Source organism: Delphinapterus leucas, chromosome 10, assembly GCF_059928025.1.
Source record: "Delphinapterus leucas isolate spDelLeu-1000000601 "Yukka" chromosome 10, BTC_Dleu_Yukka2, whole genome shotgun sequence".
Classification (NCBI taxonomy): Eukaryota; Metazoa; Chordata; class Mammalia; order Artiodactyla; family Monodontidae; genus Delphinapterus; species Delphinapterus leucas.
This window is the reverse complement of record NC_143138.1, coordinates 84,708,228-84,852,406: the sequence shown is the minus strand read 5'-3', so window position 1 is coordinate 84,852,406 and position 144,179 is coordinate 84,708,228. Positions and strand designations below refer to the sequence as shown.

The 144,179-nt window shown below is 38.2% G+C and overlaps 1 protein-coding gene across 1 annotated transcript; it reads left to right on the top strand.

Moving 5' to 3' along the window:
- Nucleotides 1-38,917: 38,917 nt before the first annotated feature.
- On the top strand, nt 38,918-137,710 carry MDFIC2 (MyoD family inhibitor domain containing 2). Its single transcript, XM_022572569.3, has 4 exons — nt 38,918-39,005; nt 94,602-94,640; nt 124,323-124,544; nt 137,136-137,710. The coding sequence occupies exons 1-4, from the start codon at nt 38,918-38,920 to the stop codon at nt 137,393-137,395; spliced, it is 609 nt and encodes a 202-aa protein (XP_022428277.1). The 3' UTR covers nt 137,396-137,710.
- The last annotated feature ends 6,469 nt before the right edge of the window (nt 137,711-144,179 follow it).

Here is a 144,179-nt window from a genome sequence, read left to right as displayed (position 1 = left end):
AAAGAGAGACAGAGATGAGAGGCAGAGGAAGAGAGCTTGCTGCGTCCTTCAGAGCCCAAGGCTCCACAGCCATCCTGAAGTCATTCTCCACCCTTCCTCTTACTATGCAGGACACTCCTACAAAATAACCATCCTCTTCTATATAAGTCAGTTCCAAAAAATCACTATGGCTTGAACTCAGAATCTAATTAATACAGTTAAGAAGGTCAAAGCCAAGTTGATTTATTACTATCTTTTGACCGCCCTCCCTTGATCTGTCACAATGCCTTGCATACAGTGCACATATTTATGTTAAACAGATAAATGCAACCTTGCTTATATGAAATCTAACTTGCTAAGGTATTTGCACCACAGTAAGGAATTCTTGTACTGCCACTGCTTACAGTCAGAAGTTCAGACTGATGATGTATTTACTTGCCTGAGTTACCTTAGTCTGGTTCGCTAGTAAATTAATTTCCTTACGTGGCAGGTCAGTGTTCGTGCGTCTTATGTTAACATAGGGCAATCCACCTAATGGCTCAATTCATGTGTCGGGTGGTGATCTCCATTTCTCTTCTGCTAAGGTCCGTAATCAATGTATCATCAGTGTGTAATCAGCACGTGTCTTTGCCTAATGGTTATGCATTAATTTCATTGCAAGATCTATCTGTGTATTCCTGAGAGAAATCAACAGCTCAAAGCTTAAGTGTAACACACCATAGATTATTACTTTGCCCTTGAAAAAGGGATATTCTATGACTGGATTACAAGTACACAACATACCAATGGTACACTTATGATGTCCAATTGTGTTCCTGCAAAGAAAGGCTGGAATACATGTTTTGCAAGAATTTTAGAATTAAATATCATATCATAAAAAAGATAGTTATTAGTCTATCAAAGGGAGGACCTGGAAAATTCAATCAACTCGGGGAGAGTTACAACATCTTCCCTAAGTTTTCATTTCCTCCCTAGAAATTTCTGTTTGAGAAATTTTTTCCCTTAAATAAATATATAAGACATTTTTTTCCTCTTCTTTCAATATACCTAGTACAGAGGAAAGTTTAAATGTACTTGTGCTGATAGTTTTTGAAAAAAAAGACTCCATAGGAAACCTAAGAGAGAATTGAAAAAGAACCTTTTGTTTCCTTCCATTATATTCTAGGACTTCTTGATACTGTTTTGTTAAAAAGTCATGAAGAGAAGAAATAAAACTGATTTTATTCACAGATGACATGACTATTTATCTAGAAAATCCCCAAAGATTCTACCAAAAACTCCTGGAATGAATGATATAAGTAGAGCAAGGTTGTAGAATATAAGATTAATATACAAAACTTAATTGCTTTCTTAGATAAAAGCAATGCCTACCAAACAATGAGAATAAGGAATTGTAACAATATAATTTACATTTATAATAGCACTAAAAAATAAAATAATGAAGTATCAATCTGAAATATGTACAAGTCTTCTGTATGTGGAAAATTACAACGAAATAATCAAAGATGAAAATAAATGGGAAGAAGCTCGATGTTCGTGAATTAGAAGACTCAATGTCAATTCTTCCCAGCTTGATCTACAAGTTCAACATAATTCCATTCAAAACAACAGCAAGGGGCTTCCCTGGTGGCGCAGTGGTTAAGAGTCCGCCTGCCGATGCAGGGGACACAGGTTCGTGCCCCGGTCCGGGAAGATCCCACATGCCGCAGAGCGGCTGGGCCCGTGAGCCATGGCCGCTGAGCCTGCGCTCCGCAACGGGAGAGGCCACAACAGTGAGAGGCCCGCGTACCACAAAAAAAAAAAACAAAAAAAAACAGCAAGATACTTTGTAGATATCTGTACTAATTCTAAAATGTATATGGAAAAGCAAAAGTCTTGGAGTAGTCAATACAGTATTGAAGAAGAACAAACTTGGAAGACTCAAACTATTTGATTTCAAGACTTAGTATAAAACTACAATAATCAAGATATGATGGGTTTGGTGAAAGAACAGACACATAGGTCAACAGAATAGAATCGAGAGCCCAGAGATAGACTCACACAAATATAATCAATTGATATCTCACAAAGCAGCAAAGGCAATCAATGGAGAAATGTAGACTTATCAGCAAATAGTGTTGAAAAATTGTACAAATGAATAAACCTAGACACAGACCTTAATTAAAATTCTCAAATTGTATCATACGCCTCAATGCAAAATAGAAAACTATAAAACTTTTATAAGAGAACATAAGAGAAAATCTAAATAACTTTAGGTTTGATGATGGGTTTTTTTTTAATATACAACACCAAAAGCAAAAAGCCCTATTTAAAAATGAGCAAAAGACCTGAAAAGTTACCTTACCACAGAAGATATACACATGGAAAATAAGCATATGAAAATATGGACATCATTTTTCATTATGGAGATGCAAATTAAAACAATAATAAGAAACTACACAGCTATTAGAATGGCTTAAATTAAAAAAAAACAAAAACTTACAATACAATTGTTGGTAAGGATGCAGAGCAACAGGAACTCCATTGCTGATGAGATGCAAAATGATACAGCCACTCTCAGTGACAGTTTGGCACTTTATAGCAAAGCTAAACGGTCTTACCATAGGATGCAGTAATTGTGGTCCTTGATATTTATCCAACTGATTTGAAAACTTATATCCACATAAAAACTTGCACAAGAAAAAATTGCAATATTTATGGAAGCTTTCTTCAAAACCACCAAAACCAAGATTCAGTAGGTGAATGGATAATCAATGTGCTTACATCCATATAATAGAATACTATTCTATGATAAAAAAGAATGATCGGGCTTCCCTGGTGGCGCAGTGGTTGAGAGTCCGCCTGCCGATGCAGGGGACACGGGTTCGTGCCCCGGTCCGGGAAGATCCCACATGCCGCGGAGCGGCTGGGCCCGTGAGCCATGGCCACTGAGCCTGTGCGTCCGGAGCCTGTGCTCTGCAACGGGAGAGGCCACAACAGTGAGAGGCCCGCGTACCGCAAAAAAAAAAAAAAAAAAAAAAAAGAATGATCTATCAAACCATGCAAATACGCAGATTAATATTAAATGCTATTGCTATTAAAAAAGCCGGTCTGAAAGGGCCACACAGTATGATTCCAATTATATCACATTCTGAAATAGAAAAAAAACAATAGACATAGTAAAAACAGATCAGTGGTTGCCAGAGGTTCTGGAGAAGATGGTGTTAGGGGGTAGATAAAGCAAAGGGAATTTTTTTTTAGTGCCATGAAACTATTCTGTATGATACTGTAATGGTAGATACATGACATGCTGCGTTTGTCAAAATCCATAGAAATTTACAGCAAAAACAAAGAATGAACTTTAATGTGTGAATTTAAAAAAACTACTAATTTAGGAGAGTGGAAAATCAAAGGATGAAATGCATAATGTGACAAAACGATCTGACTGCATTACAATTAAATGAAACAACTTCACCAAAAGGGGGCAGGTAGAGAGGTAATGCTCTAAGTAACATTTGAAATCACTGAATTCTATAAGACCAAAGGCAAAAGGAACTGTACATAAGCACTGACCTATACTTGATAAAGTTGTTTCCTATGGGAATACAGGTTATCACTTCTGAAACCACTCTACATGTATGCTGGAACTGAACAATTAAGAAAATGGATGACAAACTTTGGGAACCAGATTTCTCACTGTTGGAGTGGGAAGTTACAGATAAACAAGGGGAGAAAGTTAGTATGATCCATGTAATAATGGATTAGAGTTGGAGACATCCATGTGAACTCATGTTTAATTTAATATAGATATAGATTATTACATGTAGAGATACTTATAAGTATACACAGGAGTAAGTGTACACACATATTTCCTTGTTCTCTAAGCTGAGATGGCCTAGAAGCAAAGATTTACCAGTAACAACAAGAAGACCTCATACCCAGACCTTGGTTTCTGGCATCATTCTCCAGTAAAAGGAACCAGAAATCCTTGGAGAAATGGCTAATGCTACGGCTGAGGCAGCAAGTATACCAGATGAGCCAGGAGCACCTTATAGTGCCGGGAAGTAAGGAAGTGCTCAAAACACCCACAATCGTGGAGGTATGTCCAAGGCACACAGAAGCCAGCTGAAAAAGTTCCCAAAGGCCAAATATGGGACAATATGAGCATCAAAGTAAACCATTATTGGCTTCTATGTTAAGTATAAAATAAATATCCATGCATCCATATAAATAAATGAATGAATAGATAGATGAGGGAGAAGACACAGATCCCATATGCATAAGAATTTTGAATAATTTATATAGATACTCTACCTTCCAGGAGGTGGAGTATAACTACCCACCCTTTAAGTGTGGATTGGGCATTGTGACTTCCTTCCAAAGAGTACAGTGAAGAAAGGGGAAAGAAAAAGAATAACTTTATAGTGGAAACTTGACAAACATTACCTCACCCAGGTAATCAAACTTAACCTCAACAGTGGTAAGCCATATTGAGAGTGCATATCCTTGATATGATGCAATGAGCACCAGACTTTACCTCTGTGGCCTTCCTCCCAAAACCTATAAGGTCAGTCTATTCATAAGAAAAACATAAGAAAGGGCTTCCCTGGTGGCGCAGTGGTTGAGAGTCCGCCAGCCGATGCAGGGGACATGGGTTCGTGCCCCGGTCCTGGAAGATCCCACATGCCGCGGAGCAGCTGGGCCCGTGAGCCATGGCCGCTGAGCCTGCGCGTCCAGAGCCTGTGCTCCGCAACGGGAGAGGCCACAGCAGTGAGAGGCCCGCGTACCGCAAAAAAAAAAAAAAAAAAAAAAGAAAAAAAGAAAAGCAAAACATAAGAGAAATTCCAGTTGAGGGGCATTCTAACAAAATACCTAACCAGGGCTCCATAAATTTCTCAAGGTCATCCAAACCAAAGAAAGTCTGAGAGACTCTCAGCCAAGAGGAGCCTAAGGAGACATGACAAGTAAATGTTACGTGGTGTCCTGGATAGGATTCTAGACCATAAAAAGGACACCGGGTAAAAACTAAGAAATCTACATAAAGTATGAACTTCAGTTATAATAAGGCACCAATACTGGTCATTAATTGTGGCAAATATACCAGACAATATAAGATGTTAAGAGAAAGGGAAACTAAGTGTGGGATATTCAGGAACTCCCTACTATCATTCCAATTTTTCTGTAAAACTAACATTATCCTAGAATAAAAGGCTTATTTTAAAAAAGCAATGGGGAATTGGCTTCAAATACGAAACTCTGCACTCTAGAGCCCGTGAGCCACATCTACTGAGCCCATGTGCCACGACTACTGAAGCCCGCACACCTAGAGCCTGTGCTCCGCAACCAAAGAAGCCACTGCAGTGAGAAGCCCACGCACCACAACGAAGAGTAGCCCCCACTTGCCGCAACTAGAGAAAGCCTGCGTGCAGCAACGAAGACCCAATGTAGCAAAAATAAATAAAATAATTTATATTTTAAAAAAAGGTAACATCTCCAGTTCCCTCTTGTTTGGCACTTGTAACTTTTCAGAGCATTTTACACCCACTGCTAACTTTCAGTACCTACTACTCCTGTTTGCCACGTGCTGAATGAGTTGAACTACCACGTAATGGAAATCAGCCACCTCTTTACTCCTAACTGCCACAGTACACAAACACTGGGCAAAGATAAAGGGAAAGGGAGAAAAATTGAAAATGAAACAGACAGAGAAGAAAAACACAAGCACGTTTATGTTGGAAGCACCAAGGTCACCAGCAGGGACCTCCTGCAGTGCTGACCTCAGCCACTGGTCGTTTACCTCTGCCTAAAGAGGATGTTTCTGGAAAGAAAGGGTGTGTATCTCATAAACTCCCTCTTACATTCTAAGGCAGAGTTTATAAAACACCCACAGGACATTTGGGCTTTCTTCAGAAAATGTAGCTTACATTCATCCATTAATCAATCAATTTAGTGAAAGAAAAGTGCCATTTGGTTCCTCGGAAGTTAACAGGACACTCACATAAATCCTTTGGCAAGAGGATGGATGGTATAAAGCCAACTACACCAGTGCACACCATCAATGCACCTCACTCAAAATTATCATCAATTATTCACGAATTCTAAGCCAGCTAAGCATTTATGCTAAGATATAGATTCTTTAAAAATTTTCCACTTATTAACAAGCAGTGTCAAATATGACAGCAGGTGTTTACCGAAGCTACTGAAGAGATGAGTTTGAAGTGAGTCACCTAAAGTTTCCTGTTATAGATACCATGTGATCTTCTTCCCAGTTTTTGTAAAGAAAAAAAGTGCTTTCTGTCATTACTCTTTCTGCCTCAAACAACTGATCCCCAAACACTCGATGGTAATAGTAACAGTAATAGTATTTTACAACTCGAAATGGTATATACAGAATAAAGCATTTCTATTAAAGGCTGTATTTCAGAATATGCTTTGCTACTATTGCTTTAAAAATGTTAGTTTCTTTGTAATAATCCAATAAGAAGCCTGTTTTGGGGATTTTGAACAAGGGCAGTTTTACAGCAAGGTTCTAATAACCATTTATGCAAATGTTTGCTTCGAATATGCCACATTCATTGATTTACAGACCTTATATACTACGGATACATTATAAATATTGTATGTATCCAATACTAATAAAGCAATATTTTTAAAGTTTCTCTTATTGGGGTCCTTATCTCATGTTGGACACTGTGTCTCAATAAGGGAACATTGCGATGTTTCATGCCACCATTAAAGGCAAAGGTCTTTCTGTCCATCTGCTCTGACATCCTTACTTGAAGAGCTTGTGTCCTCATGGACTCAAAATGGCCACTGTGCTTCCAGTCATCACATTCATGTTCTTGGCAAGAAAGAGGCAAGAGGGAAAGGGCTGCTGCCTCATGAGGCTTTGTCTTCTTATGGAGGAAGGGAAATACTCCCTAGGAGTCTTATTCTTCCATCTCATAAATCAGAACATAGTCATAAACCAATCAGTGATCAAGGGGAATGAGACTGTTTTATCATGATTTGTTTTGACTAACCAGGATTTATCCTCTGGGCTGGGATAGGAACCTACCTTCTCTGAGATTAAGCAGTCTTACCCTCCTTATAAAAAGTATCAGGATAGTGATAGACGGAAATGAAGATGGTATTAGCTACATGCTCAGCAGGCCAAAAAAAAGAAAAAAAATAGGGGTTGCTACACAGTTCTAAATTCTAGCTGGGTAGAAGCAGTCTCAGTATATGCAAGTCCTTTCAGCTCTTCTTGGTCTCTTATGGGCTAATTATGGAATCATAGCAGGGCCAAGCTGAGAAAAGGAAGTGACTTGGATGCCTTGCCTCCCCCAGCCCCAACTGCATCAAGGAAGCATATCCCAAAGCACCTGAAAGAGGTCTAACTTAAAAGACAATGATTCAAATAAAATAATAATAATAACAGGAATGGCAACAACTCACATATGTATGACACTTTGCAGAGACATACAATCAACACATACAATCACATGTTAACTTGGCAGCCACCCTGCAAGGGAGATGTCAGGATCATCAACATTTCACAGAAGAGGGAACAGACTCAGTGAGGTGTATTAACTCATTCCAGATCACTGTGTCAGGGGTCCACTAACCACCCTAAGTTCAGTGATTTGCTAGGAGGACTTACAGGACTATACATGAGCATACAGTCATATGCACGACTACGTTTTATACAGGGAGGAGAACCAAAGCAAAATCGGCAAAGGAAAAGGCACATAGGTAAAATGTGGAGGAAACTAAGCCAAGCTTCCAAGAGCTCTCTCCTGTGAAATCGCACAATGTATGTTTCATTCCCCCAACTGTGACAACACCTGTGAAATGTGGTCTTCTGGGGAAGTTCATTAGAGATGCAGTACACAGGGTTTTTGTTGGGGGGCTTGTTACCTAGGCATCCTCTGCTGAGCACATACCAAAACTCCAGAGTCCTTGAAGGAAAGCAGCTGCTCAGCATAAACCGCATTGTGTTTATACAAACAATCTAGGCAAAGCCAGCCACTCTTTTATCAGTTAGGGTGGTGGGAACCCTCCCCAAATCCAAGTTCCCACACAACAGCCAAAGGCCAACATCTCAAGCAGAGCTTTTTAAGGGTAGCAGTCTCAGGTTTGCTATTAACTCTTTTCTGCACAAAGATCTAGAATACTAGACAAAAACCCGGACTAGAACATGGGTCTTCTGTTTCTATATCCCATCATTCCCCTTTTTTCTTTTTGAATATAAAAAAGGGAATTTCTAACATTAAAAAGAAAAGGAGTAGATACTGGGATATTTATATCCAGTTATGACTGAAAAAGGAGGGGCTCAGAGAGTTCATATATCTTGGCCAAGATAAAAATGTAATGACTGTGAGGGAGCTACAGAACTGGGATTCTAACATAGGCTTGTCCAAATGTTAAAGTCAAATTTCCCCCCATTAAAACACACTGGTTTAACAGAGAACTCTACTCAACATTCTGTAATAACCTATATGGGCAAAGAATCTGAAAAAGAATGGATATATGTCTATGTATAACTGAACTACTTTGCTGTACACCTGAAACTAACACAACATTGTAAATCAACTATAGTCCAATACAAAGTAAAAATTAAATTTAAAAAAACACACTGCTTTATAAAATTGATCATATAACAAATACATTATAAATGTTGATCACTGAATAATAAAAATACATGACTCTAATCTTGGCATACTGGAACATACACAATCAAAAGGGTTTAATATTTTAACTATAATTTTGTGATATCTACAAATTAATATATTTCAAAGGAACTAGAGAAATGCAATGAAATTGAATTTTAAATAAAAACAAAAAGCAGAGGTTCAATGTACAAATTAACCTATGGAGAAAAAATATAAAAACAAAAGTAATCATTAAATAGAAGATAACATGATAAATGTTACAGTTTTGAATTTTATTTATTCAAGTTTTCATTGAGTGTGTGACCAGCGGAATTCCATTCAGGGAATCACAGTTTTAAGATCAGTTTATGAAATGCACAATCATTATTTAAGTTAGCATTCCAGTCCATATCCTAGCAGGAATAGAGGCACCTTCAAATATCAGTTATAGCATATGGTTATGCCAAGTGAGGAAAAAAATCTCGCTAAATAAAGCTTACAAGATGTCTATCATCATTGCAAGAACTTATAATAAACTTTGGACATGCAAGATGGTGAGCATTTATTTATTCATATTCTTTGCTTGCTGCATTTTCCTTGGGGAAAACCAGCAGCTGAAATGTAGCCACGGTGCAGAATCTACAATAGGGAAAACAAGCACTTAACAGGGTAACTGCATTCCAACACTGCTGGCCCACAGTTAGAGCAGGAAGCCACGACTCAAAGAGGAGCTGGTACTCTCTTTATGGTTCTAAATCCTGGAATACCAGAGCAATTATTTTTAAATTAAATACCTAAGAGCATGAGATATAAAACTCCCTGTTAAATTTAGATATTATTAAGTCATTCTAATTTTCTGTAACATAAGGAAGAATATTTGATTCACTGATGGTGGTCTGGGAATAGCTAGAAAGAGATGAACTTTTATCTTTTGGTAAGGAATCTACTCAATGAAATGAACTTCTCTCTCTCTCCCTCTCACAAATACACACACACACACCCAACAAGAACAACAAAACTGTCCACCATGTTCAACTCCTGCAACAAAACATTCCAAAGGAAAGATGATGATTCTTTCTGAAGAAAGGATTCATTAGGTACGGACAACACAGAAAAAAAAAAAAAAAACGTTGCTAGTAAACTCAACTACTGAATTCTTCTTCCAAGTTCTATCTCAGACATTATACTGCTGTGGGTTTTTTATACTTTACAAGACTGATAAAGAACAAAAGTTGTTCATAAGCAGGAGATGTCCATACCAATCAAGAGAGCCAGAAAATGTTAGTTTCCTGAAGCTTTGACTCCCAAAAGTTTCCCACAAATCTCCCTAATTGACAGATACATCTTTGAGTGGGAAATGGGAACTCTGTATTACATGGAAAACTCCAGAAAGGAACTAAACTATTGCATAACTTTAGAAATACACAGCACATCATTACACTGATAGCTCCTGTCTTGCAACTGCTAGTCGGAAGTGTACTTGAAACACGCAAGTTTCCCAAGAAACTCGGACAATATTCAGAAAGGCATCAAACTGGCCTTGCCTTCAAAAACTCAGGCTCTACTTATTTTTCTTCTTTTACATAACTTACCACGCAGTTCTTAGATATTAAAAAAAAATATTATCACAATTCTCAAGTTAAAATATGTAACTGAATCAAATTGTAAGCCTGGAAGATATCAAAGCTCACATGTTTTCTCAGTGCTGAGTGCTATTTTGCACAGTGCTTCGTTTAAATATTAAAGACAGTGATTGGGGATCTAATTATTTAAAATTTAAGCCTCCCTTCTTAGGAAGAACTTTTGGTCTTGCTGGTGATGCCAATTCCTAACTACAGCCTGAAACTGTAATTATATGAGAAGAGTGCCTAGATTATGATACCCTCTAGCCATATAATTCTCTTTGGTTTTCCAAGGTGGAAATCCCTGTTTTGATATAGGTATAAGAACATAGTGGGAAGATAAATTTGAGACTACCGGCACATTTCAAATTTATTATTTGAGGGGTTTGAAGACTAATACTCTTAATTTTTAAAACATCAGAATAAGCCCCTTTACTCTTTGCTGATGTGATAGTAAAGCTATTTTCTCATTGGTAAAGTGAATTTAACTGCTGTACTTCACAAGCATGGTATAAGCCTAGGGTATTGATGAAAAATTACCCAGACTGGAGTGGGCACAAGTTCAAGATACCTTCAGTATGTCAATGCCACTCAGGATTATGACACTGGACAGTCCCACAGTCTTTATTTCAGACCAGCTACTTTAGTTATTAAATCTCAGAATGGTCAATTCTAACTGAGCTCTTTCTCTCATAGAAATATTTTGTGCGGTATTAAGAAAAAAATACATAGATAAAATTTTGATGAAAACCTTGAGAAATATGATCACGTACTGGTCAAAGGGACAGAAGCTGAGCATACATATTTTGTTCTGCTTACCACAATCATCCTCAAGCACAACAAAACAAAACAAAACAATGTTTGGAGATTTGAGGAATCCAGGAGCTAGCAACAGTAACCAAGAGGTACGTGAAAAGATGGCCAACATCACTAATTATTAGAGAAATGCAAATCAAAACTGCAATGAGGTATCACCTCACACCGGTTAGAATGGCCGTCATCAAAAGACCTACAAATAGGGGGCTTCCCTGGTGGCGCAGTGGTTGAGAGTCCGCCTGCCGATGCAGGGGACACAAGTTCGTGCCCTGGTCTGGGAGGATTCCACATGCCGCGGAGTGGCTGTGCCCGTGAGCCATGGCCGCTGAGCCTGCGCGTCTGGAGCCTGTGCTCCGCAATGGGAGAGGCCACAACAGTGAGAGGCTCGCGTACTGCAAAAAAAAAAAAGACCTACAAATAAATGCTGAAGAGGGTGTGGAGAAAAGGGAACCCTCTCTGCACTGTTGGTGGACATGTAAATTGATACAGTCACTATGGAGAACAGTATGGAGGTTCCTTGAAAAACTAAAAATAGAACTACCATATGACCCAGCAATCCCACTACTGGGCATATACCCTGAGAAAACCAAAATTCAAAAAGAGTCATGTACCACAATGTTCACTGCAACACTATTTACAATAGCCAGGTCATGGAAGCAACCTAAATGTCCATCAAGAGAGGAATGGATAAAGATGTGGTACATATATGCAATGGAATATTACTCAGCCATAAAAAGAAACGAAACTGGGTCATTTGTAGAGATGTGGATAGACCTAGAGTCTGTCATACAGAGTGAAGTAAGCCAGAAAGAGAAAAGCAAATATCGTACATTAATGCATATATGTGGAATCTAGAAAAATGGTACAGATGAACCTACTGCAGGGCAGGAATAGAGACGTAGATGTAGACAACGGACATGTGTACACAGGAGGGAAAGGGGAGGGTGGGACGAATTTGGAAATCAGGATTGACATGTATACACCACCATGTGTAAAATAGATAGCTAGCAGGAACCTGCTGTATAGCACAGGAAGTTCAGCTTGATGGTCTGTGAAGACCTGGATGGGTGGGATGAGGCAGGGGTGGGAGGGAGTTCCAAGAGGGAGGGGAGATGGGTATACATACAGCTGATTCATTTCATTGTACAGCAGAAACTAACACAACACTGTAAAGCAATTATACTCCGATAAGTAAATATCTCAAAAAAAAGAAAAAAACACGTACTGTATTTACCATGTACATAATGTTCTGAAAGAAACAAAACAGTGAAACATCCACACTTCACCCTCAAGGAATTTGCACTCTAGTTGGAAGTGAGATATACCCACCAGGTAAGAAAATAACTGTAATGGAATGTTTATGTGTGTTCACTGGGTTAGGTGTTTACTTATCTGAAGAATGTCTTTTATGCCCATTCTAAACATGAAGGAACTGTGGTTTTTTTTACCTAAAGTGATTCATTTATGGGTAAGGCACCAAGATTAGATTCTAAGTCAGCCTGGAACCAAATCCAATTATCTCCATTATATCACACTGGTTCTGATGAGTAAAATCAGGTACTAAAAATATGTCACAAGGAAGGATACTATTAAGTTCCAAAGAAATGGTACATACTGTTTGTGCAAAAATTTCAGAAGGAAGAAAGATTACAGTGGGATAGAAGGCACTGCAGTCTCTTCATCAGAAATACACAGGGAAGAATGCCAGCTGGCTGACAGGGTTACTGAAAATGTTAAATTAGAAAATGTTAAAAATACCTAGCATGCTCTCTAATACACACTATATACTTAGTTTTATTTACTTTTTTTTTTTTCGGCCACACTGTCCAGCACGTGGGAACTTAGTTCCCCAACCAGGGATCGAACCCACGCCCCTTGCATTGGAAGCCTGGAGTCTCAACCACTGGACCACCAGGGAATTCCCTTATCTATTTACGTTTGTTGGTTGATTTGTTGCCACTCCCAAGGGGACACAAAAGTCGTGATAAGATAAAAGAGATAGTTTAAAGTAGTATTTAAGGCTAAAATGTAACCTCAATCTCAGTTCTTTAATTCATTAGCAGGAGAACTCTGAGACTTTTCAAATCTGTTTCTTCATCTATAAAAATGGGAGAAAAATAAGTTACAAGGTTGTTTACAAGGGATATTGAACAAAATAAACGGTATCATGCATAGAGCTTACCCCACTGCCAGGCGTACAATTAAGCATTCAGTAGATAGGAGCACTTATTTATAATCATTTTTGAAGTAGGAGCAGGATTTAGCTAAGTAGCAAAAGGAATATATTATCCTATAGGTCACAGGTATTCAATTTATTTTCATTGAAATCAGCATTAGTGAAATACAGATTCGAGCTTATACCTCCAATGCACATGAAGTCATTTATATATTGCATACATATGCTTCTGTCATGGGCAAATATCTCAAGGCATTCTCCTCCCAAGAGGTCATGTCATCAGTAATAATACTGAATGTAAATCCACATTTTAAATTGTCTACTTGATAATTCTGAATTTTTTGGACTAATTCATATTGAATATGTGTATTATTGTTTATTATTATTGATGCCTTACAGTGAGGCTGACAAAGAGCTTGTACCCCAAAGAGCAGAAGAATGCTTACATAACGATACTACCGTCAAGTACTGTGGCTTAGAGATCTCTCGATGTCGCTTTTTATAGTTTAGAAAAAACTAAATTATATAATCTATAAATCTACTTAACAAAACTCCAATATCCTTCAGTAGCTCAAAATATTCTGAAAGCAAGTGAACCAGTGAGGGTGCCTCGTCTACAGACCCCACCGTGTACAATTCCCACGTTGAGTGATAGGTGACCATCAGATAAATGATCCAGTGAGAAAGCCATTGACAGTTGATATATAAAATATTAGTTATGTTTAATTTCTCATTGATATACAATTTCTAATAGTTTATTCATGTGCTCCACTGGGTTATCCTACCCACACCCCTCTACTTGGATATCACTACTATGGAAACTGAAAACTGTTAAAGATGTTTAAAAGGACTGAGACATAAAAAAGCAGGGGCGCGGGGGGTGAAGCGCACTATTTAGCAGCGATGTGCAGGGTAGTTTGGAAGGATGAAAGAAGAAACAAGCAGACCAGTGAGAAAACCAATTTAGACTCCAGGCTCTATACAAAAGTTTGACAAATTAAAGAAAGTCAACCTAATTGTCCAACAAGAGATGAATGGATAAAGAAGATGTGGCACATATACAATGGAATATTACTCAGCCATAAAAAGGAACGAAATTGAGTTATTTGCAGTGAGGTGGATGGACCTAGAGACTGTCATACCGAGTGAAGTAAGTCAGAAAGAGAAAAATAAATACTGTATGCTAACACATGTACATGGAATCTAAAAAAAAAAATGGTTCTGAAGAACCTAGGGGCAGGACAGGAACAAAGATGCAGACGTAGAGAATGGACTTGAGGACACAGGGAGGGGGAACGGTAAGCCGGGACAAAGTGAGAAAGTGGCATGACATATATACACTACCATATGTAAAACAGATAGCTAGTGGGAAGCAGCCACATAGCACAGGGAGATCAGCTCGGTGCTTTTTGACCACCTAGAGGGGTGGGATAGCGAGGGTGGGAGGGAGAAGCAAGAGGAAGGGGATATGGGGATATATGTATATGTATAGCTGATTCACTCTGTTATACAGCAGAAACTAACACACCAGTGTAAAGCAATTATACTCCAACAAAGATGTCAAAAAAAAAAAAGTCAAGGGCTTCCCTGGTGGCGCAGTGGTTGAGAGTCCGCCTGCCGACGCAGGGGACACGGGTTCATACCCAGGTCCGGAAAGATCCCACGTGCCGCGGAGTGGCTGGGCCTGTGAGCCATGGCTGTTGAGCCTGCGCGTCCGGAGCCTGTGCTCCGCAACAGGAGAGGCCACAACAGTGAGAGGCCCGCGTATTGCAAAAAAAAAAAAAAAAAAAAAGTCAAGATCCAGATGGCATCCATCTATCCCCCAGTCATCCTGTATAGTATTTCTTGCCTAGTATCAGGATGACTGTGGCAGTTCCGGGTGGACATCAACATAAGTTTTTGTGTGGGCATATACGCTGTTGTCATTTCTCTTGGGTAGACACCCAGGAGTGGAATTGCTGGATTATCGGGTAACTCAATGTTAGCATTTTGAGGAACTTCTAAACTGCTTTCCAAAGTGAAATTTCCAAATTTCACCAAAGTTCTTGGTGAAAATGAAAAATGCGTCTTTTATTTTTACTTAAAAACTGAAGGAACATTTTGGCCAACCCAACAGATATGACAACTTCCAGTGAGAAAAACAATGGAAGTTTCTACTTATAAGTCTTTTTAAAATTAGGTTTCTACTTACAGGTCTTTTTTTATATAGTTTCTCATGATTCAGGTATTTTACATTATTTTATTTTATTTGTTTTTTATTGTACTTATTTTTAAGTTTAATTTTTAAAGAGAAGAATACCTTTCCTAGAAATCTCCCGCACATCTCAGAGGCAGGATTGGGTCCCATGACTCTGTTCTAGGCCCAGTGGGAATGTGAGTACAGGTGGACCTCGTTTTACCATTCTTCGCTTTACCACGCTCTGCAGATACTGCACTGTTTTTTTTCTTTACAGGTTGAAGGTTTGTGGCAACCCTGTATCAAGCAAGTCTGTCAGTGCAATTTTTCCAGCAGCATTTGTTCAGTTTGTGTCTCTGGGTCACATTTTGGTAATTCTCGCCATATTGCAGACTTTTTCTTGATTATTATACTTGTTATGGTGATCTGTAATCAGTGATCTTTGACATTACTCTGATGACTCTCTGAAAGCTCAGATGGTGGTTAGCATTTTTTACCAATAAAATATTTTTGTAGGTATGTACAATACATCGTTTTTTTGACATAAGGTTATTGCACACTTAATAGGCTAGAGTATACTGTAAACATAACTTTTATATGAACTGGGCAACCAAAAAATTCATGTGACTCGCTTTCATGTGATATTGGCTTTACCGGAGTCGTCTAGAACCAAACATGAAATATCTCCAAGGAATGCCTATGTATGGCATTTCAGTCTCCAAAGTGGGAAACACGCTCTGTGTGTACAAGGAAGGAGTGGGGACTGCTGGTTGAGCAGTGTCTGAAGCACAGTGACGTGAGAAAAGAAATTCCCAAAGGATAGAGTGTAGAGAAATTTGTGACCCAGGAGTACAGGCGGAGTGAGGATGACACAGGAAAAAAAATGACTCCCAGTTTTTGAGGCTGAGAAGTCAAGGAAAGATAATAACATGGATACAATAGAGAACACAGAAGGACCCACCATATCCAAGAATATTATTGCTCATCATAGCAACAACTAGGAGCTTACACAGTGCCAAGCACTGTGCTAAAACCCTCGTGGTCTCATTTAATCCTCACTTGAATCCTTGTGATGAAATATTTTATGTAACTTCTTCCCAGAGAAGGTAATGAGCTCAGTTTGGAGGATACTAGATCTGAGATGATACCTGGACACCTAAGAGGAACATGAAGACAGCAGCTGTGTCTCGCTTGCCACCAGGATGGGGACTGCAGGGCAGTGCCTACGAGGCATTCAGAAGAAGCTTAACCTAGGGAAGGCCAGCTAGCCTGTAGTGCTAAGGAGGGAAATAGAGTCATTTCAACACCATGGAGACCTTCTACAAGAGTCAGACTATTCATGAGAGAGTTTTAGTGAAGAGAAAACAAAACACCAGTCTGAAGTGAGCTCCTGGTCAAAGCCCTTCCCTCCCCAAACACATCTTTTCTCTTTTGATCACTGTGTGTTTTGAATTAAAGAAAAGCCATCCTAAAATGTCTGTTTAGTTGGCTTACATCACTGTGTCCTTCATTTGGAATATTTGTACAGAGAAGAGAAAGCGACTCTCTGAAAAGATTCACACTGACCTAAACAAAGGAGCTTTGCATTTCTAGATCATTCCTAAGATCTATCAATACTGAATTCACAAGTGCCACACTTCCCTTTGTCTGCACAGGCAGTAGTGAAATAGTAATTTAATTGTGAAGTTACTGTACCAAATCTCATGAGATTTTCCCCAAATCTCACACTAATACCATTTTGTTCCATTAACTTTTATAATCTCCTGGCACTTGATAAATTCTACATTGTGCCATTATCTGAATATGACAGTCTTCTGTGAGTAGAAGCAAATGGAACTTTATTCCGCTAAGACTTCAATAACAGTAAAGATAAAGGGCAGGGATGCAAATTATCTGACAATTTTTTAGAAACAAAAACAAGGGCGCTTTATTCTACCATTTATATATACAAGCTGCTTGGAAAAGTTTAAGTGAATTTTATATTTTAAAATAGTTAAAGGCACTTCTCTGGCAAGATGTGTGTGTGCAGACTTTGTTGTTTTACTTTCATCAACAGCACCTTGAATTTTCTACCTTATCTATCATAAAGTCCAGTAAGGCGTCAAGGGCTATGTGGAATGCTTAAGTCTAAAATAGATTGAATAAATTGGATTTGTGGTTGAGGTAAAATCTAGGGTCTGATAGCAGGTGGCCCCAAGTCTCATTCTGATAAGAAGGAAACAGAAAACACACATTTCTCTCCCTGGAGTACCACAATGAGATAAGCTGCACATAAGCTCTAGCCGTCCACAATATTAGATCACCCATCCACCAGGACCAATTACTTCATGGGACGAAGTTTTGATTGGGCCAAGTAGGAGGGTTCACAGGAGCAGAAAATCATGCAATGGAGAGAAAAAAATATAGAAGAGCAATGGAAATAAACATAAGGCTATAGAAGCTATTCCCAACATGTAGGATGAGATATCCTACGTACATTTAAACAATCTTCAGAGTTCATGCTTTGAAGTATCTGTGCTTTGTCTAAGAGGAAAAGAGCTTCAGTTTGGGGATCTTAATTTTCCCAAGTTTCATATCCCCATAGGATAGTTATGCATATTGTTATCAATAGAAATAGAACTAAATTAAGATATGTAAAATTTTAACGCAGCCTAATCTAAAAGGAATTGTTTTATTTCCACTTTCAAGTGTATGAAACCATATATAATGAATTGCCTGTAATTCATTTTCTATCACTCCAATCATTCAGATTCTATACAATGTCTTTTTATAGAATTTTCGATACAAATTTAACTGATTTTTTATTGTATTTGGAATGTTTTATTGAGATGTGAGAAAATTATAGCATTAAATCAACCACTCACTATAATCTACTATTATTTTTATATTTAATTAAAAACCCAAAACATCCTTCATTTATAATTGACCTAGTTTTAAACAAGCAGTACTGACTCAAATAGCATAGTATCAGTCATAATTATCAAGTACAGCATATAAACAACTGTTTTTAAATGGTCTGAAAATATTATACATGAAATAATGATTGCATTAATAAATAAACAAATGCTGTAATACAGAAAAACAATGAATACTGGGTTTTTCCCCTCCTTTGATTATCTTCTGGTATTCTCTCTTACCTATAAAAGACCTTAGGAAATCTAAATGCTGTATTCAATGGTATTATATAAAGACAAATATAGATATACCATGAAGATAAAGATAGCTTGTCTGAATATGCTATTTAATGTTAATTGTTCATTTCACTTTTCATGTACATCAGATTACTGATAAGTTCTCAAAGTTCTATAACTAATTATAGAAAAAGGTATGTGGGTTTTGAAAGATTTAGATTAGTTCATCATTAAGATTTTAAAATGATTTGACTTTTTAAAATATAAAAACACATTTAAACATGTTAATATTATTAGTTATTCCTTGGATCACTTTTTAAGTTTCTCGTAAAGTTTATATATTCTTTCTGAATTAGGGTTATGATCAGTTATTATTAAGAAATTTATATAGTTAGTTAGAGGTTATTCATTCTGTTTCAACAGAGTTAGCAGTCCTTTTTCACCTTGGAATCAAGCATTATAGCTGTCTTCTTATGTAAACTTAGACTATGTTTTTCCTGAATTTTTAAAACGTAAATATCTAGTGACTTTATATTGCATATAAAATTATTTCCGGTTCCACCAATACTTCATAGGTGTATGAAGTATATCTAGGTGTTTTTTGATAATTTACAAAATACAAAGATGAAAGTCTCTACTCAAAATATGTCTTGTTATTCGATTAAACCTTTTACTCCAATGAATTTTTGAGAACCTTCAAGTAAGCAAATAATCTTACTTGTTCCTGCAAAATTTTAAATAAAGTAAAATCTTTAGAATTCTTTCAATCATGTGATTTTCCTTGTATGTCAGATAATACATCTACAAATGACTTTTATGAAACATGCTAAATTTCATATTTTTTTCTCATAGGCAGTGTTTTCTACTTTCTCCAGCATATCAGAATCACTCGAAAATTTGTCATTAAAACAGAAAACTCTTCGCATGGAAGTTACATTTTCAGTGGTATAAGCCCATGGCTTTTTTCTATGATGTAATACTTCAACAATAATTTTGCACAAATCTTTACCGAGATTCAGTGTGTAGAATCAAGTTACTACCAGTTGATTAATACAGCCAGACATAAATTGAGTTAGAAATCTCAAGTACTCCCAATTCAATAGTCTTTAGAAAAATTGAGCAAAATAACAATAAAACAGCTTAACCATTAACTTTCTCACAAATAGCATTTTTAGAATTTTTTGGATGAAAAAATAAAGGCAAATGTTAATAGAGCCTTTAAAATTTAATAACTTATCAAAGATATAAGGTTAATCCTTCACTTTTATTAAGCTACTGAAAAGCTTAAAGACTTTTATAAGTCTTTTTCTTCTTTAATTCTAATTACTTCAGAAAGTTTACTGCTATTATTATTAAAGATGAATGACTATGATTGAATATATGAAGTAATTGATTATCTAAAATTTTGTGTGTGTTGCCTAAAATTTGCACTGGACCTTTTCTGTCTAAAATATAACTAAGAACGTAATTTCTTTAAGTTTTTCTTGCAACAAAACATCATTAGTAAGTATGATCCCTCTTTAAAATGATAATAACATTAATAGCTTAATTGTCAAAAATATTTCTTGGACAAATGATTTCAATTGAGACAGACCCACCCCCTTCCAAATGCCAAAAAGCACTATTCCCTAGCTATAGACTGGGACTTAGACTAGTGAAACAAATACAAAGAAATTTTTTAGAGCAGGTTTAGGTCCACATTAAAACTGAGGAGGGGACTTCCCTGGTGATGCAGCGGCTGGGAACCCACCTGCCAATGCAGGGGACACGGCTTCAATCCCTGGTCTGGGAAGATCCCACATGCCGCAGAGCAACTAAGCCCGTGCACAACAACTACTGAGCCTGCACTCTAGAGCCCGTGAGCCACAACTACTGAGCCCACGTGCCACAATTACTGAAGCCCGTGCCCTCTGGGACCTGCGTGTCGCAACTACTGAGCCCGCGTGCCTAGAGACCATGCTCCACGAGAGAGGCCACTGCAATGAGAAGCCTGTGCACCAAAATGAAGAGTAGCCCCTGCTCACTGCAACTAGAGAAAGCCCGCACGCAGCAACGAAGACCCAACGCAGTCAAAAAATAAAATTAAAAAAAAAATATATATATAAAACTGAGGAGAACGTACAGATATTTCCTATATAACCTCTGCCCCCATACATGCATAGCCTTCCTTATTACCAACATCCCCCTCCAGAGTGGTATATTTGTTGCAAATGATGAACCTACACTGACACATAATCATCCAAAATCTATAGTTTACATTAGGGTTCACTCTTAGTGTTGTACATTCTATGACTTTGGACAAATATATAAGAACATGTATTTATCATTATAGTATAATACAGAGTACTTTCACTGACCTAAAAATCCTCTGTGGTCTACCTGTTGATGTTTCCAGTCCCATCCCCTTACAACTGCTGATCTTTTTACTGTCTCTACAGTTTTGCCTTTTCAAGAATGTCATATAGTTGGAATCATACAATATATAGCCTTTTCATATTGGCTTGAAGTACATTATTGCAAGCTCTATGGTCTGGCTACACCATGGCTGTGTTTCTTTGAGATCTCACAAGCTTAATTCCCTACTCCATGAAGTAAGGATGTCAATAGTATATATCTTTAAGTTTTGGAAAAGTATTAGATGAGGAAAAGCACATAAAATGCTTAGCACATTGCTGCTTTGCATATTTGTAATGATGGTCTGTCAGTCTTGAATTCTCTCAGCTTTTTATGTCTGAAAAAACTCTTTATTTCACCTTTATTTTTGAAAGAGATTTTTGCTAGGAATAGAATTTGAGGTTGATTTTCTCCCCTCTCAATATTTAAAATAGTTGCACCGCTGTTTTCCCTCTTGCATTATTTTAGATGTCTGTTGTCTGCTGTCATTTATCTATTGTACCCTATTTGTAATGTGTCTTTTCTCCCAGACACTTTTAAGATTTTTCTCGTAACACTAGTTTTAAGTAACTTGATGTGCTTTGGTGTACTTTTCTTTCTGTTTCTTGTGCTTGAAATTCACTGAACTTCTTTAACACATGGGTTTATACTTTTAATCAAATTTGGAAATTTCCAAAAAATTGGATTTCTAGCCATATTTCTTCAAATATATATTTTCTTCTGTCTCCCTACTTTTTCCACTTTTTCTGAGCCTCAGTTCTACATAAATTATACTGATTAAATTGTTCCACAACTCAAATGATGCTCTGTTGTTTTTTCCCCAGTTATTTTTTTCTCTGTGTTTTATTTTTGATAATATCTATTGCTATGTCCTCAGGGTCATTAATCTTTTCTTCTTCAGTGTTTAATATACTTTTAATCCCATTCAGTATAATTTTTTTCATCTCTAAAAGTTCAAATTGGTTCTTTTTTAGACCCTCCCTGTCTCTTCCATGTCCCTGCATGCTTTCCTCTACCTTTTAGAACAAGAGAGTATAGATTTACTAGCTGTCTTGATGTTCTTGTCTACTATTTGTTATTTGTGGCAAATCTGGGTCTATTTCTAATGATTGATTTTTTTCCTATTTATTATCAATTGTCTTTTCTTGCTCCTTTGCGTGCCTGATAATTTTTTATTGGATGTCAGACATTGTCTTTTACATTGTTGAGTGCTGGACGATTCTTTATTTCTAGAAATATTTTTCATTTTTGTTCTCGGACACAACTAAGTTGTTTGGAAACAACTTGATTCTTTTTTGGCTTGCCTCTACACTTTGTTATGCTGAAGACTTACTCGACGCTCAATGTTTTAGGTCTTTTTACTCTGCCTGGTGGGAACATAAACTCTTTCTGGCCCTGTGTGAGCTCCAGGTATTGTTCTGCCCGTTTCTTTCTGATAATTCTTCCTGGACTCTCATGGTTTTCTCACAGGTAGGCACTGAGCCATATTTAGCTGAATTCTTGACAGGAATCATTCACTCTGTGTGTAGCTCTCTTCTCCCCAGGACTCTGCCATAGGCATTCTATTTGTTTTGGCTTTCTTCATCTCTGAACTCTGTCTCTTAAACTCTGAGAGACTTCCAGGCTCTGTTTAGGTTTCCTCACCCTGCAATGAACTTTTAAAATCCTTCTAAGAAGCAAGCTAGGGCAATCATTAGGCTCATCTTGTTTGTTTTCTTTCTGTCACGGATCACTGTCCTGCACTTCCTGTTGTTCAGTATCTAACTGTTGTTCCTTATGTTTGTCTAAATTTTTTTTCAGCTGTTTAAAGTGGAAGGGTAAATCTGGTTCTTCTTATTCCATTATGGCTAGAATCAGAAGTCCTTTGTAATATACTTGATGGGCTAATACTAGTATTAGTGGCAGTCATCATCACCACATACGTACAGTGATGCCAAAAATTAGTAAAACAGCTTTCATCCGTAACTGTCTTGCCATCATGACATAAACTACATGTACATGAAATACATATTTATGGGGTAACTGAATAATGAGAATAAATGAAAGATAATATATATCAAATGGAAAAACTGTTCAAAATTTGATAAGACATGGAGGAAGAAGGAATGGAAGGATAAAAACTCTGGCACAACTCTTTAGCCCTTCCAAGTGTCTCCTCAGAACATGAGAGACAACAACTGCAATGAACTTCGTGACTAAGTGCCATGGACGTCTGTACTGTCAAATCAAAAGAAAGTTTGTTGCCCCACAAGGAGAAAGAGAACTTTATATAACAATAGCCACCAACATTTATATAGTATTTACTAAGTTCTAGTAATTGTTCTAAGGACTTAACATTTAATAATCATTTAACCCACAAGGACACTGTGAGATACATACTGTTATTAATCCCCAGTTAAAAGATGAGGAGAGTGCAAAACAGAGTGGTTGAATAACTTATCCAAAGTCAGATAACTAATAAGTGGCATATCTGGGATGTGAAACTCATCATTTTGGGGCTATATTAAGAATCCCCACTAATTTGAAAATGTTCCAGTCTGAGGGTAGATGAGAAACACAGAATGACAGAAAAAAACAACAGAAGGTATGGAAGGGAGGGAGGGAGGGAGATGGAAAAGAAGAAAGAGGGAGGGAGGAGAGAGAGCACACATTAGAAATAAGATTACAAATTCACAGAATTCAGAAATGCTCTTCAACTGTACTGATCCCAAGAATATCAGGGTTGTGCTGAAATCAAATCAATTTTGCTAGGATACGGAGAAAGTTACCAGGAAAGTAAGAGTGAAAAGGTGATATACAAAAAAAAAGAAAAAAAATGTGCTACAATCAACTGGACTGTAAACAGGTGAGGGAAAACAATTCAACAGAAAGGAAAATCTCTATATAGATCTAGAAGAAAGTAAACCAAAGTGACTGATCCCATACTTTAGGCCTATGCAGGCTATGACAAGGCAGCAATGGTAGCCTGGTCTTCTTGTGGAGACAGGACCTGAAAGCTAGAGTAGATGGTTACATGCTCTTGGTGGACCTTCAGTTATTTTTGCTAAAGTTATATGCTCACCATTCACTCATCCACCCTGTCCTCTAGAGTCTGACTACTCGAAAGTATGGTTTGTAGAGCAGCAGCATGTCCCTTACCTGGGACCTTGCTGGAAATACAGAATCTCAGGCCTATTCCAGACCTCCTGAATCAAAAATTACATTTCAACAGGATGCCCAGGTCATTCTGTAGGCATAAGAAATGTTGGGGCCTGGAGAGAAAGGGGTCACAAGACAGGCAAGGTCTCTTTCCACCCTTTTCATCACTGTATTCCCAGAGCCTAGTTCAGGTCTACACATAATAAATGCTCATCACACTTTTTTTAATGAATACATTATGGCTATTATTAGTAACACTTCAGGTCTGAAAACCAGCCTTGTTTTCTTCCTTGACTACCTCCACTCAGTGAGATGAACATGTTAACCACGACACTATGGAAACACGATTATCTCAGTTCCCAGTGAGTTCTTCCGGGCTAAAATCCTACAGTTACTGAATGTGCATCTCAGCTGGCACTAATTAATATCATGCCACGTTTTAGTCTCTACCTTTCCATATGTATGTGTCACTGTACATGTGACATCCCTCCAACTAGAGTGAAACCTCCCTGATGGTAGAGATTACATGTACTTCCCTTAGATTGCATATCCTTCCTTTAAATTACATATCCTTCCCTTAAATAACTGGTTATATTCAAAGCTATCTAGAACATGCATACTCATGTAGGACAGCCTATAAGGCAAACTAAAAACACCTGTACACTGTAGGGTATAGTAATAAAGTATAAGTTTAGATACTAAGATGACCTGGGGTCAATTCTGACTTCCACTCGTTCTCAGCATTAAACGCAGTAGATATTTCAGCCTTCTAAGCCTCAGGTTTTATCTTTAGGGTGGAGATAATGGCACATCTCAGAGTGCAGAGCTTCCTTAGATACACAGGGCTAGTGCTATAACTCATCAGCTACTCCTATTCTTCTACCTTTGGAGCTCTTAGTCCAAGATACAAAATAATAATGCATAAAGGGACTATTACACCAATAACCAAGCAAGAACACGAAATATTTTTGTTTTGGTCATGTGTAGGCAAGAAGGAAAAATCAGAAACTGCCACTTTGTCTCATTACCTATTTTTCATAGAGAGTTTAATAGTTCAGACAAGACTTCCTTTACTTGGACAGAGACATGTTTTATAATGTGATATACCTACCAGTTCTCTCCAAGTACTGGCTGTTTGTTTTCATAAACATGTATTTACAAAGGTTATAGGCTGATGTCGTACAGGTGTAATATCAGCCACTCACAAATGATTTCTTGGAAAGGGAGTACTGTGAATAGAAGGATAAAGAGAGAGAGTAGAATTGGAAATGAGCAAATTGCAAAGGAAGGAAGTGTCTCAAAATTGCTCTCCCTATAAGAGGACTACATTACTATTCCAATAAAATATTGTAATATATTTTTCCCTCTGGCAGCATCAATTAGTTAGAGACTCTTTGTAGTTGATTATTTCCTCTTTTGAAATGTAAATGAACACTTGAAAGTTGAGTCTTATTCAATCTTCCTGCAATAACTTTTATCAGCTAATCAGCTAGGTGTGGATCTCCACACCTAGTTGAGATACACACATAGTGAAATCGCTGAAATAGGAAAGGAAATAGACCCAGATGAAGTACTTTCCATGTATCTCAACAGAGAGGCAACTCATTTTGGGGAGGTCATTTCTTTATCGTGCAGGATCCTCCTTACATAACAGGATGTTCAGCACCCAAGGTTCCTGTCCTTGATATGCCAGTGACGTTCCCTAGTCATTCCAGCCACCCGAAGGACTCCTTTTGCGAACCACTTGCTTGCTTCACCGAGAGAAAACAAGTGCATCAAAAACTAACCTCGTCTATTTTACAGTTTTGCCTTGCTGGCCTTGCAGCAACTAGGGTGCCATGGAAATGTCTCATCTACATGTAAACAGCTGAGTTAAGATACAAATGAAGTGTGTGGTCTGCTCTGAGCCTGACCTTCCTCCATTTCACTCAAGGCTAACCTGGTTCCAGCTTTCAATATTCCATGCCTTCTGTTCATTATCTCATTGCCTTTTTTTGCCATTCACATATTCATCTTCTAACTCAACACTAAGAGGGAAAAAGAATGGAGAGAGGAGAAGAAGTATTCCCTCTATGACCTCTTTTTGTTGTCACGGTGCAGTGCACTGTGCCTTTCCTACACCAGCATGCATTTTCTGCCACCAGGCTTTCTCCTGTGGTTCAAGATCTCCTGAAAAGGGCTGGAAGGAGTTACATTGCATATCAGCAGGCATCGTTCTCCATTGCATTCTTATGATCACATCCCCTGGATGCATTGAATTTTGACTGCCTAAGTGGGATTTTAAGTTACATTAATTCTGTTCTTAGATAGCACTTAGAAATGATGAGAGTCAAATGTTAAATGACTGAGCTTATCAGAATGTATTCCAATATTTCTCAAAGTGTGTTTCGTAACCACTGGTTGCAGGGTTATGTTAACAGGAGCTACTTGGAAACTGATTCCACGGTCAAATAAGTTTGGAGAAGGATGGACTGAACAAATTACTTTAGTGCGTGGATTTACAGAGCCTTTACTGTGTGAAGGTGGTAGGACCTCAGTACAGTGGTGAGGAATGAGTTCAGTGTTTTTCAAAAGTATTTGGCTACAAAGTCAATTTTCCCACCTATTACTGGAGCAATAAATGAGAAACAAGTGATTCTAGTCTTTAATAAGCCACTTAAGCTATGGGAATACAGACTTTCAGAGCTGCTGATTCGGCCCCTAGGCGGTACACTACAGGACTATAGCAGTTGGCACCATTTACATGGCGCAATGTGAATGGAGCACTTTATCAGTCAGAGTTCAATCAGAAAAGCAGAACCACTGGCAGGTTTATATAGTAAGGGATCTGTTACAGGGATTTGATCTTACACAATTTGCGAAGTCGATTAGTCTCTATAAAGTTGTAGTTTTGCTTCTGATGCTGGAGTTTCAAGGGGGTGGAGCAGGTTATCAGGAAGACAAGAAGGTATGTAAAGCAGAGGATAAAAAGGATAAACTGACAACCATGAGCTTGAGCTGGAAACCATGAGTTTGGATTGGAAACTGCGTTGGTTGTCACTACCTCCGACTCTGAGGAAGTAGATACCCTGCAGAGAAGCTGGATAAATTCCATCTAATTTGTGGAAGGAGAATTTCCCCTTTTATTATCTGTACCCTACTCCTTTCCCTTTTTCAATCATTCCTTCTTTTTAATCTCTGTCCACTAAAACTTTCTCATCTCTTCTCCAAGAAAACTCATTTTTTCCCCTTAGAACTTGTACAACATTAACAATTGTGTATTCTTAGATCACTGTGGCTTACCTATGTAGGTCTTGTGTGGTTTTAACTTTATTAAGTTCATAATTTAGGGATATACTGATATTCTTTTCCAATTAGTCTCTACAGCTCTTCAAAGAATTATTTTATCTCAGATAACATCAAATAAAACAGCTTACAACTTTTTATTTGCTTTATAGTTCTTTAAAGGATACAAAGACATCATTTGTGAATAGCTGATCAAATGTTAGAATTTCTCTTTGAATCCAAAAGTCCTATTAAACTGGGATTGTATTTGAAGTTCAATTTATTTAAATGTCCTGCTTTAAGACTGACCCATGAGAGGTGCTCTGGAGAAAAGACTGATCAAGATACCATATTTTTTTCTTTCTCTCCAGGGATTACAAAAAAAAACAGTATTCCTCACTGATGTAGGTAGAAAACCAGGTACTGTATGAAAGAAATCACGGTTGTCCATCCTACTTAATAATGACCACCATCTCCAAAGGAGATCTTGGAACTAAAAAAGCCAAGACACAGCCAAGAATATGACAAAGAACTTGACAATGACGAGACTCAAATAGGAGGGAAATAACTACATGTAGTCAAGAAATGTCTCTCCCCAAAAGAGACAGAAATTTCCAGATGTTAACATTTCAAGAGTACATTTGAATGACATAATGTACTGATTAAAGAGGACTTTGTTTTAAGCATTATCATACCTTCACCAATAATATCCAGTAGCTTACATAATTATTTAAAATAATTATTAAGAATTTAGAAAAGGTACTGTAATGTAAGAATCCAATAAATCAATCCCTTCTCATTAATAAATAATTTTTAAGTAATTTGTAATACAAACTCAGTAAGCAATGTTCTATATGGCTGTAATCGCTATCATCCAAATATTTCAAAATATCTAGGTTTCCAGTGAGAAAGCAAAGTTGCTATTTCTGCAATTTACTTCTAAAATAAATTGCACTAAATGTTCTAACTGTTTGAAAAGTTCAATTATCTTTTAAAATAACAATAGTGCACATTTCTGGGAAGACAATATGCCTCTTCATTTCTATGATACAATTTTGAGGGGTTAAGGGGCAGTGTCTGGTCTTATTGTCTTCAATTTTATAAGCCACCTTTTTCCTCTTAGAAGGTTTCCTAGCAGATGGTAGTTCAACAAAGACCTCACAGTAGTCAAATATAAAGATGAGACAGTTGTAAACTCCATTTGGATGTCAACTAGTCTCTTAAAAGTAAAGTTGTATATTGTAGGGTAAAATTAATTTGCAAGCTAATAAACGCTATTTTTAAAACTGTATTTTCTAATCACAATTTTATTTATTGAGGGGTTTTCTCATTTTCCCCTTAAAATTTTTTAATTTGATAAATACTAAAACCAAACAAAAAGTAAAACCACAGACTTGTATTGATACATAAGTGTTTACAACAGTTTTATTTGTAATAGCTGTAAAAGGAAACTACTCAAACACCCATCAACAGGTGAACACATAAACAAATTGTGGTATGCCCATACAATGGAATGCAGTAAAAGTGCACTACTGACACAACAATATAGATGAATCTCAAGATCATTGTGCTGAATTCAAAAATCTAGCAAAACAAACCAAAAAAAAAAACAAAAACACAAACCATAGTATATGATTCCATTTAGATTTAATTCTAGAAAATGCAAACTAATCTATAGAGAATAACAAAAAGAGTATTTGTATTTGTCTGAGAATGTGAGTGGAGAGAAGGTTGGATTACCAAGGGATGAGGACACTTTTGGAGTGATGGGGATGTCTGTTATCTTGATTACAGTGATTGTTTAATGGGTTCACACACATGTCAAATCTGACCAAACCACATGCTTTAAATATGTGTCACTTTTTGTGTTTCAACTATACCTCAATGGAGTTGAAAAATAATTCACTCATAACAAACATAATTTCTCAGTCTTTACTGAGTGTTTAATGTATGTTCAGGCTCTTTTCCAAGCTCTTTACGTTCATTAATATTTAACCACCACCCCCAACAACTTCAAAGTAGATACCATAATTATTATATCTACTTTAAAGATGAAGAAACTGGAACAAATAAGCCGCCCGCTTTGCTCTCCTGATTGCCCAATTTTTCCACTTTCTCACAACCCAAACAGGCCATCCTGTGTTAAACCCTAATGATTGGATCCCAATTCCAAATTCTGGGAGAGAGGATATTGGATTGGTCAGCTTGAACCACCTATTTCTGATACCACCTGTTATGGCCAAGGAATAGGGTGCTGGACCCACCTCTGTGAGTGATGGTGGTCATTATCTAAGAAGGAAGCCTTTCTAAATAGACTCCTAAAAAGCACTTCTAAATGTTGCCTACATTGGTGAACTCATCTTTAGAGATCTCGGGAGAGTAGTGGGAATGGAAGTATAAAGCAAGGCTATGTCTTCAGATCAACAAAACATATGGTGTTTTTATTTCTCTTTAACTGATATTAACTTAGCATTTGTGCCAACATTCCTACTGATAGTTGAAAAAAACTTACAAATTCAAGTTAATTCAATCTCTTCCAGCTTCAAAGAGAGGCTTTCAGCCTATATACAATCCCCCCTTAACTTCCCCTTGGATAGCAAATCTAATACATGATAATCCTCTGTCATTGCTGGTCTTCACTTAGAGAGAACACTTCCTGATAGCCTTTGGGGATCATCTCTTTCCCCACAATTTCTTCTCCCAAAATCCATAACCCTTCCATTGCTGCTAGCGTGGATTGTCTACTATGCAGCACCCACGAATGGCATCTCTTATTGAGACCAAGAGCCTTGTTTCTGTTTACTGGCCCTCAGCACTTCTCTCAAACTTGGACAAAGTTTGGAATTCTCCCCAGGTGTTCTCAGAGTACACTGTATTATGGAAATACTCAAATCTTTTCACCTAGTCTTTCCATCTGCTATTGATATTTAGATGTCATGCTGGATGCAAAGATTTTTCTCTAAGTCTTGAAAACTACTAAGGTACTTCTAGGAAACTGGGCAAAGAACTATTCTGCCCTAGTAATCCCCAGATTATCCAGGGATCCTACTGTCCCAATCTTTCAAGAATTAACTAAAACAATAATGCACCAAATTCCTATTTAACGAACATCCAGCATCTAAACCACAGTCACACATCCCCTTCAAATTCCCTTCCTACTCACTTGTCAAAATTTAATTGGGTGGGGTGATTAGCTCAAACACTAAACTTTAAAGCAATTTTGTAGTCTTACCTAACATATGATTTATGGTTTAAATGTGATCTCAGTTCTTTGGTACTTATCATAAAAAGGACTTGCTTTCAAAACTACTGATTCTTCTATGAACTTAAAATAAAATGAAATTTGAATCTCAAAAAGGAGCCACCCTTTGTTCTAGACTCATCTGCCCCACACCAGGGGATGTTGAAACCTGTCTCTGATGTCTGATTGACTGGAAGTATAGGGATAAAGGAATGTGCAAAATTTCTTTAACTTTTGGTCTCAATGGAATAAATGATACTGGACTTGCATGTCTTCATTTATAGTTATAAAACCTGATAATTCTTGAGAGTAGGTAAAGACAAAAGACGAACTACATATTTGCTCCAGCTCTTGACTTGGCAACCCTTTCCCTACCAAAGTGCAAGTACTGAACAGATGGGGCCAAAGTAGAGTAGCAAAGTTGTTGAAGTGAAGAGGCACAGACCGGAGTTTGGGCTATTGAAGTGGCTAGAATGTTCAGTGCAGGGTTCTGGAGAAGAGGGAGCTGCACGAAGAAGGTAAGGGGCAGAGTTCACCCTAGCATTCCTGGCTAGGGGCTGGGTTGTGCATGCATAGGAAGAGACTTGAAGTATCTTGCAAAAATTAGCTTCTGCGGGACTGAGCAATGAATGCATGTATGAGGGTTAATACAGTGTTAGAGCACACTCTGGTCCAACTAGACTAGAGGTATCTCACTGAGCACCTGGGCATTTAACTGAGCCCTGAAAAAGGACATGCCTCAGCCATAATAACCAGATATTTTAGCCTGAGCTACATCGTAAGACTAAGAAGAAAACTGAAATTGACTCAACCCTAACAAAACATAAAACCAAGCCTGACAGGATCCAAAGTATATACCAGTAGTTTAACTGTTAGCTAGAACAAAATTCATTACCCTTTAAAAGAATGCGGTGTTGCCCAGAATCTCCATAATGTATCATCCAAAGTATTTAATATACAATAAAAGATTATTAGCCATTTGAATAACCAAGACAGCAAGCAGTCAATAGAAGATCCAAATGTTGGGGTTACCAAATGCTGACTTTAAGCTAGCTATAATAATATAATCAAGAAATTAAAGGAAAAAATGGTGATAATAAATGAGTATTATCAGCAAAAAAGTAGGAACTATTAGAAAGAACCAAATATAATGTAAATTCTGGAACTTAAAGTATGTTTAAAATGAAAAATATACAAGATTGCTTTAGTAGTAGTAGATTGGGGAGTATAGAAGAAAAGGCTAGTGACATCAAAAGCAATTCTAGGGCTTCCCTGGTGGCGCAGTGGTTGAGAGTCAGCCTGCCGATGCAGGGGACACGGGTTCGTGCCCCGGTCCGGGAAGATCCCACATGCGGTGGAGCGGCTGGGCCCGTGAGCCATGGCCGCTGAGCCTGCGCGTCCGGAGCCTGTGCTCCGCAACGGGAGAGAGGCCACAATAGTGAGAGGCCCACGTACCGCAAAAAAAAAAAAGCAATTCTACAAAGATTATTCAATCTGAAGAAGAGAGACAAGAGGCTGGGGAAAAAATAAGTCGAGCCTCTGTGACCTTTGTGAAAATATTAAGTGGTCTAACACATGTGTAATTGGAATGCTGTTGGAAGAGAAGACAGAGAAGGGAAGAGAAAACATATTTGAAGAAATGATGGCCCCAAATGTCTTGAACTTGGAGAAAAACGTCAACTTGCAGAATCTAGAATCTCAGCAAAATCTAAGAAGAAAACTTTTTTTTTTTAAACTACATCTAAACACATCATAGACAAGCTGTTGAAAACCAAAGATTAAAAAATAAAATTAAAGTGATCAGACAGGGAAAAAGGCATGTTAGATATAGGGGTACAATAACAGGAAGGATATTAAAATGAAGGAAGGAAGGGAGGGAGAAATGGAGGGAGGGAGGAAGGGAGGGAGGGAGGAAGGGAGGGAGGGAGGAAGGGAGGGAGGGAGGAAGGGAGGGAGGGAGGAAGGGAGGAAAGGACGAGGGAAGGAGAGAAGGAAACTAGCAAACAAGAATTCTACACTCAGGGTCAATATCCTTTACTAAGGAGAATGGACTCAAGATATTTTTAGATAAACAAAAGCTGAAAGAGTTTGTCACCAGCAGACCCGAACTTCAAGAAATGGTAAAGAAAGTTCTTTAGGCTGAAGAGGAATGAAATCAAATGAAAATTCAGGTCTACTAGAAGGAATTGAAGAAAACCAGAAATGGCAACTGTGTGGGTAAACGTTTTTTAAAATATCTATTTTTTCTTTTCCTAATTTATTTAAAAGACAGTTGACTATTTAAATACACACACTCACACACACATGCACACACATACACACAGGAACACTGCCCATCAGATTATAACATTTGTAAATGTACAGCACATAGAAATAATAGTACAAAGGTGAGTGTGTTAATTGCATTATATAGTTATAAAGTTACTACTTTTAACATGAAGTGGAACAATATTTACACTAATGGGACAGTAGTAAATTAAAGGATTTATACTGTAATCCCGAGGAAACAAAAATCTTCATAACCCACTAGCAAGTGTCATTCACACGTTTATTCTTATATCTTTTCTCAGTGCCAACCAAGGTCTATGTCAGTAACAGAAACTCTGTAAGGTATAAAAATAATTTGGTCAAGGTAAACAGCTTTTTTAATGGTTTGGCATGAAACACAGATAAAACTTAATGCATTTTATATCCCTGAGTGTTATTTCTTAAACCTAAACTTCTGATGAGATCTAACATCTAATAAATCCTTGAATTGGTATGCCTTGTGCTGTTAGCTGTAACTTTCCGCTGGGAGAGCCTGTGTTACGAATAAGGAATTTTCTTCTTGTTTTATTTGTCTTTACCACGGATACTTTAGACCAATGTTTATTTACTCCATGTGTATTTTTGTATCAAGGCCACATAATCTCAAAGAGAATTTTAAAATGTAAAAAAACGTGATGGCATACATTGGTCATTAGAATGGCTACTGAAAACTTTTTCATTAACTATACTAAATAATATAGAGATTCCATTCTGTAGGAGAAAACATACTTTTGAAGGGTAAGCACTCATCCTATACCGTTTCCATCTGGACCCAATCCACCAATCCTTCAGAAAGATGTACTCTACAAGAGTCCTCAAATCCAATAATCCAAGTTGGTGACCTCTCTACACACTGATTAATATCATTTTGTGCATTATACATATAATGTCACTGTTATACAAACAATGGCAAGGGACAATGCAATGATTTTGAAGACAATCACAAAAGACTAATGTGATAGCACATAATTATTTGTTAAAGAAGGCTCTAGTTTCACACATTCAATTTTATTTTAAAAGAAACAAGAAGATGAAACATATGACGATCTTGCAGGGATTTTTTTTTTTTTTTTTTTTTGGCAAAGATAGCTTTATGCTGGATAGTGTGCCCTTAAAGATTCTATTTCTGGATAGGATTTTGATTAGGAACTAGGAATACTGCTGCATGAGTCAAAATAAAGGGAATGGAATTATTACTGCCGCATGAGTCAAAATAAAGGGAAATGGGTAATTCAAATTATCTCCTTTTAGAAAAGAAAACAAAAAAAGAATTTAAAAAGAAAACTTGTGCCTGGAGACCACATTCCTGGGTCTGGATTATTTAGCTCATTATTTGAAATGAGCACAACAAACATAATTTGGACAGGGGATCCTTTCAATAACATGTTTATTCTCCTTGGAGCTTAGTCAGACCAGTCTGACCTCTGAGGCTGGCCAGTCACTTCTGGGCTTTATTCTGGACCATCTATTTCCAAGTCTGCTCTGCCTGGGACCCACTGGACTTAACTCCTTTTTACTTCCTATCATCCACTGTGGTTTACCTTTTTCATCCCAAGGCCCAGTCTAGCTCAAGAGACTAAAACCCAGTCCAAATCAGACTCCATCACCCAAATGGAGAATTCTGTGACCCAAGTACATCTCTAGGTGGGTGAATGAATGATTTAAAGGTTGGCATCAGTATGGAATACCCTTACTGCAATGTCCAACCAACAGGGACACTAGTGATATACAACTGGTTCAGGATAAAGTACTTGATGCTTACTTTTATCATCTTTCCTGATGAAGTAGATGAAAAAATGCAAATACCATGCTTATTAATGTCTACGGTTCTCATTTTAAATGATTGCTAAAACAAAGACAGGAAAGGAATTTAAAATGAGTTGTCTAACTTCAAAAAATGGCATCTTCAAAATGAAAATAAAAATTCCATACAGAAAATTCAAATAACGTCACCCACTCTTCAAGACAAAAGCCAATTCAAAGAGCAAAAGTGAAATCAAAGGGCAGTGAAAGTCTAAGCAGAGAAAAATGATAAAATAGAACAACAGAAAAATTTTAACTGTTAGGACATGTTTAAAATATATCAGTCAGTCTCCAAAGAAGATATACAGATTGCCAACAAACACATGAAAGAATGCTCAACATCGTTAATCATTAGAGAAATGCAAATCAAAACTACAATGAGATATCATCTCACACCAGTCAGAATGGCCATCATCAAAAAATCTAGAAACAATAAATGCTGGAGAGGGTGTGGAGAAAAGAGAACACTCTCGCACTGCTGGTGGGAATGTGAATTGGTACAGCCACTATGGAGAACAGTATGGAGGTTCCTTAAAAAACTACAAATAGAACTACCATATGACCCAGCAATCCCACTACTGGGCATATACCCTGAGAAAACCATAATTCAACAAGAGTCATGTACCAAAATGTTCATTGCAGCTCTATTTACAATAGCCTGGAGATGGAAACAACCTAAGTGTCCATCATCGGATGAATGGATAAAGAAGATGTGGCACATATACAATGGAATATTACTCAGCCATAAAAAGAAACGAAATTGAGCTATTTGTAATGAGGTGGATAGACCTAGAGTCTGTCATACAGAGTGAAGTAAGTCAGAAAGAGAAAAACAAATACCATATGCTAACATATATATATGGAATCTAAGAAAAAAAAAAAAAAGGTCATGAAGAACCTGGGGGTAAGATGGGAATAAATACACACACCTTCTAGAGAATGGACTTGAGGACACGGGGAGGGGGAAGGGTAAGCTGTGACAAAGTGAGAGAGTGGCATGGACATATATACACTACCAAACGTAAAATAGATAGCTAGTGGGAAGCAGGTGCATAGCACAGGGAGATCAGCTCGGTGCTTTGTGACCACCTAGAGGGGTGGGATAGAGAGGGTGGGAGGGAGATGCAAGAGGGAGGGGATATTGGGGTATATGTATAGCTGATTCACTTTGTTATAAAGCAGAAACTAACACACCAATGTAAAGCAATTATACTCCAATAAAGATGTAAAAAAAATAAATAAAATGAAAATAAAATATATCAGTCAAAACTGGATAATATTTCCAAATTAGAAATGAATGTTATCTTCATAAAAATTCCCTCAGAACTATTCTTCTAAAGGATTTTAAAGTTTGCAATTTACTTAACAAATACAAATAAGTGTATCACAGTAATTTCAAAAGTAAAACAAGTAGAAAAATATGTATAAAACAAGTGGAAAACTATGTATAAATCAAGAAAAATCAAAGCATAAATCAAGAAAAATCAAGAGTAAACCATAACCTCCAAAGTAAGAAATGTGGACAGGATTTGAGTTATACGTTGCTCTGGGGACAGATAATTAGAAACTAGTTTAGTTGAACATAAATAAAATATGTAAACATAATCACAGAATCCAAGGAGAGGCTTCATCCTCACACACTCAAGGTAGGAATGGATTCTCTGCCTTAGAAATTGCATGGAAGAACAGGTTATACAATTTGTAAACTTACAGAGAACTAAAACCATTTTGAATCTTAAAAAAAATAGTTTCCGTTGAGGAATAACATGGATACTCATATGGTCTATGATTAAAATACAACTGAAAATAAACTAGGAGGAATAATATGATCAGCAGTGTTCCGGCTCACTCATTCTCGCCTGAACACTTGACCACTTCTTCTCATCTGGACAGTGTTTGCATCTTAGGTTTCTTTAGCTCCGATGATGTCTCTATTGTTTTAAGATCACTGTGATTGTCATTTACCAAACATCTTCCTGACCCCAGGAATACATAAAATTTAGATAATTTGCTTTTCCAAAGGACAATGCCCGAACTCTTAAGGGCATTAGATTAAGTCTCCAATTTATGATGAAGGGACATAAAGTGCTATAACTAGAGAAAAGAGACAACCTAAGGAAACATCGTAGTCAGGTGTTGCCTATGACTTTGGGACAAGGAAAACACCACTGGTTTTTGATATACTGGTTTTGTTTATCCAACCATTGTTAATCTGTAGGTGATCATGTCTTACACTGAGCAAGATGCATAAAATGCAGAGACAGAGGTAGAGCCCTGGGGGGTTGGGGTGGAGGTGTTTCTAACCTTGCCAGGAAGATAAGACAGGTTTACAGAAGACCACAATGGAGATGATGATGCCAGGAGTCCCAAGGGGGATCAGAGAAGGGAATGATTGTTTCTAGACATTAAGAAGGCTTCAAGATGGGGGTGGAGGTGGGATTTTGAGGCAACATTCTGAAACGTTCATAACAAAAGCAGGTGAGTTCAAGAACAGCAGCATTGCAATTAGGTTAAAGGGAAAGGATAGGCACCTCGGAGAAATCTTAAAACTTTAAGCCACAGTTTGAAAATGATGTTATAGATTCTGACCAGTCAAGGTCTTCCTTGGCTATTTAAGGAATCTGAAATTTATCTTTTGCTCCCAGTTTTATTGTTTTTAAAAACCACGTTGATCCGTCAACTTTCACGCGAAACTGGGAGCAAAGTAGAAGAAGGAATGAAGTTGGGAAAAGAGGTGAAATGGATACAAGTCGATCAGATAACAGACAGTTTCCGGGTAAAGACATTGGAGGAGGCAGAACACTTCGGGTTAAAAAAATAAAGATTATTTTTTATGATGAAAAGAGGGGATATGTGTATAGGTATAGCTGATTCACTTGGCTTTACAGTAGAAACTAACACAACATTGTAAAGCAACTGTACTCCAATAAAAATAAAATAAAATAAAAAACAACATTTAGGAATGTTGGACTATTTATTATCATGCATTCCTAAGGGTTATGGGTTATGCTCTCTGCTGTTAACCTTCTGTTGAAAACAGTCCTATCTTTGCCTAAGAATCTAATGACAAATCCTCTTTGGAATGTGATTCCAAATTCTTTTGGGAATACCTGCAGACTCTCAAAAGAACGTGAAATGTTTTCTTGTTGTCTATAAAACGTTAGAAAAACGCCTTTTGAAACAGCAGCTGCAGGGTGAACTTCTAGAAAATAAACCCTGAGAGGTTTCTCTTCCTTTTCTTTTAACCCAAATAGCCTACGTATATTTTTCAATCTCTTCTTTCTACATCCTTAATATTAACTGTAAGTGATGAATGGCGGGTGTGGAAAGAAGGAGACTGGAGAAACTCCGTCCATTTGAAAAGAGCTCATTCTTCTCACCCTATTTTGCAGAGTGTCATTTTAAATAAGTGCTGGCCTGGAGAAGGTTTTTATTGTTTTGAACCACAGGCTTTACATTACCTTAAAAAAAAAACCCTCTCAGCCGCAAGTTGGATGCTTCTGGCAGCAATACAAATCTAGCACCACCCAGGGAGGGAGCGTATTTGCTTCTTCACTCACTTCTGGCAGGGCAGAGGAATGCTGGACATTGAGAGACAAGAAGGGAGGCTGCCCAGAGCATCGGCACGCTGCTCCCCCGTCCCACGCCTTGGGCCTCCTCCCTTAGGAACAAACAGGTAAGTACATCGAGGTGCTGATGCAAGTGGGGCATCCTAGCTCACTGCAACCAAGCCATGGAGGAAGTCAAGTGCAATGTCCTGAGAATACCTAATAGGTCTCAACACCTTCAGGAAGCTCAGCTTGGCCTGGCTGAGGTCATAAGGTTCTCTCTCATTCTACCCAGCACATTGCTGAAAAGTCCTTTGGTGTTTATTAGTCTTTCTAGCTTTGCATGTCACTTTGCAGCATGCTTTTCTCTAGGCTATTAAGAAATGCATTAAAACAGCCACTGAATGTTTGGGTTTTGACAAATCTGGGGCTACTTGTTCATCTGTTTTTCTTTCGTATTCAGAAATCAGAGCTTACAGCAAGCTTGACTGCTGAAAAGTGAAATATCATCTAAAGTTTCGTTTTCAATGTCAGTGTTGTAAAATACTATACATGGATAAAATGTAAGATTTAACGTTAGACAGGGAGCTGAAAAACTACAGAGATAAAATGTTCCTATAATATGAGAGTCGTCTCTAAACATAAGGCTCCATGTTATAAATTTGGGTTCTTAATGAATTTTTTATATAACCAATTCTGTTTCCACTTAGATGTCAGAAACTGAGCTGGAAAAGATAAAAGTCAGAACAGCTGAGCATTTTGAAAATGACAAAAATAACATTTCTTGGTTGAAGGAAGGTAAGTCCTCTTGCTGTTGATTTTCTATCAATGTGAGAATTGTGCTTTTGTTTATAAGCAAAAAAGAGTGTGGAAGAAAGAAGAAAAATGTCCCAGCATTTCAAATGACATTAATACTTCTGATTTTCTTTCTTTCTTTTTTTGGCCTAAGTGGTAGTTTGAGGGTGTTTAGTATTGAAATGCTTTTTGTATTCCTTAGACTGCAGAGGTCACTCAGATGACTTTATGGGTAAGAGGATATACATTTTCAATTCAAATACACGTTACCTGTGAGATTCTTGTTGTGCTGGAGAATTTTCTCCCTTGTAGCCAGGAAGATGAAATAATTTGAGGACAAGTATTTTTTAAATAATAATCACAGAAAGGAGTGCAGGCTGTAGGAAGTCATGTCTACAAATAGAATCACCATTCACTGCAATTACAGAAGCCACCTTCCCCCGGGAGAGCACTGTCAGCCACAAGCACGCCGTGCTTAAGATGCTGGCTTGAAATACACACACAAATCGATATGTCCTCCTAGGAGAAGTACAAATATGTGCACTTTCTAAAATTCGTGTAAACTCATGATTATTTACTAGAAGGTTTGGTTTCATAATCTTTTCTTTTTATGAACATCTTTAATGTCTTTAATCTTTTTATGAACATCTTTAAAAGGAAACCAACTTGATATTCTATCTAAATAGATAAGTTGTGTCTTTTACTTCATTTCCTGAATCTACTCTGTTGTTAAAAGACGGCTCTTAAGTAGTTGCCATGCCTCAAAATTGTTTTCTAAGGTCACAGGAGACTTTAATATATATGTCAAGTAAGTTCTACAACACCAATAATAATAATAATAATCATGACATCAAACATGATGACAATGTGCATTAGTGATTATGCTGAATCATCACAACAACCTAGGAAGCATTAATCGCTCCTAATATTCAGGTAAGAAAATAGAGTCTCAAAGAGTTTAAGTAAATTGCCTAAAATTACAAAATTAGGAAGTAACAGAGCGGGGATTTGATCCCAGACTATGTGACTCCATAGCATATAAACTGAACTACCACCTTACACACTGTTTCATAGAAAAGATGTTTAAGTTACTTGTCAGGACATGATCTGTGCTCAGAAAGTTTTCCTAAAGTGTTTAAATCAACACCTCCACCTTCACACGTACTCTTCTATCCACTCTTATTCTTAATCCTGCTTTACCCCCATCCTCATTTTTTAACTGTTCACTTTTTTAAAAAAAGATTATCCTTCTGCCCCAGGGCCCCATAATCAAATTTAATAGCTGGAACTCATCTCCAGTGAAGACTTTATTTCAGGATAAAAGTGGGTACAGACATGTATTCTCAGAATCATTCCCTTCAAAAATCCACAGAGCTAAGAAATTCTCTAACTTCTTTTTATTAAACAATCTTTTAAATAGAATCTTTAAAAAAACAATATAGAAGTAAAAAAACTGAACTCAGGCCAAAGATCCCTCTGTGTTTTTCTTGAGAAGACCAAGCCCGCAAAGACAGAGAAGTTCTTCACTGTGACTTAGAGTGTAGTTTATCTTATTTCTTTTGCTTCAATTGCCCATGCTATAGATGTCTCACAGAGAAATAATGACAAAAATTGATATACCAGTCATTTGCTTCCTGAAGAATTTCCATTTTAAAAAATTGTCTCCATTAAGTACAATTTAGGATTAAATTTTTATAATCTACAAAATCTAACTTCCTAGGTGACCTGTTTTAGCCCATTTGGACACTTCACTTAAGCTACACTCAAATTATGTTTACTGTATCATAAAAGGGATTCGAGCCAGATGCAAGATGACAACATCTTAATTGGGAATTACCAGGATGAGTTAGTTTTTGAACATAATTGTCTTTTTTTGTTTGTTTTAATGTTAAGAAAAAGGATCTATGTTGGCTTTTTTTTCTTTTTTTTTTGCGGTACGCGGGCCTCTCACTGTTGTGGCCTCTCCCGTTGTGGAGCACAGGCTCCGGATGCGCAGGCTCAGCGGCCATGGCTCACGGGCCCAGCCGCTCCGCGGCACGTGAGATCTTCCCGGACCAGGGCACGAACCCGTGTCCCCTGCATCGGCAGACAGACTCTCAACCACTGCGCCACCAGGGAAGCCCTTTTTTTCTTTTTAAAGCAACCTGGTGCAATGGAAAGAGCAGAGGATTTAAAGTCAGACAGGTGAAGGTTTAAAATTTCAGCTCGGCTGTTTACTAGCTGTTTGGCTGTGCCATGTTGCTTAACCTCTCTGAGCTTCAGATTCCTCAGCCAAGGACTATAACACCTACTTTGTGAAATTATGGGAGAGAGATCTCATTACTTTTGTGTCTTTTTTTCCTCTTTAAAGCATGATTCAAAATAATACAATGTTTTTTTGAGATCCTGGTTCACACTTGGAACAATGTGCACTAGTACCGGCGCTGTATATTTTAATAGCTTTGTCAACAGAAAGGACCTCTATAAAGACGCAAAGAGGCAGTTTATTTGGGATCTTAGAATTGCAATTTGGGGAATCACAGGTTCCGGAGGAACCCAGAATAGTGTCTCAACAGAGGAAAACGGGCAGGGGGTTTTATGGAAAAAAGGAGGAAGTTCATGCAGGCTTAGACAAGTTGTTTACCAAAGATTTGGATTGGAGGGTAAATATGTTCCATATATACAACTGGGTTATCAAGCACGTCTCATCCCTTACTAGGGAAAGGTAGGGTTTCCTTGGTCCAAAGAAAGTCCAGTTCTCAGCATTATTGTTTCCTTTTGGCAATTCAGCAACTGCTCAGCAGCTTTATTTTTGAGTGTTCAGCCAAAGTTCAGCATGGACAGCAAACACGGAGGTCCTTCTTGACACTTCATTCATTTCCTGCCACTGTTTCTCTCACAGCATTTTATATAAATTCCTTCCCGTGGTCCCTACAACCATTTGGTGTGCAGTAGTATTGTCTCATTTTACAGATTAAAAGACCGAGGCTCAGAGAAACTAGATCTTGCTCAAACTGACAGAGCTGTTAAGTGGCAAACTGAACCTTGAACCCAAATCTTCCAAATTCTGTTCTTTGCCTTAAACCACTTTGTCACAATGCCTTCTCCAACAGTTATCAGTATTTGAAATTTATCAAACCCCATCCCCCTTAAAAAAGAAAAAGAAATACAGTCATCCCTCGGTATCTGCAGGGGGATTGGTTCCAGGACCTTTTGCAGATACCAAAATCCAAGGATGCTCAAGTCTCTTACACAAAATGGCATGGTACAGTCAGCCCCCTGTACCCACAGTTGCAGAACCCATAGATAGGGAGGACTGACTGAAGAGACTTGAAAGTGGTTCAAAAGTTTTTTTCATGAATAGCAAAAGTAATTGCTTCTCCCATCACAGTGCCTCTTGCCTCCCTCTGCAATTCCAGCTAGTACTGGCCACGTTTAAAACATAGGGAATCACAGCACTGCCCTATTAGGGTTGCAGCAAGCACTCACTGGCATAATCTACATAAACCACTGAGCACAGCACCTGACCTCAGAGTGAGCATGGGACCAACAGGAGTTAGCACCATCACTGCCAACCTGAGTACTGATACTCTAACTTCTCATCTTCAAACATTCAGTCAACTTACCCAATTCGAGTCAACATTTATTAACAGCGGTATCACTGGAGACAAGGCATGAGCATAACAGAGAACAATTTTAAAAAATGAAAGAAGGACAGAAACACAGTCCTGCACTCAGGAATTTTATCTAATTGTCCTGCTTTCCCCTGAAAGGTGAAGAGGTTCTTATTTGCCTTCTACTTTCTCTCCTATGGACCATGGGCCTGATGGCCTCGGCAATGGTGCCAAAGAGCTGCTTAAAGCAACATCCAGAGCTTTTATTAACAATTAGGGTAAATAGCGTTTAAGAAACACACCAACAAACCTGAAAATGCACTCGGAGTCAAGTTAACTGAATCCTATTTTACCTTCTATCAAACTACCTGGCAATCTTGTACCATTATTCGTCATCTTGCCTTTAAATTCCTGACTTCTCAAACTTTAGATTGATCAAATTCCTGGGTCCCAACTTAAGGAATTCAGGAGGATATAGGTGGAGGCCAGAAATAAATGCTTAAGAGCAAGTTAACATGAAGTAACATGTTCAGGGACCATACTTGGGGAAACCCTGTTTTAAGACAATCAGAGAAACAAAATATGATTGTGAAATATGCACCAGGCAAGATGTACTGTGTAACTGTGCACCAAAGTGGTCTAGAAAGGCCAATCTTGAAGGTGGTCATCCTCTATTTGCACAGGTGAAGAGGAGTAATGCTGGGTGCAAATCACAGGCTGCATGATGCCCGCTTTGGCGCTAGGGAAATGGGCATTTGGGCCAGTTACCTGTATATGGATTAACACAAAACAAGGAGGACAGAAAGACTGAGTTCCAACTATAAGTTAAGTAGTTAGTTGGACGTGGGTTCTAAGTTGTCACTGCAGGTCTGAGGTCAGGGACTAATATACTGAAGCGTCATTTAAATCTGTAACTGGAGTGCAAAGTGGGATGAGGCAGGCAGAGGAAACTTTAAGGCAAGGGGGATGTTGATGGCTAAGACAGCAATGCATTCAGTAGCCCTGAAGTGAGGACAACACGACCAGCATGAAAGTCATAACAAGGAGAAGAAAATAGGCCCAAACGTGAAAAAGGTTACAAAGGAAAAACTGATATATCATAGAAACTGGGGGGGAAATTACAGGTGGAGTAAGATGGCATGTAACACCCCATTAAACCAGGGAGCATTCTGGGTAAGCATTTCAGTGCTCGCTCCTTATACTATTTGATGGGGAAGAGAAACATCAGAATGAAGGGATGGAAGCTTTTAAATTGTTGCCATTTGCAGTTTAAAAATCACAGCATCACCAGTGTTTGAGCTGCACACGATTTCTTAGAGTGTCTCCTGAATTTTCAGGAGAAAGTGGATTTCTATATGAAATCTCCTGATTTCTAAAGGTTAACTAATAACAATTAACAACAACAAACAACACTTTCAAGAAAGAGCCATGCAGAACAAATGAAACCAGGTTCTGTGAGTCTATTTCAGCCCATGGGCTACCAGTGTGTAACTTCTGTTCTAAGAGCTTGTATCTCTTAACAAAATCTAGTACAATTTCCTAAAAACTGATTTTCCATAAATATATATATATATACACACAAAGTCAAAACAATGGTGTGACCTAAAAAATGTGAAGTTAAGAAGATAGAAATAAAACTGTTTGCCCTTCAGAAGACTAGCTCTCTGTAACGGTTTTAGTGGAGCAGTCTCTTTATGAGTGTAATAAATAGAGGGAAGAATAAAATTATCCCAAGTTACAAGTGTGCCCTCAATGTATGAAGCATAGTTTTATAATCTTCTAACCTGATGCTGACTCGGTCCCATACCTGCTACACTGGGTGGGCCCCAGAGGGAAAATTCATATTATAGAAAATACTTGATTTTTAAAAAATGGCCAGGGGGTGGGCACAGGGAGAGGGCAATGAATAAGCTTTCTCTCACTTTCCAAACATGCCAGGAAGAAAAGAGCCTGGGAGATGAGAATTCTGTAGTAACTCTGAACAAACTACAGATCCTTTTCTGTAAGCAGTCACATGGTGACTACCGTCTTTGGTGATTTCAAAATTATTATTTAGAGATATTTTAAAGGAAACTTCCCTAAACTTATTTAGTATTGATGTAGAGGAGTCAAGTCACCAATGAGTCGGCATCTTGAATACAGTGGTTATTATTTAAACAAAATTCAGGAGTATCAGAGACTAATATTCCAAGATACTGGAAAACATCCGAGAGGTCCAAAAAGCCATGTTACACAAATTTCCTTCTCAATATAATGCAAAACCTCAAATCCATAACACAAAAATCCCATCTCATTCTTTTTTTAAATTTTTTTTTGCGGTACGTGGGCCTCCCACTGCTGTGGCCTCTCCCGCCGCGGAGCAACAGGCTCCGGACGCACAGCCTCAGCAGCCATGGCTCACGGGCCCAGCCGCTCCGCGGCATGTGGGATCTTCCCGGACCGGGGCACGAAAACCCGCATCCCCTGCATCAGCAGGCGGACCCTCAACCACTGCGCCACCAGGGAAGCCCCCAGTTCATTCTTGATTAAGGTTTGTTTGCAAATGAGATAGAGAAAGTATAAATCTTACATTTACTGACATTCATAAATTCACTCAACTTCCCTTAATTCCAAGTGAAGACAGTTCACTTCATTTGCTCAGAAAAATAATTTCAGATCTTGAGCATTAAGACAATTCCAAAATGCATACTTTATACAATTCCACAAGCATTTGATGAGGCTCCTCTTGAACTCACAGATAACATATCAGGCGAAGAAACAAAGATGTCAAAAAAATGAAAACGCCACAGGTTTTGCCCTCAAGGAACTCATGTATTTCAGTGCTTTATTATAATGACTAAATATTAATCCATGCTAATTCGCTCATTCAGATAATTTTCATTTTTAGAAGGGCTACTTTTTTGTGTCTAGCTTAAAAATTAACCCACATTAACACCTATTTTAAATTGTTAATTTCCACCAATAGCATATCTTAGTTTCCTTTTACTATGTACACACAGGAAACAGAATCATTAGCTCTTGTTTCTGAGGTCTCCATGAACTTGTGAAAATGTGTTACCTAACAACCAAAATACAGGTAAGGAGAAGGTAATAGTCAAATAGAATGTTGTGCTGTTTTTAACCAGAGCTGAAAGGAGAAATTATACGTGAAAATATGTCCTTGTAAGTCATATAAAGAAGTAAAATAAGCACAAGATAATTTCACAGGGTAATTGTTTTGAAGCTGTAAAACAAGATGATGTGATAGAAATTGGTGTGGGGAACTGTCCTTGAGAATCAGTGGTCAGAGAAGTTCTGAAGGAGAGAGATTTGAGTGGAGACTTAAATGACAAGAAGAAGCCAGCTGTGCAAAAATCTGGCAAGAGCATTCCAACAGGAAAAAGATCCTGTTTAAAGATAGTATGGCTCAGAATGGCTGGGTGGGAAGGAAGGAAGGAGGAAGAAAGGGAAGGAAGAAAAAAAGGAAATGAGGGAGTAAGGAAGGGAAAGGGAAAAAAAAAAGGGCTCAAGTTGCAAATAATGTAGAACCTTGCTGGTTGCAGTCAGGAATTCAGGTGTTTTTCCTTAATTTGAATTAGAAGCCACTGCAGATTCTAAGCAGGGGAATAAAAGGACTCATTTATATTGGATGTGGTAAAGAGTGTACTCGGAAATAAAACAGAAGACACTGCAGTTAACCAAGCAAAAGATGGTAAGTGGGATAGGATAAAACTGTGAAGGTGAGAGAGGTAGAATAGGATTCGGGACCTATTTTGGAGGTAGAGCCAACTGAATTGGCTGGTGCCCTGGTGTGGGCCGACAGAAAGAAAGGAGGCAAGGCTGACTCCTGGCTTGAGACACTGCATGATGGTAATGCTGCATGAAGAATAAGAGAAAAACTGGCTGGAGATGGGAGAATCAGAAGATCTGGGTGGGTCAAGTTAAGTGTGAAATGCTGAAGATAATCCCCATGAAGATTATCAATTGGGCAAGAGGATATATGAGATCAGTGCCCAGTTTAAGTAACGCTGACAGGGAAAGCTGGCTAGAGATTTTGCTTTAGACCCGAAGATTGAGAAAGCATCTACCGATGGGAGAGCACAGGAAATGAGATACAATTTCAAGTAGAAACACAATTTCTTTCAAGGCAGGAAAGAACATGTGATGTTCCATGAAGTGAACAAAAACAAGAAGGGCTGGAGCATCTTGACCCAAAGGAAGGTTGGCGTTTGATGAGTGTGGGGAGTTTGCCCAGGAACCGAGCCTCAAGCCTTTCAGAGACCTTGGTCAGTCAGCATCTTGGATTCCAATGAACTCTTTACCCTGGAAATGCCTACTAGAGATATATTTTATCTTGTAGTAAAATATAACCCACTGCATTTTATTCTCAAAAAAAAATTAGGTAAAGGACTATGAAAGGATAACATACTACTTTCAAGATCTAACAATGATAAAATGAAGCTTTAATAGTTTGTATTAGTTCTCCAGAGAATCAGAACCAATAGGATAGGTTGATAGATAGACAGATAGATAGACAGAAGAAAGATGAATGGATGGATAGATAGATAATAAAGGATTTATTATGAGGCACTTGTTTATACAATTATGGAGGCTGAGCAGTCCCACGATCTGCTGTCTGGAAGCTGGAGGCTCAGGAAAGCAGGTGGGAGTAGTTCCAGGCCAAGCCCCAAGTTCTGAGAGCCAGTGGTGTAAATCCTGGTCCAAGTAAGAAGTTCAGAGAACTACGGGTGCAGATGTCCAAGGGCAGGAGATGGATGTCCTAGCTCCAGTGGAGACAGAAAATATGCCCTTCCTCTTTCTTTTTGTTCTACTTATCCCTTAACCCACTCTGGAAAGAGATTTTCTCTAATCAGACTATCAATTCAAGGGCCAATCTACTCCCTGAAATAACTTCATGTACACACCCATAAATAATGTTCTACCAGCTCCCTGGATATCCCTTAGCCCAGCCAAGTTGACACATAAAATTAATCATCACATAGTTTTTGAGAGGAAAGTAATAGATAATTTTTCTAGTTAAATTAATGAAAAGTGGTATTTATTGGAAGGCTGGGAGTCAGTTTGCAGTCTACAAGGAAAATTCAGGTCCAGGATGGACAGGAAGTAATCTAGCTCTGGTGATCCAGATAGCAAGATTTAACGATACATTCAGGTCACCATTCCTAAAACATTAGCTCCACACACTTTTTCTGTCCTCTCATCCCCCTGTACTCGAGACTCCAAATCTCAAGGAAGAAAGCTCAACAGATTTGTCCATGAGTCCCCATCCTGGCTAGGCAGGGCAGGAAACCGTGACTGACAGCACCACAAGGCTACGCGTAATGGGGGAGAGATGCTTCTTCAGATGAACTTCAGTGTGCTAGCACCAGGATGAAAGGAGAACAGATGCTGTGTGGCTTCCAAATAATGTCTACTCTAAGAGACAGTACCCATGATTTTCAGTGCTTTGCTCCACAGGGATAATATTTTCTTAAGAACCTGACATGTGCTGCTGATGGAACACTGAACATTTCAGGAAGGAGAGTATTTACTTTAAATGTATTGGCCTTCTACCGAAGTTCAAAAGTCAGAATCATTTTGTTTCTCTGATAACCTTATTTTATGTTGAGAAAGTCCAGTAAAAGATGAGATCTGTGTTCTCACAGGTCAACAAATTAAATTCACATGGCACATCCTACAGCTGACGGTTGAAATTTCTTTCCAACTAAGCCTATAAAGTGGTAAGTTCATTTCTTACAAAATGATGATGTTGATCCCAATGGAATGGAAGGCCTACAAGATGCCATGTCAGCCTTGAGACTATAACCAGATGAATTAATCAGTGCAAAGTCCCTATAAGTTATTAAATAGCAGATTTAAACACTCTCTTTCAATGATGATAGGGCAGTACATCAAATCCAGAATGATCTTAGCTCACCATTATTAACTGCAATTTTATGAACTAGGAGTGAAGCCATCTGTAGAAACTGTGAACCAATCTTTCCTGTCTCAACAGGAAAATGAAGGTTGTAGCTAACTAGAAAGTTCAAGAGATTTACTTGTTTCAACTGAGATTTTTCAGGAGACTCCTTTTCCTCTATGTCACAACAGCTGTTGGTGTGATTCACTTAATCAACATTAGTATAAAGAGCAATCTTATAGGGAGAGGAAAAGTCCCCTATGTTCTATGGCTCAGGAATAAGGACATTCCATTTCTTGTAAATTCCACAAAGAGATACTTTATTTTTATATGATTATGGCCCATTTCTTTCAGCTCAGGAACAGCATTTAGAGGGAATACACTCTCTAATAAAACGTACCTGCGCTAGGTGTGCACCAGACCATTAGTACAAAAAGGAATGTGAAGAGAGGAAATGAAGACATCAGTCTGCAGACATAAATCACTTCAACCATTTTAGCCATTATTTAAGCCTGTCGAAATGTAAATGCGCAGCAAAGACAAAAAGCAAGGGCAATGACAGTAGTTTTGCCAGCGTATAACTTCCAGAAAAAAGAGAAGGGATAACTCCTAGAGGTGTAGTATTAAATAAGACATCAGACAATTTCTCCTCTTGAGCTGAATTTCCACACTACTATGGACTTGAAAAGAAACAGCTACCTTGCAGAAGGTAAGAAAGGTGCTTCATGATGTCTAATCTCAAACAACTGACAATAGGAGAGGAAAATCTGCATTTTAGCTCCTTCATTTGCTGATTTTATTTTCTTTATTATATTTAGAATATTCAGCATTATAGATTGGAAACCAAATTTCTCCCAGAGTTGACAAAAGATATATGTCAACACTAAAACATCCTGAATGTAAATTTCATTAAAATATGTAAAGTTTCTATAAATAAACTCTTCTGAAGAAAAAATTCATCAAAAATTATATTCCATCTACATTCAACAAAAAAAAGAAAGATTCCACTCTATACATGTGTCTTAAAACTAATTTCTTAGACCACTATATGAAAACTCAGATTGATAAGACAAAGTATTCATACCATAAAAGAGGCATTTGTTTTATAAAATAATATACAATTAAGTAAACCAAATCAACGAATGTTTTGATTTCCTGAAACTCAAAGACTTAACACAAATAATATGTCATGATTCTTGTGCCCAAGGAACTTATAATTCAGTTGGAGAAACAAAATATCAACAACACATCCTGTGTGCCAGAGGATTCAGACAAGAGCAAGCTTTTCAACTTTATATGAAATATAGTACGATGTGCACAACCAATTTGGATGGAACTTTTCAGTATCAATCTCTCACACACCAAACCATACGGGTATACCTAATTCCTTAGATAAAGATTTCTCTTAAGATTAAAACAGAGCTTGTTGGTTTGCTAAATTTTTAATGGATTTAGCAGATTTCGGCTAAAACAACTGCACTAAAGATTCCCTTGAAAACAGGATTCATTTAAAAACATTAACTTAGATTTCTTACATAGTCTCTTAAAAGAAAAGAACTTTTTGTAAATATTCTTTAATTTATTACCCAGCCCTTTTTCTTAAAAGAAAAAAGAAAAGAAAAACAACTGATGTCCATATTTTAAAATGAGGAAAAACTATAACATGAAGAGATAAAGATACTTAATAAATAGTAAGGGAGTTCATTTTTCCAGGGGAAATTCTAATGTGAATGACTTATTTAGTGAAGAGGGAAAACTGCATTAAGGACTTTTAAAAAAAAAAATAACAACACAACTTGGAGGCAAAATATATTCATAGGTCATGAATACACTGGGGTGTCCAATATACTGTTAAACCTCTAAATTCTGTAGGCCAACAACCATTAATTAAGAAGCTACCCTCAGGCCTCTGGATTCTAGGACAAATTACCAAGTCTGAGTTCTAAACTCAATTCATCACTTCCTCTCTAATAGAAGAATGTACTCGTTGCTTCAGTTTTACTTAAGGACATCAGTCTTGTCTTGTAGTCCCCTAGCAGCTAGGAGAAGTAACTTGTTCTCCTCACTTCACAGGTTAACAATGCTAACTGGAAATCGAATTTAATTTGTAAAAACCCTGAACAGGGAAAAGTTACATGGTTAAAAATTATATATATTATTATATATTACATACATATAATATACATAGTTATATATAACACATATGTATATGGAACAAAATATTTTATTCCATCCTTCTCTCTGGCCTTCTAACAATACATTTATTGACTTTCTTCTCTTTGTAAGACAACACAGTAGCTTCTTAGGAGGGAATCAGACATAAATAACACTCTAGGTGCCCACAATCAGTGTATATGTGATATTGCAGAGGCCGGCAGTAGTTAAGGAAACTTCACCATAAGCCACCAGATTTAATAAAGCAGAAATGTTAAGTATTAGATTGCTAATTGCTCAAGGGCATGGGCGTATCCAGCTTACTTACTTCTATATTTGAGCATCCAGATAGCCCCTGGAACAGAGCAGATGCTCAAAAATGATATGAATAAATGAAAGAATACGTAAGTAAATTCCAAAGATGATATGATATTCAGAAGTGATATATGATATAAGAAAGAACACATCTACAATTCAGAAAAATCGGGGATGTGGCTGGGCTATAAATCATAACTAGAGTAGGCAGTAGCATTACAAACTGATGGAATACTATGGTCTAAAGTGGAGACAGAGAAGTCTGGGGTGTTCAGAGAACAGTAGTTATGTTTTCCTGGGTAAAGGGTATGTATGTGACAGTAGGAAATAAACACTGGCTCTATCATGAAGGACTGTTAATACTAGGCTGAAGAGCATATTTGGAAAGTTCTAGGACAAAGAGAAGCTATCAAATGTATCTGGGCTGGGGGTTGGGAAGGCAGACAGGACCTAAAGATGGCAGAAAACTCTGTGCTTTAGAAAACATTTGTGATTTGAGCATCTTTATTTAAATGGATTAGAAGCATATAAATTGAGGGGAAGGGTAGAAACAGAGTGTTGCATCCACAGATGAGAAAGAATGACTTCTGCATTGGGCTACTGGTTGCCAGGACAATGGGAACAAAGGGGCTGGCACCCAAGAGAGTGCTGGCCCCAACGCCTTGGCCATGGACTAGATGTTAGAGGGTAAGAGAAGGAGGAGTTGTCAGAGGTTCTAGAAAACCTCAGGGTTGAAACTGGAATGCCTCTGTGTGTGTGTGTGTGTGTGTGTGTGTGTGTGTGTGTGTGTGTGTGTCCCCTTATGTAAATAATCTGTTTCAGAAAATTAGAAAACGCAAATGGCAAAAAATTACTCCAAATCTTAACACTTAGGGGTAGCCACTGTACATCTTTCCTTATATGTTTTATATGTGTACCAAAGTGTATATACACACACTAGTAAATTTAATGAAATTTGATTATGCAATATAATTAATAATGTGCTTTTCTTACTCATAAATGAATGTCAATACCTTTTCAGGTTAACAAATACAGATTTATAGCACCATGTCAATGGCTATACACACAGTACTCCACTGCTGAAGTCATAAAATATATGTCAACATTTCCTTACTTTCGGATATTTAGGTTGTTTCCAATTTCTTGCTTTGAAATCGCAAAAGAATACACTACAGCATCTATTGCGATTTCCTTTCAAACGGATTAACCAGAAGCACCTTGTGCATCCTCACACCTTATCTTTGGTTGTCAGGGAACCGTATGCAACGTACTGCACATCAGTGCTTCACTTTATGTTCATAACAGCCATGCTCAGGAAGAAAGTAAAGGTCAGAGAAATTTTAAAAATGAGGTCTAAAGTCACACAGGTAACAGATCACAGAACCAGATCTCAAGCCAGGCATGCTGATCCTAAATCCACGGCCTGTTCACCATAGACTCTGCTCTGAAATATACTTGAAGGTAGATAACCAATAACCCCTCACCTGCACTCATTATGACAAATAAAATTAAAGGAAACTGAAAAAGTTTGGGGAAGCCTTGTGGATAGTGTATATGTATTTATTTTTTTTAAATTTATTTATTTTATTTTTGGCTGCGTTGGGTCTTCGCTGCACGCGGGCTTTCTCTAGTTGCAGTGAGCGGGGGCTACTCTTCGTTGTGGGGCATGGGCTTCTCACTGCAGTGGCTTCTCTTGTTGTGGAGCACAGGCTCTAGGCGTGCAGCCTTCAGTAGTTGTGGCACACGGGCTCAGTAATTGTGGCTCACGGGCTCTAGAGCGCAGGCTCAGTAGTTGTGGCACATGGGCTTAGTTGCTCCGCGGCATGTGGGATCTTCCTGGAACAGGGCTCGAACCCGTGTCTCCTGCATTGGCAGGCAGATTCTTAACCACCGTGCCACCAGGGAAGCCCGATAATGCATCTTTAAACCTCTAATTCATGTAGTTGGATTCTCTAAACACCTGTCTTCAGCAAAGACATGGTGATTTAAGTGGGAAAGAGGACTTAGTTATGACATTAGGCAAAGATTCAGAAGCCAACTTATCTACAGATTGTAGTGATTAAATAGTTCAGAATGAATTACAACATTGTAATATTGCTGCATTCATATTTAAGAGATAAAAGTTGGAGTTCAGTTCCCATAATATCCAGTCATTTAAGACACAAGAGAGTTAATCATGTTAATATCTTCCCACTGATGTTGGCTAACTAAAGAAAAAATATGGCTGATGGAGGAGGGAAGTGGGAATCTTATTCTGTTTGCTGATCTTTCTGAAACGAGCACTTGAAAATAAAACATATCACATCAAAGTGTGGGGGAAAAATAACTCCAGCGGCAGAATCAACCATGATCAGATTAAGAAACAGCAATATATTTTTGCATGGCTAATAAACAGATCAAAAACCTGCAGACCTAAGGATATTTGGATGCCAAATCTAACTTTAATTTTCAAATAGCCTTATCTGGTCTTACCATCTCTCCAGCAAGAAAATTACATTACACATAGCCCTGCTTTCTCATATTCAGCAAGTAGCATCCCACGGTCAACCTTAGACGTGACCTTAATTTTCCTTGTTATATTCAGAACTTTAAAAAATTTGTCCCCTTAAATCTTTAAATAGTAGGATTTAGCAAAGAATAAAAGACACCATTCTGTAAAAGCTTGAAGCCAGAAACAAACACAATGTATTGCAGACATGATGGATACTTCATCCATTGTATTTTTCAACCATAAATTAAATTCAATTGTACTTTGGTGATCAGAAGCCTGCTAGTTTACAATAATAATATTTTTAGTTAAAATTATAAATAAAGCTACTTTTTTAGGTAATCAAATGACACTTAACAAATTACCTGAATTCTTACCATCTACGCCACCAACGGAAAACAACAACAATAACAAAATGCTTAGGGGAGAATTTTAATTTCTCACTTCACATAATGGAGGAAAGTGAGTCAAATATTTTTCCACCCTCTAAGAAGTTTAATGCAACTCCAAGAATTCTAATTACACAAATACACTTACTGCTCCACAAGGCACCCAGACATTCGCAATGAAAAGCATTCTTATTTCTGTCTAACCAATTGAAACTACAGTGATTATATGAAATTGGCATTAGTAATAAGAGAAGCTAAATGAATAACTTGAGGGTTAAACAGAAGTAGAGTCTAATTACAGCCCTCTAGTGGCTCAAATATCTAAACTGTTCATTTTCACCAAGACATCTAGTCTCTGTGGTCTGAAGCAATTTTCTTACAACCTTTATCTAAACTTTGCCTACCATATTCAAGTAAACAGGTTGGCTCTTTGGTTCTTTTGCTTTGTTTCTGTAAGGACTCATTTTACAATAACCAATTACTCAGAGTCAGACAAAATAATTTGCACAATTATTTAAATTGTCCAATATTAAATTCAACAAGGAGAGAACTGTGCTTAAATGTAAATTTTATTTGTTCTCTTTTTTAAAATAATTAGAGATCAGAGAGAAATAGGTTTGTATCATTTCAGATTTCCATAAGGAATAATATATACACTAATTAGTCAATCAAAAATCATTGGCAAAACCATAATATACTGGGGGTAGGGGTTGGAGAGGAGGGTATTGGACCAAAGCCTGGCAATAGGCTAGACCAGAGAGGCAGATCATAGTGTACTTATTAACCATGTGAAAGAAGTTACTTGAAGGGCAATGGAAAACATTAAACGGCCTTAAACACAGAGAGACCATTATTAGATTTGCCTTTTTTAAAGACCACTCTGGCAGCAGTGTGGATGGGAGAGGCGGAAAGCAGATAGAAGGGTTCTGCAGTAGCCGAAGTAGAAATTTTTTAAATGACAATATGAATGAGAAGAGAAAATGTGAGGATTCGTTGAAATTTACAATTGTCAGGACTTCCTGGTAACTTGGTTCTGGGGATGAAGGAGACAGATGTCAAAGACAGAATGCAACGTGCTGGGTCAATTACCAAGCTCTTTGCTCAGGTGGAAACACAGGAACTGTAGTGTATCCTTCACTTGCTGTGAGTTACATAACTAAACGGGTTTGGTTTTTTTTTAATTACCTTAATTGAAGGAGTATGTCAACCAATGTGGAGGTGTTAGAAGTGTTGGGTTCTAGAAATTAGAGTTGAGTATTTCTTGGACTTCGGTTAACTAACATGAATTCCATCATATTTTCTGGTGGGCTCTGGGTGCAGAAGTTAATAGGGAGGAAGCAGCATATTCAGAGTTCTTTCAGTCTCTTAGGGAGACAGTAAGCTGAAGATCTGGAGAGGGAAAACAAGCATAGGGTTTAAATGAAGCTTCATGGCCTTTTATGTTTTAAATTTCAAGTTGTTTGGGGGCTTATGGGGAAAGGAAATCTAAGGTTCGTAGTAGGTATAAACGACTCATTCATTTTCTCTTCACCTTATTACAAAGTAAAGAAAATGTTTTGATAAACAAGGCTTTCACCCTTTCCCCACGAGTAAAAATACTGCTGCTTGGAATGAAATGTAACATGTAAAACAGACCTAGAGTTCTGCTGATGTCTTTAACAAGGTGATTCACACATTAAACACAGTCTTTAATGGGGTACACAGAGGCTGTGAGGTTTGCAAATCAAGCTTGTTTCTATTTTTACACATAATTTACCTTTGTTGTTTCCATAAAGGTGAAAGAATATAAGGAGCAGGCATGAGAAGCAAAGAGAAAATAAATAGGGGGCATGTGTTCTTTTATCAAACCATACTTCAGTTTCATTAAGTAAGGCCCATATCAACAACAAAAATGCAACAACTGAGATATCCAACATGAATCAAGAGGTATCATGGATCAAAAATACAGCACTTTAAAATATTTCCATTGCAGTATTTATACCATTGGGAATGATACTGTCAAGAGCCAAGTCCTTGGAACCACACTGACCTGTATTTAAAATCTGGTTCTACTCCTAATTAAACAGTAATCTTAGCCAACTCAGTTAACATCCTTGAGCTTCAGTTTCCAAAGCTATAAATCAAAAATAATAAAGGCTGCATATACAGTGGATTGCCTACCCAACATCCGTTTTCCCCTTGTTCTTAAAAAACCTCAATTTTGTTCAGAAACCCACCTATTTCATTACAGCCATGCATTTCCAGGGAGGCTGGCTCCATCAACAGTCCCAGGAGTGAAATGAATTCTGATTGGTTTAACCCAATCATGGTGGTTCCAATTGCCCTTACCGGTAATCGTTTTAGACAAGTTTGTGAAATAATTCAGGACAATGAGACGTGAATCTGCTGGAGACTTTTGGTACAGGTTTTCGTTTTGTTTTATTTTGTATAAGGAAAGGTGAGCTGATTGCTTTATTTATTTGTTTGTTTGTTTATTTATTCACTTTTATTTAGGTTTTAGGTTTTGGGGGATCCTAAGGAAGTTTACAAGTAAAGTTCTTTCCACTTTTGGATGCTGTCGAGTCTTTATGTGACGCCTGAAAGTGGGAAGCCACCTTATGGTCCTAAAGGGAAGTTAGCCTAATAATAAAGTCATGCATCTGACCTAATAAATTAACACAGGGGAAAAAAAGGAAACAAAAATCTTATGAGTGTTGTCAAGCAGTTGATTTAATCAACCCTTGAGCCAACCTACCTCTGAAACTGATATGTGAGAAATAAATTACCTTTTTTTTTAGGCAAGTTTTAGTTGGAATTTTCTGTTATTTGCAGCTGAAGGCTACTTTGCAGAATGAATAATAATGAATGAAAAGTACTGAGCACCCAATAATAACTACTGTCATTATTACTTTAACCTTTTTTTCTCATAGTCACCTTCTAGGTCTTTTTCTCCCTTTTCTTGACCCTATGGAAACCATCAGGGAATGTGTAGTTTCTTATTCCTTTCTATATTCTCCTACATACCTACAACAGTGTTTATCAACAGTAACTGCTTACAAATATTGTCAAAATGAAATAGAATTGAATCAAAGCATTTTCACACATTGGACTGTAGGGTCTATTAATGAACTAGAGTAGACAGATTTCATTAGCAAAAGAGGGTGTATTTTATAAAGAACAGTATGAGAAAAATCAATGTACTTTTTATTCTAAAGAATGATATATTTTTCATTCTAAAGAGAAAATATAAATTTCCATGAACCAAGTTTCAAATGCTAGAGCAATACTATTTTGAACAAGTGACATTTCTAAAGCACCGAGAAAAAGAAACTCAGATGAGAAAACTTAAAACATGACAATGTCTTTGTAAAACCAAGCCGTACTCTTAATAAAAATTGATAAATATTAAAGACTCATTCAACTGTTGCCCAAAGTACCATCCTTGATCTTATATTCATATTCCTGAGTGATAGCTTGCGCTTTTTATGTTTTTGTGCTCCCTCTTTCATCAGATAACTCCACTCTTTCTTTCTGGGTCCAAGAGTCTCTTTAGGCCTCAATGTGTAACACAAAAGTAAATAAAGTGACGAAATAGAAAACAGCACAGTTAATTTTACCAATTAGGAAATATAAGCAAGCTCATAAGGAGGCCTTTTTTCCCTCTCTTTTCAGTAAGAGTCAGATATTCATTCATCTTTTTTTCTTTCTTAAAACTTTCTGGATGAATATTAATGTCATAAAAAAAGAAATCCTATTAAGTTCTAGTGAAGTCTAGTCTTGTGCTGAAAAGAGAAAATGGGAAGAAAAGGATCAAGTCTACCAGGAAAATCTTATCTGGGGACAAATCCCAAGCTAACACAGTTTTATATCACTGTAACATCCAACTAAAGCAGAAGTGTTTTGTTTTCACTAACCTCTAACTAAACTTTAGGATTCCCTTCAATCATAAAGGCAACATCACAATAATTGGCAACAACTGTGATTATGTGAACAACAGAAATCATGGATATTTTCACATCACCTTACAATTGTAACTGATATCTCAAAATGTTGTTTATTTTTATCCCATCATTAGTTATTCGATCTCTGTACTTATTGAATTTATGTGATAAAGATGCACATCTATTACTATATCAACAATTTTTAAATATTTTGATAACTATATGTAATTGGTTTCCTTATAATCCTATGGATTTTATTTTTATGCATTTAAAACATGACTCTGAGAAGTGGTTTATAGCCTTCACCAGACTTCCATGGCTCAAAAAAAAATGTTAAGGACCCCTGGACTAAGGAAATGCAAATGAGCAGAACACTTCCAGAAATTTACAAAGTAAAGGGGGCGGAAGCAGAATCAGCTAAGACTGAACCTCTGCCCCTCCCATCATACAATATGCTACTTATTTCTTCTCAAACAACAAAAATCAAAGTTGATTACACTTTCCACAAACAGCTTTTACTTCTTTCAAAAAGATAAATTCTTAAATTTTCAGAAATCAATTGTGCATATGTTTCTCCTGCATATGTTTGATAATTTTGAATCAAAAATATTCTAAGCTTATTTTGGAAAAGTTAATTATATCAGACTTATACCCACCAGGGTAATTCTACCTTCAAAAGAAAATTTTTGAACAAAACTTCTATTTTTATTTATTTATTATTATTATTTTCTTTTGCGGTACCTGGGCCTCTCACTGTTGTGGCCTCTCCCGTTGTGGAGCACAGGCTCCGGACGCACAAGCTCAGCGGCCATGGCTCACGGGCCTAGCCGCTCCGTGGCATGTGGGATCTTCCCGGACCGGGGCACGAACCCGCATCCCCTGCATCGGCAGGCGGACTCTCAACCACTGAGCCACCAGGGAGGCCCAAAACTTCTATTTTTAAATTACAATTCCAATGTGTAACCACGGAAAGGAAAGTAATGGTTTTTTATCTGCAAATTATAGATAGATAATACACATATCTATATGTAGATATATATGTAGTATATACACCATCAAATATGTACTTTTAAACGTTTGCACATCATTAAAGAGGACATTTCATAGGCGAAAATACTGGAAATGAATTTTGATTTTGTCAAATTTTAAGGTGGTTTAAAAGTGCTATTGCTCAAAGAGAAGAAAATTCATCCCAATACAAGATATTCCTACATAAAAAATACATAACAGATATGAAAGACTCCTACATAAAAAAGAAATCACAAGTTTGTGAACTTTCTTTTCTCAATGTCTCTCAAATTAAAGGAGCCAGGCAAACATAGCTTGAACTCCATCTCTGCAATTGCTTCCAGATTCACCCTTATTATAGTTAATAGTGATTAACAGTAAAGTAAGAGTAATTGCATTTACAAGGTGTCAGGCACACTAGTTCAAACTGTAGCTATAAAAGGAAACAAGGCAGGCACAGTGACTACACTGAGAGACTCTGGTTTAGTAAGGCAGGTATTATATAATGTAAATAATCGGTTAAATACAATTGTTAATATTATGAAGGAAAATCATATTGTGTATTATCTCACTTAATTCTTACAACAACTCTGTGAGATAGGTTATTATTATCTTCGTTTCATGAAAAGAAGTTTAAATTCAACGACGTGGAGTGACTTCCCCCATGTCAAAAGGGGGCCACAAAGATACAAGCGTAACAGGAGAGGCTGAAACATACAAATTTAATTGTAGACTAATAGCTTTATATTACAGTGGTGTTTAGCTTTCTGAGGGAAGACAGTGATTATTTATTCAGCTTTGAAACCATCATGTCTTGTACGTGATAGGTAAAACTTAACTGAATGACAATAAAAATAAATCACTGGACAAAATTTAAGAGGTAAAGAATGGGAGAACACAAAGTATTACACTCCTACATTCTCCCAGGAAGCCAAAGACAAGATCTGCCAACTGTACATTTTGGAAGAAGGTTACGTTCACCTTCGGTTAAAAAACAGAAAAAAGGTACTATTCTAGTGAGTGAGGTTTGTAACGGAGCAAGCTATGCATGCGGAGGGACAGGGGTAGGCGGGAAATCTCTGTGCGTCCTCTCAATTTTGTTGTGAACCTAAAACTGCTCTAAAAAAGTCTCTTTACATTTTTTTCCACAATGAACAATGAATAAATAGACAAGGGAAATATTACATATTATTTAATATCTGATGAGCATCTACTATACGGGTAACAAATACATTGATCTTGAACCCTTTGGTTCTAATCGGCTGTCAGTAACTCCTAGGAGGGCTGTGCTGAAGAGCATTCTGAGTGGCGTAAGGGTAGCAATGCTGCACTGGAGGAGGGGAGAATGACAGGATGCTTGCCAACGATTTGCCATTCCTGGCTACTGATGTTGTGATACTGTGCTAAGGGAACTGTCCTTTCTCAGGAGAATCTCAGAGTGTAGCGGGAGATAAGCTCAAAGAAAGAGAAAAAGCACAGGACACTGTGACAAGTGCAGGAACAGGTCTATGTTCAAGATTCTAGGGCAGTCCCGAGAAGGGAGATCGGAGTTCTGCCTGTAGTTATTAGTAACTTGATTTATTAGTTATAATAACAGTAACAGTGTAATACATTGCAAGCGAACAATCTGTCCAGCACTGTGCTAACTGCTTACATGTCTTAAGTCACCAAATTCTCTCAAAATTCACGTGAGACGGCTGCTATTGTTATCCGCAAAAAACTGAGAAACAGTTGAGAAAACTGAACTCTAGATAATATAATTAAGCTGCCCAAGATCAATACATGGCAGGTGGGGAACCGGAGTGCAAACCTCACATGGTCCAGAGCCCAAGACGGTACCCATTAAAATATGTGAAAAATACTTTTTTTTTTTTTGGCACTGGGTGTGTTTCCTCCAGAGATAAGTAAAATTACTTCAAGAATATTCTTTTCCTTAGTAAGAAGCAAGAAATTTGGAACCACAGTGATTTAAGTTTAACCCGCTTAACATTGTCAATGAAACTTCAAAAACATGGATCAGCTATACCAATTCATTAACTCTTGATGTTTGTCGCTCTTCAAGGAATTCTTTTTTTGTTTGTTTTTGTTTTTGTTTTCACATAGGTTAACAGAGTTTTGCAAGGAAACATACGAAGAGTCAAATACCGATTCTGATAGTTTACCAATTGGAATTGCAAATTCCAAATACAACTCTATAAAATTCTATAAAATTGTAGGGCAGGATTACGGAAATAAATCACAGGGATTAACAAGTACAGATATCCTGGCCTTGTCACTTTTCCTCCTGCTTAATGTTCATTAAGCCTGTCTAATGAAATAAAAACTATAAATGAAGCACAACATGACTCTAGCTTTCATGGAACGTTAACAACAAGGTAATGGTTTTAAGAGTCAGACTCATGAAAACCAGTCTAATTGGGCTTTAAATCCAAGTTTTATTCAGGATTTTAAAAAGCCACTAGCCAGTATCACTGCCACCCAAAAACATGTAAAGGCCTTTTGTATGAGGGTAGGAAGACTACAGATCAGGGATCAGAAGCAGACTTGTTAAACTTGGAATCATCATGTAAGATTATTAACAGCACGTATATTAACTACTTGATTTTTGACATTTTACACATTCTTTTAAAAACATATTATTTACTCACCACCCAGATTGAACAGATGTTAACATATGGCCATCTCTGCCTCAGATCCTTTTTCTTTTAAAAACTAAGTACCACATACTCTTTAATCTCTCTTACTCTGTATGAAATCAGGATTCTAACCTGAATCCCCCTGGAGATTCAGACATTCAAACCCTAACTTTTATTATGATCATAGCTACAAAAGGTCTAACCCAAGCATCAATCCCGTGCAAACACCATGGAGATGGGTGACACAATCATGTCCATCGTACAGAAGAGGTAACCAGCAATAGGAGAGACTGAGATTTGCTAGCTAGTAAGTGACACATGTGGGACTTGAACTGAGCTCTGACTGTCTTCAAGGTCCCTATTCTTTGCATGTGCCTACAGTTCCCAGGAATAATAACGATATCCATCAGTCTCAACAGTAACCATTCCGTCCCAGCTTCTGCCAAATCTAGGCCTATTTATACTGTGGTTATTGAGCATTTACTATGCTCCAGGCACAGTGGATTAAAAACGCAGGCCAACCAAAAAAGAATCAGTCAGAGCACTGCTGATTTTACAAGGCTTCTGCAAATCTATTCCAGTGTCTTCCTTCCTTAATAAAGCTGGGATTCACGGGCATCTCCTGCCACAGGATCACTTATGCTCCCAGCCATCTAGTGCTACTCTCTGTGCCAGGCAAAATGGATTCTATTCCTTGATTATTAATCACCCCAAAAGCCACTGGTGGAGAGAATTCTACCGAGGTTCCCAAGCCATGAACCTCAAAAGCTCTGATGATCAGGATATATTCAACTGTTTCTTCCATCTCCTGCTCCATTCTGTCTTGTTACCAGAATTAGTCTTGTCAATAGGCCTGTCCTGAACACCCAATTGTTATAAGATTTATCTTCTAATTCCCCCTTTCCCTATTTTGTACTGGTGAGACAATGTTGGCAGGTTCATTTATTTTACAAATATTTACCGAATGCCCTCCATTTCCCTGACACTATTCTAGGCACTGCGGAAGGAACAAACAAAATAGCCATGATGTTTGTATTTTAGTGGAGAATGGCAGACAATAAGCAAACAAGTATATGGTATTTCTGGTGATAAAATGGTTAAGGAGTAGAAGCAGGTAGGGTATAAATAGAGTAGTCAAGGAAGGACTCTCTGATTAGGTAACACCCCAGCAGGGACTAGAATGAAATGAGGGCAAGAGCCACATTTGTATTTGGAGGAAAAGAGTTTCCATCATGGTAAATAACAAGTGCAAAATCTCTGAGTCAAGAGAATTCTCAACGTGTTCAAGGCCAGTGAAGTAGGATGAGCCAGGCTGAGTGCTAAGAGCTAAGGTCAGAGAGGATCAGAGGTCAGATCATAGCAGCCTTTAAATTTTAGCTTAAAAGGAATGAGCGATCATTAGTATGTATAAGTATCATGATCTGACTTATAAAACTTCGGTTGTCAGGATAGGACGTGGGCATTTTGGAATTTGGTGGGAGAACATAACAGATTCCACGGGGTTGGACACATCTTCTTGAACGGTGTGTCTGTCCAAGAGGGCTTCCACACAAGCTGGGACTCGCCATGTGTGGTACACAGGGTGTTAAAGTAGGTCAAGGAGCCACACACGGTGAAATCAACCAAAGTGCTTTATAAAATTGAAGATTCCATGAGGCTAGCTCAGATATGATGAACCAGAATTTCTGTGGCCAGGGCTAAAGAATCTGCATTTCAAACAAGGTACCCTAGTGGCTTACATATACGAGAATTTTGGAAAGCTAATGGGGTCAGGGAAAGCTTGGCAGAGAAGATGATTCTTGAACTGAGTTCCAAAAACAAGAAAGAGTTAACTTGTGGGGGAGGGGCAGAGAGCAATGGTGGTAAGGATCCCTCAGGGAGAGAAACCATTATGAATAAGTACCTAGATACATAAAATATTACCTGACTTTTAGATTCCCACATGCAATATGACATAACCAAAGCAACTTTTTTTCAACATTTATCCTGTGCCAGGCATATATGTGATCTCATTTTATGACCCCAATCACCATGAAGGGAACTTTAAGGAAAGTGAGGACCAGAGAAATGAACGGACCTATTCAAGATTACTCAGTTAGTAAATGGTAAAGGCAGAATTGAGGCAAATGATGTTTAACTGAAGCATGTGATCGTAGCCATTAGACTGGGGAGACTCAAAACAAAGTATGAGAGATAATAGAACAGATCAGGATGTCCATGAATGCCTTTGTATAATAAGCCAAAGTGTTTGAATGTTGACACAAAATCCATGGAGGGTTGCCTTGAAGAAATTTATGCAAGGGAATGATGTAATCAGATGTGAGTTTTGGCATGTGATTTTTGGCAGCAAGAATATAGGCAAGAAGTAGTGATGGCTGGAATCAAGTTAATGGCAAAGATAATGCCTTCATTCAAATGCTCCAGAAATCAGAGCTTGAGGCAAGGGTAAAGTGCTGATGGCTTACTTGAGAGGTGCATACCTATGGTGGTGAAGGTGAAGAAATAAGGTAAGTGTAGGAGACTGAATAATGACCACCCAACAATATCAGATCCTAATCCCTGAAACCTTGTAAATGTTACCTTGTAAGGAAAAGAGGATATTTTCAGATGTGATTAAGTTAAGGATATTAACCAGTAGAGATTATCTTGGATTACCTGAGTGGGCCCTAAACTCAATCCTAAGTGTCTTTATAAGAGACAGGCAGAGGGAGATGTGACACATGCAGAAGAGAAGGAGGGGATGCAACCACAGAGACAGAGATGGGAGTGAAGCAGTCACAAGTTAAGGGCTACAGTCAGCCACCACCACAAGCTGAAAGAGGCAATAAACTGATGCTCCCCTAGAGCCTCCAGAGGGAGTAAAACCATGCTGACCCAACTCTGTTGCAGTGAAACTGATTTCAGACTTCTGGCCTCAAGAACTAGGAGGGAATAAATTTCTGTGGTTTTAAGCCACCAAGGTTGTAATTTGTTATAGCAGCCCTAGGAAACTAATCCAGTAAGCAAGGAAAGAAAGGATGCAAGGCAATGTGATGTATTACGATGCCTTACTGTGCTGGTCACCACTTCACAAACAACCACATCATGTCATAACAGGCGGGTTGCCATGCAGCCCACGGGACTTCTGGAGAAGGTATACAAGGAGAAACAATACTCCAGAGCAGCCCACTAAAGGACAAAGGGTGAGGAATTTATCTGCCTGTATGCATAATCCAGCCCGTTGACAACTATTTGGAAACCCCCATTCCACACCTCATGGTGTGCATTTCATGTAAATGCAGAAACGGAAGAGCTGCTTAATGTAAATAGGACTCAGCATGCGGTGCAAGAGACCCATGCAAATCTCAGCCTTCAACTCTGATTCTGTCTGAATTGGGAGCTCAGCAGGCGGTGCCAGTAAAGGTGACGGCACGGTGACTCATTTGGCAAGAAGAACATTGTCAACGGAAGCTGAGAATGTGTACAAAATCTGCACGTGATAAGGGGTATAAAGATGAAATTATATATTCGGGGATGTATTGTAGATACAGTCAAGAGGACTTTCTAACTAGTTTGCTATATTGAATTGCAGTTAATCAAATGAGCATCTGAGTCAAGGAGATATGGTTTCAAATCCTAGTTCTACCACCTACTCAAATTATCTACCACCTACTCAAATTATTAAGGATAATTCGATCTTTCAAACTCTCAGTTTCTTCCCATCTGTGAAATCGAAAGAATAATATGCACTATGCAAGGTTCTAATGAAGCAATATGTGTAAAGCATTTATCACAGGGTTTGGCACAAAGCACTTGGTAAATTAAAAAGTGGAATGATACTCGTTGTCATTATTGCATGGAGTGAGTGAGGCAGAGGAAAGAATATAGGAGGACATTCAGGAGTCTGGCTTGGGCAACTGAGGATATTAGGGAGGAGAGAAAGCTTGACAAGGTAGAAAATGAGAAGCTGACAGACAGCTATATATAGATGGATCTTCCTGGAGCAGCTTCACTGTTTTGCTTGACCACCCAGACCACTAAGAAGAGGGGAAAGGAACTATTCATTGAGTCCCAGCTATGTGTCGGGCACTATCTCACTACTTTACATGTGTTACTTCACTTGTCTTCATGACAACCCTTTGATTTAGGGTGTTTTGCTATGCTTTACAAAAAAAGAAATCTGAGGCATAGGGAACATAAGTTATTTTACCCCAGCCACTCATTTATAAATAGGTAGAGACAAAGATGTCAACCTAAATTCCTCTGATCCCAAAACTGGTGTTCTTACCACCTCCCCCATGCCCCATGATATTCCGCACACATGCTCAAGTATACTTAGAAAACATATTCCCAAGCCAAGTATATTTTTTCTTGAATTTTCTACACATGCAGCATATAAAGGCATTCACATCTATTAAAATATTGCAACTGACAATATCAAGTACTGACAACAACACAGAGCAACTAGCATTCTCATATGCCGCTGACGGATGTACAAACTGGAACTATTTTGGGAAAACTGCTAAGCTTTATTTACCTAAAGCTAAAAATATGCTCATTCTACAACGTAGCAACTCTACTCCTAGATTTATAACCAGTAGAACTGAGTGTTTACGTCCACCAAAATAATACACAAGAGTGTTCAAAGCAGCTTTATTCAAAACAACCAATCACTTGGAATAGCCTCCAAGTCCCCCAACAATAACATGGGTAAATAAATTCTGGTGTAGTCCTGCAATGGAACACTACACATCGGCAAAGAGAATGAACCGCTTGTACACATACAAACGTGAATGAATCTTCCCCAACAGGATGGCGAGCAAACAAAGTTAGGTATAGAAGAATAGACATCACGTAATCCCATTTATAGGTAGAACAGGCAAAAGTAATCTATGGTGACAGATGTCAGGATAACAGTTACTCTTGGGGGCAAAGGTGCCAACTGGGACTGGGTCACATGGGAACTGTCTAGGGTGCTGAAAGTGTTCTTTATCTTGATGGACAGTGGTTACATGGGTGTACATAAAAACTTAAAACAATCTGTACACTTAAGATTTGTGTACTTTATTCTATACAAGTTATATCTCAATGAAAATTTAATTTAAAACATTAAGGAGGCCAATGAAACCAGCCAGCAGGCCCTCAGTCATCAACCTCTGATCAAAACCAGTTCTGTATTAATCAGATCTGTCTCACCCTTGCATCCCCTACCCCTGGCACACAGTAGTAGAACTCAACAAGCGTTTCTGTAACAAATGAGCACATGCCTAGGGCAATAGGCAAGTTCCCACCCACCATTAAGTACATCCCTCTCCGTTCCTCAGGTAAACCACAGACCGTGGTGGCATCAGGCTCTGCAGCTCAGGAGGTGGTGGGACCAATCCCCAAACCTGGCCATACCTTCATTAGAAGAAATAAACCATAAAACCAAGCAGCAGTTTTGCAGTATGACACAGCAGTATTGCTCGCATTAGGCCAATTTTCCACTTATGACAGCAGTAATAGCACTAAAAGCTGATAAAAGCGGTCTGTTCGTTCCGAGATCAGCTCTTATGGCTTATTCTAAATACTATCAAGTGAATCAAGAGCCGCCATTACAGTGTCTAAAAAGCCTTCATACCTTGTAAGCAATCTGACAAATAATCATCAGTGTGCTTGTGTGAGGCCAGGACTGAGGGAAAAAGTCAGCAACGGACACTCCCGTTTACAGAAGCCATTAAGGTCATTTTGATTAGTTTCGGAATAAACAAAATGGATTTCATATGTAAAGTCATATACTACTGCTTTCAACAATTCCAGTATTTTTAACAATCTTATTTCCAGGCACTTGAAGACATGGGCTACTTAAGTTGTTGAAGCCTTCTCAGGCCTTATGAGGACAGAAGGAAGTTCAATAAAACTGCTGAGGGCTCAGTCAGTCACAGTGGCTCAGCCAATATTTCTCACGTCTCATTTTAAGTAAATTTCAATATTTGTGATTCCACTAAATTTCAGATTTGGTGATTATTCATGCATGCTATGCTCAAAATAACTTGCTTCTAAGGAGTTTCGTAAGAAAAAATAAATAAGTCCAGTAAAAACCAAGCTATGTTTAGCTTGTTCATGTGAGAACTTCTGGATTACAGTTGAGGACATAAACTTTCTGGAGGATAATTTGACAAAATTACCATCTACCAGATCAGGGGTTGGTGAAATTTTTCCGTAATGGGCCAGACAGTCAATATTTTCAAATTTGCAGACCATACAGTCTATGTCACAGCTATTCAACTGCCATTATAGTGTGACAGCATAGACAATATATAAATTAGTGTCACCACGTTCCAATAAAACTTTATTTAAAAAAAAAAAAGAGGCTGCATTTGACCCCTGGTCCATAGTTTACCAACCTCTGCACTAGACTGTAAGATCCCTGTCACAGGGCTAAACCTGCTTTATTCACCATAGTATCTCCAAGTGGGTGTTGAGAAGAGCACAAATTAGATATTTGGTAAATATTTACTAAATAAATATTGAATGAATCATAAGCCTTAAAATTCCATATAATTCATTCACCAACCACCTCTAGACATTACCCTAAGAAAATAATCAGAGGTGAGTATAAGTGTTTTGCTATGCATACTTGTCACAATATTTGTTTACAATAAAAAGATAACAGAATAACACAAATAACCAATAATAGGGGAGTGGATGGAAAAATATTAATAAGATGGAATGTTAATTACTCATTAAAAATGATGATTTGGAAGAACAATATTTAACATTTTTTAAATATCTTCAAATGCATGAAGTAAAAAAATTTATTAGAAAAAAGTATTTTTCATTAAATATTTATTGAACACCTACTATATACCAAACACTATTCTAGACACTGAAATACAGGAGGAACAAAACCAGCAAAAATCCTGTCCACATAGAGGACATATTATCTTAAATAAGTATGGTTGTACTATCAAAAAAAAGTACATATAATATTTTTAATTTTGAAATGTTCTTCATCAAAATATTTTTTAAAATTAATTGTCGGGGAATAAACTCCTGAGTAATTTTATCTATGACATTTTGATTAAGAATACTAAACAAAGCTGATTACTTAACATGAATGGTATCAATAATAAATAATCTGATTTCAAGTAATTATTGCCTAATTAAACACTGATGGGGTAAGACATAACTTCTAGAATTTTTTAGCAGAAAAGTACCTATTTTGAAAGAAATTTATTTTATTCACCAAGCCCTCATATAGCGTGTATATATACACACACATACATACATATCTTATGCTAGACACTGCTCTAAGTACTTCACAAATATAAACTTATTTAATCCTTGTAACAACCCTATGAGGTAAGTATTATTATTATCCCTAATTGACAGATGAGGACACTGACGTATGGGAGGTGGGGTAAGCGACTTACCCAAGGTCACAAAACTAACCAATGGCAAGGCCAGGGTTTAAACGCAGGCTGTACCATTCCAAGGCCTGTAGTTTTAATCATCATGAATGCTATTTGGAAACGCAATATATAAAATAGGTAATAATTTTTTTAATATCCACTTTCTTTGTAAGTTAAAATTTCTAACATTGATATAATAAGATCAGTTAGAATGATGAGGCATTTCTGTTAACTATGGGAATTTTTGTTTGGAAGTTATGAGTGACAGCTGCAGACTTATATCACCCTGAAGAGGCAGCTTATTTTTGCAGTTTGCTTTGGAAGACAAAGTACTGAGACTCTTCCTCCTTACAGACAAATGGTAATAGATTTTATTCTCCCTTTTTATATAACTTATATTGCAGAACAGGCAAAAATCTTGAACGAAACTAACCCAGAGCTTACAGGAGGAATAGTAAAAAATAATTGGGTTTTAAAGTTAAATCACTAGCAACATCTAATAATTTTTATAACATTCCTTAATGCATATTCAATTTGGAAGTTCCTAAGTTCTTTACTCAGTTTAACATTATTTCCAGAAAATACTTTGCAAATGTATCTTATAACACCAAGCTGATGAATAATGTCATCGAAAAATTATATATCAATGCTCATTTCTGTCAGATATTCACTGTTTTCCAAGAGTTAAATTTATTTTGTTGAATATGATGACTCTAAACCTTGTTTCATTTTCATCGATCATAATTTACCTGCAATCAAAAGCACCAAAATATTATAACCTGAATTGCCTAATTGAACTCCCTGAGATTTAAATAATCAGCTCTCTCTCTCTCTCACTACACACATACACACACCCCACATGCAGCTATTTCTTCATTTTAATTATAATATTTATACCAACCTCTTGCTCTGAAAAGGCCAATAAATTTTGGTATCAAAAAGCAAATTCTGGACTGCTCTGCAAAGGTAACTACTAACCAACTCTGAAAAAGCTACCCTTTAAAAAACTATGATCAAAAAAAAAAAAAAAAAAACTATGATCAATTCATAATGCCTGCCATTGGCACAATAGATGGAGAATGGCAACATATGTGTGCCAAGTATTTCTAAGGCTTGCCTTTCTCCCCTGACACTAGCAAAATGCTCTTATAACGAAAAACAAGACACCTCACTTCTTTTTTAAAAAAAAAGATCCTCATCACACAGACTTTACACAAGGATTGACTTTTTCCCAATTAGATGATACTATTGTATTATCTGGAGTTCACTGTTTTAGGGAGGATTTTTCTGGAGCATCTCCCGGGTGATGGCAATCATCCTAAAATACTCCTGGAGAGAAACAATTCTGTGATCTCATCCTGAAGCTTTTAAGACTTCCCTTCGGATTAAAGGTCTTAGCATCTCATCTTTAAGAAGAAAAGCGAGGTGATGAGTACTATATAAACACATATTTTCTTGAGAGTAATCTTCAGAGAAATTTTGGAGTCGAGTAAGTTTTAATGAACTCGCTGGGTTTAGCACACTTGTTATTCTACCTCTGGGACAAGCATTCACATCTGCATGAAACCTCATGCATACCTTTCATGTCTCCCTGATGACCAGGGTAAATCTTAGATTTGGCAGTTCTCTTAGGATTTTATTCATCTTCCTTTTACACATAACCTTTCTCATACAAAACTCAGGCTGGACTCCCTTTGGCAAAAGGTAGTCAGGAGTGTGACAAAGAATCTATGAAGCTAAATGAGGAGGGAGGTTACTATGTGACCTGGATGGAGGCCTTAAGGGCACCAATTAGAAGGCACGTGACCAGGAAGGGCGCTTTGGAGAGCTATTGCAGAATGTTACCTGCTGGCTGTCTCTTTTAGTTATTTATTTGAGTGATCTCCTCTGATCTCTTTTGCATTTCCTTTCCTTCCCAAAATCTTGCTGAAAGAAAATTCTAACCCAGTGACCCAGGAAACATTCATTTGTGCTTTTCAGTGAAAACTTGGAGGAAAGCATGGAAGAATTTAGAGGAAGGATAATAGGGTTTTGGTATTTCAGCATTGCTACATAGTCTATCTAAATCACAATGTGCTGAGAAGTTTTTTACAAAGTTGAACATAAACTTACCATACAACCCAGCAATTCCACCCCTAGGTATTTACCCAAGAGAAGAAATGAAGATATATGCCCACAGAAAGGCCTGCACATGAGTGCCCACAGTAACTTTCTTCATATTAGCTCCAAACAGGAAACATTCAAGTGACCATCAGAGTAGAATACATAAATGAATTGTGGTTTATTCATACAATGGACTACACACCTCAGCATTACAAATGAACGAACTCAGCAAAATGGATCAATCTCAGAAACATTACGGTGAGCAAAAGAAAACAGACACAAAAGAATACACACTGTATGGCTCCACTTACATCAAGTTCAGGAAAAGGTAGATTTAATCTATACGGACAGAAAACAGATTAGTGGTTCCCTGGGGCTGGCTGGTGGGGGGCATGGGAACTACAAAGGGGAATGGGGGAGCTTTGGGGGAGATGGAAATGTTCTGCATCTTGATCATGGCGGTGTTTTCATTTGCCAAGATCCCAACACACACATAGAAGAGGTACCTTGTATTATATGTAAATTATACTTAAACAAACTTGACCAAAATAAATGTGCTGAACAACCCTTGGCTTGTGATGGGGACTGTCATTCTTCCTTTAAAAAATGGGATCAAACCATTACAATTTTAACCAATGTCATGCAGAGGTAGCATGGCACTCTTTTGTGCCTTTTGATAGGATTCTCACTACAACACAGCTTCGGCGAGTGTGAGTCAAGAGGCTGAGATTCAAGGGTCACCCCTGCCCCCAACTCTCTGTGAGGCCTCCTTAGATGGGTCAGTTACTTACAAAGGTCTCAGTTTTCTCAGCTGTAAAATGAAGGTAATGGACTAGGCCAGAATTTGCAAAATGATGGGCTACGGGCCACATTTGATCAAATTTGCAAGTCCAGTGCAATGTAATTTTTGCAGTGTAATTCTTGTTAAATATTTGAATTAATTACCAATATTTAAACATCAGAAACTTTTCATAGAAATTTCAGACTTCTGGCTTCTATGAAAAGCAAGTATCTGATGACACTTAATCTGCACCCCAAATGGCACCAGTTAGCTGGAAAGGATTAACCACAACTCCATTTAGCCATGCATAATACTCTCCAGTTCGCCTTGCTTTCTCCCAGGCCCTTTTCATGTCCCCTGGTCATGTTGAGTTTGGAAATCCTAAGCTAGATTAATGATGAATAACTGGTGCCCTCAAGGTGTGAACAACTTCCCAGCTCTGAGAAATGACCTATGATCTAATTTTAGGAATAAAATCGCAATGTATTAAAAATTGGCCCTGCAAAGCCACTCACTCAGGTATACACAAAGAGAAAACATTCACAAGCTGTGAAATTCCAGGCAACCTTTTTCAAACACTGGAGTAGGACTAAGGTAGCAGCCTACATGCACCAGAGAAAGTTTCAATAATTAAAATAGCCCAAGACCTACACTATGATAATCAGCCACTGATCTACTAGTGACTGAAACAAACATTTAGCCCTGAAACAGATCCTGCATTTATATGGGACTGCTCTGCGTTTTTCTTTTTTTGCTTTGTTTGCTTGTTTAATTTATCATTTGGGGTTCAGGACTATATATTCTTTATAAAATTATTGGAAGCGGTTCTTATTTATTTTCCCTGCTTTAAATATTTTATAAAGCGCTGGAATTAATAGTTGTACCTTAGAAATTTGAAAGGAATCATCCTTAAAATCAACTAATAGTTGAGACTTCAACCACTTTTTCCAAAGCTCTTAGTCTATTCTGTTTGTCTACGTTTTCCAAATTTTAAAATAATCTAAAATTTCTAATTTATTTGTATAACTGTGTGGTTTGCATTACTATATTTCTCAGAACTCTGTGTTCTCGGTGTCTTTCCTTCCCTGGAGGAAAAATAAACTCTCTGATTCATTTATCCTTGCATTCTTGTCCAATTCTTATTTCTCATTCAACCTGTTTCCCGTTTCTTCTCTTTCCCTCAGGATCATTTTCTTTTTAAATTTTCTTGAGTTGTATACTTACATAAGTAACTGTCGCTTAAGAGTAGTAATTTTCCTTAAGCTTATATTTGACTCATGCTTTAAACTTGGATATTTAGTATCACTGCCTTTGTTTCTGAACACAATATAATTGTGTTTTGATTTCTTCTTTGTCCTAATAACAATTTGGAGAGTAATATTTAAACTTCCAATTGGCTAGGCATATCTTTTTTAAATTGTCATTAGTTCCTAATTTTATTTCACTATAGTAAAATATGACCTGTACGTTTTCTACTTGAGGAATTTATTGGTATTTTCTTATGACCTATCATGTGATAGGGGACTACCTTTTAATTTTTTGACATACTGAATGTGGATATTTCAAACAAATATTCCACAAATGTTTAAAAAGAATATGTAAGTTTTATTACTCCATCCTTTATTTCCTTTTTATGCAAAAATAAATGTATTTTTTAACCTGTGACAGACTGATAAAAGGATATTATGATCTCCCACTATAAAAGTATTTTTCTCAATTTCTCTTTATCTTTGAGCTTTGTAATATACAGGAAGCTGAAGTCTTCTGGTTCAAAAGAGAGCACCATGTTTTAATCACTTCCATTGTAAATTATTAATAGTAGGCATACATGATATGTGCTTCAGAAAAAAATAATTCTCATATATTGAGAGTTTATAAATCCATTGATACTAAATATTTGGTAATAATACCTTAATTTCTTTGGTAAATGAGAGAAAAACATTTCTGAAGCAAATTATCACATGGAAAGTGGATACTACATTGAGATATCCTCTAAAGGAGTTACTAGAGTCAATAACTTTTTTTTTCAATTGGCTGCAGAGGAGCTGGGACAGACACTGAGAATTTAATCGTTTGAAAAAGAATGCTTAGAAATTAGAACCAAAGCTCAAATTCCCAAGTCTACTTTTCAGAAGTTGAACTAAAATCTATTGTTTAGATTATCAAAACAATAGATGGTTTTGATAGTCTAAAATTATTATCAAAAATCTATTGTTTTGTAGATTTTAGTGTACAGGTCATACACATATGTCCTTAACTTCATTCCTCAGTATTCTATGGTTTTTGATGCTATTGTAAGTGGTATTTTCTTCAAATTCATTTTCCAATTCTTTCTCTCTCTCCACTCCTTCCTTCTCTCTCCCCCCTCTGCCTCTACCTCCCTACCTCCATTTTACAGCTCGTCTACGATTCCTTTTTCCTCTTAGCGATACTCTCTCCTGCCACAAACAGGTTCTCTCTAGGAGGGAAAATGGCCACTGGCATTGCTAAACCTAATTCCTTAAAGGTCATGGTCCCAAAGGAAAAGATTCTTCCCTGTTGATTCCATCAAGAAATTCCCCAGGAAGTCTATTCTTGAACTGCCCTGAGTGACCAAACGCAACAGGTTTTAAGAGATTAGGAAGAGTCTGCCAAGGAAACCCCTTTCCAATACTGAGTGGGCGGGGGCACGGGGGGAGGGGTATTCAGAAGACAAAAAGCAGAGTTAACCAATTCCTAACAATAATCATAACGTATGTTATCAAATTACCTTCAAGGAAAGTTGTGCTGGTTTACCCCACCATAAACACTGTACAAATATCCCCTTTCCTTTTTCATTCTATGCTTTAATGTTGATTTTTCACCATCGTATCTGTGAATTTTATAATACTGACCAGATACTCTCCCCACCACTGGCCGTGTGCTTCTCTCATTTGCTTAGTCACAAAGTCTGGCTTTTCCTTGGGCTTCGCAGTGGGGACAAACTTTAATCCATTTCCCAAGGAACTGAAAGCAACTGCTAAATTCCAAGTATCCATCTACAGAAGTTCATTTAAGTTTCCAGTTGCCAACATAGGGGAAATAGCCTATCTACTCTGAATTGCAGTGTCAGTGTGATAAAACATGTTTAGAAGCTCTCAACTTGAAAGTAAGTGATTAATAGGGAAATTTCTCACAGTCAGAATAAACTAGAGGACCAACACCAATAATATCATTCCACCCTTTCCATTGCCTCCCCCTACTTCTGGAAAAGGAGGGACATATTTCACAACTTTAGGCCCTACTGAATAAGGCATAGTTTACTTTACTGATGGAACAGAAAATGGCAGCAATTTTCCAATGTTATATTAATGTCATGAGTCACTAGGTTTCCAACATTTAGAAGAACTAATTGAACAATGGGGTCCTGAGACCCTCGAAGAGTGAGTATACCACCCTAAATTAGAACTGGGATTACAAGCTTTTAATAGTTACAGTTTACCATCAGCATCCTATCTTTTCTTTTTTTAAAATAAATTTATTTATTTTTTTTGGCTGCGTTGGGTCTTCGTTGCTGCAAGCAGGCTTTCTCTAGTTGCGGCGAGCGGGAGCTACTCTTCGTTGCGGTGCGTGGGCTTCTCATTGCAGTGGCTTCTCTTGTTGTGGAGCACGGGCTCTAGGTGCACGGGCTTCAGTAGTTGTGGCACGCGGGCTCAGTAGTTGTGGCTCGTGGGCTCTAGAGCACAGCCTCAGTAGTTGTGGTGCACGGGCTTAGCTGCTCCGCGGCATGTGGGATCTTCCCGGACCAGGGCTCGAACCCGTGTCCCCTGCACTGGTAAGCAGATTCTTCAGCACTGCGCCACCAAGGAAGTCCAGTATCCTATCTTAAAAAAACCTTAGAGATTAGTTTATACACTGGATCATTATAGAGAGGGTTAATAAGAAGTCCAAACCATGTCTCTCAAATGATGAGCACATTTCTATATGACTCAGAGAACCTGTAACAGAGATACATGTTATCCTTTTTTTTTGAATTTCATTTATTTTTTTATACATCAGGTTCTTATTAGTTATCTATTTTATACATATTAGTGTATATATGTCAATCCTAATCTCCCAATTCATCCCACCACCACTCCCATCCTCCTCCTGCCGCTTTCCCCGATTGGTGTCCATACATTTGCTCTCTGCATCTGCGTCTCTATTTCTGCCTTGCAAACCGGTTCCTCTGTACCACTTTTCTAGATTCCACATATATGCGCTAATATACGATATTTGTTTTTCTCTTTCTGACTTCACTCTGCATGACAGTCTCTGTGTCCATCCACGTCTCTACAAAGGACCCAATTTCGTTCCTTTTTATGGCTGCGTAATATTCCATTGTATACATGAACCACATCTTCTTTATCCATTCGTCTGTCGATGGGCATTTAGGTTGCTTCCATGACCTGGCTATTGTAAATACTGCTGCAATGAACACTGGGGTGCATGTGTCTTTCTGAATGATTGTTTTCTCTGGGTATATGCCCAATAGTGGGATTGCTGGATCATGTGGTAGCTCTATTTTTAGTTTTTTAAGGAACCTCCATACTGTTCTCCACAGTGGCTGTATCAACTTACATTCTCACCAACAGTGCAAGAGGGTTCCCTTTTCTCCACACCCTCTCCAGCATTTGTTGTTTGTAGATTTTCTGATGATGCCCATTCTAACTGGTGTGAGGTGATACCTCATTGTAGTTTTGATTTGTGTTTCTCTAATAATTAGTGATGCTGAGCAGCTTTCCATGTGCTTCTTGGCCATCTGTATGTCCTCTTTGGAGAAATGTCTATTTAGGTCTTCTGCCCATTTTTGGATTGCGTTGTTTCTTTAATATTGAGCTGCATGAGCTGTTTATGTATTTTGGAGATTAATCTTTTGTCCATTGATTCGTTTGCAAATATTTTCTCCCATTCTGAGGCTTGTCTTTTCATCTTGTTTATAGTTTCCCTTGCTGTGCAAAAGCTTTTAAGTTTCATTAGGTCCCATTTATTTATTTTTGTTTTTATTTCCATGACTCTAGGAGGTGGGTCAAAAAAGATCTTGCCGTGATTTATGTCAAAGAGCATTCCTCCTGTGTTTTGCTCTAAGAGTTTTATAGTCTCCAGTCTTACATTTAGGTCCTGAATCCATTTTGAGTTTATTTTCATGTATGGTGTTAGGGACTGTTCTAATTTCATTCCTTTACACGTAACTGTCCAGTTTTCCCAGCACCACTTATGGAAGAGACTGTCTTTTCTCCATTGTATATCCTTGCCTCCTTGACACATGTTATCTTGATTCCCAGAAAGTGGCTTTATTTTTACCAGCAGCAAACAGTTTATAATTGCTTTAACACTGCCATCTGAATTACAAGGACCCGCCTCAAAAAGTTGCTCCTTACACTAGGGGAAACTAATAGATAAATTTCTTTGACCTTGTTGGTTCTTGCCCCATCACCTAGAACCCTGAATTCTCATTACTATTCGCACTAAAAATGAATTCCGGGTGGTATTATTACCTGTAAATTGGTTCAATTCTAATGGGGAGAGAAAGGGATAGATCCTGATTTTAAATCACATATTTACAATTTTTACCAATTCTCCATGTAATTAAGATTTTTTTCCACAACATGTTCAGGATCCACAATTTACACATAACCAAGGAGTTAAAGCAATTCCCAAAGCGACAGAGGCTTCCGCCAATTGGTGTGTGTTTGTCCCAGTTCCCAGTGTTCAGAGGGTACCTAAGGCAAGTTGAGGAATAGGACTGCTTATTTACTCCTGAATCACAGAACCAACACACTTGTTCCATATCTGCTTATTATGAACCAAATGTCAAGAACAGCTTAGACTCATCTATGGCCCTTTTATTTGTGTGCCTGGTGACACCCATGAAATCACAAAGTATTTTTCATAGTTTTGTTTTATAAAAAAAGTATCAGTCATTAGTATAATCTACTCTTTATCCTGTAGTTTAGTAAAATTTTTAAATTTCTTTTACTTTTCTTATGACATATCTCAAAATAACTTCCTTGATACCAAAGACGCAGCATGGTTTAAGAACCAGTTTACTATTTTGTTAATTGAACTATTTCCCTTTAATTGGTCCATTACTTTCATCTGCACTTCTTTCTTCTTCAAGCTGGTTCCCCAATCATTCCAAAAATTACTACAGTCCTCCCTCAGTATTAACAGGGGATTGGTTTCAGGGGCCCGGCAGACACCAAAACCTGCCAATGCTAATAACGTCCCTTATATAAAATGGCATAGTATTTGCATATAACCAACCTATGTACGTCCTCCCATATACTTTAAATCATGTTTAGATTACTTATAATACTTAACACAATGTAAATGCTATGTAAATAGTTGTAAATACAGTGTAAACTCTACATAATTCAAGTTTTGCTTTTTGAAAAGTTCTGGAATTTTTTTTCCCAAATATTTCCAACTCACGGCTGTTTGAGTCCGAAGATGCGAAACTCATAAATACAGAGGGCTGACTGTACTATAAAACTATAGGAAACAAGCTAAATGCCATATTACTGGTCAAATGCAGAGGAATATTATAAAATCATTAAAGAAAATGTTAAAGTAGAAAAAGGGTAAAATAAAGACCACTGCATATAATAAGCTCTCATTTTTAAAATAAAAATGAGGGCTTCCCTGGTGGCGCAGTGGTTGAGAATCCGCCTGCCTATACAGGGCACACGGGTTCGAGCCCTGTTCCAGGAAGATCCCACATGCCGCGGAGCAACTAAGCCCATGTGCCACAACTACTAAGCCTGCACTCTAGAGCCCGCGAGCCGAGCCACAACTACTGCAGCCCACGCACCTAGAGCCCGTGCTCCGCAACAAGAGAAGCCACCGCAACAAGAAGTCCGTGTACTGAAACGAAGAGTAGCCCCCGCTTACCGCAACTAGACAAAAGCCTGCGCACAGCAACAAAGACCCAACACAGCCAAAAATAAATTAATTTATAAGTAAATAAATCAATAAAAAATAAAATAAAATAAAAATGGGAGGTGCTAGGGCTTCCCTGGTGGCCCAGTGGTTGAGAGTCCGCCTGCCGATGCAGGGAGCGCGGGTCCCCGGTCCGGGGGGGGGGGCGGGGGGGCGGGGGGCCGGGAGGGGGATCCCACGTGCCGCGGAGCGGCTGGGTCCGTGGGCCATGGCTGCTGGGCCTGCGCGTCCGGAGCCTGTTCTCCGCAATGGGAGAGGCCACAGCAGTGAAGGGCCTGCGTACCGCAAAAAAAAAAAAAGGGAACTGCTATATATGCAGAAATCATGTAAAGAAAAACACAAGTAACTACCCACAATTTAACTACTATGGGACGGGAAGTGACTGAACATCTCCATTGGGGTAGAGTGATTGAGTGATGATAGGACTTCTAATTTTCACTTTGTAATCTCAAAAAACAGACTATCTTTTTCTATCACTGTGATAAACTTAAGTAATGAACTTCTTCGTAATTACTGATTTCATAGAAGAAAATTGCTTTCCACATTTTGGTTTTTAAGTGCAACTACCTTTGCCACTTCACCATTGGGGAAAATAGACTTGTATTTATTGTTCCAAAGACTTCTACGTGAAAATTAATTTTCTCCAATGTTTAGCAGAAGGAAAGCCCCAAAAGAGTTTATTTTTGTTCTATATCCTTTGTATCTAAGATGGATTATATTATTTCAGATCATACTCACATCTGTTTATAATAATGTAAAACTTGTATAAAACAAAATAATAATTGAGAATAATTGCACAGACTGAATAAAAATAAGCAATTTTTGAATGTTTGCGGTTGAGCTTTTTTAAAAAGGATTCTTTTAAGTAGTCTTAAAATATGACTTTAATTTATCCATTAAATCCAAGAGAATTCAAAAACAGGCATTACAGCTGTTAAAATCATGCAATTGACACTAATGTTTTATCATCACTATTTAGCATACAATTTTTTGTGTGTAATTGGAACTAGGTTTTGTTATGTATAATTACCAAAAAATTTTAATGTTCTGAAAAGAATATTAAAAATGTAAACATGCCTACTAAATTCCTCCTATTTGAATCAAACTATACAGATTCATAATGAATCTTACCTCTGTATTTGTTAACCCTCTTCTTTAATTCTACTGAACTAGCTCCATTTTACCAATGAGCAAAACAGAAAAGCTTCTGGATTTTGTTTTGTTTTTAGATGTGATTGTGCATTTTAATATATTTAAATATTTTCATCTCATGGAACAGAATGCTTCCTTTTAGGTTTATTTGATGCGAGAATTTCAAATTTCTCTAAAATGGGTTATGGCATAGTGTTGTCGGATGTTTTATGTTGCCTCACTTTTCTGCTGGTTTTTTTTTTTTCTCCTTAGCACTTATAGCCATCCAAAACATTTTTCATTTTACTTATTTAATTTTTTATGGTCTGTTTCATGAACCAGAATATTAATCCCATGAAGATTTCTGTTTGTTTTGTTTACTATTGTATCTGTAGAATCTAGAATAGTTTTGGACACATAGTAGGCGTTCAAAGACAACGCATGACAAAACTAGTTAGAGCCAAATACCCACCTCCTATAAATGGGGTACACGTTCTCCAGTTTACCAGGCACGTCCCATTCCTATCACCTGGCCCACTTTATTGATTTATGTTCTTTGCCTGTCTTTGCTTAAGTTTTGAGATTGAAACACTTGAATTATACTTCTAACCTATTACTCTCTAATCTACCTTAAGCGAACTACTTAGTTCAATAATCCATTTGCCAGCTATTACTATAATAGCTTATACCCTCAGTTAAGACTTGTCCCCTCCTCTACTACCCATTAAAAAAAAAGGTCACACATTCATGCAAATGAAGTAGCAGCACCTGTGAAAGGCTTATGGACCACTGGTACGCGCCACCGTAATCCAGTGGACAATTACAGCACATACTTTAAACCTACGTGATATACTGGGTAAGAATTACACCCAGACTGTGTGTAGCTCCATTTCAAAAATTATTTTGAGCCTGTAAAAATCTTCACTTTTGTTCTATTTCACCAAGAAAGAGCTTTGGGCATTGATCATTTACACATAACTCATAAATTTATTGAAATGTTTCAAATCTGTATGGAGCTGAAGTCAAACAGCTTTAAAGGTAGCACAGAACCAAAAGACTTAAGAGTAGATGTCTTCCTTCACCTGCTCACCTATGCAGAATGTTGTTTTGAAGACACAGGTTAAGGAACTATAATCGGACATAGTGTCTCAGTCAGACACTGCCATAATAATACTATGTAACAAACTACCCCACATATCAGGGTCAAATGTCAATGAGCATTTATTTCTTGCTTGTGTATCTATGAGTCAGCTACAGTTTGGCTAATGTAGGCTGGGTACAGTAGGGCTTAGCTCAAAGCTGTACGCTGGGTCCCGTTTTGCCCCACATGCCTCTCATCATTCGTGGACCAGCAACTTTTAGGCATGTTATTCTCAATGCAAAAGGCAGGAGCCCGCATTTGCAAGCACGCTGCTCACATCTCATTCCTTATCTTTGCCCAGTCAAGTCACAGTACTAAACTCTCGATGTACACTCCACCACCCATCATGAGCCAGAGCAATGTTCTGCAGGTAAAATGCTTTTTTAGGGGAGTGAAAATTTTAGACCAATAAATCAATCTAAATACACCCACTATTATATGCAAGTAGAGACACGGTATATCTATAATCTGAGACCTCAGTATACATAGATAAAATAAAATTTCAGATGGTGCCCTTATAATGGCAAAGATGAGCCACCAACTTAGAATATGAAGGCTGAAGACTGTGGTAAATGACTTTACCTTCTGGACATTAAGTTCTAAGAACTCAGATGTTAGAACTGAAACTACAAAGGGCTGGCATCTCAAAATCCTGAGACAGCAATAACCACAGAACCTGAAGAGTCAGTCCGTCTCCAAAGATGTGGGCAGAAACCACCTTTCTGCAATTTCTCTAATGGAATTACAATTAACCACAGGCTTGTTGTGGAATAAGGCTCCACTGGGTATTAGAAGTTCGGCCTAATGAATACAATTCCACAGTACACAACACAGTTTCTAGGTCTCTCTGGAAAGGCATTTAAATGGTGATTTCACAAAATATTACTTTTAATCAAATCACATCGGGATGAGTCACTATTTTATAGTTTATCTTTCTCTAAATAGATTAAATTTTATCAAAGATCACTTCTTCAGCCAAACGTGCTATGTAGTTTTGGTGAATCCTTATTATTTGACAACCTGCCCATTAAACCTGGCTTCCCCTGAAAAGAACTGTGTGCTGCAGAGGAAATACATATGTTTATGTCTATAAATCCAAAGGGAACACAGTATTTTCTTGGTCCCAAATTGCAAGATGCTTCCAGGACAAACAAAGGGTTGCCAGTGGAAACTCTGGATATTAGCATTTGAAGTGTTCTGGGGAAGCTGGAAATTTTTGTGAAATAAAAACATACAGTAATTTGAAATTACACACATTCATAGAGTAAACCTAGCCAAACTGGCTGCTCTGAGACTATTTTTCCACCCAAACAGTTTAATGGTTTTTCTTTTAAGTATTAGTTGAAAATATTTACCTAGAAGCTCAGAGGAATGTCCCAGAATTGACTGAATTCGGTTGGAAAACATTCTGAGTTTTTAAAAAAATTATTCATTATGAAGAAAAACACAGAATGCTTTCTTGTCAATAATGATTAAATCTGAAACATAGGGTGTGGTATCTTCTCAGTTACCTAAATAATGTCATTGACAACAATAAAGCTACAAGCGACTTATAAATTATGTACTACGAGAGCAGAATTAATAAATACAATAAGAGAGATTTAGGGCGTTAGCTACACGAAATGAGAAGAATTAAGGGGCCCAACTCAAGAAGTTGCGAGAAAATGTTGAAACTTCAAATCCCTCACGATATTTATTGAACAGAGAAGAATAACTACCAACGGACCGAAAAAGAAATCACTTGGCTTAAACCACTAAATAGAAGAGGGGACACAAAATGTGCACAACCTGACCATTCCTTTGTTTAAAAACAATAATTTAATAAACAACTCGAAGGCAGAAGTTCTCTCTTGATTTCTGATGGAAATAGCTCAACATCAGCTGGACTAGAAGATCTAATTTTATGTGCTAAAACTTAGGCCACTTGGCATACTGCTCACTTTTTTGCCAGAAAACTCCTTCACCCCCTCAAGAATGTTTTTTATTAGGCTTAGCAAATAAAGGAATTTTAGTTCTTTATCTTATGACCACTGGCATCAGCAGTTACAATTTGAAATGACTACCGTATCTTAGCAACTCTAATCTTAACAAAATAAATACAGCAAGGAGCAAACAGGCTTCATGCCACACGAGTGTCTCATCACCATCCAAAAAACGCGAAGGGGGAAATCAACAGAGGATGACTCTCACCGAGCTGGTACTCTGGACTTGGCAACTCTCCCATCGCCAAAAACACTACATTTCTTTACATTTTCACAGCAGGGGCACCTACAATACTATATTTTAGGGAAAATTTCACTAAGACCTAAAGGGGCAGTCATGAAAGAGGGAGGGGAGAAGGATGATTCATCCAAAAAGAAAGATACGAAGGGAAAATGTGAAATGTAATTATTTTCTGTTCCCTTTTCTCCTGGAACTTGGGGGTCACAACAATGGTGGCATCTCCTCAACTGTATCCAAACCAATGCTCATATTTGCACAGTATGAGCAGTTCCTTCCCTTAGACACTAAAGCCTGAGGTAGCTCCGAATTATGACTTAAAATAAGAAAGAAGGCACTCAATAAATATTGAGTGAAAGAATGAATGAATCCATTTCTGGCCTCTCAAACTGGTTAGGAAATAGTAGAGACACAAACCTCTTGAAACCACTTCAAACTCCTGCAGAGATTACTTAAAGTGTCTCTGATGTGGAATTAAATGCTTGTTCAACGTGGTCCAAAACGCGCATCACTCTGAAGTGAACCCGAGGCTGTGCAATTGAAAGGAGAGATCAGGGACTTTGTGATTGGATGGACTTGAGCAGGGAGCTCCACACCATCATTTCCTAGCTCTGTGAATTTACAATATTACATCTAACATCTCTGAGCTTCAGGTTCTTCTTCAGCCAAATGGGATAAAACTCCAGAGGGGGGAAAAAAAAGATGGCTGTGAAGCTGTCACTTAGAATAATGCATGTAAAGCTACCTATCCCATTTCCTTTAAAGGTGACTGATTTTACCATCAACAAAGGAGACTCACTTTCCTTCTCTTGGTATCGTTTCCTCTGAGTCATATAGGCCCCCATCAGCAAACTTATCACATATGGCAGCCTACTCAATGTCATCCTGTTTGATGCTGAGCAGGGTTATCTCCACTCCTCAGAATGTGCAGCTGTTTAGCTCTTTGGCTTGTTACATCTTGTGCACCTCCAGTTAGAAACTGACATCTTGTTTAAGCCTTCATTACCTCTCACCTGAACTACTGACTGCAAGAGCTCAAACACTGCTCTTCTAACCTAACCTTGTCTCTTCCAATCTGCGGCCAGCATTCTCTTTCTAAATTTGACCATATTAAACTTTATGGGGCCTCCAAGTTCTGAGTTATGCCTATTTCTTAAGTCTCATTTCCTGGAATTACTTCTATACTCCAGTGAAACCAGTCTGCTTCTAATGCTGCTTCAGACTCAACACTTTGGCAACTGTTGTGCCCTCTACATAAAATGTCTTTTCACTTTTTTTGGCCAGTTGGTAATTCTTCAGAAGCCATCTCAAGCATGATCTCCCCAGTGAAGACATTCCTGCAATTGCTTTAGAAGGTTGATAAGATTCTACACGGGACCATGTCTGTACAATATACTCTGTCTTTATAGCACTTAATTACGGTACACTGCAATCATTCACTTCCTTGGGTATCTCTGCCACGAGATCATGAGTTAAAGAGTCCTGAGGTCACAGATTATGGTTTAGCATTCCCACTGCCTGGCACAGTGCCTGCATGCAGTAGATGTCAGTAAATGTTAGCCTATGTCCTCTAGCACTCTCCTCCCTACCCTTCAAATAGTATAAAGATGGATTAAACTGGCTTGTTTGGACTTTTATTTTGAAGAAGTTAACTGAAAATTCTACTTTATTTGTTAATGTAATGTCTAACCTAATCTAAAAGACAAGTAAGCATCTCTTTATCACAGAAAATAGATGGAAACTTACATTTAAGAAAAAAAAATGTTGATGTTATTTTTGTTCTTGTTGAACTTCCAGTTTCTGTCTTCTTGATGACCATAATTCCATTTTGCATGCTTGTGACCTTGAATCTTTCTTAAGGCTCTAACTCATTCTACTTCTTGCTTCCCTCACCCCACACTTCTTTCACTTTATACTTCCTTGGCAAGAGCCCACAGCGTGTATACAATAGGAACAAAACCAATGATAATGATGATGGGGATAAAAAGATTTACCTTTTGCTATTAAAGAGTCACAAAATTCTGAGTTTTAAAAGAGACATAATGTTATATATCAAAATTCTAATACAATGGAGTTGCTGCTTGGGTCTGTGGTTCAGAACTTGGTACAGTGCCTAAGGTAAAAATTCTATATACTTAAAGTCCCCTAAGAGGAACTTCCCTGGAGGTCCAGTGGTTAAGCCTTCGCTTTCCAATGCAGGGGGTGTGGGTTCCATCCCTGGTCGAGGAGCTAAGATGCCTTGTGGCCAAAAAAACAAAACACATAAAACAGAAGCGATATTGTAACAAATTCAATAAAGACTTTAAAAATGGTCCACATCAAAAAAAAAAAAATCTTAAAAAAAAAGTCCTCTAAGAAAATTCTTCATTCATTCATACAACAGATAATATACTTTACGTAATAAAGAATACGTATGAAGTGCCCAAGAGTATAGCTGAATATCTGAACTTAAATGTTTCTATAATACAACTTTCCTGGTGGCCTTAAAAAATTACTTCACTAAGTCTCCCATCACCATGAAAGTCACCCTCAACCTTCCAGATCTAATCTAGTTCCATCCTTGTAAGAAATATTGCCTATACCCTACTGCTAAGATGGTATGACATTTCACCCTATGCAGGCTAAAGGATATCTCAAAATGGAAATTCAACTATAGAGGAAATATTATCATTATGTCTGAAAAAGGAGGGAAATGACAAAAAATTAGAAGGAAAGAGAAAATCAATTCAATGGTGAGGGAATAAATTCATTCAAGCAGTGTGGATTAAACTCCTACGATTTGCTTGACTCCATATTTGGTACCCAGGAAAACACATTTAAAAAAAATTATCTATCCTTTATGGCAGTTAGGGAGACAGACAGACACCAATTATTATGATAGGACCTAAGCCTTACACTGTTCAAGAATATTCTGTCCAGGACCTATAATTATAAATTTTTGAGCGGAGAGTCATGTCTCAACATAATATTGTGCATTACTATTCTGTGAGGAGGAAAGAGATTTACAATCTTTAAGATGGTAAGGCTGTTGTAAGGATAAGAAAAAGTTAAAGTTCTACCGGTTTTTCTCTAAAACCTTCTTTGCCCAATTATAATCTGCTTTCTAAACAGCACACGAAGCCTTGCTTTTATGGTGAAGATAGCCAGATTAAATGCAGGATGCCTAGTTAAATTTAAATTTCAGCTAAATGATGCATAAGTTTTGAGTATTAAGTATGTCCCACATATTGCGTGCGACCTCCTTCTCCTAAAATTTTTGCATCATCTACCAGAAATGCAAATTTCACTGGCCATCCTGTATTTTTATTTGGTATTTTTTAATTTAACACAGTAACCCTATTTATAGGGGTGCCCATCCAATCTTCAGACTCCCCACTTTGAGTGCACTGTATGTGGCCTTAAGGAACGCAGTGGATCACACAGTGACTGAGATACAAAGCAGTCTCCTCGGCCTTGTGTTTACCACAACATTGTTTCTCAAGCCTGCAGGCTTGCACAGCTGAGTTCCCAGCTCACTTTCCTAAACTATTTCTGGTTTGTCACACAAGTAACAAAATGTGACCTTTATCCTTCTCTTCTCCTGAAGAAAACAGAAATTTTCTAAAGGGGTAAAAATAGCCGAAATTAAAAAAGACTATGAACTATTCCAGAATCTTGAGGCTGTCAATACTTTATGCTTTTAAATAGTTGCCATGGTTCACCCCAGAAGCATCTGCATATTTCTGTGGTTTTCTTCATGGTGTGTAGTGAACTTTGATATCTTCGGGGAATAAAAGAACTCTCTATCTGTCTATCTACACATATATATTTAACAATGCAAGTTATTGTTATATAAATGTAGGCTGTTGTCAATTTCAGTTCCCTGCCATATCAAAAGAACAAAGCAGGCAGGAAGAGCAAGAGGATGATCTAATATGCCTACGCTAATAACAAAGCCAGTGTCCTAAACTGGCAGTGGCAGCCCTCTTCTGCAGAGATTGTTTTTTACACCATCAGTAGACATTTTACAAAATTGGATGGTGACAGGAAGAGTACATTTTAAATTGTCAACCTTCATGATGTCCTTTTGAAGAATAGCAATTACATAACTCAGGGAGCTTTATTTTGCATTTGAAAAAATATGTATCTAAAGGAGTTTGCAGGGTTATGCAAGACTCCACATTCTGAATTCTTTGTAGAAATTAAGGTCCCTTATTTTTTCCTGTAATCTCATATCCGTTTTTATCCACTTCCTAGTTAAGGTGGGAATCAATATTAAGCAAGTAGTACAGAATTAAAGCTGTTTTTGATTTAAATTAACAAGTTCATTTAAAGAGGCCATCAACCATATGCCATTCCTTAACCATATTTAAAATCCAGTTTGTAAGTTTCCAAGGATCACACACCTTTTTTTCATCTCTATGGCATTAAAAAGTTTGCTTATAATATTCTAATATTTTGTTAAAGTTGTTTCCTCTTAGGCAATGAGAGAGGGAAATATTATGCAAAAGTAATTTTATATCACCCAAAAGTCATCTGGTCTTTTTCTTCTAATTCTCATCTTTTTTTGAAATAATTTTAGAAAAAAAAAACTCTTTAAAAAATGCAGACAATGCCAAGAGAAACGCATTGCAAGTACCCTAAATAGTTAATGTATTTTCTAAATGAATGATTTAAAATAGCTATTAAAGGAGAGGAAATGAGCTTAGGTTTCTAGTAATGACTTCTCCTCTTCAAAATGAAATCTGTAAATCCCTGATTGCAATTCCAAATCCCCAAAGGACCAGCAGTTCTGGGACCAGGGCTCACTGGCTTTATGTCTAATAGCACCAGATAAGTAGCATGATTTTTATATATGCAATTTGGGAGAATATTCAGAATTTATAGTCCCGGAGACAATTTATGAATGAATTTCCTTTTTAAAGTACATTATTCTAAAAATCAACTTTTCCACCCAAATTGTAAGCAGAGCACATAGGAATGTGAGAGGCATGGATATATACGTAGAGAGACATATGTATATATATTTATATATGCATGCACACACATGCAAGAAATGTAAGTACCATTTTATTCATAAGAGCATAATGATTCAGCCTGTGATTGTTAATAAAAATGCATTTCTAACCATCAAATTTGAGTCTATTATTCTAAGTTAATTGCATTTGCCCTAAAGAGACTTACAGCTGGCTGTCAGCCTGTTTGTGTCAGTTTCATTTTATTCATCAGTCAATCTTGTCTCCTCTTCTTTTTCACATCCCATATATTGATCAAATAGATTTGTTAGCATCCCTCCACAGCTTTCACAGCATTTAAAAAAATAAAAAAATAACCTCGATATTATCATCAGATACATCTGATGACTTCATTCGTTCGCATGTTATCTTCAGTGCTATTTCAGTAGTAAATAGATGCCCTTTGGACAAGCCCATAAGATTGCCATTGAATATAACAGATGTAACTCACTCAAAGCGGCATTGAGAAAAAGTTAAACGGGAGAAAAAAGTGAACAACGGCAGTGGTCGGCGGCATCTCCGCTTTTCAGTTGGAATAGAGGATACTCATTGCGGTAAACATTAGTTCTTTACTGGAGTGTATTATGGAGTAAAAAGCATCTTGTTAAAATTCATCCTCAGAAGAGAATGTACTATTAGGTGGTGAAGTGGATTAAAGAAATAAATGGGCACCATGTTCCCACTGGAGCCAAAGAAAACCAGTGGGGGAAACAGAAGAGCAGGGAGGTTAGGGTAGAAAAGTAGTTAAGGTGAAAATCTGCAAAGAATTAGAATCTTCCTTGTGTGAGTCAAGTTGCTTAGAGAGGAGATAAAAGGCATCACAGGGTGAGGAGATAATTAGCAGATCAGAAGCAAAGCAGTTTAAAAGGTGACCCTTACCTCCTCTGTTACTCAGTCTAAGAAACTATAGATAATTATTACAGTATTTTCTCCAGGGATGTGTGATACAGTTTCTCCACATATCCTCCAAGACACAAAGCTCTCTCAGCATTGTCACTGCGTTGCCTGAGTTCAGTGCTTTTTATGGAAATTCCTTTACATCACGCCAGCCTTGTCTTTCAACCTTGCTTTAGATCAGTGATTCTCAAATGGGGTGATTTCACGCCCCCCAGGGGACATCAGAAATACCTGCAGGCATTGGGGGAAGGTGTTACTATCACCTGGTGAGTAGAGGCCAGCTATGCTGCGACACACCCCACTGTGCACAAGACACCCTCCACGACAAAGAGCTACCCACCCCAAATGACAATAGTGCCGAAGTTAAGAAACCCGGCTTTAGATGGCTGACTGAAATACACGTAAAGCTAAACAACAAGAACTACATCACAGTGCAGCAGCAGTGCACTGAGCAGGATGTTAGCAACTCTGAGAGGCAGAGAGCAGCCCAGCGACTGCACACAGGATTTCACACTCGCCTATTAAATAACACAATTCATTTACCTAGACCCCAGGAACAGTGGAGCAAAATACAACCCCAATTTTGAGGAGAATAAAGAAAAATGAAAATCATGGCTTGAGAGAAGACATTTCAAAGACCTCCAAGACAAACCAAATGAAAAATCTCCAATCAAAAGACTCCGCAAGGAAATTGTATCACAGCCCCTAATCCTCAACAGACCTTAACAAGATGTTCATGAGCCAAAGACTCATGTCTGCAGAAGACAAAAGACATAGGAAACAATATAGTCTAGAGAAGGATTATATTGTTAAGAGGCAGGAGAAAGATAAAACAGATTCCTCCACCTTACAATTAGAACGCCTAAAAAGAATAACCAGAAATATGCTCAAAACCATGTTACAGTAACTGTTACATCTTTCTGCTCTTGGGAAATTAATATTTAGGTTAGACCTGGGGCAATATTTTTAAAACCTTTTTTTGATGAGTGCTTTTACCCCACCTGACTAGACACCCCTGCCTGGCACAGATGGCCAAGACATTTGCTTTTTTAAATACTCCATATTTCCACAGCCACCCACCAGACAAAAATTAGATTACCAATGCTTGTGTAAACTTTCCAAGCTCTGACACAATAAGATTCCAGGAAATGTACATGCACAGCTAAAAGCAGCATTATACATAATGCACTGTAATTCCAACAGACAAGTTGCTATCTTCGATAGATATACACACTTTCCATGCCAAACACATGAACGTCAATACATTTTTCTCAAGTTAAAATGGAAACCATTTAACAGATATAATGGGCACAATGAATTTCATTTTGCATTACTAATGCAGCAGAGGAGAAGGGAAGCTTTGGCAAGGATTGCAGTAAGACCAAGAAAAACAGGAAACAACTTAGAAGCTATCATGGCTGTGCGAGCTATTGCCCTAAAGCATGGTCATGAACCCAATGGCCACTGAGACTTCATATTCTCAAAACTCTAATTCCACATAAACAAATTTTTGACTCATGGGAAAAAAGTAAAAAATGGACAAAAGAGTGGTTGCATTTTTCGCAAAAAGGTCAAGAGAACGTCACCATCATTTTTTCCCACAGTTCCTGAAGAGATGTTATCATGACCAACTTGATTTTAGGGGAGATAAATTGGAGGCAAATGAATTAGATGATGTGTCATGTGAAAGGGAATTAGGAAGATAACCCAGGAGCCCAAATCCCCAGCCTCTGCTTTTACCACCGGAAATACGTATCCCCCAAGACTCCTTTTCATCACTGTTAAAAAAAAAAAAATCAAAAACAGCAGTTACTTCACTGGCCCTTACCTTTATCTTAAAGTCTTTCTGGCACCTAAAATAGTTTACCTCAATCATTGCACACCAAAGAATTTTTTGGTGCTTTCTACTAGATTTAGATAGTAAACTCTGAAGCCCTAGATAAACGTTATTATGCAATTTAGAATAAAGGTTTTGAGCACAGGCTTATTGCAATCAAGCAGACCTCACTTCCAAGCTGATCTCGCCTACTTAGTGAGATGGGCAAACTGAGTGACTCTGAGCAAATTCCGTTATCAGAGTTTCACTTTCTCCATCCATAAAATGGGTGTATAATAGTCCTTATATTAATGGTTTTGGGGAAGGATTAAATGGGGCCATGTGTGTAAAACATTAGGTAAATTAATAGTAGTAAAGTCTAGCAGCAGCGCAGGAACCCTTCCTGGGTTCAAATCCCTGCTTCCACAGCTTCCTGCCTCTGTGAACTTGGATAAAATCTCAGTTTCCTCACCTCTAAAATGAGCATAGTAATAATAATAACTTACAGGATTGTTACGAGAATGAAAGTGACATAATAATAATAATGGCTTGACAATTCCTAACCTAAATTAAAGCACATTACATTTTAACCATAATCATTCTTTCCATCATATTTACAAAGGAGATTTAACATCTTTAGTATTAGGCTCCAAAATAAATGATGAAAGTATCTCAAAATGTAAATGCATATGTAGAGATAAACTTGGAAAGAAACCAACTGGAGGAACAACATAAGACTTTCTTCATTATGTTTATCATGAGTTCCAGCAAGGATCTGTCTTTCTTTGATCTTATTTTTGCCCTTAGAAAAATAAAAACACATCTCAACACAGTGAACTTTTAAAAGTGGAAATATGACAATATTCAGAAAGCTCAGACCTAGCAATTCTTCAAAAATGCTCCCACTTCCAGCAACTGATGACTTTTTTGGCTAATGTGCCATATATGGTACCTCATCTAATTACAGAAGTCAGTATCACCACAGTCAGTCCCATGGCTAAAAATGATGTGACAGCAAATTGGTTATAAGATGTAAAAAATGGTGGACACAAAAATGAAGAATATCTTTGACTGTGAAAGGTCAGGATGAGTTAGTAAGCTATTAACTTGGCTCATTTTTCAAATGATGAGTCAATTTTTATGAGAAACATTCAGTGTTTTCAAACTGCTTATCAAGTTCCTAATTCTGTCATCTTAAAGGCCTATATTACTCAAAATTTTAGAACACCACTTAACATCTTAGTTGTCACAGTGATGTGACCTGGAATATGAAAATAACTCAAACTTTTAGCTTGTTTTTGTCTTCCCATGCAGAATAAACTTTTCAAAATGAGGGGCTTCTAAGGTGTACCATGTTTAGCCAGATAAAAAATAAACCAGATTGGTATGATAGTCAGCAGTAGAAAGAGAAACAAATTAAGTACTTATAATTAGAGATTGAGGAATGAAAGAATTCACACTTTCTTAGAGCTATTATTTCAGACAGTCTGGTGTCAGAATTAAAAGCCAACCAGTGCATCTGTTTACATTGCCAAGGATTTTCACAGTAAGGAGGGCTAGGAAACACATATTTTTAAAGTAGGGTCCAAATCCCAAAGAACACCTAAAAAATAGGATGCCAAAAATAAATGTTCTTGTGATTTGTATTGTCCAATGTCTAAACAAAGACAAAAAAATTATGTTTCTTACTTCTCCTTTATAAACACACAAGTGAAAGGGAAAAAAAAAGAGAGAGAGAGAGAGAAAAGAAAAGAAAAGTAATTCTGTTGCTTTGGCCACAGACTCCTTTTTTTGTTATCCTGCTTGTCTCTGGCTCAGCTACTGCTTTTCTTTCCCAGGATGAAATAATATAGGAAAAGCCGATTAAGGAAAACTTCACTCACACAGAAGGTTCACCAAGATGGCTCAGCTACCAAGCCTTAAAAGCTGAATTACAATGGCCACCTAAAATGACCATTCTGTACTTTAAAGTACGTCTCCATTTGAAAAATTTCAGTTAACTCTTTGCTTATCTTGAGCTTTGAATTAAAGGAAAGTCCTCTTTAAAATCCACAGTGATGGATCGAACGCTGTAGTACTCAAATCTACCATTAGCTTATTTTTACTTCTCACCAGCAAAATTAGAGGTATTTTCTGCAATTTCAAAGATCACTCCTTTGGTCAGTTGAAAAAAATATATAAAAAGTAGTATTCTGTACACAAATAGACTTCCTTCCCTCATTTATTTATTCAACAGATATTTATTCATCATCTATTATTTGCCATACGCTGGGCTCATTGCTGGGAAATACTGAACTAAACAAGACATCACTGCATATAGCATATAATCATAACACAAGGTGTTACCATCTCTCCTATTGGAGGTATAGGGTTCTGGAAAGCGCTGACCAGTACAAGTGGACTAGGACAGACTTGAGAGGTGATCAGCCCTCATATCTTTTATTTGACAGAGGAGGAAACTAAGATCTAAAAAGACTGAGTTGCATAATCCCAGAGCTCTTTACTGGAAACAAATCACAAGACTAGAATTCATGTCTCCAAATTCAAATCTCAAACTCCCTATATAGCAATACACTCCTCCCCAGAACATAATTTTCCTGAAAACAATAATGCCAAGCTATGAATGTCAAAGCAGTTGACTTGTTGGAAATATGCTTTGAGATCAAAGGGTCAACATTCTTCCTAATTGTACGGCATTCCCGATGGTGGAGAGGGAGGGCTCAGGTCAGACCCAACTGGATCCTAACCTTAAATCGACCATGCCTAACTAACTAGTGACCTTGGAGAAGAATGAAACTCTGAAAATCATCTGGATTTTAAAAAAATCTTCCAAGTCAGGATCACAATATCTACATGAAAGGGGTAAATTTCATGAAAGAAATTGAGTAGAAACTCAATACACATAAATTTTTGTCCCCTCTTCTCACTCATATAAATTGAACAGAACTGATTGAAAGACCAGGTTAGCAGAAACCACACCTCAGTTTATTTCTTATCAGTTATTTTAGCATAAGATCCAGCCTCCAATTTTAATCCATTTTCGTAGGTCATTTTTGGCATACCTCCACATAATTTAACATTTCTACTCTGTGAACGTTTTGGGAGTTAGAAAGCAGAGATTAAACAATTGAATTTAGAAAATTTCATCAGCATACATCCTCTAAAGAGAGATGGGAAGGAAACAACAGTCAGAAGAAATATTTAAAATGAATAAAGCCTCCTATATAATGTCGTGGGCCTCTTTCCATTATAGAACACAGAAAGCCAACTAGCATAGGTAAAGGGAATTTGTAGATTCCCGTATCTAGGATGTCCAGGAGTAGATGAGCTTCAGATGTAAGTGAATCCAGGGACCCAAATGATGAATTCAGTACCTTGCCTTTACTTTTTCTTGGCTGTTTGGCTCCCTGTTTTGGCTTTATTCTCAGGCTTTTTACACAAGGCAGGAAAGATGGCTTCTGTCAGTCACAAGCCTACATTATCTTTCTACCCCACAAAGGAGGAGAGAACCCTCACTTCCAGCAGGCTAATCTCAAGCCTCAGGGAGCAACCTGATTGGTACTGCCTGGTTCTTAGAGCCATCCCACAACAAACCTCTATGGCTGGGAAACAGAGGACATGGGTTACCATGTCTCTGTACGTGGAACACTGATAGACAAGACCATTCCACTCAAGCTACATGGAATAGGTCCTCCGTTGGAAAGTGGGTTTCTCTTTCCTGAAAAAGGGAGTAAAGGGATCCTGGAAAGGCAAAAAAATGGATATCCACTCAAATAATTATTTTTAATTTCCCTTCTTTTAGGACCATCCAGCTCAATTCAAAATCCTCTGGAAGACCCTGGTAAGTTCATTTTATTTCTTTGTAATAGCTTCCTATACTGGCTAATGGGTACTTTTGGTGCAATATGATAAGGGAAGGACTCCATCTTTGTCTACATCCACAGTATAGTGGCCACAGCACCGGCACACACATCATCGCACATCTGCATTATTCAAGGCATACTGCAATCAGTTTTTACCTTGAAGGTGCTTATACCCTATCTCTGCATACATGTTAGGTCAACAAAAGTTTAAAAATCATGTATTCATTTATACAATACATGGATTCAGAGTCTATGTTTAGGACCCTATGTTCAGCTTTGAGGGATGACAAAAACCTCAGTCTCTGTCCTCGAAGGACCAAGGAATCTCTCAAAGATATCACTTGAAGCTGGAATTTGCAAAGAGGACTCCATGTATAATTAACATCTGAGCTGGGTTTGGGGGCATAAGTAGAAGTTTCACTGTTAGGCATGTACAAAGAGGCCAAGACAGAAAAGTTGAAACGTGCTTTCTCGCTTAGTGAAAAGATGACACAGAAGAATGGGGAATAAATAGCAAGGTAGCTTTTAAGCATTCAGCAATGAAAGTCTGCCTAAATACATCATGGTTCTCCGGTAGGAGGCAATACTGTGCCCCAGTTCTTCAGGAAGAGGCAGGGCTAAATGAGCAAGACGCATTAATGAGGGGAAAAAAAAATCCAGCGTCACACTGACAAATACAGTACGGCCCATTTACATTAAGTAAAAATCAGACATGCATATGTTCGTTAATGTAGATAAAAGGTCTAGAAATGAGTTATCCCAAACTGAAAATAGGAACAACCTCCATAAAGAGTAGTAAGAATGAAGCAAGCAGCAGGAGTGAGGTGGGAATTTTCCTTTGCTTTTACACTTCCGTATCACTTAAGCTCTTTTTTTTTCCACAATAAAATTTTATCTACATGTTGCTTGTCTAATAAATAAATATTGTTTACACAGAAGGAAGTTTTTGATCAAAATAATGACCAAAATAACACTGGCAGGATAAGGAGTGTGAACTTTTAAAAATTAATGGTCTTGTTATTTTTGGTTGTCAGTGGGGTAGAGAGCCAATACCCTGAGCGAGACGTTAGGAAGAATAACATTTTGCAGGTGGGTGGGATTATCTTCAAGCCAATAAACAAATAGGCAGGTAGAACTCTTTGGAGGTCGTTACATAGATAAATACTTATATTTTGTAGGTGTATATGTATATATAAATTAAACAAATATATAGCCTAAATAAATATATTTTATATAGGAGGTTATTCGAAATACATATAATGAACATATATAATAATGAATATATATAAATGAACAATAAGAGTTAGGGAGAGAGAAGAAAAACAAGTTCTTTTCTGAGTATGAGGGATTTTAAGATATCAAAGAAATGCCTTTAGGGATGTTTGCTTGCAAAGTGTCTTAAAGACAACACATCTGGATATGGAGATCGCAACAAGCAGAGTCGGATTTCAGGTGAGATGTGGCAGTCATCTACATGAAGACGAGAAGTGAAGTAATGAATGAGGTCAAAAGGTCATCAGGGAATAAATGAGGTCAGCAAGGGAAAGAGTGAAGAGAGCCTAAGGCAAAGCTTTGAGAAGGATCATCCATTAAGAGAAGAGAAGCAATGCACTGGCTCATTCATTCACAACTAATTTTTTTTCAAGGACCCTGAGCCAAACACTGTAGGTTTTGAGGACAGAATAGAGCGGTGGAAAAAATGGCATGGTGACTGCCCAGAGGGACTTATAACCACTGGAATGAGAACACCCACTAACATTAACTGAACGCTTCGTGACTTTGCAATGGCACTGAAGTATCACATCAACCTTAAAACAATGTTATTACCATCTCCTCTCTATGGATGAAGACATGAGACTTAGTGAGGTGGGCAATGTGTCCCAAGTCATACAGCTACGAAGTGGCAGGGACTTGATTTGAACGCCAAGTTTATCTACCACCACAACTCATAAGCCTGTGTAATGCTGCAAAGTGGCCAACCAAGGGGTCATAGAAGAAACATGAGAACAGAAAGAGAAAAAAAAACAGCAGCATTCTATGCTAAAGAAGACAGGGACAGAGTCATGGGCCTGCTAAGCCATGTTATCAAGGAGGAGGGAAACTGATGCAAGATCACTGATTTGATGATTAGAAAGTCATATATTCATTCATTTATTCACTCAACCAACATGTATTAAGCAGCCAGCATGTATTTTACCGCACGGGCTTTGAAAGATCAGTTTTACTTCTGTGGGGATGGAAGTCAATTGTGAAGGATTAAGGAATGAGTAGATGGTAAAATCGCTTGCGTTAAGGACTCCTCTGAGGAATTGGGTGATGGAAAAATTAGCTTAAGAAGGATTTTCAGGCTATGGTGTACCTAAGCAAGCACGCAAAGGCAGGATGGAGTCAGTAGAGAGAGTGAAAATACAGGGAAAGAGGATGATGGTGAATACAGATGCTTCCTATGGATGGAGAAAGAGAAGGAGACGCAAACTCCTGAGGCAGAAGGTTATCTTTAAAAGGAGGAGGGTCCCTTTTCCTCTGATAGGGGATAGAAGAAAATATAAAGGAACTGAGAAATGCTGCTGCAAAATGCAATCATAGGAAACTGTACCAATAAGATTTTATGTGCACACTTCTAGACATTGGTTCTCGACCCTGGCTACACACTAGAATCATCTTGGCAGTTGTTACAAACTGTGATGCTTCGACTGAACTCCAGTCCAATTAAATCAGAAAAATGTGAGGTTTCTTCAGGCTGAGGATATCCAAGGCTGTAAAGAGGACTTGGCGAGGTGTGACTAGGGGGGAGGTTACATGTGATAACAACTTGAGTAAAATCTGAAAAACTAAGATCCAATAAAGAAATGAATTTGCCTAAAATAAAGGAAGGAAGGAAGGAAGAAGTGGGCAAGAAAATAGAAACATTAGTATGTGGGGAGATGACAAAGGATCCTTATAAATTTCCAAATTGCTGCAAAGTAGATACACGTGCGTCCCATTACTTACGACCATAAGCTGTACTAAGCACGGGTCTTAACAGTACCACTCTCTTTTGCATTCCCAATCAATCTGCATCAGAGTCCCTGGCATACAGTGGATACTCAATAAACATTAGTTGAATGAATAACTTAATAGAAAAACAAATGTATAACTCAGGTGGCAGCCCAGCCCTCTCTTCAAGTATCTAGAATCCTTGAGAACGGCGGAATCGTCTCATACGCAATCCCAAGTCACTCACTGCAAATACTTCTCACATCTCAGATCTACATGGGGCCTCAGCTGGTTTCAGGGGATATGATTTCAACCTCTTTATTCTTAATGCCATCAACAATAGGTTATGTGGGTAATCGATTTTTACTAAAGTTTTACAAAAGTGAGAAAACAATGGGGAGGAGGGCTTTATCAGCAAAACACCAGCCAGCAAGCAATTTAAAATTAGCTATTAGACAGCCATAGTGTTAACTATGTCACTTGGCCTTTCTCATTGGCCCTTATTCCATGCTGAGCCCTTGCCTCCTGCCATCTTGCTGCACTCTTATTTCCGTCAAGCTTCACCAGTACCACCCAAACCACAAATTTCACCTTTTCTTATGCAGAGCAGTTTCACTATGACTATCTCCTACACGAGGCTTGAGGGGATCTCACTTTTAGTACCTAAACTTTCCCAGAAGTGCTTTTGCCAAACCAAAGGTTAGATATTAACCCCAACCTTTTTAGGGCCCCAAACTTTCATAGCCAATTATGACTTTAAATGGCCTTTTCCTTCCTTCCATACAAAAGAATGAATCATCCTGGGAGGACAAATGGAAAATCCCCAACCCAATAATAAACGAGGCCCCGTGAGGGAATAAACATTCGTCATTGGAAGTCCACGGAATACATATACACATTACTGTTGAGAATAATCCTTACCTCCTTTATTGGGGCGTCTCAAAATTAGTGTCTTTGTCTGTGAATGTCATCATCGTATCCAGTCACATGAGCAGTGATGTGAATACAGCGGGCACTCAACACAGACGCACTAATCATGAGGATAAAGGGTAAAGATGAGATACTCTCTGAGATTTTATACCTTATAATAATAGTGGTAATAATAGCTGCTTTGTATGTCCAAAGCCGTTTAAAAGCATTAACATTTCACATGGCCACACATCCTCGGAAAGGAGATCAATATTTATTCTTCCAAGTGTGTCAAGTATACAGTTGCGGAACCTCGAGGTGAAAGTTTCACCCTGCCAGTGTCAGCCTCAGAACTTGGAAATCACATCCCCAGTTCAATGTGTCAGAATAATAAAGTGACCCCGGCTGGCTGAATGTATTCATTAATGGCTGGGGGTGGGGGGTGGGAAGCAGGCGGAAGGAGCAGACAATAAGGCTTTGGGAACTCACAGCGCTAAATCGCCGGCAAGGAAACACTATTATTTGGTGTTGCATCAGTTCTGGAAGGGAAAAAGATACACACACACACACACACACACACACACACAGAGACATCACACATCACAGCAGTCCTGTTTAGTCCTTTCCAATGAGAATTTATTTTTGTAACTCCTGGTCCAAGTAATTTTATTGCCACTGATTGGAAGGGGAGGGGGATGGTAGTAAGAACTTCCTTCTGGCGTCTCCCCCCCCCCTTAGTGTGTTTTGCTGATTAAGCAAATCGACCTTAATTAGGAAGTAAGTAGAAAAGAACTCTGCAAGGTTTCCTTAAGCAGCGTCAAAACGACCACAGCCCATTCTCAGAGCCCATTAAGAGGTAATCAACCAACGCAACTAACAAGTCACTCAGACCAGACTTTTGGAATTTGGCTCTTTTGTTCTGTCAGTTTGAAGAGCGCTGGGCGAGTGATGCAATTTAGAAGGGAGCTCTTTCAGAGCTTTCACTCAGGAAGGCATCGGGAGCTCTGGGGGTAGAGCTTACTTAGCTCAGAAAAAGGGAAAGAATGCAAGTTTGCATTGACAGCTTGATCCCAGAGAGAGGCTGCGGGGCTGCTTGTCTGGCGGGTCCTCTGGGTGTGGATGAGGCACGGGTAGGAGCCCTCGTCTTAAGTGAACGTGCGCCTCCAATATTAAAAGAACAATTACCTTCCTGTGCACCGCTCGCTGTTTGCTACTGCTGTTTCCTTCAATAAAACCTCTTTTCACTTGCCAATGGGAACCTGTCAGGCAATAGTATTTTTCAGGCGTGATACACTTACTAAAATGCCCTTGTGAGCTTTTAATACATTTACAGTTGATAACAATAGGGCTGTTTTGTCAGGAAAGGTAAAAGAAAAGTATTTGTTACAAATGCAGAGCAATGGCAAGACAGGATTGGACCAGTGTTGCTGTGCGTGGTGGCTGCTGGTCCCTCCTAAGTGTCAATCCAGCTGCCGGAGAGCAGGGAAAAGGAGCAAAATGTGATCAGGGTGTGGTCTTTTTATTCAAATTGAAATTCACCTTTGTTTTTTTCTAACATAAATACATTTTATAGACAATATATTGTTTCACGGAGTAGAACATATTCTTCTTTGGTGATTACTTATTGATTTTCTTTTGTCTATAACAATTCAAAGTACTTTATTGCTTACATTTAAATAAATGCTAAATCAATTGTAAGTTATACAACTATATAGTAGATATATGTATAGAGACATTATCCAGAATACATGCCCTGGTCAGAATGGAGACTTGTAGAAATACTCACTTTAGATGACTCTTATAAGAGCAGAAATGTGAAGAAATAAAAAGATCTTACATTTCATCCTCAATGCTCAATTCTTTTTAACATCTTTAATTAAAGTAGAGTATAATTGCTTTACAATGGTGTGTTAGTTTCTGCTTTAGAACAAAGTGAATCAGCTATACATATACACATATCCCCATATCTCCTCCCTCTTGTGTCTCCCTCTCACCGTCCCTATCCCACCCCTCTAGGTGGTCACAAAGCACCGAGCTGATCTCCCTGTGCTATGCGGCTGCTTCCCACTAGCTATCTCTTTTACATTTGGTAGTGTATATATATGTCCACGCCACTCTCTCACTTCGTCCCAGCTTACCCTTCCCCCTCTCCGTGTCCTCAAGTCCATTCTCTACATCTGTGTCTTTACTCCTGTCCTGCCCCTAGGTTCATCAGAACCTTTTTTTTTTTTTTAGATTCCATATATATGTGTTAGCATACAGTATTTGTTTTTCTCTTTCTGACTTACTTCACTCTGTATGACAGACTCTAGGTCCATCCACCTCACTACAAATAACTCAATTTCATTTCTTTTTATGGCTGAGTAATATTTCATTGTATATATGTGTCACATCTTCCTTATCCATTCATCTGTTGATGGACACTTAGGTTACTTCCATGTCCTGGCTATTGTGAATAGAGCTGCAATGAACATTGTGGTACATGACTCTTTTTGAATTATGGTTTTCTCTGGATATATGCCCAGTAGTGGGATTGCTGGGTCATATGGTAGTTCTATTTTTAGTTTTTTAAGGAACCTCCATACTGTTCTCCATAGTGAAGTTCACGTTTCTAATAAAGACCTTTGTTTGTTCCGATCCTCTTGGATGGTAACACAAGCCAGGTAGGTGGTGGGCGTGCAGCATCCTTATATTTGAATATACATTTGGCCCTTGGATTCACCATGGAGCACTGTCTTTAAAACTCAAGCAAGATGAATTGTTCCATAGATAAACCTCCACTTAAAAGAGATTTTCACCCCAAAACTAGAATCCTCGAGTTATAAACTATAGTTTGCTGTGATCACAGCTCAGGTTTGTTTCGTTAAATGAAACCAGATAAATAATAAATAATCAATAGAGAACGTCTATCAGCCAATTTCTAGAGAGATTTCTGTTGTCATTCAAACATCCATTTGGCTAGAGTTTAAAATATATATATATGAGTCATCTATTATTTGCATAACGGTAACAAGTTGACAGAGATTTTGAGAACCAAATAATAGTTCTAGTGGTCAAAAATAAAGATTTTGATACTAGCCCACAAATAAATACATATTTTTATGAAGGGACATACGGGTGAGAAGAATTTCTGTTGTCATCCTAAGGGTGAAATGGATCTTCTGCATTATTCTGCAGGATAAAGGGAACTGGGTGTCATTAAACTATGTTCCCCTTCAGGAAAGAAATAATAGGTGATATTAGTTGCTCAACATGTATTACGGTATCTACCAATGGGAGACAATATACAGTTAAGAGGACAGCTCCCATATCTGACAGTATGGATTCAAATCCTGGCCACGATATTGTTAATTCTATGATCTTAAGTAAAATGTCTCCAACTCTCAGTTTCTTAACCATTACTGTGTGAGGGCAGTAATAGTACCTACTATTATACAACTACATAGTACTACTGTTACAGTATCTACTAAGTACATTTCTTATAGTTGAAAATTAAGTAATAAATATATTGTATTTTGTATCAATCCTGTAACCCTATAAATAGTAAATCGTTATTATTCTATAATAATTACTGAAACATATTTATTGATTACTTATGAGTTGTATTCCAAATTAACCCGTTATTAACCAGATTGATTAACAGCAGCTGCTGTAAACAACCCCCAAGTTTCCATGGCCTAACTTAATAAACGTTCACTCGTGGCCACCCGAAGTTCAATGCAGATAAACACTTCTCAGTTGTCTCCTACCACATGGTGACTCAGAGATCCAAGCATTTTTTCTCTTGTGGCTCTGCCATCCCTAGAAGCCCCCTCAGAGTTTTCTACTGTATTCTCTGCTTATCTCTGTCCAAGAAGTAAAGAACAAAATGTGGAGAATCACAGGACGTATTTTAGGGGATAAACTGGAAGTGAGGCACATTATTTCTGGCCGCATTCCTTTGCACAGAACTATGTACATGATCCCACCTAGATGCAAGGAGGCCAAAAAATGTACGTTTACTGTGTATCCAGAAAGAAGAAGAAGATTTGGCTCAGTAGACAGCCAGTCTCTGTCACCAACATAAATCTTTATTAGCTAAAGTCAGTATAATTGAGAGTAGTTTCCTTAGCCATATTTGAAGCACTGCGTATGCCAATTTATGCAAATTAGGAGCTTTCTGAATATATAATGTCCTTCTTAGACGCACTGGCGCTGTTGACCACTAAATTCTTTTATACACTCACCTTCCTTGGCTGCCTCTGGGTTTTTCTTCTACCCTCTGACTATTCCTCCTCACTCTTCCTTGCTGATTCCCTGTCTAACATATGTACCAGAATGCTGATAACTGAACTCTTTTTTCATAAAAAGTTTTACTTTTTCTTTTCTTCTTTTTCTTTTTTTAACAAAAGAAAATGTGTATTCTTCCTACTCTTCCTCAGATTCCGCTCTTGACTCACCTTCTCTGGGAAGACCTCTTCTATGATGGAGACTGAGCTGGGTGCCCCTCACCAGCAGCCCTGTAACCCCTGTCAGAGCATTTGTTACATGGAATTCTCAGTGTCTCCTCAGCGGAGTCTGCTCCTTGGAAGTGATTTGAAAACTGACTTATGTCTTTTATCTGAGTTTCTCCTCCCCTAGTATAATAGCAGACAATACCATTCACTGAATGAATTAAGGAATTTCGAGGTAAATCCATCTGTACATCTTAGTCAATAAAGAAAACCAAAATACAAATGGAACTTCACTGCTATCAAAGAAAAAATGAGTCATGAAAAAAATAAATGGGAGGAATATATTTACCTTTATAAAAGTATAAAAATCTTTTTTTTTCCAATTTTCAACATTTAACACCATACCTTTTAAAAAGCAAACAATCTTGAATGTTGCACCAGTTTCCAATTGACTTTGGAAATATTTTTCTTTCCTTCATGTATTCATATACTATCACTTGAAGAGAAAAGACAACTTAGAACAAGCCTATCAAAGAGCCTTCTCCCAAAACTTGCAAGCTATGTTTAAAAAAAAAAAAAAAAAAAAAAAAGGCCATCTCTGAATCTCTATTAGTGAAACTTTTCTTTTGGCAGCCTAATATAATTACAAGACAAATAGTTCCTTCTAAGATACAAGAAAAATACTTATGCTAAAGGTGGGTGACTTTTCAAGTTAAACTTTGATTACAAGATTTTTTATCAAGGTTTTTCCATTCATTCACTGTGAAAATATATAGTGTTACATTTTCTTCAGTATTTTTGCATTATTGTCTATTTTACATCTTATTATAAATATTCACCTCTAAAAAATGTCTTTCTTTATAACAAAACTTCTTAAACTTAAGGGTACTAAAGACTACTGTTAGCACCTTATTCAGTGCCAAATATTAAAATATTGCACACTAAATCCTAATAATTGTGGTGACCTATTCAAACTGATACCATTAAAGTTTCTCCTTTGCATTTAATGTATACTGCATATTCTATTACCATTATAATACCACTATATTATCAATATTACTTATTATATTATACATACTAAGAATGCTATTTCTTGCCTATTAAGTCTACTTTATCATAGGCAGGGCACCATGATAATTAAAAGCTCATCCTCTTTTCTGGAACCAGGCTTCCCGAGTAGAAATCCCAGCGCTGCCATTCACTGTCTGCATTACAATTCATAACTTCTATACCCGTCCGTGCCTCAGACTCCTCACACATAAAATGTGGAGAGTAACAGTCCTTAGCCCATAGGGTTGGTGAGGATCATATAAGCTCACACATGAAAAGTCTTAGAACATCTTCTGGCACATCAAAAGCCTCTAGAAATATTTAGCTATTATTACTTACTGAGAAAGTACTATATGTTCCATTTTTCTAAATTTCTTGTTTCTGTTTTCCCCCATTCATCCTACTTTAATCTGTCTTCTAGCTTCACCCACCTATTGAAATTCCTCTAGCAAATTGTCACCGAATTACCAAACTCAGCAGTTTGTTTTCCATCCTGAAGTATCCTTGCCTTCTTTACAACATTTGCCCTTTTAATCGCACATTTTTTGGAAATGTTCTCATCTCTTGGGCAAGAAGAGGCACAGAAAAATTCAGAGAGACTGATATTATAGTTTTGGCCCCAGAAAAAATAGTGTAAGGAAAAGGTTGTAATTGGTTTACAGGTAATGTGATGGAAAGTAGTCAAATAAGAATAGCTAGAATCCTGGACTCCAGTTTACTTTCTCTATAGTTCATCCTCCATATTGGACTTTCTAAGACAAATATATGATCTTGTTTTATTTCTGCTTAAAACATTTCTTTCAGGCTCTTAAACAAGTTAAGGGAACTTGGATATAGTTTGCGTGTTAGGGGGGGGCGAGGGGTCAGTAGTCTGTATTATATGTTTGTGTACGGTGCATTTTTCCAAGGAAAGAGTTCATATACTTCCTTGGGGTCCATTCCCCCTAAATCAAGAACCACTGCCCCAATGGCTAAAGTCTAAAATCCACAGATATACATAAAAAACTCCACCTTAACTCTCACAGTCCTTCTTCTCTCTTTTCCCTTGTCCCCCCCATGCTCTACTAAGTGCTGTTTTTCACACTTCCATGTTTTACAAACTTTTTCTTCTGTCTTGAATATCAGTGGCCACCTGGCAGCTGAATACTAATTTTTTGAGATCCAGTGAAAACGTCATCTCTTTTTAGACTTCTATATGCTACAATACACCAAGCATTATTAGAAATTCCTGAATTTCACACCCAGAGAACTATGTACCACCTAACCTTATTATCCGTTTATCATATGCTATTGAAGTCATCTGAGTGCCTATCACCACACTGAAGGGTAAACTCAGAAGACAGGGAGCAGGTCTTATTTACCTTTGTGTATCTACCAGCAATGAGCATACTGCTAAGTACTACGTAAAGAATCCATAAATGTTTCACAGATGAATGAGTGAATTACTGATTGTTGTCTTGCTTCAAATTCATCTGTTAGGTGGATATTGCGTGACATTTTCTGAGGGATCTTTTTTTTTAATCCGTGTGGTTAATCCACATAAATACCATACTTCTGAATTCAGGAATAAGGTGCTATGTTTCACACTCCTTAAATTGTTTTAAATCGTGTTAAGTATCGTATCAAAAAAAAAAAAAAAAACCTTGACAGTTGGTGATGAAACAAAGATTTGATAGCATGATTTTTAAGTCCTAGGAGGCCAACACTCTTTTCACTAGTAACTTTTGTCTAAAAGGGACAGTTTGAAGTTATTTCGATAAAAGCACCACCATACATCTTGAACTGAACACAGCAGTGCTGCAGTAAAAGCCACATACATAGCTCCAAAGGGAGACACTGAGATAGAAGCAAATGACATTTTTAAAAGACATACATCTAAAGTACTTTTTTCTTTCTATGATAAATATATTTTCCTTCCATTGTTTCATCTTCATGGATTACAGAAACACCAAACTTCGTTTGATCCACAAGAAAAAGTTTTCTTACAAACATGTATAAAGAAGTTAGAAGTAGGCATGCTTCTGGCATCTTCCCTTTTTGTGGAGAACAGGATTTTGAAGCAGGAAGAACATAAACAGTACACATTGACTCCTGACACACCATTGCTTTCTTCAACTAGAATAATACAAATTTGCAAGTGAACAAAAGAGTGGGAGGTAGATATCTGATTTACAATGTTTCTGAGATAAAGAACACTGTAAAAAAAAAAAAAGATCCATGTGAATAATAAAGCATTGTTAACTGAGTCCTGACATTTCTATTCTAGTGACAACGACAGCAGAACTGCATACGGGCGCCTTGTGCCACTTTGAAAGTGGGAGGAAGACATATAATTATAATTCTTACAATGACGAGAATTCAAGAAAATCTGGGGGAAAATTTATTGAAACACATATTGACATATTAGTATTATAAATTACTTTCTCTTATTGACCTCCCCCCCAAAATTCTTTTGTTGGCTAGCTCATCATGGCACTAAAGGCATCTCATGAAAAGAGAGACCTGCCTTGAAAATTCTCTTACGTTGAAAACTATCTACCATGTATTTATTCTGTAACTCACTCAACATGCGAGATATATTAGAGAAATACATTTTCAAAACAGTTTTAACCTCCATTGTCTTGAGCACACGTATCAACTCTGTCATGTCACTTATCCAAAATCCTCATGGAAACTTCACATTTAGGCCAAACTAATGAATCTGTTTTAACACCCTTTGCGAAAGTCAAAGAAGATATAATATTATGTTTTCACTTAACATACATTTTCATCCATCTCCTTTCTTTGTTGGATGGTGTAAGAGGGGAAAAAAATACTACAAAAATTACAGTGATGTTATCAACCGCAGTGTTTCAATAGAGAACAGAACTGGAAATGGCATTTTGCTGAGTGAACCTCTGAATGAATGGAAAAAAAAAAAAAAACCCACAGGGATGAATTTTCTCCTGGTGTTTATCTCCACTGAAGTCTCAGAGGGAAGACTCCCAAGTGTGGAAGGAAGCTCTCTAACTGACCCCATTACTGCCTTGGGCACTGGGAAGGCAAAGGGGCAGTTGTAAAGTCAGACCCTAAGTGAGCATCGTGGAAATTATAGCGTTGTGTTAAATGCATCCTCTGCAGGGTGCCTTCCTATCTTCAGAGAACACTCATGAAATACTGCCAACGAGAAAACTAAGCGTTTGTCTTTAGAAAAAGTGCCACCTTTTATGAAACATCTGGAGCCCATCAAAGGGCCTCCAGAATAGATGCAAGAACGTAATAAAGCAAAACACCTCAGCCATTGAGGGCTAGAGTCATTTCTGCACACGTACCAGGGTTATTCATCCACCATCATAAATACTCGTGAGACCAAGGATGAACGCAGGGTATCTGGTCCATGCAGAGTTCAACTCAAGGCCCACTGAACCAGTAAGCAAAAAGCCCACTTACAAACTTAGAAGAAAACATATTTTGGCTATTTCTTGCAGTTTACTAATACCATTTCATCCACACTCAATATTTTCCCTCTGCTTGTTAGTGATAAGGATGCACATGAGGATTTGGCTTTTACATGAACCTGGGGTTTTCTACAATGCCTGTTGTGATAAAGAATAAACATTAAGATACATGAGGAAATATATAACGACTAGAGATATTGCACTCTTGTACATATCCAACGCAAGAGAGCATATCAGCTAAGTCAAGAAAGAAAGGACACCACAAGGACTGGGGAGGGGGGCCGGGGGGAGAAGTTACAAAAGTCAGATAGACTAACGGGTACCACAGAAAGAGCACAGTAAAAGAGGGTCAAAGATTGGGTCCCAAAAAGTGATAAAAGTAAATTCACCTCTGAGAAGAAAAAAAAAAAAAAACCACCAAAAGAACCCAAAGAAGCCCAGCGTCATCTCCTCATTTGTATGTGAATTAAATTGACTGCCTGTAATCATGTTGACCTGGTTCTGTCCTAGGATGGCTCTTAAAATTGGGTAGTAGGTTGGGAAAAGAAATATCTCAGAGTTAAGTTCTGGTGATGAACCTAGCACAGGGCACCGGCCTTTAAGTCTCATTCGGACAGTACGAGAATTTAATAGATTACTCATTTTCTAGAAGAGAATTTCAATCTTTCCTAATTGATGCATGGCAACTAGTCTCTTTGAAATCTAGAAAAGTAACTTTTGCTCGGAAAGGAAAAGAGAGGATCATTTCTAATTCTAACTCAAACATCTTCTTAAACATATGTGTGCCCGAAGTATTGGATGCGAGTGTTTATTATCGGCACTCTGCACTCATCTCAGCTGATCTGAAGGAATCTGTGCAGAGATAGATGGTAACAAGAGAGAGGACTTTGGAATCAGAACAAACTGGGTTTGAGCCTTGGCTGTGTGACCTTGGACAAGTTGCTTCATCTCTCTGAATTTCAGTTGCCTTGGGGCTCATAATAGCTACACAAAAATTTGGGGGACCACTCTCCTAGGTATTCGAAAACAAGATCTAGGTGGGCTCATGCTAACATGATGTATAAACTATTGCACAGTTACCAGCTGGACTCAACAAGGTGATCACCTATAAAGGTATTCCTTTCAGAGCAACCCTGACAGGAGCAAAGGTACTTCCTTTAACACATCAGCAGTATCTTCTGATGACTTACAGAGCTCTCCTAGAGAAACAAAAAATCCTCGTTCCAGTCTGCCACAATTATTGAATTGGAAACACCTTGTACATTTATACCTGTTGGTGTATCATCAAGGGACAAACTCAAAGTATAGCTGGCTCATTTCAGGTTTAAATATCCCATTAGCTAAGTTGTAAGGAAGTTCACGTAACCCAGGAGGCCCTGTGGTTCCACCTAAAGTATTATTCCTTTAGAGTTTCTGTTACTGTTTTCAACCTTTTGAGCTCTTGCAAATGTATTTGGCATTCAATTAAAGTGAGATTAATCCAAAACAGATGTAGTAGTACTAGTAGTAGTAGTAGTAGTACTAGTAAAGAATTGCTTTGTTGAAAGCCTACCCATCCAAAGTACTAAATTATAAGCACATAGACACAAACAAATCCACAAATATCAATTCTTTAAAGTGATTTAAAATGCATAGTTTCATATAACTCATTTGACAAAAATACAAATGCCAACGCGCTCTTAACAAAGAGCTAAAATGCCTAGTTTTATCTTTATGGAAACATAAAAGCATTTCAGATGCTGAGGACCTAGAATCTCAGAGTCTTCATCTCCAATTACCAAGAACAACTCAAATTTTACCCAAACCTCCAACTCTCCATGGCTACGACTGTTCCCCTACTTGAGTTCTTACATTTCCAAAGAAGGAGACCGGCAGTGCTTCTTTGTCCTATAAACTTGGGGGGAGCGGGTGGACCATAAAAGCACCTGCAGCAATCTAAAGCTTAAAGGGTGGATGACATCATGGCTAATACTACTGTTATTTTCTAAGTGAGAGTCAGAGCGCTCACCTGCTAGACACAAAGGATTTCCGCCAGGCTCAGGGGTTCTTTTTCTATGACAACCTAATTGATAGAGGCTCTTAAAGAGAATCAGGAGATTAATCTACCCAACTGATAGGATGAGGCCCAACACTCATCATCTCATTTCGTAATGCCCTGTAAATATGCAAGATCTCCTTAACAATGATAGCCAGACATGATCATATGCATCAGAGTCCCAGGGAGTGGGACAAGAGCCAAACCGCCTTATCTTCCATCATACACTGTCCTTTCTGCCCCTTCATTTGAACCTTGGCCTCACTGGGGATTTCTGACCAGCTATTAGTCATTAAGGGGAATCTCATTGGTACAAAAAGCAGGCTACAGATGGCAGAGACGGGATACCTGTGGGCAATCTATCCAATCTATCTGTTGACAAGTTTGCCTCCTATAAATAGACCATAAAGACCCCAAAGGCACAACCATGCCACGTTCATCTTTGTGCCTCCTGCATCTTTGTTAAGAGGAAGGACCGTAGCTTCCAAATGCCTAAATTCAAATTCCTGCTCCAATCTCTACTAGCTTAGGAACACGCCAATGAACAAAGCACAGCCCCCTTCCCCTCTAAACTGCATTTTCCTCGCTAGGAAAACTGCACTTATAATAACCTCCTCATTGGGTTATTGTGAGGATTAAAGGAGAATTCATTTAAAGCACTTAGCCAAAGCTTCTCACGGTGTGGAGCGACTATTAGGTGTCCTTATTTTCATTATTACAGCAGGTGCTAAGTGAATGAATGGATGGATGAATTGGTGTCTGGAAGATGAAACTGACATCTATGGTTTATCCAACATCTAAAATTCTATAATTTGACTCAGTTTCCAAAGAATTTCATATCTGTAAACTTACCTGTAAATATGTCACCTGTCCTGGCTATTATTGTACCTGTTTTGGATGCAATATAATATAGCGGAAAGAGAAAGAGACTAGAGGCCAGGGGAACCAGAATTTAAACATTTCATTGCCTACCACTTAGTAAGCAGACACTGATCTACATTCATGCAACCTTTATGCCAAATGCTCTGCTAAGGTCAGGAATACCAAGGCATGGACCCCTTTCCTCACAGAAAAGAAAGACACGCATAACAGAATGTCTTGGAAGCACAGAAAGAACCTTTGTCACAAGTCAAGAAAGGCTTCAGAGAAGGTGAAATGCCCACTGAGGATGGGAAATGGGTTTCATTAATCCCCATATTCCCCGTATCTGGCAGGGTTTCTAAGTACAGGAGCAGATGACAGATAGCTGTTAAATAAATAAAGTACCATGTCCTCCAGGTCTGAGGAATGAGGAGCTGAGTAAGGTGGGGAAGGAGGGAAGGGAACTCTAAGCAGAGAGAATGGCACTTGTAAAGGGCATTCTCAAAATTGGGAGTCACAAATGTCTATGTGTGGAGAGGATGCTGTTGGGAGGAAAGGATTTGCAGATCAAAAGAGACAGTGGGGAAAAAAAAAAAAAAGAGACAGTGGCTGTGAACACACTGCGTGAATTGAAAGCCCCCGACAGCTGCATTACTACTGTGCTGCTTGCTGTCCTGATTCTGACCTTTTTGGCATCCCATAGGGTTCTGAGATGGGTCCCTCATCTCAACATTCACTAGCTCCAGGATCTTCTCCAAAGTGCCTGAATTCTCTCTTCCGCCTTTCTTTATAAAAATATTTTAAAGAATCACTAAAGAATAAAGACGTATAATACTTGCCTTCATCATTCCTTTCATTAAACAAAGGAAATACTTATACTAATACTTTCCAAAGAATAAAATTATTGACGTGTACACAACTGACCACTCCAGACACTAACGTTTCTATTTGACTATCTTGGTTTCTAATCCATATCGTTGCATCACTATTTTATAGCATTCATTTTAAAGTTCCCCATTTTTAATTGGTCATTTTGAAAAGGAATTTTTTTTCAATGAAGAAATATATTTTTCTTAGTTTTTACAAAGGCCTTTTGTGTCAAAATGCTCATTTAAGAAAACGTGAAAGATTCTGAAACTTTGGAAAACTCATGCTCGTTACAGGCATTTGGAAAATTCAGAAAACACTTTTGTGAGTGGAGGTTTTATCTGAGAATCTTTCTTACGTATAATTTCCAGGTAACTGCCATAATGAAGAATAAAAATGAATCCTGCAAAGGTTGCTTTATAATTACACCCAGATACCATCTGATAAGGAGACCAAAGAGTTCTACACACTTCCTGGTTTCTGGCTCTGTCACCTCCAATCAGTGCTAGTTTTGAATAAGGACATTCACCTCAATATTTTCATTGTAATTTTAATTTTGTAATAACCATTGATCGTTCCTCAAGACAACTGTCATTCTTTCCTTGCCTCAGCATCTCAAAACCTGAGTTCCTACCTTTGCTTTTGCTTTCTCTGGAAGTGAAAATATAACTTTAAATAATGTTTTCAGAAAAGGTTTTGTTAGTTTTCTTTAGAGTAGAATATTTTCTTCTGATAATGTATTAGGAGAATACCTTAGCATACCTTCCCACAGAAAAGACAAATTGATTGAGGATAAAATTGTCAAGGCCTAATCTTTCCTCAAAATTTAAGAAATGCTGCACCACTGTTTTTTGGCACGTAGCTTTGGCAGAAATGATTTGGGGACAACCTCAGAACAATTCTTTCTCATATGATCCAGTTTTCTCGTCTAGGTGCTTGAAAAGTATCTTTATTTTTATAATTTAAAATACTTTGTAGGATTATTGGTCTCTTTTTTACTAAATTTTAGACAGTGAGGTACACACTCATAAACTGTTTCTACTGAATACATACACATCAAGATTATCCTTAAACAAAGCTTATATTTAAATTGTTTTGGTTTCTTCTTTAGGAAACTATTAACGCTTGGGTGAGATCTATGTGCTCTGACCTCTGTATCTAACACCATGTTTATCATCACAAGTTCAGTCCTTTATCCTTTACTTTTAAACTATGGGAAAGTTGTTCGTATTTACTCTCTGCATGACTACCGATATTCTCTGTAGGGTCAATTCTCTGTTTTACTGCCCAGACGCAGATTTTAATTCTGTCATTATAATCTTGACTTCTTCAGAATCTCTTAATTCACTGTGTCCCTCTGGATCTATCCTGTAGGCTTTTCACCTCCATTTGTTTGCTCCTTACTATTTTCTTCTCTTTTCTTCACAGATTTCTTCAGGCAATCTAATCAGAATCTCAATTTTTGAAAATATTCTGTTTATTGTAAAAAATCATACCTGGATTGGTTAGAGTGACAAAGAACTACAGCTCGCTGGTCAGATCAAAAAGCACAGCTCTTCAAAGGAGAGGGCAGCTCAATTTTCCAAATGATAAAGAATATTCATTACTGGACCAGGCAAGGTGTTGGGGGCACGGTGGGGAGACAGAGGTTGTTCACTGCCCTCTCAGCTGAGCTAGCCGAAGCGCCAGACGGATTGGATTCTTTAGTTCAATTCTAATGAGTAGATGTGTTGTGTTAATTCTTCCCAGAACAAGCAAGCCCATATTTTGTGGACGTGAGCACTTTTCTTTTTCTATATTGTCAGAGGTGTTTAAGAAGGAAGCTAGGAGAAATTTTGTCAAGGATTTCTATAAAGACAATATTTTAAACTTGGAAGCTGTGACTACAGTGACTATTAGGCCTGTGGAAATAACTTTTTAAAACCTATCATGATTAATACATGGAATAAGTGGATACTTTTTTAAAGGAGACTTGTTTTTTCCTTGAAATGATCCAAACACTTCATAGAATTGTTCTGTTATTTTTAAGACCTGAAAATGTAACCTAACTTTGTGCTAGCCTGCTTTAAGCATTCTAAAATATATTCAGAATAGTCTACCTTCACATGCTGGAATACTGAATATTTTACGCTCGGACAAGGAGCAAACCGTAGGTCTTTCGCCAAGCACTGTCAGTGCACTTGAGTATGGGTTACCAAAAACTCTGGAGAATTTTTTTTTTCTATTTATTGTTATAGCTGAAATCCTTGTGTCTCTGGTAGGCTTTAAGTGACATAAATATGCATTTCCATCTGCACGTCCTTGTCAGGAATAGTTCTGCTGGGAGGTGTTATGCCACCCAAGTACTTCCAGAATAGAGTCTGTTAATCCTGTTACCACTATAGAAACTCAGAGGAAAAGTCTACTCAGGCCACTACTGCAGCTGCTGTGGCTGTCAGTCTTCCAGCGCGCCACACCCTCGGAACCAGAAGGAAGCCTAAGAAAATGGATTTTCCTTCAGGTGGAGAGGGATGTAGAGGGCTGACCTCAGTCTATTACTTAGACCAGCGGTCTCCAAAGTTTTTCTTGTAAACCTTTATTAGTAAAAAAGGGGGGAAAACAGCAAGGCGCACTTTAGGTAGGTATGTGTATACATATACACACACACACATACACACACACACACACACATACACACGTGCGCATGCAATGGATATATAAGTTGCCACATTAACTGCTATGTATGTTATAAAATATACCAAAATAACTATTATATGATAATTTTCTTAAAAAAAAATGTCAGTAGCTGCTCTAACCCGCATTGGATAGACTTGTACCTTCCCTAGGAGGGAGGCCATTGGAGTACACTTCCACCAGATGGGCCACCAGGAAAATAGATCATAAAGCCCAGTTAGGCTTCTGATAGATGCCATAATACACTGGGCACATACAATGGGCCAAAGGAGTTGTAAATGAGCACGTGCTTTGCTTCTCTACTTACTCCATCTTGTTACCTCTTGCCCTTCCTCCTAGTGTGGCTTGACTTCTAGCCTCCAGGCTCTCTGTTTAGATCTCATCCCTATCCTACATTTAGATAGGCATGTTACAAATGGGTATGAACCTGTCAAGACCTACAAACCAACAGGGATCTTGCATAGTCTGTCAACAGACATGTCACCTCAGAGCCCTCAGGACACAAAAGCAAGAACCAGCTAAATAAACGAAATCCAAACGTCAATCATCCAATAAATATTTTTGAACAAAAACGTATAGATCTATAAACCCAAAATGAATGTCTTTCACTGTCTAATTCCATATAATACAGCAGAGCTCAGAATTACCCATGAATCTAGTTGTGGAACAAAAATTCTTCAGAAAGGCAGTGGATATGAAAAAAAGCCTCGCACTTCTCATGATAGTGAAAGACGGTCTTTTCAGATATAGAAAACTGAAGACTTGGCTCAAAGTTCTGTTTGAATTGATAAAAATAAATTATTTTATTGGTAAAACCTAGAGTCAGCCAGAAAAGAGTATGCAAACTTCCCCCAATCACTACTGGTGTGGGTATAAATTGACATGATCCTTTTGGAAGGCAATTAGTAAATTATACGAAAAGCTTTAGAAATTTGGCCATTAATCCAATTAACTCCTTACTTATGAATTAAACCTGCATAAATGAATAGATATATGAAAAGATTCATGAAAATAGCGTTTAAGAATATTTATAATAGCAAAAATTGGCAACAATTTACAGTTTCATTGAATGGTGGAATGTTAAATAATTTATGATATGTCATGCAAGAAATGTTATGCATTATTTGACTTCTTATTTATTAAGTACCTATTATGTTCCAGGCACCCTTCTAGGAGATTGCAATTAATTAATATAGACAAAGCTTTCATAAAGGTGATATTTTAGTCAAGGGTAGAAGAGATATATACTCCATAATCAAGTAAACAAATACATAAACAAAACATTTTCAGAATAATGGAAAGCAGTATGAAGACAATGAAATTGTGATGTAGTAGAAATGGCTGGTGGTGAGGGCTTGAGATTAGTTTATATAAGGATTTCTCAAATTCAGAGGAAACCATATTCTTTGTGTAGGCTTTTTTTTTTGTCGGGGGGAGGCAGGGAGGATTCCTGTGCATTGCAGGATGTTTAGCAGCATCCCTGGCCATTAGTCACTAAAAACACTCATCTCAATCATGACAGTAAAACACATCCCCAACCATTGCCAAATGTCCCCTGGGTGGCAAAATCTACCCCAATTGAGAACCGTTGCTTTAGATTTAGTGTAGGGAAGGCTTCTTTGAGGAGGTAACATTTGAGCTGAGATGTATGTTTTTAAATAATCTTTAGGATATAGGGAAACATTCATGAAATAACTGTAACATATACAATACAATATATTCAATAAAATCGCAATATTGATTTTCTTTTTAAACCTCTATCTAGACAGGCAATATAGCATGATGGTTAGAAACACAAACCTGTAGCCAGGCTGCCTTAATTATAATCCCAACTCCATCACTTTTTAGTTGGGTGACCTTGGGTAAGTTACTTTATACCCCTGTGCTCTTGGGTCCTCATCCAAAAAATGGGGATGACACTAGCAGTACTTAACACATAAGGTTTCTGGGAGTATTAAATGAGTTAATACATGCAAAGTTCCTAGAAGAGTGAGTGGCACATCTTGGAAACACTATATATAATATATACATATATACTGCATATATAATAATATATTAAAATTAGATAAACATTCTAATTTTAATATTTTATATATTATAAATCTGACATATATGTAGATATATACGCTATATATACACCAGATTTTTCCATTGTCTCTTTGTGAAACAAATGAAATAATGTGTTAATAATGGTAGAATTACAGGGGATTTCATTTTCTTTGTGTCTTTTTATATTCTTCACAGTTTTATAGATACAAATGCAAATGTTGCTTTCACATCAAAATAAAAATCAATATGTATTTTAGCACAAAAGAGAATTTTTAGACTTTCACCAGGATCAACTGCATAGCGAGAGTGGGCGAGGAAGACCAATGGAAGATGTGCTCAGAAACACCTGTCCCAGGGAAAATGAGTCAATTGTCAACTGAAAGCTGAGACACCCCACGTTCAATCTGTCAGTCAGTTCATCAGTCATCTGAAATTTACTTAACGCTTGCTTTCTGCCAGACACTGTGCTAGATGCTGGAAAATCAAAGATGAATGGAGGTCACATTTCTTCAAGGAGCTCACAGCAGAAAAGGGAAGAGAAATACATCCACAATTAGCCACAGTACAATAAATGGTATAGGCTATAATGAGGACCAACCCAGGTCTCTGGGGGCTCTCAAAGGTAACAATTTCAGTTGGAGTGGGGGGCAGTGTAGGAAGCTTCACCTAGGAGATGACACTTGCAATGGTCTTTGAGGGATAAGTTTGGAAAATGCAATCATTTGTAAGAATTCTGGTTTTGAGCAAACACAGAACGTGCTTCCTAATCAAACACCAGCAAAATCGCTTAGCCTAGAGAAAGGAAAATCAGAAAGGACGAAGGAGTTATACTTCAGAAAAGTGTCTTGATCTCATATCAGAGTGCCTGGTTCCATAAAGCAATTTGTTAAAGTTTGACTGTCATAGGAATTAGAAGGCATAAGTTCAAGTACTAGCCCTGCCCCTTACCAGCCGGGTAATCTTGGGCAAACCATTAAAATCTCTGACACTCCATCTACTTCCTCATTCATATAATGGTGATAATAATACTTTGCAATACTGTTGTGAGCGTCAAATGAGATAATGCAAGTAAGAGACTTTCAGTGACATTCAAATAGTTGGGATGATAAAATGTGATGGTTTTAACATAATAGAGACGATCGTGAATAATTATAATTTAATTTTTAACATTTATATTCAAACATAACAGTAAAAAAAGAAATCAAATCTATACACAACACCAATTATACATGAGTTTATAGCCTGACTGGCTTCATTTATTTTTTCAAAGCTCTTAACCTATTACTAATCCAAGTGCATCAAGCTATAAAAACTGCTAACCAATTATTTTTTTCCTAAGATAACATAATCTCTGTTTCTTGAGACACTTTATACTAACGTTAAACTGAAGCTAACTGCATGAAAATGAAATGGAGACTCATAATTGCAAACTGTTTTCATGTCTAAAGAAGATTCAACCACTTCCTAGGACTGAATTGCTCCTTGTTAAAGTTTAAGATCAAGCTATAAAAGTACATCACTTAGCCTATGTCTGCCTACCGGTGCAAAGTATAGTGGCAAGCAGAAAATGGAGGTAATTATCTAGAAACATTAGGCCAAAAATCCCACTTCGGCCCCAAAAGACTGAAGTTGCTTTGCAGGTATCAGGGAGGCCTGAGGAGGGGGCCACGTTCAACTTTCTCTTAGAACCTTCTTCTCCATGAATCCTTTTTACCTTGAACACTCATTGCTATGACATCTGGAGGAATAATATTCTTTTGCTTTTTCTCTCTCTAAAAAACAAGATTTACTAAGGCTGACTGAAAAGGCTTAAAATGTCCTCTTGTCACGGCCCTTGATAAACATTTTATCTAATGTTTTCTGAAGCAGAGTTTCAGTTGAAGCGCTGCAGAAGACAAAGCAAAACAATGATATGTAAAACTGCTGCTTTAATCTGAATGTCTTAAAAAACAAAACAAACAAACAAAAAACCTGAATGTCTTTAAAAGACATCTAACCAGAGCTGGCATTTGAAAAATTAAAGAAAAAGAAGGTCCAGTGTAATATTCTTAGTTCATTTATCCCTCCCCCATCAAAAAATAGATGTAATGAACCCAAGATTTTTTGTTCAATCTTAACTAACAGGATATAACAATGGAATGCTCCATGAATTACTTACTGCCATTCATTTCAAAAGGTGAGAACATTTTAGGAGGCCTTCAACGCTCACCTTGAGAAAAATACCTTCAACGCTCACCTTGAGAAAATTACCCCACTCAACTTCCAAAAAAGAAAATGTGGGTTTTTTCAAAAACAAAAAACACCTTCTTTGAGTATCAGTTACCTTTTATTATGCTTTTGTGACTACTAGGGAACCCTCATCGTCCTCATTTTGTTCTGTCTTTAGCCATACTATCAAATCTCAAATTTAACTCAATGTAAGAAAAATAATGCTCTATACATACAGAAAATGATTCTAGCTCGTTCTAATAATTTTCATCATGTGTGATCATGTTGTATGCTTTTCTCTACTTTGTGTATTGTGTCATTACCTACCAAGCTGTGGAGAAGAAAGTCCATATAGTCTAACAATAACAACAAAATATCATTTCTGACATTTGTGTGAACTTTCAAAACTTTACATACAAAGGAAAGAACTTTTTTTTATCTCTACCGTGTCAGCTTACTAACCATACTTATTTATTAATGGTTTAGTAGCTTACACTTTGAAATGTCACTTGCCTGTTTTGATCTGATTTCAACCACGGATAATCACAGTAATGAATTCTAAGCTAGACTATAGTTTAAATCCAAAGGAAAATATAATTCACAGTTACAGCTTTAAAAATGGTCCAAACACTTGAAATGCACACTCACCTTAAACGTTTTGGTCTAGAATTAAAATTAAAATCACCCTGCCTTAACATCTTACCTAATAATTTTCATAGAGGCTTCTGGAGTTTAGCGTTCACAAGGAAAACTTAACAACAAGCAACTTTTGTCAAAGGCAATTTGTCGGTAGAATGGATAAGTTAATTGAGAATAAGAGAATGGGAAAGAAAGAGCTACTGACATTTTGTGTGTATGCATGATGTGCTTCTGCTTTGTTTCGTTTTGCTTTTTCATGAGTAATAGGACCAGAAGAGTGCTGCTCACGACCTCATTTTGATCACAGTGAGTAAGATGTCTTAGGAGAGTTGTTATTATAGTTGAGATCAATGATTACTGAAACACAGGCTGACCTTGCTTCATTGTGCTTTGCTGTATAGTGCTTCACAGATACTGTGTTTTTTATAAATTGATGGTCTGTGGCAACCCTGCATCAAACAAGTCTATCAGAGTCATTTCTTCCAACAGCATTTTCTCACTTCGTGTCTCTGTGCCACATTTTGATAATTCTCACAATATTTCCAACTTTTTCATTATTACTGTATTTGTCATGGTGATCTGGGATCAATGATCTTTGCTATGACTATGGCAAAAAGACAACAACTCACTGACAGTTAGCATTTTTCAGCAGTGAAGCATTTTTAAGTAACGTATGTACCTTGTGCTTTTAGACATAACACTGTTGCACACTTAGTAGACTACACTATAGTGTAAACAGAACTTTTATATGCACTGGGAGAGCAAAAAATTCGTGTGACTTGCTTTATCGCAGTATTTCCTTTATTGTGGCCATCTGCAACAGAACCAACAGTATCTCCGAGGTATGCCTTGGAGTCCAGACTTGAGGGCACAGAAGATTAAACCTGAGTGGTAGTATTTCAAATGAAAAAACAGAGGTGGACTTGTGAGATATTTAGAAGGAATAAGAAAGAAAAACTGGAAGGTCACTGAACGGAGAGATGGGGCAAATCAAATATTTTTAAGCTCATGAAACTGGCAAAATGACAATACTATGAAAAGAAATCGAACTGTGAATTCTCCAGGGATATCCAGGATTACCAAGTTTGGGGAGGAGAATGAGGGGCCAATAGAAAGAGACACAGTAGTTGCGAAGGATTTGGCCAGTAATTCAAATAAAACATCCAATAGTCAGTTGCAAGTTTGAGACTGCAATTTGTGATGACTCTGGGTCTCTTGAGGACTATTTGCTCTTAGTCTTTGAATTCCCAAGCACCTAGTACAGCTAGACACATAGCTTTTGTGGTTGGCTGGCTAACTGCATAGAGATTTGGGGCCCAAGTGCACAAAGAAAATAAGTTGTGAGTGTGAACGAATACAGACTTTAAGACCAAGGAACAAAGAAAGGAGCCAAGAGAACAAAGTTTGAGAAAAAACTACATTGAAGTAATGGGAGGGAAAAAAGAAACCAATAATCAAGATAGGAAAGGTCAAAGAAGTAAACCCAGACAGAGAAATGGGAAGGGAAGGGAGGGGGAAAACAAGAATAGGATGGAAGGAGTGGGGGGGTGGGGGGTGGGGGGAGAAGAGATGTTACTTATTCATGATTTGAATTCATATATATAGAGACTCAGAAGATGCACCAATGCAAAAATTCTAAAGTCACACTTGGTGAGCAAAAATGAAAATCATTAAAATGTTTCATTAATGACTTAAAGTAAATAAATTAACAGCTCCTGTCACATTGATTCATCCATTGCATGTGGGCACTCAATAAATGTTAATTGAATTAAATTAATAACATTTGCTCAGTGGTAATAAAAAATTAATTTACTGTCTGTCGTCTCTGTTACTTAAGTTTATGCCCATTGCTTCTGCAATTACTTCTAGCCCAAAGAGAAATTTTCTATTTCCCTGACTTTCAGTACACACTTTCTTTCCCAAGAAATACAGTTGAACTTCTAATTTTTGTCCTAATTTTGGTGATTTTTTCCTGTTGAAAAAAATTATTTTCTCTAAGTTAATGTCAAGAACTATGTATAACATCCCAAATTTAGTTTCACGAGTTCCTTATTTAATTCCAAAATAGTTTTCTCTGCAGAAGATGTGATACCACTTTTTATGTGTTTCTCCTTTTAGCTTATGCTACTTTATAATACTTTGGGTACAAAGTCAAATAACACCACAAAAGAAGGAATCTGGGGAAATTACTGTTAGCATTCCATCTATAAAAGATGGAAGATGTCAGTAACATTCACCCAAAAATTGTGACTCATTTCAGATGTCAGAATTCTGGGTTGAACAGACTGGGTTCTGAAATGTGTGTTTGTCAGACGATTTTCTAATGAGTAACAGATAGTTCCCAGTGGGGAATGAAAAAAAAATAAAAATATAAACAGAGATTATAGAATTAAAATAACTTTATGAATGGCAGTTTAACTTCTCCATAAAATTCTCTCAGTACAAGCCCAGTGTCTCCAAATGGTTGCTTAATGTAGCACACCACTTAGATTCAAAATGCTATACTTAAAAGTGTCGAGAAATTAAAAAGAGAATCATATACCACTTGGCTGTATACTGTATTCTCCGCATGTTCTTATATTCCAGTAACCTCTATCCAACTTTTTTTTTGTTACTGAATTACTTTGTGCAAAAGCAATTTACATCACATGCAGCCTGACTACGTGTGATAATTTGAACGGACTGGCAATTAATTCTGTAGCAAATAGCTGCTGTAATCTCTATACTCATCAAGGTTTTCTTATCTATCAACTCTTCCTGAAATGCTCTTTAATGTACGGGATACAGCAGCTGTAACTAAAGAGGCAGGATTCCCTAAGTGTGCAAGAAAGTAGTCTTAGCTTTGCAAAGACTGCTTAGGTATGTCTGTAAAGCAACGTTATTTGCAAGGCTTGATTTCAGGTAGGTGACACATCACGGGATTGACAGTGAAGAGGGTTTTGCTGATGTGCAGTCCCAATAGTGAGGAAGCAGAGATAAAAGCTAAGAACAAATTGGAGAAAATGTTGAATAATATAAAGAGACAGGGACAAGAGCAAAGCTTCTGGAATCCAAACAGCCTGGGTTCAAATCCCAGCTCTACCATTTACTAACAAGGAAGCCTCAGGGAACTTATCTAAATAAACTAAGCCTTGGTTACACTCATTCATCTGTTAACTTGGGGTACCAATTTATACATTTCCCATCTGTCCTGGGAGGCTGCCAGTATTACCTCCTAGAGTCTTTGTGATGCTTAAATTAAATAAGGTACATAGTGGTAACACAGAGCTTGACACACAAGGTATACAATTCTGTGTGCTGTGTGTGTGTGTGTGTGTGTGTGTGTGTGTGCGTGTGCGTGTATAAAGCAGTGGTTTGATATTCAAAATTGGTGGTTTTGCCCCATGGAGGAAATGTGGCAATATCCACAGACCTTTTGTTTGTCATGTCCTAGGGCAACTGGTGTTACTGGCATCAAGTAGGTAGAAGACAGGGATGCTGCTAAACATCCTACAATCTCCCTGTGACAAAGAATTATCTGGCCCCAAATATCAGTGCTTCTCTAAGTACTGAAGGCATAATTTGAATGACTATTTGTGATTAAAGCTGGTTACTTGACACTTTGGTATCCAAGCAAGAAAAATAAACTATGATTTTTGTCATCATCGTCATAATCATCGTTATCATCACTATACCATTAATTTGGTGAATCTCTCTTGGGTTAAAGGAACCCAAGAGCTTCCCAATCTGTTGAACTAATTCTATCTATTCAATATTACATTAACTGCTATCAACAATAGATGTTTTTCTGAACCCCTATTTCTGCAACCAAGAGATTTAAAGCTAGCAGCCTAAGAGGTAGGGAATAAAAATTAAACACTGTTGAAAGCCAAAGCTGTTTGGAGGCTCAGAAAGCAACAAAAATGGCCTAAGACAATTGTGCGTGCAATACTGTCAGCTCTCGTGCCAGTTAGGAGCCTTTGGAGAGCAACTGCCTCGTGATTAGCTTATGAAAATCACTGATGTATGTATCAGTGGCTGTCCTCTCCTTTCTCCACTCTCAAAAGCAGAAGGCCCCTGTGGCAGTGGTTCCCAAACTTTTCTGCATGTTGGAATCACTCAGGGAGCTTTGAAAATCCCTCAGGAAATGTGATCTAATCTGTTGAGGGGGAGGAGGGATTGCCTGAGCTTTAAAAAAATTCCAAATTTTTAGAAGGTTTCCTAGATGATTCTACCCTGTAGACACATCTACCACTGTCCTAGGAGGCAGGATCAAGCAGAGATTTCCATCTACCTCAAACTAAGAAGCAATTTCTGGAAGGACAATGAAAACGGACTTGGCAAGAATGTATTTCTTGCACAGAGCTGCCTAAGCACAGTAAAATTAAACCAGGTTGCCAACTGCTTTATTGATTTCAGTCACTCTGTGAGCATCACTGAATCAGGCATTGGGCTAGTGACGGAAAAGGCAATTCTCTAGAAGGCATCTTCACTATCTCCCAATAGTGCTGCCAAATCACCAGGACTGATGCTTGTTTAGGTCTGAAGAAGTCCCTGGGTGTCATCCTGGATGCAGGTTTGAGAATACCTTCTGTTAACTCTTCTCTCCATCTTAGGATGATTTAATTGGTGTAGGTAAGCTATACACTGCCTGCATCACTACCCCGTCTGGATGTTTCTGAAAGCCAGGGACCATGCCTGTCTTAGTCAGCACTTAATCCTCAGTTTCGAGACCAGTGCTTGTTATGTAACAGACCCTCAATTATTCTGCGGGAACCAGTAAATGAGTATGGGAGTTCTGAAATACACGAAGCACCTAGGTCTTTTCAGCCTTCTCTGTGCCTCTCCAAACCAGAATTTCAGTTAAGGACTTTGCTCTAGGTTCCCTGCCAGGTGGTTACATGGAAATAAAAGCCTGTTCCCAAGAAGTACACCCCCAAAGCCACAAAGACTATCACCTTCATAGACACCTAACAAATGGCAAGGCAGAGAAAAGACTGGCAAAGTAAGAGTCTTTAAGGGCAGATGTAGAAATGGGCTTATAGGATGGTTATGTGTGACCACTTTTCTTATACAGGGCAGGAAACTGAGGTTTGCAGACACAAAGAAATAAAACAACTTGACTGAGATCACATACATTACTTAACAGCATTTAAGACACTTCTACTACTTCTGAGATCCATAAAACATTATGACAATAAGCTGACAACATTCTATGAGGTTTTGTTAATCCTAGTGAATGAATGCCTTGATTCTCCCCACCCATCACTATAAAAATCACTGTGTTTCTGAAATAAGTGGTACAAATTACTGTGATAGGTTAAACTTGTAATATGGGTAAGATTTTATAATTACTGCACTTTTATTCTTACATATATTTTCATTCAAGATAATCCTGTCCAATAATGCTTCATGCTTCTAAATAAGATTTTAATCTTATAAAAGCCTAGAATGTGAATTTTTCTGCCAACGTCCCTTCTTGGATCGGGAGGTCACGTCAACTATAAGCGGGTCTGTGTATGTGTGTTTTCTTTTTTCCTCTAGATACGCAACTCACAAACGGAAAGCAGGCAGACGAGAAAGCCATTAATACCATTGTTATAAACTCAGTATCCGAATTCAAAATCACAGATGGACAAGCCAAGGAAACCCCCAGTGAGAAAAAACTGTCAGAATCCAGCATATCACTGACCTCCCTTGAAGAATGCCAAACGAAATTTTCCTACCTCCAAACTCATCCTTCAGTTCATCCAAGAGACACTGATGGTATGTTTCTCACAATCAACCCATCTCTAAATAAAGCTCCCCAAACCCCAGCCCCTGGAAAACCATCATATATGCTGTTAGAAAAAAAAAAAGTCTTCATGAATATTAAACAGGAAGGCTTCAATTTGAAAACTCTGATGAATGACACATGTCAAGGTCACCTGGCAATTATGAGGTGCTTGGCAGGTTGTTTGCTCTCAAAGCTGGAAGTTTGAGGCAAAGTGTTTTAAATAGCTAGAGTGAGGTAAAATCATTCTTGCTATGGAGCTATGAAGTAGACTAAAAAATGGCCAATTTTTTTCTCTTCTTGCATCTGGGACTATTCAACCCGCGACTCTAGGCTGAGAGGAGAAGAAGATAGGGTGGAATAGCATTGCAAAGCTGGAAAAGTATAAATATAGACTGCAGCAAAATACAAGGATGCTTACGCCAGCAGCCTGTGGAAAAGGGTTGGTTCCTCTAGGTAACATCACCTCCTAGGCATTCGAATCAGTGCAAAGCTACACCAAGCCACCTCTATATATGACATAAGAGGCCTGTTGCATTTGCAAAACCAATTGCAAAACTGAATTTATGCTAAATGATCAGCACAGTCAAGTTCAAGGTCATGGACTCCACACCAAGACATATGGAATTTTACTCATGTTAACTTTGCACTGACCTTCATAGAAGACATAAACCACTCAGGAATTGTGTAATGTTCCATAGTGACATTTGCATTTAAAGAAACCTTGAAGTTTCTCAAAGGAAAACATAAAAAGGTACAGTTTCTGGTCCATATTTAAATTCATATTTACTTTTTTAAAATAAGATAAAAAAGTGAAATAAACTTTGCATAACAGGAACTTTGAAATCACATCAGTTTAATTCCTGGCTCTGAAATTTATTCACTGTAAGACTGGATTAAGTTTTTTACCATCTCTAAATCTCAGACTCAGTTATATAATGGAGCTAGTAACACGCAATAGGGTGTTTTGAAGATCAAATGAAATAACATGGGTAAAACATCCAGTAGACAACTTCTCACAGAACAGATGTTCAACTTCTGCTTTTATTATGATTATGGTTTTAAAAAGTAAGGGGAGAGATTTCTAACACACGTTATATATGATCTCGTGAAAACATTGCCATGGAGGCTTTAGACTAGAAGACACAATTGCCTGCAGTTGCCAGGAGACAGTGCAAATAAGAAGTACCTCCAGATGTATGATAGGGATGGGTGAGGACTGTGGCAAGGAGAAGAACACTGCCTCTACTCAGCTCCAGCTAATTGTTGCCAGAAGGAAAAAGAGGTTCAGACCTGCCAGAACTAGAGTGTTACAGGAAATCTCCCAATTTTTAAGTGTTGGCAATAGTTCTATTTCTTCTATGAAGCCCCAGACACTCCCAACAATACACAGCTTTCAGCTAACTTTGGCCAGTAGGCTGCCAGGCATGACCTTGAGTCCAAGATGATGTCCAAGTTTCTGGTTTTGTTAGAGCTTGATGCTAATCAAGAAAACAGGCAAGGGCTTCCCTGGTGGCGCAGTGGTTGAGAGTCCGCCTGCCAATGCAGGGGACACGGGTTCGTGCCCTGGTCCGGGAAGATCCCACATGCCGCGGAGCGGCTGGGCCCGTGAGCCATGGCCGCTGAGCCTGCGCATCCGGAGCCTGTGCTCCGCAACGGGAGAGGCCACAACAGTGAGAGGCCCGCGTACTGCAAAAAAAAAAAAAAGAAAAAACAGGCAACAGAGGAGAGTTCTCTACATTTTGACAATAGAGAATTTTATCAGATCATGTAAGGGATGCATGGATTTTTACTTGTAATGGATCTTGGTTGTAATGATCCCAGAATTACGAATTACCATTATATGTATCCACACAATACAGGAGGGTGCCCCTCCGGAACCACTCTGATCTGTCTTATCAGGTATCTTGGCAGAATGAGAAGGACCAATGCAGCTAGCATGATACCTGAACCCTTGTATTCTCAGGGAAGACCAAAATGACTACTCCATTAAAATGGCAACACATACTCAAGAGCCTCATGTAGGAAAAGAACCAACTACTCTTTCTTCAAAAGGGCAAAGGAGATTCATGAAGACCATTGAATTAGACTGGTTTCTTAGGCCCTGGACAGTGGCTATTATGACCCAGAAAATTCCAGTATTAAGCTGACAACACAGGTAATAGCTCATCCTCATTTCTCACACTGCAAAAAAAAAAAAAAAAAATCCCCCCACTAAGGTAAGAGTTTTTGGTACCTGGTTAAAAAAGAGAGTAAAACACCTAGACTAGGGCCCACAAATAGTGCTAAGAACCTCTCATTATCCTAGATAGCAAACATCAAGGAAATAAAGAGTTAAGTCAGACTCATTGCATTTTAGGAAATTTTTGATAGTAATTAATTTAAGGATGCAGAAATTGAGAGCTGGGGTCACTGTTCATACTGAGATAAATACAGAAATATCTTTCAGGAACAGCAGGGGAAACAGAAGGGAAAAGAGAAGATTGCATCCACTTTTATGTAGTTTGTGGTTAATTTATTTTCAAATATATAAATGAGTGCATAGGAATGGATGCTTAATTGCTAATATCTATTATTTATATACATTGCCCCACTTAAAACAGGATGGAGAAGCCTCACACATGCAGATTTTGTAAAATGTGTTACATCCATTAGCACAGTTCATGGTGTGTGCTCTGATGGGAATTTAAAATGATCTTTACTGCACATCACACACTATGTGCTGCGACATTATTATTAAATTGTGCCTCATCCTGTGTGGTCCCTTTCCTGAAGAAAATGGAACAAGTACAGAGCACTATCTGTGTCTCTGCTTCTGCTTCTATGTTCAGATTGCAAAAGCATCCCCGTGGATGATAAAACCAGGGATACACATGATATGAGAAAACAGCCTCCTTAAAAAGAATCTTGAGAATAAACCTAATTGATGTATAATTTTGAATTTGAGATGTCTCATCCAGGTGGAAGGGGAAAATCATAAATACAAGATACCTCAAAAGAACAGTCTTAATTACACCATGGACTACTGAATAAAATGATTACATTTTCTACACTGTAAATTTCATACAAGTAAATGCAATAGTGTCATCTTATAAAATGTTTCAATTTTATAATTATTTCAGTTCATTTGCTCAGAAAAAAACATAAGCAAAAATTTACTAAGTATCACCCAAATCTAGTCATTCTAGTTCTAAAGAACTGACTTGAATGTTAGTTGTGCTTGTCTGAACTTAAATAGATCTTGACATATTTAAGTAGCTATTAAAATTGATAACATCAGGAATGATACCCCAGCTAGAGAAAGGCAGTCACACTTTATTTATTCCCATTCTGTATTACATTTTTTTAAAGAACTAAATGTTGGGGGGGTGGGAACGAATTTTTATACTTTTTTGGTTTATTTATTTATTTATTTGGCTGCACTGCGTCTTTGTTGCTGCGTGCGGGCTTTCTCTAGTTGCGGAGAGCGGGGCTACTCTTCCTTGCGGTGCGCGGGCTTCTCATTGTGGCGGCTTCTCTTGTTGCGGAGCATGGGCTCTAGGTGCTCTAGGTGCATGGGCGTTGCAGAACGCGGGCTCAGTAGTTGCAGCTCACGGGCTCTAGAGCGCAGGCTCAGTAGTTGTGGCTCATGCGCTTAGTTGCTCCGCGGCATGTGGGATCTTCCCAGACCAGGGCTCAAACCCGTGTCCCCTGCATTGGCAGGCGGATTCTTAATCACTGCACCACCAGGGAAGTCCCAATTTTGATACTCTTTGACCAAAAACTTTTAGTGATCAGTTGGAGACAGGTGTCATGAATCTTGTTATTATGCCAAATTCTCTCAGGGACAGCACATTAACCATTAACGTATGAGAATACTGGGGGTATCTTGTCTTTTTTTTTCTTACTTTGTTTTGGCGGGAGAGGAAGGGAGACTGTTGTTTATCTGGGGTCACTTCTGGAAGAATCATGTTCTTGCCACTTTGGAAAACGATTCCCAAAGATGCAGGAAGCATGTTTCTGGAGTTGAGGAATGCGCCAGGGACCGCAGAGGGCAGCTACAGCTACCTCTTGTTCCTCCCTCCTCCTGATCCTGGGGAATCATGGTGGCAAGAACACTGAAAGCTGGAAAGACAAACTCAGGGATTACAGGACCGTGAACGTGGGGCCGACCTCAGGTATATGAGTGGAAACTCCTTCGCACTCTTACCTTTTCCACCATGATTAAACATGATCCATTCTTATGAGGCAGATTCTTCCTCTCTTTATTACCCTCTTTTTTGTTCTTTTTTAAATTGAAGTATACTTGATTTACAATATTGTGTTACTTTCAGGTGTACGGCATAGTGGTTCAGTATTTTTGTAGATTATATCCCATTATAGGTTATTACAAGTTAATGGGTATAATTCTCTATGCTGTACAGTATATTCTTGTTGCTTATCTATTTTATACATAGTAGTTTGTATCTGTGAAGCCCATACCTCTAATTTGTGGCCCCCTTCCATCACCCCTTTGGTAACCACATTAAGATGTGGTATACATATACAAGGGAATATTACTCAGCCATAAAAAAGAATGAAATACTTCCACTTGCAGCAGCGTGGATTATCCTAGAGAATATTCTGCTTAGTGAAGTAAATCAGACAGAGAAAGACAAACACTATATAAGTAGCCACTATCCAGTTAACATATAGCACCTTTAGAAGCTGCAGTAGTCCTTCAGGGTCGTGAGGTTATCACTTAGCATGTTATAGCCTCCACATCCTCAATGTACCCTAGGGGTGTAAAGAGGAAATGGAACCAACTTAAGAGAGGGTTTTTATCATGGCTTCTTGCTCAAAGGCAAATACCACTTCCAGCTGAATGGCCTGCAGGTCTTGGATACATCTTAAACCTCCTTTAATCCAGGTTTAAGGAAGGAAGAAGTAGGAAATGAGATGGGTACTATGACAGCAGAAACTAGAGCCTATGCCATGATGCCAGGTAGTCCAATAAAAGAAATTTAATACTTGGGAATGTGTTACAAAGGTATAGGGAGAGGTGAAAAGCTACGGGGGGAAATTACCGACAACAGGAAAGCTCTGCCACCTCCTCCCTTGGTCTCTCTAGGGCACTAGTAAATCACTGCTACTGGCATTAGCTCATTGGCCACTAGCGACTAACTATTACTAGACAGACCACTAGTAAGTGGCATTAGCAGAAGTCACAAAGAGAAGGGCATTCGGAAAAAGATAAAACCAAAGGGAAGATACAAAGCAGAGAGAAAGAAGGAGATATACCCCAGGCTTTCCTTTCTCCCACCCTCCCATTTCCTATAGCTGCCTCCTATTGGCTGGAGCTAGCCAGAAGCCACCTGGCAGAATGTGCAAAACACACCTTACCAGTCTTGGGAATACAGAGGGGCGTAGGGTGAGAGGGGAATGGAAGGCAGAACAGGTCACCAGGAGGCCTAGAGCATCTGGTGCCAGGCTTGAATGTGACAGAAGAAAGTGTGTGTGTTATGAAGGGCAGGTCAGCTTCAGAGTTAAGGGCTCTGGAGGAGACAATCTAGGTTCACATGACAGCCCCACCACTTCCTGTATTTCTTCAATTCTCTGAGCCACAGTTTCCTTATCTATAGAACAGTAGTAGTACTCAATTGAGAGTTATCTCAAGACCCATGTGAGATGTTTGTAAAGTGTACAGGACTGCAAATTTGCTTTACACGAACCAGCTGACACATCTAACAATGAGAAAGAGAGCACAGATTTTTGGATCCAGAGTTAGATTAATTCCTTGCTCCACCACCATACAGGTGAAAGTTTTAGGACAGTCAGTGACAATCCCTAAGCATTAGTCCTTACATCTAAAAAGTGGGGACCATGTTGTTTATCTCTTATTGTTCATTTATTCATTCATTCAACAAGAGATAAGCCATTCTTGTGACTTAGGTTTTAGTAGGGGGGGAACTAATCAGTAAACTAATTAGTATACTATCCTGTGGTCAGTGCTATGAAGAAAACAACAAAGCAGGGTGCTTTGAGAGTTTCTGCAAGGATGTGATTTACAGGGAAGGTGTTTTAAGCTAAAGACCCAAAGGTTGAGTACGAGTTAGGTAAAGTTGTGAGGGGAAAGTGTGCAACACAGGCCAGAGACAGAGCATGTACAAAGGCCCTGAGCTAGGTGCATCCCAGGAACTGAAATTTAACCAGTGTGGCTGGAGTGCAGTGAGCAAGGAGGACACTAGAACTGGAAGGCAGAGAAACAGGCAGGAACCTGATCACACAGGAGCTTGCAGGCTATGCCAAGGATTTAGGACTTGACTCTAAAGGGAGAGTGAGACGTTCTAATTAATGATTAACAGTATCACAGGGGCTCATGAATTTGAGGTGGGCTCATGTGGAAGCAGTGTCAGGACAGGAGGCTGTTTCTGTTGACCTGATGATGGCTGATGGTGGCTACAGCTAGGATGGTGGATAGAGGCTGATGGGTTTCAAATAGGAATTTGAGAGAGAATCAGCAGAACTCAGGAAAGAACTGGCTGGGAAGGGTACGATGAGGAAACGGAAAATGACAAGAATGAGTCCCAGATTTGTGCCAATTCATCTGCGTGTTCGGGAGCCATTCACAAGAGAAAACGAGGGAAGAGACAGGTTTGTGGGATGCGGGAAAGAGGGACACCCATGATGTAATGCGGCCTTGGTAAGTGTGAGATGTTCTGAGCACAGAGCAGAAGAGATGGGAAGCAGGCAGCTGGATGCAGGGATGATGTTTTGGATGGGCCAAGAGGAGAACTAATCATAGGCTATGACTCTGGACATCAAGTTTATTAAACATTAAAGTCCCAAGGAATACCGCAGGCAAAGGAAAATATACCCATTCAGGAGAACGGAAAGTCCAACTCTCTTTTCAAACAGTGCCATTTTCAATTTTCCTCTGAACTGCTTACGCTACCTTTGTACAAACATAAACTGGCCATATGCAAAACAGGTTTGCCTGCTCGTGTATAATTATTTAATATGTCTTTTAGGAACAGTGTGGAACACACTTGAAAGTGGGGAAAAATCTGTTTTCAATTCATTAATGTTGCCGTGTTTCTCTAGGCAAGAGGCTCTGCCCTTTACAACCAAATAAAAAGGACTGACTTATAAACAGAAAAAAATGGGCTCTATTCTCAAGTGCAAAATAGAGAGATGGAAGGAAACAAATGCCAACTTGACCAAAGGATTAGGCCAACATAACTTTTTTTATAAATAAAATCTATAGTATACATCAGAAGCGGAGACCTCTGGAGTCTGCCAATTTGAGGAGACGTTGGCAAGAGGATTTGAACCAAACGGTTATACGCCCACAGGAAATTATAAGGCCATTTTACAAACAGGTTTTCACACTCTGATAGGAAACACCAGCTCCCATCCCCACAGAACACCCTACACCCAACCTGACTTACTTCCAAGCCAAACTTTCAGTTTCGCACCTACAAAGGACAGGACCTAGTGGGAAAATCATTTGTATATGGTCATGGACCTGAGTCTCTAGCCTAAAAGATCAGGGAGCATTTGCTTGGAATATTTTCTTCTGAGAACTTCTTCTTTGCCAGGGGCTGCTATAGCAGCAGTCTTGGAATTGCAAAAACGTGACGAGGTTTTATGCCTGAAATCTTTGACCACCAACACGCCCTCTTCAGAAATGCATACGCAGAATACAGTCTATGTACGGCACTCACTCACTCCTGAATTTCTGCGGGAGATTTATAGTGACTTATGAGTTACGGGTGAGTTGGCCACATGCTAGAAACTGGCTCTGAGTGAACAAAAATACTCCCAGTCTGGCAAAGAGATGAGTACACACACCACAGTCATACTATGGAATAGTCCACCTAAACTACAAATATTGAGTAATGGCCACAGCACCTGCAAAAATATATGGCAATTAAAGTGGTCATAAAAGTCATGGTGTGGTTCTTTACCACTGTCTTATGGGGAAGAAAGAAATGGACGGTGAGAGGCGGGGGGAGGGGAAGGGACACAGGGATGAAGGGGGATTTCTGTTTACCTGTATGCAGAACTCACTTTAGACCTTTATAGATGTTTTTAAAAGAAATAAGAATGGTTTTCTTTAAACTATTTGTTCCCTTTCAGAGCAAGTTTCCATGCTCTCCCTTCTCTTAAACACTAAGAAGTATATGAATAAGAAAAGAAAAAAGTTTTCTGGAAAACAGTGTTTGAATTCAATGAAGGGAGCTCTAGGAACACTTAGATCGCTCTGACAGGTGAGGCAAAGAGCGAAATCTCTCCTGCAGGCTTGTACAGTTACAGTCAACTGAAGTCTGAAAACCAAAGGTTATTAACATTCTTAATGGGGGAAAAATAGATTACAAAAAGTCTAATGTTAATTGATTGATAAGCCCATCAGGAGGAATGAATTTTTCTCCAATTCATGCTAGAATGCTACTTTCAACCATCAAGTCTTCAGGATGCTGATTTTAATTAATTAGATGCTGTATCACATGAACACTTACCTATCCTTTTTCAAAACCCTCACACGTTGTTGAGACTTTCTTAACTAAAAAAAGGAAGAAAGGAAGGAAGGAAGGAAGCAAGGAAGGGAGGAAGGGAGGAAGGGAGGGAGGGAGGGAGAGAAAGAAAGAAAGGAGGGAGGGAGGAAGGGAAGGAAGGAAAAAGAAAGAAAAAGAAAGGAAGGAAACAGAAACTAGCAAACAGAATCCAGCAGCACATTAAAAGGATCAAACACCATGATCAAGTGGGGTTTATCCCAGAATGCAAGGATTCTTCAGTAAATGCAAATCAATCAATGCGATACACCATATTAACAAACTGAAGGAGAAAAACCATAGGATCATCTCAACAGATGCAGAAAAAGCTTCTGACAAACTTCAACACCCACTTATGATAAAAACTCTCCAGAAAGTAGGCATAGAGGGAACTTACCTCAACATAATAATAAAGGCCATATATGACAAACCCACAGCCAACATCGTTCTCAATGGTGATAAACTGAAACCATTTCCACTAAGATCAGGAACAAGACAAGTTTGCCCAATCTCACCACTGTTATTCAACATAGTTTTGGAAGTTTTAGCCACAGCAATCAGAGAAGAAAAGGAAATAAAAGGAATCCAAATCGGAAAAGAAGTAGTAAAAGTGTCATTTTTTGCAGATGACGTGATACCATACATAGAGAATCCTAAAGATGCTACCAGAAAACTACTAGAGCTAAACAATGAATCTGGTAAAGTAGCAGGATACAAAATTAATGCACAGAAATCTCTTGCATTCCTATACACTTATTATGAAAAATCTAAAAGAGAAATTAAGGAAACACTCCCATTTACCACTGCAACAAAAAGAATAAAATACCTAGGAATAAACCTACCTAAGGAGACAAAACACCTGTATGCAGAAAACTATAAGACACTGATGAAATAAATTAAAGATGATACAAACGGAGAGATACACCATGTTCTTGGATTGGAAGAATCAACATTGTGAAAATGACTATACTACCCAAAGCAATCTACAGATTCAATGCAATCCCTATCAAACTACCAATGGCATTTTTCACAGAACTAGAACAAAAAATTTCACAATTTGTATGGAAACACAAAAGGCCCCTAATAGCCAAAGCAATCTTGAGAAAGAAAAATGGAGCTGGAGGAATCAGGCTCCCTGACTTCAGACTATACTAGAAAGCTACAGTAATCAAGACAGTATGCTACTGGCACAAAAACAGAAGTATAGATCAATGCAATAGGATAGAAAGCCCAGAGAGAAACCCACGCACCTGTGGTCACCTTATCCTTTTTTTTTTTTTTTTTTTTTTTGCGGTACGCGAGCCTCTCACTGCTGTGGCCTCTCCCGTTGCAGAGCACAGGCTCTGGACGCGCAGGCTCAGCGGCCATAGCTCACAGGCCCAGCCACTCCACGTCATGTGGGATCTTCCCAGACTGGGCCACGAACCCATGTCCCCTGCATCAGCAGGCGGACTCTCAACCACTGCGCCACCAGGGAAGCCCGGTCACCTTATCTTTGATAAAGGAGGCAAGAATATACAAGACAGTGTCTTCACTAAGTGGTGCTGGAAAAACTGGACAGCTACATGTAAAAGAATGAAATTAGAAAACTCCCTAACACCATACACAAAAATAAACTCAAAATGGATTAACGACCCAAATGTAAGGCCAGACACTATCAAATTCCTAGAGGAAAGCATAAGCAGAACACTCTATGACATAAATCACAGCAAGATCCTTTTTGACTCACCTCCTAGAGAAATGGAAATAAAAACAAAAATAAACAAATGGGACCTAATGAAACTTCAAAGCTTTTGCACAGCAAAGGAAACTATAAACAAGACCAAAAGACAACCCTCAGTATGGGAGAAAATATTTGCAAATGAAGCAACTGACAAAGGATTAATCTCCAAAATATACAAGCAGCTCATGCAGCTCAATATCATAAAAACAAACAACCCAATCCAGAAATGGGCAGAAGACCTACATAGACATTTCTCCAAAGAAGATATACAGATTGCCAACAAACACATGAAAGGATGCTCCAACATCATTAATCATTAGAGAAATGCAAATCAAAACTACAATGAGGTATCACCTCACACCAGTCAGAATGGCCATCATCGAAAGGTCTACAAACGATAAATGCTGAAGAGGGTGCGGAGAAAAGGGAACCCTCTTGCACTGTTGGCGGAATGTAAATTGATACAGCCACTATGGAGAACAGTATGGAGGCTCCCTAAAAAACTAAAAATAGAGCTACCACATGACCCAGCAATCTCACTATTGGGCATATACCCTGAGGAAACCGTAATTCAAAAAGTGTCACGTGGGCTTCCCTGGTGGCGCAGTGGTTGAGAGTCCGCCTGCCGATGCAGGGGACACAAGTTTGTGCCCTGGTCCGGGAAGATCCCACATGCCACGGAGCGGCTAAGCCTGTGAGCCATGGCCGCTGAGCCTGCGCGTCCGGAGCCTGTGCTCCGCAACGGAAGAGGCCACAACAGTGAGAGGCCCGCATACCGGGGAAAAAAAAAAAAAAAAAAAAAGCGTCACGTACCACAATGTTCATTGCAGCACTATTTACAATAGACAGGACGTGGAAGCAACCTAAGTGTCCATCGACAGATGAATGGATAAAGAAGATATGGCACATATATACAATGGAATATTACTCAGCCGTAAAAGGAAACCAAATTGAGTTATTTGTAGTGAGGTGGATGGACCTAGAATCTGTCATACAGCGTGAAGTAAGTCAGAAGGAGAAAAACAAATACTGTATGGTAACACATATATGGAATCTAAAAGGAAAAAAAAAATAGTCCTGAAGAACCTAGGGGCAGGAGAGGAATAAAGACACAAATGTACAGAATGGATCTGAGGACACAGGGAGGGGGAAGGGTAAGCTGGGACAAAGTGAGAGAGTGGCATGGACCTGTATACACTACCAAATGTAAAATAGATAGCTAGTGGGAAGTAGCCACATGGCACAGGGAGATCAGCTCGGTGCTTTGTGACCACCTAGAGGGGTGGGATAGGGAGGGTGGGAGGGGACGAAAAAGGAAGGGGATATGGGGATACATGTATACGTATAGCTGATTCATTTTGTTATATAGCAGAAACTAACACCACAATGTAAAGCAATTATACTCCAATAAAGATGTTAAAAAAAAAAGAAAGGAAGGAAGGAAGGGAGGGAGGGAGGGAGGAAGGAAGGAAGATGTTAAGAAGTTATAATTTTAACAAGAGAACTGCTACATCTTCTAACTAATTCTCTTTATGGAAACAAAAAATACAATAATCTATAACCCATCACAGCTGTTTGGCTAGAATTACCAATTACCTTCAATGCCTTAGAGATACTTTTCACACTTTTACAAGTCTGCATAGTAAATTTTTAAACCAATTTTCTTAAAGAGGATTGATAAGATTTATACCATTTTAGGTGTACACGATGACATATTTAAGTTGATATAAAATCAAGGCTTTACATAAATGGAGGAAAAAGAAGACAGGGATTAAAAATAAAAGACAACCCGAAACAACTATGATTATTTAAAAAATCATTTATGTTAGGTTTTGAAATGTGCTTTTCACTCACATTTGAATATGGGTGTTGCATATTTACTGGAGTCCACATCAAACAAACAAGAAAGCCTTGTGACGAGAAGCCAGAAATGTGTATGATCGCTCATTGTCCCCTGACCTAATTGCTGCTGCAAGCTCCCTGCACTTGGGGAGGACTTGCTGTTTTTCAGACCACTGCAAGGTTTCCAGATAGGCAGCTAATTGTGTGGCTTCCCAGCACCTCTGCAGACAACGTAAATAAAGGAGTTTAGAAAAGTGACAGCACTTTAAATAACCAGATTAGGTGGAATCAATAGGAAATGCTCAGGAAGTTAATGAAGCAATTAATTAAGTAGAGTGGTTGGGGGAGGGGGAGCTTGAGAGGAAAACTGGTGTACATCGCCCCTAATACGGATAAATAATTAAGAGTGGGCTATAAAGTTATCAAGCACACCACTGCACATGCCTCCTCTTCATATGCGCCCCCAGAGGGGCCACCTGTAATTGTCTTTCTTCTTCTTTAAACAGAGGACTGTGCCTCCCTCATCCTCACCTGTCTGTTTTGCCAGTTTTTGGATTGCCTCCTGATGCTCCCGGATACGTGTGAAACGGTGTGTACCAGTTTGTGCTGCCCCTCTCACAGGTATCGCCACACCTCAGATGAAAGCCACTCCCGGAATGACTGCAACTGCAACTGTGACATAGACTGCAGCCTTTTTGAATCTTGCCAGGAGACCAGTGAGTGTCTGGAGCTGGCCATGGAGATTTCAGAAATCTGTTACCACTAGCACGACAAAGGAACCACATGCCGGCAGACCCTTTGGCCCCCGGGGGAAACTCCATTACAATGAGACTGTGATTTCTATGCGCTGAAATGTAAGGACTGTATACATTTCTTGGATGCTCCAGACCATTTTATTCTGCACCTGTCTGGGAAAAAGGTAGTATTGTCAACTCAATGGCCTTATTCCAAATTTCCCAACCGCATGGCTCACTGAAAAATCAGATCTTGATCACATGTGATGAACAAATCTTAAATACCTCTTAAATGCCATAGGTACAAGATGTTTCTTAACTGTAAAACAGCATGTGAAACCATTCTGTTATTGCACTCACTGGCTTGCATCATGGATTCAACTTCATTCACAAATTCAGGACAAATTAGCACATTCTTTTAGAACTGACATACATTAGCTTGTCCTTCTAATGGACTCATGTATAAACATTATGCATTGTTGGTTATTATTAATAATGCATTGCATAACATCATTTTGTAATTAAAAATTTATTTGTACAGTCTCTTAAAATTCACTTATATGTTCAGTTTAGGTAGGAAAGGGAATTAAATGAATTAGAAACCGTGTTCCTATAATTACTACAGATGTCTCCAAGACATATCCAGTGAATTTTGAATATGATGTACTTCGAGAGAGTGCTGTAATTCTAGACCGTATTATTATTATGTCTATGACTATGTCATAACAGGTTATGCATGTTCTTAATTTGTTACAGAAAGGCTTTTCTTTATTCTAATGAGCAGAAATGGGAATTACGTGCAAGTTTCAAGAAAATGACCCCAGATCATCAATTTGCCATTTTCCTCATTCCTGTTTGTCAGGTACAATAAGCAGCAGGATATTAAAACAGAACCATTTCATTTTACTGAACGATGAGTTGTGTAGGCACCTGAAAGAAATACATGTGTAGGCACTTATTCAGCACTAAGTTTCCTAATACAGCACGTGCTTCACAAACCATGTTTTTTTTTCTTTTTCTGATAATTCAAGTGATTCATAATTATGTTGAGCACTTCCTCACACGTACAAAAATTTTTTTAAAGATGTGATACAAACGTAGAAAGTGACTTCCAACTCCAACGAATTAAAACAATTTGTGCAGGTTGAAGTTACTTTGGAATTTTCTTTACTTTCTGTAGGCATGGCGTTGCTCACAAACATGTGCTTAAATATTCCCAGGGATATCTTCACTGAATATAAAAAAGCACACTATATCAATAACCGAACAAAGAACACGAAAGTAAAATGGAGAGTCGAGGGAACTTTTTATGATTTAGGCAACAACAACAACAAATTCCTGTCCTTGCCTGACTTAGGTAATTTTGAACAAAAGCTATGCTTGTTTTGTTTCTGTAATCAACTAGCACATTCTTCTACTCTGCAGTAATTTCCTCAAAACGCTGAAAACTCTTAATCTTTTGAAAATATTTTTAAGCTTCCCATCAAAAGGCACTGAACTGCTCTTGTCTTGTTCCAGATAGCACAGAGCATCCATGGTTAATGCAGGCTTCATCCCTGTTTGACTATCATGTTTTCCACTAAGTACAGAGCATGTGATTGCCCACCCCTTAGGAAACACTTTGGTCTCAGTGCTTTTCGGAAGCTCAGAGACAACTCTATTCTCTATGCATAGAACCTGTAGATCTTTATGAGGGAAAACTGTAAACCCTTAAGAAGGGGACTTGGAGCTGTTCTTACCCAGTATTTTCATTTTTCTTAAGAGAAAATAGAGGACCCCAAGAACTGACTTATCCAAGACCATACAGTGATTTAATGGCAGTGTCGGGAACTCAAACCGGTGGTCTAATTTTCTAATGACACTGTACCACCCCAGGATTCTCCACTTCTTAGTCCAGCTTTACACAGTGATACAGCTACTCCAACTGTTCAAATATTAAACTACTACTAGACTGGCTCATAAACAGTTGCTACCGTGAACCTCCTTAGGGCTTCTCCCTGTACCCCCAGCCACCTGGCCCCTCTCCAAGCACCCACCCACCTCCCCCCAATCCAGCCACTCAAGGAAGAACACCTGGACCTGCAGGGGGTTTCTGGGATCCTGTCCCAATAATATGGTACCTGGTGTCATTGATCAGGCCATGTCATATCTGGTGTTATTTATTTTGACCATCATCCCCTTATTCTTTCTAGTCTACATACCCTCAAATTGGGCAAAGATGGTCCACTTCGAATGTGAATTGAACGCTTGTCAATTAGAGACGTTAAGAATTGTCAGGTCTTGGGCTTCCCTGGTGGCGCAGTGGTTGAGAGTCCGCCTGCCGATGCAGGGGACACGGGTTCGTGCCCCGGTCTGGGAGGATCCCACATGCCACGGAGTGGCTGGGCCCGTGAGCCATGGCCGTTAAGCCTGCGCGTCCGGAGCCTGTGCTCCGCAACGGGAGAGGCCACAACAGTGAGAGGCCCACATACCGCAAAAAAAAAAAAAGAATTGTCAGGTCTTATTTTATACTGTGGTCAGAATACTACAAGATCTTTCTGTGGCCTCTCTTATCACGGTTTGTTAACTTATTCCTCACTTTCAGAATTCACCATGCTCCATGCTCTAACAGAAAGGATCGGTTATACAAAGTGTGCAATTTCTTTTCTTTATCACCAATAATAAAACATCATCCTTTTTGCAAACATGAATGGCTCTTTCAATTGAATTCTTGCACAATAAAATATACGCAGCTGGGAAAATGCAATTGCAGAGGTAAGACAGATGAAAAAGGAATGTGGTTATTGATTAAATACAAATATCAGAATCTGAGAAGGCTCAGGTTTTTTTCTCTGCAATGATGAAGGCCGGTGATCACAAATAAAGATAATGTTGTTCTTTAAGGTGGGCTTTTAAGGGAAAAGAATATTCTGATTTAAGGAAGCACAATAGATAAGAGAGATCTGAGAACATACAACCTTTATAGGGATTCCAGAAGAGAAATTTTTTTTTCCCACAGCAATATAACCAGATAAGTACATTGTCTTTGCTTTGCTCAATGGATTTTTATAAAACCATTGCTTCTCTAAAAGCCTACAAAATATGGAAAGCCATTAAAAAAAGAAGTTACATTTAACTTGCTGATGAAATTTTCCCACTACATAAGCTGATAGGCCTACAAAATTAATTATCAATGCTGGACAATCAAAGTTAATAAAGCAAAAGTCGCTTCCGTTTTTTCCAAAGAAGTAAGACAACATAGTCAGGGAACCTTTACAAATAGGAAACATCACATGAAGGCATATCAGCATTTTTTCAAGGATAAATGTGAAGGTGGAAACGTTTCAAGGACAGAATTCATTATCCAATGCCTCTAAATTTCTCCCTCTACAAAATGAAGCAAAAGAGTAATACATACACTTAAGAGACGCACTTTGACTATAAGAATTTTGCCCATCAAATGCTAAGTTCACCAAGGGTACACAAACTGATGACCTGTGATAAAATTATAAAATTTAAGTATTTGATTTAATAGTTTGTTGGGTGTTCTCTGAAAAATATATCTGAGTTAAAACCTGAAGAGTTGCCATATAGAGCCTCACGTGAGCCGTTTAGAAAGGCAGAGTGAATAAAGCATAATTTTCCAGTGATCATAATCAACACTGGACCAAAACTGTATTAGTGAGATCCTCTACGTATGTCTAGACAGCTCCTTACATTACTGTGAAGAAGTCCAGAATGTGGGGAGGGATGAAAACGGAGGAAGGGACAGGACATGTATCAGCATTGGATAAAAGTGCCTCCTTCTGGCCTACCATCTGGATTGGATAAAAGTGCCACCTTCTGGTCTACCATCTTGATTGGATGAAAGTACCACCTTTATCCAGGTCTACCATCTTGATATGCTTCACAGCCTCACTTTTGCCACTGTCTATAAAGCAGTGGTTCTCAATTAGGGGTGATTTGGCAATCATTTGGCAATGTCTGGAGACATATTTGGTTGTCACAATGGAAAGAGGAAGGATGTGATTAGCCTTTAGTGATTAGAAGATAGGAATGCTAATAAACCTCCTACAACACACAGGATAACCTCCCCAAAGAGCTCTGCGAGGCTTTCTATCAGTCTCAATGAACCATCACCAAACTGACCTTAAAAAAACTGTTGGAGGGGTGCCCTGATGGCGCAGTGGTTGAGGGTCCGCCTGCCGATGCAGGGGACACAGGTTCGTGCCCCGGTCCGGGAAGATCCCACATGCCACGGAACGGCTAGGCCCGTGAGCCATGGCCGCTGAGCCTGCGCGTCCGGAGCCTGTGCTCCACAACAGGAGAGGCCACAACAGTGAGAGGCCCACGTACCGCAAAAAAACAAAAAACAAACAAAAAAAAACTGTTGGAAACAGACTTGCCAGGTAAAAGACAGGATGCCCAGTTAACTTTAAATTTCAGATAAATAACAAAAATATTTTAGTATAAGCATGTCCCAAACATTGCATGTGACACACTTATACTATGAAATGATTCCTCATTTATCTGAAATTCAAATTTAAGTGGTTTTCCTATATTTCTATTTGCTAAGTCTAGCGGCCCTAGTTCAACAGACTCCACATTTTGAGAGGGAATGTAGGGAAATGGTGATCCTTCAGCTCCCTCCCTGACTCCAAGCGAGGAATGATTGTTGACCTCTTTGGTCAGAAGCCAGGACATTCACTGGGCCACATTTTACCTGGTGGTGTAATTTAGGTCGGGGAACCTGGTTTAAAGATCAGCTCTAAAACAGGACACTCTCATTTTCCCTCCTGTCTAAGGTTCCTGTCTTGGACTAAGCTGGTCATGTCACATCTCTGTTGGCAACTGAGGAAGCACCTTAGCCAAGAGCTATCTTGATTCAAGAAGTAGTAAGCAGAGGCCTTCACTTACACCTTCACATCTAAACCATATTTTCTGATTCAGTCTTGGCTAGAAAGACCTGCCCTGAGTAGTGCTTGCATCTCTAGATCAACAGCTCCCTCTGCCAAAATTCAGTAAGGGAAAAAGGGTGAGTGGGAGGGTGAAATTGAGGCATTTCTTAAACCTGGACTGCAATACCATCTACTAACACCTGAACTTCACCATGCACTCTTAGTATATAGTTAGGAGGAGACCAGAGAGCCTGAAAGTGTTCCCTTTACTACATTATTCTTATTTATTTTACGGATGAGAAAAATATCAAATAGAAAATATTTGGGCGGGGGGGGAAGGGAAGAAGGATAGACTGGGAGTTTGAGACTGACACACTGCTATATTTAAAATAGATAACCAACAAGGACCTACTGTTAAAAATATTTGATTAAGTGCTTTATATACATTATCGCAATTCTCTCAACAGCCCTATGACACAGGTCCTACTAGCATCCCTATTTTCCTAGGGAAAACAGAGACCTAAAGAAATTAAGTAACATGCCCAAGGTCCATACCAAATAAGCAACTGTCACAAGGCTTGAACCCAGGTCTGTTCATTCCAAAGTTTATGCTTTTAATCACTAAGCCTAAAAGCTGTCCATATGAAAAATGACCAAATCAAAATAAAGTTCAAGTATTCACTTCTAAAGCAAAAGCAATCAGAAAAATACGACACTATTCAAAGAAACCCATTCACTGATAGTAAATGTTTTCCAAGCTGTTATCCTGTGCAATGATGAGAATCTGAAACATCTTCAATATGCTTTTTTTTAATATGCTTTTAAGATATGTACCCAATAAGTAATAAATGAATGTATTGCAATTTAATCTTTATGTGAATGCAAAGTGAATGTATTGCAATTTAATCTTTATGCCAGTAGCTGTGCCCCATTCATCTCTGGTTATGAAGCCTTACATTTTAGTGCTCCATTTTAGCAAAGCAACTTTGATCTCTACCTCCAGAGTCCATATCCTGTACACACACCCAGGCCAGCCCTCATCAGTATTCCATGAGAGCATAAATTGTTTTTAATCAGTCAACAACACTATGTCAACCAAATGCATTCTGATTCTGAGACCTTTTATCTCAAAAGCTATGCAGAAACCAAGGTCACGGTAATCTCTTTTATGGTTTATAGTTCCTCAAATGCACTTACAGTGAATTTACAATGCCACAACTTACTTTGTGGATTCTGAGCTTTCACTAGGTTCAGCCCTCTCCAACATCCTCTTTGTTTCCTCTTTCAGCACTTTCTGCCTAAGGGTCTTCACTGAACATCAAGTTCCCGTAAATATTAAAAAAGAAAAATAATATTGAACAAGATTCTCCCAGCAGGTAAGCCACTCATCATTTGTAATTGAGGCTCTTCAGAAAGCTGCATGAATGTTTCAAATCACGGCTGTACAGCTTTGTAATATGAGGTGCAGGCCCCTGCAAGGGGGCAGGAAGGTAAGAAGGTAGGATTGTGCCAATGCTGTCACTCCGCCATTGTTACAATCAAATACCTGCTCACGTGGCCAAAGCAGTAAACCACCTAGCTCAGGGGACAAGTCCGGGGAGCTGCTCTTGGAGAGATGAGGCAGAGATAGGGTTCTAAGGGCCTCAACAGATCCACAGACCTCATGAAGTTACCTCCTAGCTCACTTTTTTGATGACTCTCATTCTAAGCAATAATATGCATAAATTCATGGTCTTGATCTACTAGTACCATTTTTACAATAATGTACTAGCCAGGTATTAGAAATAATTTTGAGAACAAAAGTGTCCGTAGCACCAAAAATCATCCTGCATGCCACCAATGGTACTTACACTGGGCAACAGTAGGTTCAATGAAAGCAAGAATGAGAGAAATTTGGTGACCAGTTGGGAGGTTATTGGCCAGCTCCAGGTAAGACTTA

What these genes read in the sequence shown, in the direction of transcription:
- MDFIC2 (XM_022572569.3), top strand. Translation starts at nt 38,918, where the DNA reads ATGTCAGAAACTGAGCTGGAAAAGATAAAAGTCAGAACAGCTGAGCAT. An exon ending in CATTTCTTGGTTGAAGGAAG is followed by an intron (nt 39,006 to 94,601) that starts GTAAGTCCTCTT and finishes CCCTTCTTTTAG; the next exon opens with GACCATCCAGCTCAATTCAA. An exon ending in TCATCCAAGAGACACTGATG is followed by an intron (nt 124,545 to 137,135) that starts GTATGTTTCTCA and finishes TTCTTTAAACAG; the next exon opens with AGGACTGTGCCTCCCTCATC.